This window comes from Canis lupus, chromosome 27 (genome assembly GCF_048164855.1).
Source record: "Canis lupus baileyi chromosome 27, mCanLup2.hap1, whole genome shotgun sequence".
Lineage (NCBI taxonomy): Eukaryota > Metazoa > Chordata > Mammalia > Carnivora > Canidae > Canis > Canis lupus.
Genome location: NC_132864.1, coordinates 40,623,050 through 40,747,172, shown reverse-complemented (window position 1 = coordinate 40,747,172; position 124,123 = coordinate 40,623,050). Strand labels below are relative to the sequence as shown.

The window sequence follows — 124,123 nt, the reverse complement described above, 5'->3', positions numbered from 1 at the left end:
GGCCCGTGAGGTCTAAAATATTTACCCCCTGGCCTTTTGCAACAAGTTCCCCCCAAACCCGCATATTTCTGTTTCTATCGCAGGTAGCCCCCCACTTCTAAGTACTAAATTCCAAGTTAGCTAGGACTGGGTCTGGCTGCCAGGGACAGCAGTGGCGGTGGCTTGCATAAGATAACTATTCACTGGCCCCAGAAAGTCCCAAAAGGTAGTAGGATGTGGGTATAATACTTCAGGGCGTTAGGAACAGAAGATCTTCCTTCCCTGTAGGATCTGACCTCAGGGCTAAGATGATGGCCTGTGCATTCCAAATACAAGGACAGAGGAAGGGTAAGAGGGGAGAGGGAAGGAGCCCTAGCTAGCTCTCCCTTAAGGAGACCGACCGCCAGGTGCCACACTTCCCAGGGGCTTCCATCCCCTCCCCGGGCAGAGCCCAGCACAGGGCCACGCCCAGGGACAAGATGTGGAAGGTGGTCCTCATCTGGGCGACCATAAGGAACTCTTCTGCTGGGGAGGAATGGAATAATGGGTACTGCGGGGCAACAGCAGGGCCTGTCACAACCCCTGCCCCAGGAAAGACGTGAGGTGAGATGAACCAAAGTACCTGAGGTCAGCAGGCCCTGGGCGTGGCACCCCCTTCCTTCCCCAACTAGAAGGAAGCTGTCAGTTTGTCTCAGAATTTCTCAGAGTCTAGTCACCCGTTGAAGGCACATTTGTGGTAGGGACAGTGCCCCGGGTCCCACCGCCTGGTCTTGACCCCGCTGCACAACCTCCTCCCCCGAAGGCTGGCTGCGTCTGGGGGCTGGCCTCTGACGGATAGAATCGGATAGGACGTCTGATGAGGTTATAACAGAGTATGATCCCAGCTCTCTGGCCTTGCTCCCCCACTGTGATGAAGCCAGCTGCTGGGGCGTGACCTGTGCTGTGCAAAGGCACGTAGGACAAGGACCCCAAGGCAGCCGACAGCCGACGGCCTAGAGGAACCCAGGGCTGCCCCCAGCCAGGTGACCGAGCTCTGGAAGCAGGTGCAGTCTCACTGGAGCCTTGATGGACCACAGCCTGGGTCCACACGGTGGCTGAGAGGAGGAGGGGGCCTGGAGCGCAGGACAGAGCTCTGGGACACTCGGACGTCCACCCTATGAAGCTGTGGCATCATAAGTGTTTTCTTCAATTACTGGGTTTGGGGATAATTTGCTGTGAACAATGGATAACGAACAGATACAAGAGTAAAAAGTTATAAAGTTACAGTGAATGCAAGTGGGTTTAGCAGCAGAGTCACCGGAGCTATTCTGCAGAATCACAGAAACCAACTCAATTTTTTTGTAAGTTTTTTTAAAAGATTCTATTTATTTATTCATAAGAGACAGAGAGAGACAGAGACAGAGACACAGGCAGAGGGAGAAGCAGGCTCCATGCAGGGAGCCCGACGTGGGACTCGATCCTGGGTCTCCAGGATCATGCCCTGGGCCAAAGGTGGTGCTAAACCACTGCGCCACCGGGGCTGCCCTAATTTTTTTTAAGTTTTTATTTTCATTCCACTTAGTTAACATCCTGTGTTACATTAGTGTCAGGTGCACAACGGAGTCATCCAACACTTCTATACGTTACCCTGTGAAGCCAACCCAATTTCCGAATTTCTGAATGACCTGTTATTGTCAGGATCCAGGAGCATAGGCCCAGTACTAAGAAGAATAAAAGCTATAAATATAATATATATTATATTACTATTTTATATTTTATATTTTACAATATAAAAGTTGTATATACCTCGTAGGAGGTGCTCAAAATGCTGACTGAGGAGAAAGAAGAAAGGAAGGGAGGGATGAATGAGAAAGGAAGGGATGCAGGGGAGCAGAGAAGAGGGAGGGGAGGGAAGAGGCTAACTTAGTCCTCCACGCATTCGCCCGGTTCCCAGCGAGCCCATCTATCACTGCTGCAGTGAAGGCATCTGGCCAAACATCAGACAGACTGTGCAGCCTTCCTGGCTCTGGTTTTCCAAACACTTTAGCAATTCAAAGAATTTACGGGGTTTCTGGAGGAGGTCAAAGAGCGGGAGAGAGTGATTGATGGTAGAGACTGAGTATCATGGAAAAGCAAGAGGAAGAATGCCTGCACCTCGTCCCCCAGACAGAACGGCGAGGGGAGAGAGGAGAAAGAGACCCAAAGATCCAAGAACACAGGGGATCTGGATCCCCTCCCACTGCTGCGTAGGGTGCTGAAGACTGCAGCACCGCCTCAAGAATGGGGATTGCCACCAAGCTTGCCACCAAGCTTGGCAAGTTTTTGCCTATCCCTGCCCCACTGGACAGGAGCTCAGTCAAAAATAAATAACAGAAAAAAAATTTTTTTAAATCAATTATGGAAAAATGGCATCTAAGGTCCACCTCGACATGGTTCCAATGGTTCTCTGGAATCCCACGCGACCCCGCGGAGGGGCCAGAGCACAGGCCTGGGAGCCGGCCAGAGGGCACCCGGCGGCCAATTACTAACTGCTGGAAGCCCAGGAGAAACCTGAACTATGTGATTCTGTTTCCTCATCTATTAAAGGGAAATTGTAATATCTCTTCCAGAGGGCTGGGGTAAGAATGCGTGGAGACTGTGCACGTTAGAGCGCTCTGCCCAGCGTCGGACGTGGCGAAAACCAAATAAAGAGATGTCATTAGTGGTATCACAAAGTGCTATAGAGAGGATGTCAGGTTCTGATGGAAACTTCCAGGCTCACTTCTCTAAGGAACAAGGGGAAATCAGGCTCCGGGGCTCCCGGTGCTGTCCATACAAGTAACCCAAATGTCTCTTGCCCCCACGGATTACAGCAAGAAATTCTAGTAAGAGCTCCAGAGCGAAAGGCAAAACTTGAAGACTGATCCATAATGGTAGTGACTTTTCCGTTATTGTTGTTATTTCCTCCTTTATTTCCTTGGGATGTAACCTGAGGGTGACCTGAGTCACAAAATTTTACAAGAGCACTAAAACCTCCAAGAGAAGGCCCCCTTTGCAACCAGAGGCCCAGGAAAGGAAGAACCAAGCAGTACAGGCGAAGGGGCAGTGTTGTCTTTGTTTTCTTCTCTTTTTTTTTCCTCCTCTCCCAGTCCTGCCCACCCCTGAGCTCCTTGCCAGGATGAAGCAGCACAGAGATGCCCCCACCCCACCCCAACCCAGAGAAGCCTCCTCCTTCCTGCAGAGGAGCAAGAGTCCGGAGTCAACCCTCATTTGAACCATGTTCTCTTGCCCCCGTGCCCGGAGGGCAGAACCTGTAGTGTAGAGCTTCAGGAGGACACACGGGAAGACAACACTCAGAAGCACGTCCTCTTAGCCAAAGGGAAGAGGCAAAGGAATCCCTGGAGACAGAACATAAGAGAAATCCCAGAAAGGGATCCTGGGGAGGGGAAATTCCTCAATCTGTGTATTAATGCACATAATTCCAGGTCCACCCCACCAGGCTACACATACTCAGAAAAAAATTAAAAAGACACATTAAAGATTATGGCCAGGAATAAAGACATCTATTCCAGAATGATAAAAGAGTTCGTTTGAAGAAGACAGAACAATCCTAAATGTTGACAACTTCACTAGTCGAGCTTCACAGCACGGGAAGCAAAGACCGAGGAGATTGAAAGGAGGACTAAAGAAATGCACGATTGTGTTGCAGATTGAAATATCACTCTCAGTGATCTATGGGACAAATAGGAAAATCTGTGAAAACATGAAAGATTTGACAAATACCGCCTGCTAATTTGATGTAACAGTCATAGACTGCTCCACTGGCCAACAGCAGAATATATATTCTTTTCAAATGCACAGAGAGTATTCACCTGGATAGACCGTATGTGAGGCTGTAAAAGAAATCTCAGTGAATTTCAAAGAATTCCAGTCGTACAGATTCTGATCAATAGAATCAAAACTAAAAATCGGTGAAAGAAAGCTATCTGGAAGGGGCACCTGGCTCGTTCACTCAGTAGAGCATGTGATCCTTGATCTCAAGGTTGGGAGTTCAAGCCCCACGTTGGGTGTGGAGCCTGGTTTAAAAACAAACAGAACAACAAAAAAAGCACCAAACCACTCCCCCCCGTCAAAAAAAAGAAAGGTATCTAGAAAATACCCAAATATTTGGATACTAAGTAATATACTTTTCAAAAATAAAGGATCCAAAGAAAAAAATTAGAATATATGTTGAAACGAAAACTCAACATACCAACGTATCTGAGATACCACCAAAGTACTTAGGGAGGAAGGTAGAGCCCTACACACATATATCAGAAAGAAGGTCTCCAATTATTTCTTAATGTAGAAAAAGGGCAAACTAAAGCATGCGGAAGGAAAGAAATAATAATGAGAATGGGATTCAATGAAATAAGAAACCAGGAAAACAATAAAGGAAATCAATGAAACCAAAAGGCAGTTCTTTGATAAGATCGATAATATTTATAAGCCTGTAGCCAAACTGATTAGGAAAAAGAGAAGAAAAGACAGCAAATTAACTAAGACACCACAGATTCTGCAGATACGAAAAAGGTAATAGAGGAATGTTATGAACAAATGTGTTAAAAGAAATTCCACAGTTTATAAAATGTGCAAATTCCTTGAAAGACACAGATTACAAAAGCCTAATCAAGAAGAAATAGAGAACATGAGTAGTCCAACGGCTACTTTATTCTTTTAAGATTTTATTTATTTATTCATAAGAGACACAGAGAGAGGCAGAGACACAGGCAGAGGGAGAAGCAGGCTCCGTGCAGGGGGCCCGACACAAGACTCGATCCCAGGACCCCGGGGTCACACCCTGAGCCAAAGGCAGATGCTCAACCACTGAGCCACCCAGGAACTCCAAGTCCAACGGCTATTAAAGAGATTAAGCTTGAAGATAAAAACATCCCCACAAAGAAAACTTCATGTCTACATGGCTTCGCTGGTGAAGTCTATCAGATATTTAAGTGAGAAATACCAATTCTATGCGAACTTTTCTGGAAAATTGAAAAGGAAGGAATATTTTCCTGCTTATTCTATGAAGCCAGCTTTACCCCAATATCAAACAAAGAAACTTCAGACCCTTATGATTATAATAATGTGTAACCCCATTGGAATTAAAGAAAACTTCCTCAAAATGGTGAAGGGCAGCTACCAAAAAATCTACAGCTAACCATATTTATATATAACCATATATATGTGTGTGTGGTTATATATTTAATAATTCTATCAATATAAAATATAGTAATATTAAAATATATTGATATTAATTAAAATATTAATCATAATTAATTGTATGTTAATGTAATTATAATTTATATTTAATTAAATTGTGTGATTCATATAATATTTTTATAGATTTTATATGTAATTATATGCTTATATAATTAATAATTAATTATAATTAATTAAAATATTAATAAATTAATATGAACTATATATATTTAGGATATATTAAAGATTTTATTTATTTATTTGACAGAGAGAGAGCACAAGCATAGGGAGCAGCAGGCAGAGGGAGAGGGAGAAGCAGGGACCCCGACATGGGACCGGATCCCAGGACCGTGAGATCACGACCAAAGGCACAGGTTTAACCAACTGAGCCACCCAGGTAACTCCCAACAGCTAACTCTCATGCTAATGGTGAAACTCTCTCGGCTTTCCTCATGAGGACAGATCCAGTGTCCACGTCCCTTCAGCGCTGTGCTGGGGTTTCCCGCCAGTACAGTAAGACAGAAATACAAGACCCGAACGTAACTGTTCACTGCTGCTCTATTCGAGATAGCCAATAACTGGGAAAACCCCAAACACTTATCAACAGTTGAATAAACAAATAAATTGCAATACCTTTATCCAAGGAATGCTGCTCAGCAGTAGGTAAAATGAACTCTCGATGCGTGCTGGGACGCAGATGAATCTCAAATTAAGGACCCTACGTGAAGGAAGGCAGACAAGGAGAGCGCCCACTGTGTGATTCCCTTTATGTAAAATCCCAGAGTATGCAGAGCCTCCTCCAGGGAGGGAAAGCAGAGCAAGGGTGTGGGGCAGAGGGCAGAGGGAGGGATCCCCCAGCAGCAGCGGCACCCTCTGGGGCGGGGGGCTGCGCTCAGCATCTCGGCTGCAGTGGGGACTTGGTGAGTATAGACGTATCGAAACATCAACACTTGTACGGTTTCATGATGTGTGGTTTAGGGTGTCGGCAAGACTCAATATAAAAATAAACAGAAAAACAAACAAACAAATGGGTATAAATAGTAAAAGAGTACAAGGGACAGAGTCACTAGAGAGGTCAAGGGATGACGACTCTGGTGATCTGGGTACAAGAAAGTAGATTAGCAGAAAAAGAACAAAAAAAAGGAAAAATATTGGTTCAGCGAATTGCAACCTATCACCTCTGGGCCCCGCATTTCTGGTTCTGCGACGTGAAGGGACGCGATGCTCTTTTTTTTTTTTTTTTTTTTTTTTTTTATTTATTTATTTTTTTTCGCGATGCTCTTTAATAACTGTTCGAGAGGCTCTGCTATCTTGACTCCCTGACCTCAGGATTCTCCAAAACGGGCTTTAAAGACGCGGCCTGTGTGCTTTCCCTCAGAACCTCCAAAATTCCCGTGGACTAACAAGCCAGGGGTGGCTCACCCCCTGCATTTCCGATCCCCAGGGGGGACTCTAGCTCCCCACGCTGCCCGTGTGGGCCCAGGGCCCCCCCCGCAGTAAAACCAGTAAAAACGTCCTCAAGGGAAGCCTGATTTGCTCTTATCTCGTAGCTCCTGCAGGCGATTCTGCTGACATAAACCCAGAAATAACCTTCTGCGGCCCTACACAGCCAGGGAAACCCAATTACCCTCCCCGACCTGCTCTCTCCAAAGGCAGCGGGCGGGTGGCGTGTGGGCACCCTTGGCTTATCCTCCATCTGGCAGTTGGGAAAATGTAACCGTGCGAGTGTGGTTACACTATAACTTATTAGTGCCCGCGCTGAGCTCCGTCGCTTGCTTTTTCTGATAAGAGCTGGGATAATTCATGACCCTTGCCTTGTCTTACTGGTTTCCTGTTAGAGGCTGTGGACTTTATTGTTAGCCTAAAGTATCTCTGCTAAGCGCCTTGGGAAACACACTGCAATGGCCAAAACCTGCTGCAATGTCCCATCGCCCCCGTCGCCCCAACCAAATTCCTGAGATGAAGCGTTCAATCCAAAGCCAACGTGACAGCCAAGATATTCCGAAGCTTGTCATGGGACAGAGCCTAGGACGGAGCTTCGGTCAGATAGTGATGCTTCGCGTCTGCTTCTGCACGACGGAAACGTCCTAAGCATGCCTAATCTCAATTTCTCTCTAAAGTGCCTGGCTCAATGCCAGGGGCCAACCTGGGAGTCCAGGGACAGGACTTCTAGTCCCACATTTACTCTGAACTTGGAGCCTGTATCCTTGGTTGACCTGCGACAGTATCAGGTAGTGAGTCTCCACCTCTGTCAAATGAGATCGGGTGCTCCTCACCTGATCGCCTCGGGGAACCCGGTGGGTAACCCACACGAGGGAAGGGCCCACGGAGGACCAGGGGGAATAGGACGGAGCCTCGAGGAATTCAAGGTTCACGGAAACTGAAAAGAATAAAATGCACATGAGACGAAACGTTGGCTGTGGCCCTGCAGTCGAGCCTGGTTTCAAAGATCCCTACGGCTTACTCCACCTCTACAAGCCTGCGAGGGTCCAAGCCAAGGTGCGGGGGACAGTGGGTGTGTGCTAACTTAGATCAAGTGTGACATCCAGTGGTCTGCTTGGCTAATGACACTCAGAGACTTTGGACCAGCCTAGGGAATTCGGACCTTGCAGGCACTGAATTCAAAGGAAGTGTTCTCTACTCGCTGGCCAGACCCTGCGAGCGAAGCCTCCCCTGTGAGTCCTACCCACACTCCACCGCAACTGTGACACCTATGTCGCTAGCCACCGAAACGGATAAGGAGACAGAAAGATGCAAAGGAGTTAAGTAACTTGCCCAGCTACCTTGCCAGCTCGCGACACGGAGATCATAAACACGGCCTGCTGCCCAAATCCATCGCGCTGCATCCATCACTCTGGGACTTCTGGTTTCCAAATGTCCAGTTTTGAAATGTGGAAATTAGTCTGACAAAGGTGAGGTGATGCCAAGATACCATCTACCTGGGGAGAGGGCTGAGCCTAGAAACCAAATCTTGCAGAAGATCCACCTATTAATTTTCCCATAATCAACTGTTCCTATGGGAAACACCCTTTAGCTCCACCCAGGCTTCGGAAGCACAGACTGACCACAAAGACCCTTTACTTTACTTCAAAGACGAGCCCCCGCCCTGCCAGGTGGCCTGAGCAGAAAGTTTACCAACCACTTCATATCAAGAGCTGGCGGCAGAGAGGACACGAACGAGAATCAATAACAACCGTTTTAAGAAACTGGAATGGGTAGGTAATCCCCTTAGCGCAGGGGCAAAAGGTCTGACACACGTTAAACTCCAGACGTTTCGCTCTATATAACCCGGCTTGATGATTAATGTCCGTAAAGATGACCCCGAGCCATTAAGAACAATTAAATTATTCTTATAGTCCTAGGCTTAATCAAATCGGGAAATGTGTCATCTAGTTTAGAAAGATTTAACATCCAAAACGATGAGAGTGAACATTTTCTGTGTAAATACCTTGCGTTGAGGGCTGGCTTGGGTTCGCCCCATTCTCAACCCTGGAACTGAGTCCGGGAATAGAGCCAGGCACGTCCCCCCCCCTCCCCCGCGGCCAGAGATTCTCCTTATATTTCAGTTATTTGTCTTATAAGTGTATCTCCCAGTTAGAACCGGAGTTCCCTGAAACAAGGGGAATGAGCCGAAAGCGACCCCGCAGTAGCCACACATTTTGAGTTTATGAGGGTTTCGGAGGATTCACAGAACACCCCCGAGTGAACTTTGAGATGGCACCACAGGATCAGCAAAGTCCTGTGACCTGCACAGGGGACTCTGCAAAATTATCTGTCAAATACACCAAGGGGAGTAGAGCGGACACCCTACTGAATTTCCAGAGCGCGAGGTAGGTAGACGCAAAGCAAAAACACGGGTTCTCGAGCTACCGACCCTGTTTGTTTGACTGGTTCAGCCACGACCTACGACAGCTACTCTGACGCTACCCTGCGTGTGCCCAGCTGCTTCTGCACCCTTTACACCTGTGCATTCCTGTCAGCCTCACCGCGTGCCTGAGAGACAGGTGCTCTGACCCTCGCGGTCCAGCGGGTGAGGTAGGGCCTACAGAAACCGATCCCGTGGCTCCTAAGTGGCACTGTCGAGTTTCAAGCCCTGCAGCTTCACCCCAGAACGGAGGGTGTTAAGCACAGGGGGGCCACGGAGGGATGCCACTCCGACTCCTGGAAGGGAGCGGCGGCCAGGCCGGATCTACCACGGGGCGCACGGCGGGGCCACACTCTCCCTGGGCTGCTCCCAGATGGTGACGAGGGCCGCGGGCCGAGGAAAGTCATGGGAGTCACCCGTCAAGCAAGCTTCGCTCAGAGTCGCCAGCAGCCCGCGGATCTCGGGTGCAGTCGTTCCTTCCCGCCTCTCCTTCCGCAGGTGCGGTCTGAAGCTTCTCTAACCCCAGCAGACGATCTCTTGCGCGTCTGATCTCCTCGGGCATCTGCTTCTTGGGTGACGCAGGTGATCCCGAAGGGGTCCAAGAAGGATCACTGCTCTGTGGATGTGCTCGCCTGCCATTTGGGGTTTCAGCACTGGTGCGACCGTGACCCAACGGGCGGGGACGACTCCATCCTTGATGGAACGGAGGGCCTGGAGCGCCGCTGGCACAGGTGGCACAGATTTCCCTGGCGTCACCCCTCGGGGGAAATGCCGTGGTGGGAGGCAATGCCTTCCACAGTACAACGACTCGGCATTTGGAGGATATTGGGGAACACGTCTTATGAAGACAGGGGAGTGGGTTGGTCATCACCAGGTCGTATTAACGCTGCACAGAAGGTCGGTGTGCATCTGAAGGTGGTGGACAGACAGCCAGGGGCTGAGGGAACCCCAGGGCCTCATCAGTATCGTGTCTCTTGCAGGGGAAAAGCAAACCACGGAGGAGAGTATTCTGAACCCCATCCTTAGAGTTGCACAACTCCGGAGACATCTCAATAATAGAGCAGGATTGGTGGCTCCAGAATAATCTGCCCTCATCTTTTCTCTGAGAGTATCTATTGCTCACGGAATGTTGTAGGGCGTCCCCTCGTCCCCTTCACCTCAGATGCTTAGTGAGTCCACTACGCCCACTACACCATTTTGCTGGCTTGTGCAGTGCCGTCCTTGGAATCCTACAGTTACCCACATTCAAATCCTCACCCCAAATAGGTCAGTTGGGTAAAAGCCATGTCTCTGGATGGGAAAACATGGGACCCCGGAATATGGGATGAAGACATCTGGGTGGATACCCCCAAGGTTGGCTCTACAGATCCCGTCACCGCTGCCCAGCACCAAAAGCTTGCGGAAGTGCCCCCCACCTCCACAGAAGAATGAGCATTTCCCCCTCTGTGGGGAGATACTGGGAAGCTTCTCTTGCACAAGGCAACGGACGTCCCCCTAAGGACACGCTCCCACCTCCTCTTCTGGCGGCCAGGCCAACAGAAAGCCTCAAATCCAGCAGAACTCAGCTTTGGCCACGCTGGGGCTGAAAGGGGAGGAAAGTTATACCCCCAGAAGGAAGGGCAAAAATTACCCTGCACAGGGGCGCCCGGGGGGGATCAGGGGTTGAGCGTCTGCCTTCAGCCCAGGGTGTGACCCGGGGGTCCTGGGATCGAGTCCTGCGTCGGCCTCCCCCAGGGATCCCCCCTGCCTGGGTCTCTGCCTCTGCCAGAGACCCCTCTGCCTGGGTCTCTGCCTCTCTCTGGGGCTCTCATGAATAAATAAAGAAAATATTTAAAAAAAAAAAAAAAAAAACTACCGGCAAACAGGAGCAGAAGCGGGAGGAGAACCCCTGGGGTCGGACTGTGTGAGCGCTGCTTCCAGGGGCCAGTGTGAGGCTGGGGAGGGCGGAGGGCACCGCGGAGGCCTTGGCACCCTGGTGCCCCGGCGCCCTGGCACAGGTCCCTAAGGAAGGGGCCAACTCACGGCGGGGGCTGCATGCTCTCCGCTGCTGTAGCACATCATGCAAAGGGTAGCGGCCCAAACACCCCAGCTCTCAGGGGGTACGGACGCGGAGAGCCGAAGCGCAGAGGGGAGCTTGCGGGCTGGAACCAAGGCCTCGGCACCGCCGCCTTCCCTCTGGGGACCAGGGGCACACCGTTGCCTTGGCTTGGCCAGCTTCCAGAGGGCTTGCACCCCCTGCGTGGGTCTCCGAGCCTCGGGAGCCTCGCGGTGCTTTCGTCTAGCAGGGACCCCCGGGCCCACCCTGAGGACCCCCTCTCCCCAGCCTTGGCCTTAAACTCGGGCCCTCAGCCTCGGCTGAGACTCCCCTTTGCCAAGGAAGGTAACTGTGGGCAAGTTCCAGGGACCAGGACACCGACGTCCTTGGGGGTGGGGAGGGCATCCTCCAGATGACCTTTTTTTTTTTTTTTTTTGACCTATAACGTGACATGAGTGCAAGGCGTACAATCTAATGACTTGGCGCATGTGTATATTGTGAAATCATCACCGCAGTAGGTCTCGTTACCATCCATCACCTCGTGTCATTATAATCTTTTCTCGCGATGGGAACTTTTGCGATCCAATGTCTTAGCAACTTTCGAATACACAAAACAATAAATATTACTAACCAGAGTCGCTCTGCTGTACTTGGGACCCCCTAGACCTCGTCCGTCTTATACCTGGAGTGAGGTCTGTCGTTCAAGCACATTCCCTCACGCCCACCACGCCCACCCTCCACCTCTGGCCACCGCCCATCTGTTCTTCTGTTCTCGGTGTCTGTGAGTTCCTTTTTCTTTTTTTTTTTTTTTTAGATTCCATATGTGAATGAGATCCGACGGGATTCGTCTTTCACTTAAGGGTAAAGCCTTCAAGGTCCATCTACATTGTTGCAAACAGCAGGGTTTCCTGCTTTTCTTTGTGTTTGGGTTGTGTAATATGCCATCACATGTAATAGGTGACTTTTTAAAATATTTGTTTATTTATTTATTTATTTATTTAAGATAGAGAGAGAGAGAGAGTCAGAGAGCGAGCCCAGTGGAAGGGGCAGAGGGAGGGGAAGAAAGAAATTCAGGACAGAACACAATACGTGTGCATCACTCATGCGATACAAATTCCTTTCTGTGATGTGCCATCATCGTATGTCTGACCCACGTGAAGTCTGGATTTCCTCCTGTCTCCTTGAACTTCTTAAATTCACCTCCTTTTTATTCCACCATTTAGAGAAGTGGCAGAGTCTTTAAAAAAAGGGGAGGGGGGATCCCTGAGTGGCTCAGGGGTTTGGCGCCTGCCTTCGACCCAAGGCGTGATCCTTAGGTCCCGGGATCGAGTCCCATGTCGGGGTCCCTGCGTGGAGCCTGCTTCTCCCTCTGCCTCTTTCTCTATGTGTGTGTCTCTCATGAATGAATAAATAAAATCTTTTTTAAAAATTAAAAAAAAAATAAAGAAGTGGCAGGGGGATCTAGACTATTTCCTGCAATGTGGGGGAGACACGCAGGTTTACCTGCCTGTAAACCCTGCTTTCCAGGCTAAGAAACCCAAGCCTCCTGCAGGCCCGGTGTGTGTTGCACAAATGCCGCATTCCCCGGAGGCACCCCCTCTCTCCAGACACCCTGCAAAAACCAGGCCAGCTCTGGAAGGAGACCGCTGAGTTCACGAAGAGGGCCACAGGGAATCTGTCGCAGGCGGGCCGCACCGTCTAACGTGCAGAAGCAGATCGCTTGCTTCTTCTCCAAGAGGAGCCTTTGAAGCGTCTCTATTCCAGGGACAGGCCAACTGAAAAATGGGAGTTCTTGGGACCACCCCTCGCCTGGCCAAGCAGCAGACCCGGCCCTCAGCCGTGTGGAAAGTGCAGTGGCCTGTCAAGAGGCTGTGGCGCAGTTGGGGGCAGTCGAAGCTGAGTCAGGCAGGCCCGGCCTCCCATTGCAGCACTGCCGCTCATGATGTGCACTGCAAAAGTCCCCTCAGCCCTCCGCAACTTCCTCTGCAAAACAATCACAGGCTGTAATGAGGCTAAACCAGCTCACCTATGCCAGGCCCCTACCCCTGTGTCTGGCACGCGAGGGCCCCATAGCTGAAATACTTTAAAATAAATAAGTCATTTTTCACTAAGTTTAGGGGACGTTGAATTAGAAATAGATTTCTTGCCGTCAGGGAATCTAAAAACCTCTACTATGCCAGTGTGTTGTGAGTCGGTGAGAAAGGGACTAGTACATAGTAGTTCTCATCCCTGGGAATAGCGGTTTGGAGAAAAATATAGTAGACGCTTGGCAAACATCACTTGCCTTTTGCTTCTCCTTCCCAGGCTTATTTACCTCTTAAAACCAATGTCCTTAGGATTACAAGGACATCAGAAGTGTACAAAAGGAGTTTGGGGGGGGGGGGGTTAAAGATGTTATTTATTTGTTTGAGAGAGAGAGAGAGAGAGCACAAGCAGGGGGAGAGGGAGAAGGAGAAGCTGACTCCGTGCATTGCGCAGAGCCCGACACGGGGCTCGACCCCACAACCCTGAGATCATGACCTGAGCCAAAGGCAGATGCTTCACCGACTGAGACACCCAGCACCCCCCCCCCAAGGGATTGGAGTTTTTAATCTTCAATTAATCACTTAAAATCATCGTTTTTAAACAGGAATCAACGATCCCACCTGTATTGACAACCTACTGACAATCGACCGTCCTGGATTCACAGCGCTCTAGGCTTCTCCGAAGGACTCCCCTAGTAAAATACTGCGACATCCGCGCAGCCCAGTCCTGAGACTAAACCATGTGGTCTCCAGTGAAAAAGCCAAGACTTCCTCTCAGGTGGCCCCTCGGCGCCCTGCAGGCCTGGCGTGGTTTCCCGGCCGCTGCGACAGGTGGCGCTGCAGATTCAGCCTAGGGAAAATCCCCGCGTCCAGGTGGATTCATCCCAGCGGTGAAGGACCCGTCTGTTCCGTCCCCGTCACCTCTGATGTCCCATCAACCCAGAGCAAATTGTCTATTTTGCTGGAGGGACGAGAGGCTGAAGCACCCAGAATGGTCTCTGTCCCCCCGCCCCCCTCCCAGCCAAACTCTACCTGTGGATCTAATCTCCCTGCAAAGGGGGGATATGGGGCACCTGGTGGCTCAGGGGTTGAGCATCTGCCTTCGGCCCAGGGCGTGACCCCGGGGTCCTGGGATCGAGTCCCATGTCGGGCTCCCTGCATGGAGCCTGCTTCTCCCTCTGCCTGGGTCTCTGCCTCCCTCTGTGTGTCTCATGAATAAATAAGATCAAAAAAGAAAGAAAGGAAGAAAGAGTCAGAAGAGGTGGGCCTGTAGAGCTCCAGAGGGCAGGAAGGGCAGAGGCAGGGCCGTCAGTCAGCCGCCAGCCCCCCGCGTCGGCCAGACCTAGTGAGCCAGAACACAGCTCTCCGTCTTCCCACACGCTCCTCCGGCTGCTCCCGTGTGGCTCCTACTCGACGGCGATGCCCCCATGAAGTCTACATGGTTCTGAGCCTTGGAAGGTCAAGCCCTTGACAAGAATCGGAGGTGGTGACAAACGTATCCCAGACTCACCAGACACTTTATGATGGTACCAGGCCAGGGACCCAGCCTCTACTGCTGGGAGTCGGATTATCTAAGCAGAAGGCCTGAGGACAGGCCCAGACGAGGGAGCACTAGGGGTCCGGCTGCGGTCAAGTGCCCCCTTCCTTATTTGGAGAAGGGGCAGGGGCAGGGGCAGGGGAGGCACAAGTTCAGTCCAGAACTGCCCGTGAGGGGCTGTGCTGCTAGCGCACATCGCCCAGCAGGCCGGCCTTACCTTGGAGAAGCAAGGCCTGCTCTGTGGGCCCAGAATGGCCCAGCCCTCTGGATGCTCCTGCCCCGAGCCCACCACCTCCACCTGCCCAGGCACCTTACCCCTTGGCGTTGAAGGCAGTCGGGTTCCAATCTTGAGCTCAATGGCCGGTCCCTTCATTAATATTGTTTTCTTAGGAATCTTGCATGGTTTTGTATGTTTTTTTTTTCCCTATGGTTTTTCAGCTTTGAATTTGTTGCTCTAAAGTGCTTGCAGAAGGGGTGACCAAGTGGCCCAGTTGGTGAAGCGTCTGCCATGGCCCAGGTCATGATCGCGGGGTCCTGGGATCAAGTCCTGCATCGGGCTCCCTGCTTCTCCCTCTGCCCCTCCACCCACTTGTGCTTACTTTCTCTCTCTCTCTCAAATAAATAAATAAAATATTCGACAATTAAAAAAATAAAGTGCTTTGGGAAGTTGAGTATGAAGCACGTGAACTACATCCTGCTACTTCTCAAAACCACTGACGATGCAGAATGAGCATCTCTAGTGGGCTCGGGGGCACTTGGAGATGAAATCCAGCCAGAGTTTTAAATTATCATGCACCCAAAGTGGTGCTATCAGCCTCCAGCTCATTCCTGACTACTACGTGGCCAGTGCAGCTCTTCAAGGCACTGCGATTCTCCCGTCACCCTGAAATCTCGGCCCTTCTCAACCTCCTCCTTCTCTCAGCCCACAGCCCATGCTCACAGTCCTGCTCACCCCCGTCTGTTCTGCATCCACTCCTTTTACAAATGTCAGTGCAGGATGTCAGACATATGGGAGAGACCAAAAATATAATAACATAAGGGACCGCCATGTATCCACCATTGACCTCTAGCAAGTCGTTGTGTTTTCCCATTATTACTGCAGGTGTTTCTATTTTTTATTTTAAAATAAACTTTAATTTTTTAATTTTTATTTTAACTCCTCTGTAGTCAACATATGGTGTCATATTCACCTCAATAATGTTACATTAGTGTACAATCGTGATTCGGCAAGTCTGTGCATTACCCAGTGCTCAGTATGACAAGTGAACTCATAACCCCCTTCACTTACTTCCCCCATCTCTCCACCCACCTCCTCTCTGTACCCATCAGCTTGTTCTCTATAGATAAGAGCCTGGTTTTTGTCTCTTCTTCTCTTCATTTGTTTAAGTTCCACATTCAAGTGAAATAATATTTGTCTTTCTCTGACTGACTTATTTCACTTAACATTATACCCTCTAGATATATCCATGTTGTTGCAAACGACAATCATATTCTTATGATTGAATAATATTCCATCGTATATGTACACCACATCTTCTTCATCCATCCATCTATTAATGGACACTTGGGTTGCTTCCAGATCTTGGCTTTTGTAAATAATCCTGCTTATAAGCCTAAGGGTGTGTGTATCCCCTTGATTTAGTGTTCTTGTCTTCTTTGGATAAATAGTCAGTAGTGCGATTGTTGGATCCTAGTAGCTGATTGTAGCTCTATTTTTAACTTTTTGAGGACCCTCCATACTGTTCTCCAGAGTGGCTGCACCAGTTTGCAGTGCACCAACAGTGCACGAGGGCTCCTTTTCCTCTACATCCTTGCCAGTACCCGTTGTTTCTTGTGTCGTTGAATTTAGCCACTTTGACAGGTGTGAGGTGATTGTGATTTTGATTTGCGTTTCCCTGAAGGTAAGTGATGATGAACCTCTTTTCATGTGCCCACTGGCCATCTGTATGTCTTGTTTGGAGAAATGTCTATTCGTGTCTTCTGCCCATTTATAATTGGATTATTCATTTTTGGAATGTTGAGTTGTATGAGTTCTTTATATATTTTGGATACTAACCCTCTATCTCATATGTCATTTGCAGTATCTCTCTCATCCCATTGGTTGCCTTTCAGTTTTGTTGATTATTTTCTTCGCTGTGCAGAAGCTTTTTATTTTGATGAAGTCCCAATAGTTTATTTTTTTTATTACCCTTGCCCCAAGAGACATATATAGGAAAAATCACTAAGGCCAATGTCAGAGAAGTCACTACCTATGTCTCTTCTAGGATTTTTATGATTCTAGGTCCTTCATGCATTTCGAATTTATTTTTGTGTGATGTAAAAAAAGTGGTTCTGTTTCATTCTTTTGCATGTTGCTGTCTAGTTTTCCTAACACCATTTGTTGAAAAGACTATCCTCTCCCCATTGCATATTTTTTCCTGGTTTGTCAAAGATTAGATGACCATATAATTGTGGGTTAATTTATGGGCTTTCTATTCTGTTCCATCCATTTATGTGTCCATTTTTGTGCCAGTATCATACTGTTTTGATTACTATAGATTTGTACTATACCTTGAAGTTTGGAAGCCTTCAGCCTAGCTTTTCTTTTTCAAGATTGCTTTGATATTCAGGGTCTTCTGTTGTTCATACAAATTTTAGGATTGTTTGTTCTTGTTCTGTGAAAGATGCTGTGGATATTTTGATAGAGATTGCATTAAACGGGCAGGATGCTTTGAGTAGTAGAGACATTTTAACAATATTTGTTCTTCCAATCCATGAGTATGGAATGTCTTTCCATTTGTTTGTGTTGTCTTCAATGCCTTTCATCAGTGTTTTGTAGTTTTCAGAGTACAGGTCTTTCATCACCACTTTGGTTAGGTTTATTCTTAGGGATCTGATTATATATGGTGCAATTGTAAATGGGACTGTTTTCTTAACTTCTCTTTCTGCTGCTTTCATGATTGATGTACAGTGTAACACATTGACAATAAGCTCTTTGACATTAGTCTTGACAATGATTATTTAGTTCTGACACCAAAACCATAAGGTACAAAAGTAAAAACAAATATATGGGACTAAATCAAACGGCTTCTAGACAGCAAAATAAGCCATCAAGAAAATGAAAAGGCAACCTCCAGAATGGGAGAAAATATTTACAAACCATGTATCCGATAAAGGGTTAATATCCAAAATATATAGACACTCATATAACTCATCATCAACAACAAAAACAATTTAATTTAAAAATGGGTAGAGGAACTGAGTGGACATTTTTCCAAAGAAGACATACAGATGGCCAAGAGATACATGAAAAGATACTCGCCATCACTAATTACCAAGGAAATGCAAATCAAAACCACAACAAAGGGGCACCTGGGCGGCTCAGTCATTTGGGCGTCTGCCTTTGGCTCAGGTCATGATCTAAGGATCCTGGGATTGAGTCCCATGTCAGGCTCCCAGCTCATCAGGAAGTCTGCTTCTTACTCTCCCTCTACCTCTCCTTCCCACATATACTCTCTCTCTCTCTCTCAAGTAAGTAAATAAAATCTACACACACACATACACACACAAGATATCATCTCACACCAGTCAGAACGGCTACCATCAAGAAAAACAATAGATAATGTGGTAACAAAGATGTACAGAAGAGGGAACCTGTGTGCACTGTTGGTAGGAATACAAACTGGTACAGCCACTGTGGATACTAGTATGAGGGGATCCTCAAAAAATTAAAAATAGAACTACCATATGGTCCTGCAATCATACTTCTGAGTATATGTCCAAAAGAAATGAAAACATGGTATCACAAAGATAAGTGCACTCTCATGTTCATCGTGACATTACTCACAATAACTAAGATATGGAAAAAAACCCAAGTGTCCATCAATGGATGAAGGGATAAATAAGATGTGGTATAAATATGCAACGGAATATTATTCAACCACGAAAAAGAAGGAAATCCTGCCATTGGCGACAAGGATGGACTTGGAGAGCATTGCTCCAAGTGAAATAAGTCAGACACAGAAAGACAAATACCACATGGTATCACTTATACATGGAATCTTAAAAAGAAAAAAACCACAGAAACAGACTATAGGATGGTAGTTACAAGTTATAAACAAAGTCTGAGGATCTAATGAATAACATGGTGATGATAGTTGATAGTACTGTGTTGCAGGGTTGAAATCTGTTCAGAGTATAATGTAAGTATCTTCACCAAAAAAGAGAAAAAAATATACAAGTGTGAGGTGATGGGTGTGTAAATGAACTCAACGGTGGGAATTCTTTCAAAATATATAGACATTATAAATGTATTTGTCAATTATACCCCAATAAAGCTGAAAAAAGAAAATCACTATTTTTTAATCCCTAAAGAAATAATGAGTCTAATTAACAGTCATTTTGGCTGCGAAAACCAAAGATCAAAGGTGGACAGGAACTTTTCTAATGAATGCATCAGGTTGATGACCCCTGAATGTCAGGTCAATCTTAACTGAAATGAGGCAACCAGTCATTATGTATTTCCTGTTTTATGAAATAGAAAACAAAGGACAAAGTATTCTTGCCAAAAGAAAAAAAATATTAACCTGAATCTAATCAAGTGTTTAGAGCTAATGTTTCCAAGAAACGGTAACGGTAGAAGAATAAATAAAAGCCTGTCCTGAAGAAGCAAAGGTCATAGATAGGAAAATCTATCAGATACCATGGTTTCTTAAACAGATATCCATCCTGGAAAGGGGTGTGATTTGAGGAGAACTGTTACATATTAAGTGTAACTAAGAGGTTAATAAACCAGGGGCACGAGGGCAGCTCAGTCAGTTAAACGTCTGCCTTCAGCTCAGGTCATGATCCCGGGGTCCTAGGATCCAGCACCACAGCGAGCGCCCTGCTCAGCGGGGGGTCTGCTTCTCCGTCTCCCTCTTCCTTTGCCCCTCCCCTCCCACAGCTCTTTCTCTCTCATATGTAAATAAAATCTTTTTTTTTAAGAGGTTAATAAACCAAATGCTATGTACAGAATTTGTCTGGACCCTGATTCAAGATTCAACAAACTCATGGTGAAAAGGTATTTTTTAGACAATCAGGAACATGAATTGAGTATTAGATGAAATTAAGAGGTTACAGTCAATTTTGTTAGATATGAGAGTGAACTTCTGGTTACATAGAAGAAAAAATATTTCCATGTGTCAGAGAAATATGCTAAAAGTTTTATAAGACAAATAGTCCTGCTCGACCCCACCTCCACCCCATAGAATGTAAAGGAAGAGATGACACACAATTGGCAAGCTGTTTATACTTTCTGAAGCTGAATGACAAAATATACAGCAATTATTGTACAATCCTGCACATTTGTAAGTTTCACATTTTTCATAATAATTTTCTTTCTAAGGTCTCAAGAAGTTCAATGACAGTCTAAGCTTGGAATCACAATGGCATTTTCATGACGTCCCTACCATGGTGGAGACACAGGATGGATGATACCTATAGAAGAAGATTATCAGACTCCTCTGGGTGGGCTTCATGGCACCCAACCAGGAGGAAACAGCATATTTCCCACAAGACCCCCATAAATTTTATGCAAAAAATAGAGATATTTGAGATATACTTAGTTAATTCAAAGAAAATAACACCCCTCCCAAAATGAGATTTCTCTTCGATAACCTTTAAAGCCTTCTCCTGCTCGCAAAAGCATTTCTTGAAATAGAAAATATTCATTTACGTAAACATTAATAATTCATAGAGAGAAAAAACTCACTGCTACTACTTCTTGCAATACCTCTCTAATACACGGAAGCAAGCGTCTCTAGTCTTGATTTAAAACTGGCACTGCCAAATTCCTAAAGTATATTATGACTCCTTTCTATCTTTGCCTCCATGTAAGCAGCAAGATAGACTCCATACTGACATGTACTTCATTTGCTGCAGAGCTTATAATACTTGCATAATACATTGGAGAGGGGGAAAAAACCAATTTAGTTCAATAAGAACAGAGAATAAACATGCATAATTACATTTATTGTCCTGATTCTGTCATCTTACAGATATATATAATAGATATTCATAGTCTCACCCACAACCCATAAAAGATCAATTCCCAAAATTATGGAATGTTTATTCTCCATAAAATTTTAGTTAGAGCTACATCATTGCTGATTCATTTGGCTTTTTATGATATGTAAATTAGTTTTAGAATTTACAATAGTCCTTGACAGTGATAGATGACACTCACAGGCAACCAGAGACAGATGAGACCACTTGCCATAAAATGACCGTGTTGTCCAAAAGAGTAAAGAACAGACGCAATTACTGTGTCGTCTAAACTGGACGGCACCCAAGAATCTCTTTTGGTGGGTGTCTATGGGGATGGAAACTAATCCGTTGGCCAGTGTATTATTTTCCAGGACTGCCATAACAAATGCCACACATTGGGTGGTTTAAACAACAGTAATCTGTTGGCTCTCTGTTCTGAAGGCTAGAAGCCCAAGACCAAAGAATAAATAGGTTCGTTTGTTCTGAGGGCTGCGAGGGAGAATCTGCTCCGTGCCTCTCAACTTGATTCTGGTGGTTCACTTGCAGTCTTTGGGATTCCTTGGCTCGTAGGTCTCTGCTTTCCTGCTCACATCGCGTTATCCTTGTGTGCATCTCTTTACACAGCATTTTTTAAATAAAGATACAAGTCATATTGGGTTAGGGACCTACTCTATTCTACTATGACCTCACCTTAGCTAATTACATTTGCAGTGAATGATCTGGTCTCCAAATCAGGTCCCATTTGACATACTAGGGGTTAGGACTTCAACACACTGTTTTAGGGGACATGATTCAACCCATAATAGCCAGAGTCAAAAAATAGAAGGAGGTCACCATACTACTTTCCCCAGGTCAGTTAGTAAAGATCTGCTCTCTGATTTTACGTAAATATGTTGATATTTGTCCTAGACACAGTAGAAGAAAGTGTCTCAACCATAGCTTTTGTCTGTAGAGACTACAATCAGTATAGTAGAATAAAAGCTTCTGCTGTTCTAACAATGACCGAGAATAGCAAAAGGTGAGATGGGTGTTTTATTTCCCCCTCACTTAGTCATCTGAAATGAAGCAGTCAAGGAATGATTTGACTATCGGGGACTGGCAAGGACCCAGGCACCTTTTATAGGATGGCCATCCTTGACATGGAGCTTCCATCTCTGGGCTCGAGATGGCTGTTCCGGCTCTGGGGGCCATGTCTGTTACCCAGCTACTAGGAAGGGAGCTGGACAGGGGAGTGTATGGCTCCCGTTCTGACGGCACAGGTGGGAAAATAGAATGTATCATGCCTCTCATCCCCCTGAAGAGAACTTAATTAGTCAGATGGTTATTCCAGCTGCCAGATCCAGTGCTGGGGTACACTCAGGCTGAGAAATGGAGTCCCAGGGGGAAACTCTCACTAGGGAGGGGAGAGTAGATAAGGAATGGCCACCAACTCCCTCTGCCACATCCCACCAACCCCGCAGGGAACCACACTCTCTCTTGCATATGCCTTCTACATTCTTCAGAAATTGCTCACTCTTAAGTATTAAAGGTTTACCTCAATCCTTTAACCATTTTAGTACCTCTACAACCTTTATAAACTGACCTTCTTGGAGTTATCTCTTCTTATTCTCTGAATTCTCCTAATTGTTCTTCTTAGTGATAGTATTTTCTGGTCCTCCTTCTCCTCTCCTTTACTGAAAAATATGTGTTGCCCACAAGACTGCCATCCAGGCTCTTTCCACCTCTTTGTTCTCCTTCTTGCAAGTCATCAACTTCCTTGATTCCTGTTATTGGGTTGAAACAGATGCTTCCCATATCTGTTTTGCCCTACTTTCTCTGCAAAAGTTGAGCTCCCCATATCTCACTGTGCACTGGACTTTGCTGCCTGGACACTTTGTCAAGTCTCATGTCCAAACCTAGCTTTGCCTTCACCCCTCTGCAATCCTCTTTCTTTTACTCTGGTTCTTGTTTTAACTTAACAACAACTTAACATCACCCAAGTGACGTTTTAGGGTTTTAATTTTTTTTTAACTCTTTCTCCCCCTCCCCATCCTGTTAATGAGTAAGGCATGACCATTTTAACTGTAGAGTTCTATACATTGAAAGAGTTGTGATCCATTCCTGAAACTGTTTCTGGTTCTGGTTCGGACTTCCACTGTCTCTCAGTCTAGACAACCCTCAGAACCTCACTTGCCATGCATCCCAACTCTTCCTACACTAACATCAGAGATACCAAAAGATCAGGAAAAGTATAGTATCTTCAGGGCAAATGATGGATTCAGTTCACAATGGATAATTTTTTTATTTCCTACTCTTTTCCAGATATTTATATGCATCATCTTACATAATACTCAGTGACAGCTAAGTTAATTAACAGCTAAATAAATAAATTAAGCATATTCCATACATCAGATACTCTGCCAACAACTCTACCTTATTCTAATCTCAGAAACTAAAAATTTAATTATGCTTGCATTGTTCTCATTGATACATTAAGAAATTGAGATGCATTACATGAAGAAACTGGGACTTTAAGAAACTGAGTACATTACTGAGATTTGAACCAACTTGTCTCCAGAATTTGCTTCCAATCAGTTTCCAGTGAGCTTTCTCTCTTAACCATTAAATTCTACAACCCCATATCAACCATAGAAGGGCTATGGTTGTTACATTATTGTTACACCATTTTATAAACCAGGGATGTTCAGTGACTCTCCCAAGGTCACAGATATAATCCAATCCAAGCTGACCAGACTTCAAAACCTAGGTTCTTTATTTCACATTATACAACTTCTCACGTATGTCCCATAGTTAGAAGCTACCCCTTTGTCCCCTGAGATATTTTGTATCTGTGGACTTGAGGCTAAGAGAAACTGTGAAAGAGTGGCAATGGGTCAGCACAACACCATCCATAGTTTCAGAAACACATTCAAAGTACTTACTCTCCTCATTGTGGTGGCACCAACTTTATAAAATCATACATTCTAGTTTATTGAAATTCCACTTAGGAATGTGTGGGCCCATGTTGGACTTTTTTCCAAAGTTATAATGGCTGGGATGTTAAGTTCTTATGTTCATTTAGCTTACCCTGCTCTTGTATTGAATAAGGATGCTCCAATAGAACAGGGAATGTGTCCATGTCAATCTTTCCTGGGAGTGGAGATCCAGAGAGTGGGGCGGTGGGTTTGTTTTCTTCTGCTAGTGTTAAGCCAATATCCCAGGTTTCTGGGTTGCTCATTATCCTAAAACACAGCCAGAAAAAAATCAATACGGGCTTGGTCTCTGATAACTTGAAATTATGTACACCAAAGTATTCGAAGTTTATGTGGCTGGGTCAGTTTTTTAGTATTAATAAGCACTTATAAGATGTAAGCTGGAACACTGAACTCCATCTAAAGGGAGAGACTGGTCTTTATTGGCTATACTCACCCACTTAGTAGGCATAAAAAAGGTGAAAGAAAATCAAGATTTGGAAACATTAGATGGACAGAAGCAAAAGAAGTATCAGTAAATCCAATTCCAAGAAACGGTTACAGCCTATGAAGACAGACTGGTGATATCCAATGTCCCTGGAGACTGGGAACCAAAATCCATTTCCTTAGTTATAAAATATGTGTCTTATTAGTTTAGCAAAGGGAAAGTACATTCAAGCCCATTCATGCCATAAGTGAAGGTTCTTAAGGGGGAAAATGCTACCATGACTATAACACCAAATTGCTATTTATGAAGATGAAGCTCAGTGCTACATCTCTGACCATTCCTCCCTGTACTATAACTACAGCCTTGGGAAACTATTTGATATTCCCCTTACCTGAAAAAGGTAGTCATCCTGCACCAATGCATGTAAACACACACACACACACACACACACACACACACACACCATTACCTTTCTTTTAAAAAAAAAAAAAATTTTTTATTTATTTATTCATGAGAGTCATGAGAGAGAGGCAGAGACACAGGCACAGGGAGAAGCAGGCTCCATGCAGGGATCCTGACATGGGACTCGAACCCCGGTCTCCAGGGTCACGCCCTGGGCTGAAGGCGGCCCTAAACAACTGGGCCACCAGGGCTGCCCCACCATTACCTTTCTTCTAGTTAATATCCTTTGGGTCTCAGCTTAGATGTTATTTTCTCCAGGAAACCTCCTGTAATATCCCCAAGACCATATAAGGTGCCATATCTAACTGCCTGGCAGCAGTATGGGTCACTCTGTCCAGAATTGCCTGTGTACCTGTCTGCTTCTCCTATTAAAACTCTAAGTTCGGGATCCCTGGGTGGCGCAGTGGTTTGGGGCCTGCCTTTGGCCCAGGGTGCGATCCTGGAGATCCGGGATCAAATCCCACGTCAGGCTCCCGGTGCATGGAGCCTGCTTCTCCCTCTGCCTGTGTCTCTGCCTCTCTCTCTCTCTCACTGTGTGCCTATCATGAATAAATAAAAAAAAATTTAAAAAAAAAACTCTAAGTTCCTTGATGGCAAGAACTTGCTCTGTCTTGATCATGACTGTGCCCTTAGGGGGTAGCACAATGCCCAGAGATAATATAGGTGCTGCATATAAATTTGCTGAATGAATGCATAGGTTTTGCAGTGTAGAGAGCAAGCCCTGTCACCATCAAGGTTCCAAGATGTGTTCTTTCCTAAAACAGATTTGCTAAGATGGAAAAAGTGCTACTTATTTCAAAAAGCTATTAAGTAGGTGTTGCTTGCGTATCATGGTAACTGGGAGGGCTGCTCACAAAGAGTCTGTTGAAATGCTCACAGAGCAGCTACCTGCACCATCTCTTTTTCCTTGCTGATCAGAACTTTCCTCCCCCTCTAGGGACAGAAAATGCCAAATATTCTCTTTCTCAGATTCCCTTGAAGCTATGTGACCCAACTGTAGACACGATGCAAGGGAAATTCTACTTGGGATCCTACTACATATCTTTTACCTTCCAAAAAAGGGATTCTGGGAACTCTCCTCTTCCTTCTTGCTGCTGGAAGACATGAGGTGGCTCTCTCTAGACTGAGGCGACAAGCTTGAGAATTAAAGTTAGTATGTTAAGAAAAAAAGCCAGTGACGTCATGGAATGGTTGTAGGAAGCCAGACTTGGTCACCTTAAGACTAATGGCTATGTGCGACTGTCAATGTCTCTAGTGTTTGGACCCCTGCTTATCAGGAATATTTTGTTACTTGCAGCTGAACACATTCCAACTAGTCATGTAAGGAACGCGCAAACTTTCCTCTGTGGCATCATATAAGACATGATATTCCACAAGCCAGTGTAAACCAGCATGTGGGATAGGGATACCCAGGAGACAAAAACCATTATTTGAAGAATTAAAGACACGAGAGAGTCATCTAATGATGAAATCTTTTGGCTAAAGATGAAATCCATGTGCTCACATTAGAAGAGGACAGTGTGTTTGCCTACACTGGAGGAGAAGCATGAGAGGGTAAATCAGAGAAGGATATTCACAAGCACATTCATTCTTGGCGTCTTTATTCAGACCTGGCTCATGAAATAATTTTATGAATTATTACCTGCCTCGGAAACTCTCAGTTTCCCTATTAATAAGAAATGTTCAAACATATGTATTTTTGCAGGAATAAATCTTAGAGGGCAGGAAGGACCTGATGAAGTGGATCCCTTGTGTTCGGGTGGCCACGTACAGATGCCATTCATATCACTTTCCAGCCTGACCTACATGGAATCCAGTACCATTCATTCCATCTCTTCAAAAGCAAAACAAGCATTCATTCATCCATATCACTTCTCAATAGAACATACATTCCCGATTATACTCACTAGTTTATTAAATATTATATTTCGTATTAGCAATTTTACATAATACTCATTGAAAAAATACAGAGGGATCGTTCAGTACTTTCTGACAAAGTCACAGCATCCTTAAAACCAGAGTGGACAGAGGACAACAAACAGGACACCAGACACTTTGACATGAAACACAAGACCTTCTGCAGAAGTGTCCTCCCACCAACCAAACTCCTTGCCCCCATATCCTCCTGCAATTTCAGTAGCTTTCTCCACATGGTTCGGCTCCAATGAGCCACTCCCAGCAGCAGCCCCAAACACAGCTTGGATCTAGGTTTGTGTATTAACAGGTCAGATCTGCCTCCCTCTGTGTTCCTTAAAGCATGAGTGGCTAGCTATGGTTTCTATCATGCAGGATCTGGCCTTATTGTCATACAAACTGCAGAAATGGGACTGCATGGGTTGGAAGAGATAGCAGCGAGGGGGCACACATGCTTCTGTGGGTGATTTGGGGCCAGGAGTACCGGTGGGTGGAGGGCTGGTGCAGAAGGATAGCACCAAGGCAATGCTTTGTCTGGCTGGGCACAGTTGCAAGTAAACAACAGGGAATCACAGGCCCACTGAAGAACATCAGTGGGGGGCATGGAGGTAGTGAAAAATAATTCAAAAACTCTTTTGAATCATGCAAAATACTTTTTAAAGTCTTATCATCAGTTCTAATAGAATTTAAGGCCAACTACTTTCAGAATTCTCTCCTCTTCTGAAGCCTCTGAACTGTGAGACTAAACACTGTGTCCTTAGGAAAAATGACCACTACTCTTTGGAATCCTGCTTAGCTAATTCTCCAGCAGTTCACTCCCCAGAACCAGAACCCTGATCCATCAAAAAGTGTTCCAGGTCCGTTCCAATGTGATAAAGCAAGTTCAGTCACACTTAAATGAGTGCTGCTATTGTTGTGCTCAGTATCATTACCGTTTTCAAGACTTCAAGTTTGTTTTTGAAATAAAGGTTGATTTTTTTTCCCTAAAATGCTAATGCTTTTATATACATAGAAGAAAAGCATGACTTGGTTTTTGGAAATTTACTTGGTAGCCTAGGAGCTAGCTCCTCATTAACTTGGATCATTTTAAATGGAATCGGTACTTCTGGGCAATCAATGTTCGACTGCCGTATCTCATTCTTCCAGACATTGGGCAGGGTAGTTCATAAGGCCCCCAAATAACTATGAAAACAACTTTTTCCAAAGTATCTGGAGCCTCTTTCCCCCAAAATGGGAGCACCCGACACAGATTATATATGTGAGCTAGAACTTGAAGATTACTGCCTTTTAAATGCCTTCTAGAGTTTATATACTGAACTGAGTATACTGAATTTATATACTGAATTTTCTCCTTCAAAATAGTCCCCTTTTGATTTTTACACGTTCATCCCAAATACGATCACGGTAATTATCAAGGCCAGGCGCTAGCACGATGCTGGGTACACAGGTCTGGATAAATATTCTGTGATTGAACGAGTCCACGAGCAAGTGAGCGATAAAAGAACAGATAAGTGAATTCAGAGTTTGCTCTTTGAGGATCCCCTTCCAATCCAGTAACATTTTCATTTTAATATCTACACTAATGGCAAAGCTTGTGTTTTGGGAGTGAATGCAATCATTGAACATAGTCAAAATCACTCAGAACCAGTCTTGGGAATAGGAAACACAATTCGGAGGGTTAAGGGCACTTAGGGAAACACAAGACTTGATCAAAATATTAAAAGTCTGACTTTCTTGTAATTGGCCTCCTAAGGCAATGTCAGCAGTAATTTACCAGCGTGAACGGCTCTGGATCACGCATGTAGCCTCCACGGTGGTTGCTTTGAGAGGCTGTGCTCAATACAGAGAAGCGGGCATATTAATTTCCACAGTCATTTTCTCTAATTGGGCTGATACGTTAATGGTCAATGTGTATATATTTTTAAGTGACGCAGCAGGGGAAGGTCCCGTAGCCTTCATTAATCTTAAATCCATGAAACTTCATTGCTCCCATCGGCAAAATAAAGAAGCAAAGTACACAATCTCTAAACTTTCCCAGCACTAACATTCAATAACTCTATAAATAAATAGTTTTACCATTGTTCACACATCTTCAACCACTCTCACTCACTTTTCAGAGGCTTCATATTGAGGGGAACTGTTCCTTCAAACAACAGCAGGGCCTGGAGGCAACTCATGCATTAGGTTCTAGAAGCACCAGGTGTAAAGCTACTAGTGCCAGATGAATGGGACACACACACACACACACACACACACACCTTTCTGTCCCATTTGCAGTCAACTATATGTCCCCAAACAGGGACAATCATAGAGGTCACCGTCATCATTTACATTCATATGAAATCATTTTTATAAATTATAGAGTATAGCTGCTCTTTAAATGAATTATCAATTTGTCAATAAGTAGTTACTACTTCAAAGGCAGAGGAAGTGCTTTCAAATGGAAGTATGACCGCTGGCTTGAGAAAGTCTTGCTTCCGATTGTGTCCGAAGTATCTTATTCTGTAGATTCCAGGCTGGGCAGTATCTGGAATATGCCATTGTATCGTTGCATTGCTGTGACCCAGCAATCCCTTGTACCAATAGAAACTGTTGGGAGGAAACAGACAAACCAATCAGATTTTACTCTTAAATACGTGTGATTAGAAGAATGTATGATTATTCACTATATGAATATTCAGGGAGCCCCCACCATAAGCAAGGTGCTATCCTTGATAGCGAGAATACAGCAATGAACAAAACAGGGACAGGAACTTACTTTCTAGAAGAGACCCTTTAAGAAATAGCCATTTGAAAAAAAAAAGAAGAAGAAGAAGAAGAAGAAATAACCATTTGTAGAAATAGTTTCACTCGTTCTATCTTTCTAACTACCCAGACACTATCCATCCCGGGAAGCCTCCCTCACCTGATACTCAGAATACAGGATGTCCCCTGCTCTGCTAGAGCATTCCTTCCACCCTTATCATCCTCTGTGTCAACTGACAGCTCTATTCTCATCAAGATTCATTTGTTAAAAATATATACTTAATGAGTGCATGTGCCAGACTCTATTCTAGAGGTGTGAGGATACAGTGCTGAGCAAGACAGACATGGCCCAAAGCTTATGCTCTCCCCTACCCCAAGGACAAGGGAGGAAGAAAGGCAATAAACAGGTAAATCAGCAAGTGATCTTAAAAGTGCAAAGTGAAATGAACAAAGTAAGGCAGAGGTATCTCTAAGGAGGTGCCGTTCCCCCTGAACCCACACATGCCCAGAGGAAAGACATTCCAGGAAAGAGGAACAGAGATGCAAAGTGGCTCCAGCAGGAAACCCCATGGTGTAGCAGAGGAACAGAATGCAGGCTGGTAGGATCAGGGCATAGTGCCCAGTGGCACAGTGGTTGAGCTTACAGAAACAGATGGAGTCAGGTCACGTGGGTCCTTGCAGACCTGACCAAGGAGGTCAGATACTCTGCTGGGGAAGTGAGATACAACTGGCTAACTGACTGATGTCCCCACTTGTGTAGAGAGTGACTGCTCTGGGCTCTGGGTATTCTCAACTTGCTGTGTTTTTCAATGATGGGCCCAGTGATCTCATGAGAGAGGTAACAATGCTGCTGCTGGTGAACCAGACCGAGGTCTATCCATGTCCTCGGTGTTTACTGCTATTCTGATTTGGGGCTTTAAAAAAAAATCATCCCTCTTTTTAAATTATCTGTAGAATCTTATTTTAATAATAAATATATATTTATTATTTGTTTAAAAATGACCTATGCCTATTTTAATAATAAATATATATTTATTATTTGTTTAAAAATGACCTATGCCTATTTTAATAATAAACATATGTTTATTATTTGTTTAAAAATGACCTATGCCCTAGAGTCCTAAAGATTAGAGGAAAATGTATACCCTTATTTATGTGTGACTATCAAAGGGGCCATAGCATGGTCAAACTTTGATTTTCAGTTAACCACGGGAAGCAAACCAACACACAACCCATCACGTAGTTGAAGGCAATCTGAATTAGACACAAATTGCCAAAAATTTTGCCCATTTGTCATGGAGTGTGAAATATATAAACTTGGGAGCAGAAAGTTTTTCTTATTTCGGACACATTTTCAAAACTTCAAAATCTGTATTCAGCTCAGGTACTTGGTAACAAAAGGCACAGAGATATGCCTCTCTGAGGGATCTCCGTCGGCAAATTTCTGCCTTCCTTCCTTGAGTCAGGAAGAGATAGCACTCCAGCCATCTTTCAGTGACTCCAGTGAAGAATCATTGACCCCCTACACACATTCAGTGCACTTTGCGTATAGACTCGTGTTTTTCCCAGAAAGAAAAGGCTCTATAGAGTCATAGCAACACCTCCACCCCAGTGTGCCTTTCAGCCAGTTTGCAGAAGACTGACTAGCCAGCCTTTAGGGGTAATGTCTGTGGCTGTGGAAAACAAACAAACAAACAACTAACAGATGTTTACAAAAATGGAAGCTGTAACCTCATTAGCACCTAATCTTCCAGAAGCACACACCACACTGTTCTGCAGAAAAACAGAATCAAAATGAAGTCTAATAAATCCACTAAATATGGCCAGAAGGTTCCTTGGGAATTTGATATCATTAATATCATGCATTGAGCCAGGCTTCCCATTTGTCTTCCCTGCATTACTAACCAACTGTTGTCAAGGCTTGAAAGACAAAACATCCAACAGACATGCTCACCGAGTCTCCCAGGAGGCGTCATTATGCACTATCTGCCATGTTGCTGATGTGGCCTCGTATTTCTCGACAGTGAGGAAGGTCCGATGGGTCTGAAATGCAATTAATATAACTGATGGGACCCCTTGCCCAGTTCTAGAAGGAACTTGTCTGTAAATACATCCCTTGTGGGCTTCAGGCTAACCTGCCAATGTCTTGTGTGAAAATGTATTAGAATTTCATCCAAATTCCTAGGCGCTTCTCTTTACATTCTGGCAATGTCTTCAGAATGTTAATTTATCTAGGCTATTACACACCATGACCTTTTTTTATTTTTATTTTTTTTTTAGAAAACTCAATGATCATAATTTTAGAGCTGATAGCAAATTTTGCAAATGAGGGCAGAGAAGAGATAGAATAAAATTTGAGATTTTTAAAAAGGCGTAAGTCAAACCTTTTCATGACATGTTTATTGATCTATATTCCAAGACTTTCTCTAGTCACCTCAAGACTTAGGAGAGAAAAACGGGAGAGTTTCTTCATCTTTCCTTCCCTGGGTAAATGAATTATTAGTAAATATACCTCCCAAGTGAAAGAATTGACAAGGATGCATAAATCTTCCCTGTCCTAGGGTGCTAAAAGCAATCCCTATATATTTTCATAATGGATTCTTAGAAAGCACATCAAAAACAGGTTTTATTTTTCCCATTGGAAAATTGCTATAATAATTCAGTTGAGACCAAGAATTACATGTCAAATAAACCACAGATTTGAATAATATAACAAATTAAAAGACACAGAGGTCATAAATCTCAATTTCCCTCAGAAATCTTTGGACTGTGGGCCCTTAAAGGCAAGATTTGTGTCTAATTCACTTTTATCCATTACAGCCCTTTATACCTGTCACTTAGAGGTGTTCAAATAAAACTTTGCTGCAGATCACTTACTTCCAGTGGGCCATGGGATTATTTAAAACTCTAACTACTCAACCGATAGGTTATATTCAATAAAGCTTTCATTATAATGGTGACTTGTAAAGAGAACAGTTTCTGGCCACTCAGGGCAGAATGACACTGGGGAGGTTATATATGGAGGAGGAGACTGAGTGAGCCCTTGCACACAGGTCTAAAGTGTAGACCAGATAACAAGTCTAGGCCAGTGCATATGTGAATTATGTGACTATCCTTTCCCGCCTCTCAATTCTAATCTCTACGTGATACACAATTAATTAATACAAGTTACTTAGTCTTTCTAAGCTTCAGTTTCCTCATCTGTAAAATGAAGACAATAATATATAAGCCAACGGATAGCAGTGAGGATTAAATGAGATTGATGTAATAATGTATGTAAAGCACTTCACCTGCTGCCTGCAAAGGGTAAACCTTCAATAAATAGTGCTGAAGATTACTAATAATAAGAGGTAGTGGAAATTTTTGTATGCCAAGTCCCAGGGCACTCTTAGAAATCAATTCTATTCTTGTTACAGTGCTTTAAGCATTTTGTTCTCCTGCTTTTCCAAGGCAGCAATGATGACGATATTTCTCCACCCAAAGGATATCAAAGGACATCTAATCCTGCAGTTTTGCTATAACACGTTGATACCTTCAGAAAACAATGCTACAAACATGCAAATATTATGGTATAGTTTGACTGCCTAGAAAAATTAAACAGGTGCATGTGGACTTTCCAAGGCAGTGGAACATTTTTCCCCAGTGTCATGTCTGACAATGTCATATCGCCACCATCGTTATCACAGCAAGAATGATATTTCAACGAACAGAAATAGAAGGTTCATTTGGGAGAAAGGTGTCTGGAGCTGTAAGTAACTATGGTCTCTGGGAAGAATGGCTGAGGGAGATAGAGTGAATACATCCTCGGCCATACTAAAAAATCTGACTTTGAAATCACTTTTGTATACTTACTCTCTTTTGCTTCTACTCATTTCTTTATTATTTTAATTTTTACAACTGGAATATGTCTACCTATTGCTTGTGTAGTTATAAGGACATTCTCTGTCTCTCTTTTTTTTTTATTTATTTATGATAGTCAAACAGAAAGAGAGAGAGAGAGGCAGAGACATAGGCAGAGGGAGAAGCAGGCTCCATGCACCAGGAGCCCGACGTGGGATTCGATCCCGGGTCTCCAGGATCGCGCCCTGGGCCAAAGGCAGGCACCAAACTGCTGCGCCACCCAGGGATCCCCTCTCTTTTTTTAGAGAGAGAGAGAGAGTGAGGGATTACAGAGGGGTGTGAGAGACAGAGAATCTTAAGCAGGCTCCACATCAAGTGCGGACCCCAATGTGGGGCTCAATCTCATGACCCTGAGATCATGACCTAAGAGAAATCAAGAGTCGAATGCTTAACTGACTGAGCCACCCAGATGCCCCAGTTATAAGAACATTCTAAAGGAGTTACAGAGGAGTAAAATTAATTCGTTTCATTAATAGCTCCATTACATATGTATACTTTATATATGATCAATACAATAACGTATGAAATGATATATAACTGTGAACAATTATTACCTCTAGGAAGGTTTATGGAAAGAGAGGTATTATCTGTTTACACATGAACACATATTTCTTGTGTTATTTCTCAAGATTAATAAATAAATACCCAATTAGTGGCAGCAATAAAGAGTTAGGAAATGGCAAGTGCAAGATAAAGCAAAGTACATAGGCCAGGGCTCTGAGCCAATGGAGCATCCCCTAGGGGTCCTTGATCAGTCTGCAACACTGGGGGCAGGACCAGATGCTATGGTGCTGGAGGAAGAGAGAAACCAAAATGGGAGTAGGAAGGAACCAAAGATATACTTCATTTGTGGCCCTTTAATTATTTTACCAAATTTAGTCAAATTTCTAAATTGGGATACATAAGTGGGATTATATTCAAATTTGTGTCTTCTCAAGAGACAGTGCAGCTCTCTATGCTTTGTGCAATATGTGATCCTAAGCAGACCCGGTTAAAGGTTTCCTATGCCTTATTTCCCCCCAGACTGAATTCCACATTACTCTTCCTACTGAAAGTTTCCCCACACCTAAAAAATAAGATGAAAAGCAAGTTGGGACATTTTATCATCATGTTGTTAACCTCTATGAGGATATTCAAATAAAGACTAAAAGGTGGATTTAAAATCTATAAAAAGAATCATTGATTCTTACCTGGCTTTCTGCTGAATTCTTCGGGTTAGCGCCTACGAACGTCACTTCAGCAACTTCTCCCTTAAAATAGAAACTCATTTGATGAGTTTTAAGTAAAAGTAATCTTTGCTATGCTCATATTTGGGCCATGATTTATGAAATGTTCTAGGATTCTGGGCACCTATATGGATTCTATCCCATCTAATCAAGTGAGTTATCTTTTGAGAATACTAGAGAACATAACCTTGCCAAAATGGACAAAGGAATTTTTGGCTGAGAAGTTACTCAAGGATTTTTTTGCCAATGAGTTTGCTTTCAGTACATTCAGATATTGATGAAGACAGTGCATTAAAATGGCTTTTTTAGTCTTTGATACTGTCTCATACTTCCCTCCAACGCACAATCAGGAAATGGATGGATTCAAATAAAAACAGTCAAAGTTTTCCACGAATGACTTATACTGGCACTGACATTTGCACAAAGTGGAATGACAGGGTGTGTATCTACCTTCCCACCTGAAACAAATAAAAGAGCTGAACAAATATGCATTAAACCATGGTTTTATAGACAGCAGAGCAGTGAGAACAATCAATCAATGAAAACAATGATCCTACACTGATAGAAAACAGCCAAAATGAGCCCTGCAATTGCCCCAGCCCAACGCCCGGAGAGGGTGTGGTTCACAGCACAAGGAGGCAGAGCTCAAGCAAAGCCAGGCAGTCAAGCTAAGTTAAGGAAGAGATGTGGAAGTCCATGACGGCCAAATAGTCTTATGTTCACAAGGTAGAGTAACAGAGAAGAACATACCAGAGAGAGGAGAGCTACACACACAGAAAGAGAACTCTGGAGATTGTAGAAGTTTCCTCTCAACTCTGCATGTGGGTAAGAGAACCACTTGAAGCCAGGAAAAGAACCTATTGGCAGAGAGTGAAACCCTTACTCCCTGAAGCATTTAAGCACATACTGGGATCAATATGGCTGAACATTCAGTTATGTAATCACAGGGCAACCCCTTGAGAGCCAGATTTAAAAGTAAAATCAAGAATAAAAACACTGAAAAAAAAAAAAAGAATAAAAACACTGAGCAGACCCAGTAGCCACACACTGCAAGGGAGACAGACTTTACAATTTTGTCTAGTCTAGTTTTCAACAAGCAAACAAACAAACAGAAAAACAACTCCAGGGTGGGGAGATGAGGCTAGAATCAAGAATTGGTACAATGTCAAAACACATCCAGTATTCAACAACAACAAAAAATTATGGAATGTGCATACCTGAAAATATCACTCATATTAAGGGAAAAAAGCCCAATCAAACCTGCCTTTCTGGGTCCCCAGATGTTGTATTTAACAGACACAGACTTCAAAGCAGCTGGTATAAAGATATTCTAAGAACTAGTACAAGTCATTTTTAGAGAATTAAAGAAAAGTCTGATGATAATGACTTAAAATCACTGAGAGAACCTCAGTGAAGAGAAGTAATTTTAAAAAACAGGTTGGGTATTCTAGAGCCAAACATCACAACTTATATGAGAAATTCACTAGAAGGGTTTAATAGCAAATATGAGAAGACAGAAGAAAGGGTAAGTGAACTAGAATTTTATCAATATGAATTATTATATCTGAAGAATGGACAGAAAATAAGTGAAGAAAATCGCTAGAACCTCAGAAACAAACAGGGCGTCAAATATACCAACATTCACAAACCAGAAGTCCCAGAAGTCCCAGAATTCAAGGAAAGAGAGAAATATACGAAAAGTCTATTTGAAGAAAGAATGGATGAAAATTTTCCAAACTTGATCAACGTTACCTTGCCAATGGAAGGAACTCAATAAATCCCAAGTAGGATAATCACAGAACACTTTGCATTTAGATACATTGTAGCAAACTGGGGGCAGGCAGAGACAAATAGAAAATCTTGGAAGCCATAAGAGAAAAATGGTTCATTGCTTACAGGGAAACTCTAATTAAAGATTAGCAACTGGCTTCTCTTTAGAGAGTCAGAGAAGAACAGTGGCAACAGGATAACACACTCAAAGTGATAAAAGAAAAACATTTCTCAACCAAGAATGCAGAAAAACTATTCTTTAGAGAGAAAGGGAAAATAAAGCCATCCCAGCTAAATAAAACCTGAGAGAATTTGTTAGCAGAGCTGTCCTACAAAAATACTAAAGGAAGTTCTTCGTGCTGAAAGGGAATGATGCTAGATGGTAAAAATAGTTCTAATTCCTAAGAAACAATAAAGAGCACCAGAATGGTAAATATGTGGACTGTATTTAAAATATTCTATAAACATACTTTTCCGTATCTTCTCTTAATCTATTCTAAAGGTGTAAGCTAAAAAATAAATTTAAAGAAAATTTTTAAAAGGTGTAAGCTTGTATAAGACAATAGTTATAAGACTGTATTACTGCATTTATATATATTTATATCACAAAGTGTAGGAAAGAAAAAAATAGATATATTGGAGCAATCTTTTTATATTTTTTGGAATTGTTAGTATTATATTGAAGTAGGGTGCAATTAGTTGCGATGCATATTATAGCCCTATGACATAATAAGATATTTATATGTAGTCTCTGTCCCCATATCCTGGCACAGAGCTCAGAAAACCCCTAGAATCCCTTAAGTGGTGTGTCTTTTTGTATGTTAATGAGATGACCAGTGGCTGAGGGTTTCTGAGTAACAGCAGGGTGAGGGCTATTTGGGGAACTGACCTTGTGATTAGAGAGTTAGAATGATCAAGTCCCACTCCCTAATCTCCAGGGAGGAGAAAGGGACTGGGGGTTGAGTTAATCATCAACAGCCAATGATTTAATCAACCATGCCTATGTCATGAGGCCTCCATAAAAGTCCCTAAAGTCTGGGGTTCAGAGAGCTTCTAGATTGGTGAATACATGGCGATGCTGGGGGGGGGTGGCCTTCCCAGAGAGGTCATGGAGCCTTGGCTCCTTCCCCCATACCCTGCCCTCTCCTTCTCCTCATTGGGCTGTTCCTGAGCTATATTCATGTATAATAAACTGATAACCTAGTAAGTGAACTGTTTTCCTGAGTTCTGTGAGCCTGTTCCAGCAAGTTATTTAATCTGGGGAGGGGCTTATGGGAATCTCCAATTTGTAGCCAATCAGTCAGAAGCAGAGGTGACAACTTAGATTCACCATTGGTATCTGAAGTGTGTGACGAAGTGGAGGTGGAGGGGTACAGTCTTGTGGGAGCGAGCCCTTAACCTGTGAAGTAGATGCCAACCCCAAGTAAATAGTGTCAGAATTGAATTGAATGATAGAACACCAAGTTCTGCAGATGAATTCACCAAGATGTCTACAGAGAATTGCTTGGTGTGGGGAACATGTCCACACACCTGCGGTCAGAAGTCCTGAGGGTGGATAGTGTGGAAAGGAAAATCAGAATTCTTTTTCCTTTTCAAGTCCACAAAGCAGCTACTAGGAAAATAATCAAATATATATATATAGTAAAAAAAAAATCAACAGAGAAATAAAAACGGTACACTAAAACATAAAAAAAGAAAAACCTGAGCTTCCATCTTAAGAAATGAAAAGAGCAAAATAAAATCTAAACAGTCGGAAGAATATAACACACCAGGGCAAAAATCTATGAAATTGAAACAGAAAAACAATAGATAAAATCAGTGAAGCTAAAACCTAGCTCTCTGAAGACAAAGATGGTCAAGATCAGGAAGAAAGAAGGGCCATCATTATTGACTCTACAGAAATTAAAGGGATTGTAAGAACATATCATAAACTTTACCCAAATTAGACACCTTACATGGAAGAGGCAAATTCCCAGGAAGATGTAAATTTTTAGAAAGATGCAGATTCCTCAAGACAAACTAAGTGCTGAGAGACACATAATTGACTCAAAAAAAATTTTTTTAACAGGCTTATAATAAGTAAAGAAACTGGAGTAGTAAGTAAAGATTCTGTTATAAAGAGAAGCCAAGGTCCATGTGGCTTTTCTGATAAAACTGATTGAATATTTAAAGAAAAAAATAATATCAGTATTTTCCATGCACTTACAGAAAATACAGGAGGAAACACTTGCTAACCCATTCTCCCTGACATCAAAGGCAATGGAGACAACACGTGAAAAGAAGACTATAAATTTGCCTCATGGATATGAGTATAAAATTTCGGGAAAATATTAACAAACCAAATACAACAACAGATTAAAAAAGATTCTATACTATCACAAAAGGGTATTTATTTAACATCTGAAAATAAACTGATGCGATACACTATATTAACAGAATCAGAGACAAAATCCTACATAATCACCTCAGTAGACATGAAAGCATTTGAAGCAAATCCAACCCCATTCTTCATCAAAAAAAAAAAAAAAAAAAAAGTAGTGGCATACAAGAGAACTCTCTCAACTTGATAAAAGGCATCTACAAAAATCCTAGAGAAAATATCATATTTAAGATTGATATTTAAGAAAGATATCAAGAAAATGATATTTAAGAAAATATCATATTTAAGATTGATTATTACTCTTCCTCCTAAGATTAGAAATGAGATAAGGACGCCCGGTCTTACAATGGGTCTTCAACAGGGTATTGGAGATTCCAGCCAGCGCAATAAGGAAAAAAAATCAAAGGCCTCCAGAAAAGAAATCCAAAAAGGAATAAGTGAGCTTGCTTTTATTCACAGATGACATGATACTTATATGTAGAAATCTCTAAGGAATCCACATCCCCCACCTAAAATCTACTGGGACTAATAAATGATTTAGCAATGTTGCGGGACACGAGACCAATATAAAATAGCGATAGTATAAGTCCTACTTCATTTCTACATGCTTTTCCTGTCCTTGGTTTAAGAGACTTTTTTGAGCTCTAGCAAAGGGTTCCATGACCATCCATTTAAGAAGAAAAGAAGCATTTGGATTTTAGAGATTTGATTTTACATCACAACCACCTGAAAAATAAATATTTCCCCATTCTGATGTTTGCAGAGGCTCTGCAGAGCTATGAAGAGTTGTCAAAATTATCGTTGCTAACAGCTGGTCTACAGCATTATTAGAAGCAGGTGTTGACATTAGACAGTATCTTTCCCTCAACCCCAGACACAGGCTTCTGGAGGATTCCAAGATCTCTTTGTGCACCTTACCACTCTGTATGTAGGTTTCGCAGGCTGCAGAACATCCCCAAAAGTTTTGCCTATTGGCGCTCTATCCACAATATTTGGAATTAGTGAGGCTATCAGTTGTTTGAAAAATGGAGGCTCTGGACCTCTGCTCAGGTTGGCTACTGTGTCCTAGAACAGAGAGCATTGGCTTAGGAAGCACAGAATGTAGAGTCAAAGCCCCTTTCCCCAGGCTCCCGCCTTCCAGAAATGCCTTCATTAAAGGACACATCCACACACACACACACACACACACACACACACATCCTCTTTCCAAGAGCTAACAGCTTTAACAAAATGTGGGGGAATTTGCTAAAATGTGAGTCTAGATGTACAATTTAAATTTTTGTCACTAGAGGAAAATTTGGGTCATAGACAACACTTTCACTCCCCCAGACCACGTAGTCCAGCAATCAGAGTGTAAACACTATACAAGTTTAGATTCTGGGACAGCCGTTTTTCAACTGTCTGACTTTGGATAGAAGCCTAATACATGGTAAGCCTCTGTATCATGACGCTATGATTACTCTTTTAATTTTTAAAAAATGTTGGGCCTCTCTTCTCCCTAAGTCCTTCTCTACGTTAATTAAAAAATATAATAATATAATAAATACACTTTTAACTTAAGATCAGCATGCCTTGACTGGTTTAATCTATGTTTTCCACATTTGTCACTTCTAGTAGCATCATCACAATGGCTAATCTCAAATTTTAAATAGTCCTTCATAATGTACACTAACCCTCACTTTAATAATTTAATCTTTTTCAGCAGCCATAACATCTATTTGCTGGCATTCCTCCTTCACAAATGGGAACACACACTGGGAGATACTCAGTAGTTTTTTTCGAGATCACATCACTAATCTTAGATACAGACATAAAACTGACTGTGACACAAATTTCCACAAAATGAATCACACTTTCTCCCTAAGTATCACTATAAAATTTGAAGGCTCTATTTCCATAGGAGGAACGGTAGATGTAGAGGCATAATGCAAGTAAAAACTGTTGCTATCTCTCGGGATGGGTTATAGGTTTACACTTTTCCATATAATCTGAATATTCTATAGCTGGTTACAGTTTTTAGGATGAAAATTAAAGCAGCTCTATTTTGAGAAAAAAAGGACCAGACCTAAAATTGAGAAGAATGCTATAAAACAATAATCAGGCAATTAAAATTTGTCCTAAGTAGACATCTTGTAGTGAAACTTCATACGGTCAGCAATTAGGCAGAGACGTATGGAATTGCCAATATTCAACTGTGTTGACCCACCGAAGCAGCTGTATTATGTTTCAACCCGATATAATCAAGCTTTTTCTCTGAAAGGGCTCTGTTGTCCTTGCCATAATTGTGTCCCAGCCTTTACTGGGGCCTCTATGGTGTTATATAAAGATTTGTTTATGATTTTAAGCCCTTTATCTTGCCTATTGGCTCATCATCTGACGCCAGAGTCAGCTTCATTAATAACTGCATGCCAAAAGGAAGAGGTCCACAAGTGCTGTTCTTTTAAGACAACTTACTAAGCTGTATGTATTCTAAGTCGATGCAATGTGTACGCATTCCAAGGTTGCACTTCATCACCTCTAAGCCTCTAGTGATTCTAACAACTGCTATTATTTTTGAGCCACCAAGAAAGTAAAAACCTGCTACTAATCATAATCATAAAATTATTCTGATTGAAAGATGCAATCATTTCAGAGATGCTACAATATGGGCAATGGGCACCTCAGAAGGAATGACCGGCTCAACTCATGAAGTGATTGCAGAGACTCTGGCCAGGACTGAAGAACACTGGTTCAGCCCTCAGCTATAGTTATACTAAGTGTGATGACTTACATCTCCAAACCAATTTTCTCATCTGAAAAATGCGGGAAAATGATACTTTCACATTTCACACGGGGATCATGAGGATAATATGAAATCATGTATGTGAACAAAGCTGTCCCTACCAAATGATGTTAACTGTATCTGAATTTACTATCAGTTTCGTTTCTTAGAAATACTGCATGACTACAAACTTTTTAAATATAAAGATTTTGAAAGAAACTGGACATTTGAAGCTACGGTTTTCTTTTGCATCCCCCTGCATCTCCCCACCCCTGAGACACCCATGCATATGAGTTTTGATTACCGTAGCAATGGCCTTAGCAAGGGCTCTGAAGAGCTGGATGTAAGCAGACAGAGTGTGTGGTCCATAAATTGTAGACGCTGCCTCGTACCGCTGAACCTGCAGGAGAAACAGGGCTGACTGAGTGTTACACTGTTCTGCATATCTCCATCCATTTGGCGCATCTTAGGGGAGGGGTGATGTTGGACATCTCACATAATTCAAACTGGCATAATTCAAGATTAACTATGACAAGAGGTGGTGGGCGTTTCCATTTACCAGTGAATGTCAATGGTTACCATCAATTACTTGATAAAGGCAGTGGGTTTTCTCGGTTCATGCCATTTGGACTATCATTCCTTCTAATCTGAAAGAGGTAAATAGCTCCTAAGCATAAGTCTATTTTAAGCACTTGCAATTTAAATGTTTGTCTTCAAGGAGCATAGCAGGAGGGAAAAAATGAAGGAAAATGAGTCTCAGTAACTCCTGGAGAAATTGGGTGGTGATGATACGGCCTGGAGAAGGACATTTAACCACCATACAGCTATAAAATAGAACCAGATACATCTCCTGTAGCTGAACTACAAGCCTCTGGTTGTTCTACAGGAACCTCAGACTCATCAAAACTAAAGTGGAACTCATCACTCCAAATACACCCACTCGCCCTGCAACATTCTTCATTCCAGTGGATACCACCCTTCTGCCATCTTGGATTCCTCCCTTTCCCCCATCCTATATCCTGGAAGTCTCTGAGCTACCATTACTTGGCATCTCTTGAATTCTTTCATTTTCCTCTGTCTCTCCTGATCTTACTGTGGCCAAACTCTTGGTTCTCACCCAGGTCATAACTACAACTTCCTAATCAGTGCTCTGTCCCCACACTTGTCCTTCCAATGTGTTTTTCTACAATGTCATCCTAGTGACCTTTCTAAATCAAAACTTGATCATAACACTCCTTCTTTAGAATTCTACTGCAGTTTTCCAAAACCTTCCTTGTTGAGTTAAAGCTCTGTAGTATAGCATAAAAAGATGCTCCATCAACTAAAACCTCCCCATCAACTAGTCCCCTGTCTCACTACCCTCAACTAATTATGGCCCTTCAAAGGTACTAACTCAGCACCCCCAGACCTTTGCATGTGTAGTTTCCTCAATATGGGACACGGCCTTCACTTTTTATTTCCCTAACTAGCTCTATTCGTTCTCAAGAACTCAGACAGATGTTGCATCTTCCAGAAAATCTGCCAGCCTCTAACCTCAAACACCCAATATAGACTAGTACACTTTCTATTTGTTTTCATATCACCTTGTGCATCCCTTTTACAGAAATGTGATTACATGCTCTTCTCTGCCTTTCACTAGACCATAAATCCCAATAGTCTTGAGGGTAGGGGCAGATTTTTACTTATTGTTATGTGCAGATCATGGCTAGTACAGTATCTGTCTCAACACATTTCTGTTGAATGAATTAGTGAATAAATTAATTAATATTAACCCTTGCAGGAGTATCTCCCTGAGAGAGGTTGTAGGGGTTCCTAAACTTATTTGTGCCCTGGACTCTTTTTTTAAAGATTTTATTTATTTACTTGTGAGAGAGAGCGAGCAAGAGAGAGAGAATGAGAGAGAGCATGGTGAGGGGTGGAGGGGGCAGCGGGAGAGGGAGAAGCAGACTCCCCGCTGAGCAGGGAGCCCCATGTGGGATTTGATCCCAGGACCCCGAGATCATGACCTGAGCCAAAGGCAGGCACTTAACCGACCAAACCACCCAGGTGCCCCTAGACTGAAATATATTTAATCAAACAATAATAAACCATTTTGTGATAGGATAATATTTGTTTTTCTTTATTAAACAAGAAATGTTTGTGCTTCTTTGTTGAGTAACAAGATCTGGTAGCCGATCTAATAACTACTGTGATTTTAAAATAGCTGTGAGAGTAAAGTTACTTCCAAATCTGCAATCCCTCTCTGTAATATAAAAAGTATCTGGGGTTCCTATTGTGACAAAGTCAGAGGTACTGCTAATATTATTGTCATTTGTTATCTGTACTCCTAATTGAAGGAAATTCTAAATCAACAGTTAAAGAGAAATGAAAAAATAGATTAACGAAAATTAGTCCCATCCAAGTTTACCCCAATTCTGTTGACAGGAAAGTCAACAGAGGGCAGCAGGGCAGCCTCCACTCCTGGCATCACTGGCCATTTGTGAAGAGGCAGGCTGAATGCCTCCATGTGGACCGCCAAGATACCCCAGCAGATAGGTTAGCAAATAGAAATGGTGGGAACCTAGATTGTTTCCATGGTTTTAACTACTACCATTAAAAAGTACTTGAGCTACTTTCTGTGCTATTTGCAAACAAAGAAACATTACCTCCCCTCAATTCTCTGAGACTGTGTTTCTTAATCTCTGTCATGCATATAAAAAAAAAACCTACTCCAGAGCTGTTGTGAAGATGACTTAAGATGACATTGTCAAGGTGCCTAGCTAGTGCATTCAATTAATAGTAGCTATCAATGAGACAATATTCCCAGGTTCTACAAAACCTTCAGGCTCCAGAAGCACTATGGGCAGAGTTACAGAGGTAGCATGCCACCACTCAGGCTTATTACCAGTATCCCTGACAAAATAATTTAGTTCAAAAAAAGTAGAAGTCACGGAGACCAGAATTTCGACTCAAATTTGAAAGGGTAAACCTAGAACTCCCAAATGCGACCTCTGTCTTATTCTTTCCTCTGTCCCAAAACAAAGGCATCTCTCAAAAACACCATTAAGGACGTCTAGAAGGAAAACCTGCATTTAATGCAACAGTCTTGAAAATGGTATAGTTCATTTAAATGACAAGAATTTTTATTTTACCTGGTATTCTTCAAAGGTGGTAATGTAATGTGTATACACGTTGCACAGACCCGAAATAACGACGGTCATATTCTTCATCCCATACGTTGCAAATTCCTAGTGGGGGAAAGATAGAGCTCAATAAAACTACTCTTCATCGTAATGGGTGTTATCGGCCCAGTTATACTTAACACACGATCATAGATGTGAATCAGTGGCATAGGATGTCTCTCTTAACGTCATTCCCAGTGATCAATGCTCCTGGGAACGCAGAAGTACGGACAAGTCCTTGAGGAAAAGTTAGAGCCATAACTGCACTACAGTTGGGCAGGTCAATGGATCGATGAACATCTTAGTGCTTACATTTGCAGATGTAGAATCTTATTACTAAAATACAGATATTTTATCCACTTCCTAAAAAGCATAATGGGAGCATATTAACTAACCATAATGGTTATTTCCAGCTCCAAGTAATAAGACCTCTGTTGATTATGTCATTCTAGAACCATTTGCAATGCTTCCTGAATATAAAGAAAATTGTAAATGTAGATAAAATCCAGAATTCCTAACATGTGTTAGGTCTTATTTAGACAGGACTCCATGATATTAAAGTACTTAGGGTTATTGGTTATTTAATCCATAAAAACATTATTAATTTTTAAATTATTAGTATATAAATAGCAATAAATCATTTAAACCTGTTTATAGTTTCCTTATAATTTTTAAGCTTCTTCTTATACCACTAATATTTCATATTCACCTCTAGATATTACTTTCAAGAAGTGTAAAACTCTAGTCATCTCCACAAAGATTAACTTAAAAGATATCAGATCATAGGAATAGGGTATTCTTTTCTCTTCATGAAACATAAATAGGCATTTTCTTTCATTTTTAACTTACTGCTTGAACTGCCTCTCGAAGTCTTCGTCCAGACATGGTCCTGAGTCAAGAAAACAGAATTATCTAAGTGTTTCCCTACTCAGCATGTATGCAAAGAATACAGAAAAACTCATAGTGAAAGACAAATGTGATCCCGGCTCATAACACAATATGGACAAGTATGTAGGAGCTCTATGGCAACGCAAAGCAAAAGTTGAGCTTTTTTGTCCCTAAGCATCCTATCTTGAAAATAAATCCTAAACTCAAAACAACTTGATGTAAGGAAAGAGAATCAATGAATATCACCGGCAAAGACTACAATCATTTTCCATTCGTTGATTCAACAAGAATATACTGTCTGTGTTCGATGTTAGTAAGAACTGAGCCAAGTAGAGAGTGCACTGCTCCTGCCTATGAAGAATTTATCATTTCGTTCCTTCATTAAATCCTTCAATAAAGCACAATATCGACTACAGATGAGGCCCACTTCTCAGTGCTAAGGGTTCAATAGTAGGAAGCTTACATTCCAGGGAGTGACAATGGTCAAGAAACAAATAAAAGAAGTAAGATGACAGTAGGCGTTGTGGGGAGTGTGGGGAGCAGCGTACAGATGAAAGGTGATGGTGGTTGTCCTTGTGATGATGCAGGAATATGGCGGTGGTGGCGGCAGTGACACAGAGTCATATAGCATCAGCAGGAGGGGCATCTCTGTTAGACATCTGAGCGGAGAATTGAAGGAATAAGAGTCGGTCGGGGGATAAAAGGAGGGTAACCGTTTCAGGCAGAAGGAACCATAAGTTGATAAGCCCTGAGACAGGCACGTGCTTGCTGATCTGGGAAATGCAAAGAAGCCAAGGTGTCTGAAGCAGGGGCGAATAAGGGGGAGAGAGGTAGGAAATCAGATCAGAGAAGTTGCCAAGGAAAATTCTCTCCCAGGGCCGTGTAAGATGTTGTAACGGTTTAAGAATTTACCTGGAGTGAGATGGAAAGCCATTGGAGGGTTCTGAGCCCTGACGTGATTTAACTTAGGTTTTAAAGGGATTCCTCTGGCTGTTTGTGTTGAGAAAAGACTACAGAAGAGTAGGGAAAAAGCAAACAGGTGAGACAGGAGGTTACTGAGGTAATCTAGGGGACAAATTATGGAGGCTTAGACAGGGGAGGGAGTGATAGAAAGTGTTGGGTGGAATGTGTAGAATTTGTGAGAAGACTGAAAGTGGGGGAAATTGAAAAAAAAGAAAGAATTCAGGGATGGCTCCAAGGTTTTCCAGCCTGAGCAACTGGAACGATACTACTTACTCAGATAGGGAAGACTGCATAAGGAGATTCCAGACCATCATTCCTGCTTCTAACACTTCAACTGCTTCAAGTACCTGTATTTTGATACCATTTCAAGACTCTCTACTGACATAACAATGCCCAACATCATTTACATTTGGAATAAGTTTTTCAAATGTTTATATTTGCTATAATTTCCTCACTGGCAATACACCTGGCAAGATGGACTCTTTGGAGGCCCACCCAAAGAGGGTTGGAATATTTGTCACTGTTGCCAGAATGGCGCAGTGAGATACCAAGGGTTATTATCAGTTCAGAATTGTTGCCCATGATAAGAAGTGACTCCAGCAGAAACACATACACAATGAATACATATTTAACTACGAAATAACAGAGAAGAGCTTACGTAAACTCCCCAGGGATGGCAGTGATGGCCAAGGACCCAATCGTGATCATCTGAACATCAACAATATCGGGGTGCCAGGGGTGAGGTTTTGTCAACTAAGAACCCAAAATATGAAAACTGTGTTAGGGGTATTGTTCTTTCTACAGTCAAGAGACAGATGATGCTCACAGAAGTTCCTTTATTAAAGAATTTATAATGTTTCCAGCTGGTTTGGGTGCTTGATCCTACTAGCCCAGATTTTCTTTCTAGAGAATGAGGTAGTAAATATTCTATCTGGTCATAACATAAGGATCTCAGGTGCCAGTGCCCCCTTAACCCAGACTTATTTTCTCATCAGTGAAGTTTTTGGTGGCTCTGGCATCATGGAATGATAACATGTAACAGGTAACCAAGGGTTCTCTTGGTGCACTGTGGTGACTATCCTTAGCAAGATGGACAAGTGAGTCTACATTTGGAACAGCTTAAGTGAATGATTTCTCTTTTCACTTTCATAGCACTTTAAATTTGCAGTTACCAAGTCGTGTCTTACTTTCCAAGTTTTCTCCAAGACAATCTATCCTTTGCATAGTCAGATTAGTAGAGAGGCTTTCCCTTTACTCCTTCCTCTCCTCTCTTTCTTCTTCCTAAAGAATTTTAATTGAATATTAGGGGGAAAAAAACTCTACTGAAAAATTTTTTCTTCATCAATAATTCTGGTATGACCTTTTGACTTTAAGAACGTGAAAATCCATGGTCCAAAGGAGTATTAAAGGAATATTGCTTTAGTTAATCATGCTGTCTGAGTTGTGAGAAAATTAAGACATGAACATGTCCCTTTTTATATGACCCGAGGATGTTTTTCTCTGCAGAGAATTGTATGTGAACTCCTGTCCTGGAGTCAGCATAAGTGAATCCTGAATAAGACAGATGTTGATTGAATCCTTCCTTTCTATTGTTTATTTATTTTTTTTAAAGATTTATTTATTTATGATAGACATAGAGAGAGAGGCAGAAGCAGGCTCCATGCCAGGAGCCCGACGTGGGACTCGATCCCGGGTCTCCAGGATCAGGCCCTGGGCTGAAGGCAGGCACCAAACCACTGAGCCACCCAGGGATCCCCTTTTCTATTATTTACATTGTTCCAGTTATTTATCATAAATTCTAAGTCACAACATTTAATAATCATACCCTTTATTCCTTAGAGTTAGATCCTTAACATACATATTTTTATTTTTTTATAAATTTATTTTTTATTGGTGTTCAATTTGCCAACATATAGAATAACATCCAGTGCTCATCCCATCAAGTGCCCCGCTCAGTGCCCATCATCCAGTCACCCCATACATATTTTTAATATTAAAACTTTGATGTGAGAATATTTGAATAAGAACTCCCATGTCAACAAAGATCTATCATTTGTCTCTGACAATTCGTAAGTTTTAAAATAATATACTAATTTTACCATGATAGTCAAAATGCATTACCTCTCCAGTGTGAAGAAGGATTGGTTTTGGTTTCTGACACTGTTTGATTTCTTCAGATGGCTTGCCCAGGAGTTGATCCCGAAGAGTGTCCCAAAATGGATCCCCTACTGTTGTCCCTATTAGGAACATTAACACTAATTTGATTCCAACCCTCTGAAAAATGCCATCACTTTGACAAATGTACAATGATGCCTTTACTGCAAAGATTTTTTATTATGGCTGTTGCCAAATAATTCCAAACAGTTTGAATAATGGAAGAGGGAAAATTTCCTGTGCATTCTAAAATAAGAGTCATTATTTAACTAGATCTCCACAGTGGCTGATAGAATAAAATAATATATTTTGTTCAACATCCTTAAAGTTTTGTTTCCTTTGCAATTCCTCACCCATGTTGCAAATAAAAACAATATGACATAATTAATTATACAGATCTATGAACGGAATCACTTTTTTCCCATTTTAAAAACTAAAAATGACACCTCCAACTTGAAGAAATGATTGTTTGGCTTGTGGTCCACAGAAAGAGCCTCTCTTAATTCATCACTTAATCATCTACACACATGCATGCAGGCGTGCTCACAGCCACATGTGCGTGCATGCACACAGAATAGAATGCAAAAATCATGGGTCCATGCCACAATCTGGGGGAATGTTCCATTAATTCTGAAACCTATGAATTTAGGATCTATAATCCATTAGGTAGGAAAAGATAACAATTATAAACACATATGGACCTAATAATAGAGCACCAAAATACACAAACCAAAACTGGCAGAAATGGAAGGAGAGACACTCAAAGATAACAGTTGTAACATTAATAACCCACTTACAGTAATAGCCGGGATGACCAGTTGGAAGATCAACAATAGAAAATGTGAGCAACACTAGAAGCCAAGTGGACCTAACAGGTACCTGCAGATACCACCCTCCATGCAGGTACAGACACTCTTCTCAACTGCATACAGAACACTGTCTGGGGCACCCAGGTGGCTCAGTGGTTGAGTGTCTGCCTTCAGCTCAGGTCATGATCCCGGGGTCCTGGGATTGAGTCCCACATCGGGCTCCCCACAGGGAGCCTGCTTCTCCCTCTGCCTGTGTCTCTGCCTCTCTCTCTCTCTCTCTGCATCTCTTATGAATAAATAAATAAAATTTTTAAAAATTAAAAAAAACTGCAGGGGCACCTCGAGGTGCAAAAAAGAAAAAGAAATAGAACACTGTCTGGGATGGACTATATGCAGAAAATGAAATAAACACCAATAAACTTGAAAGGGTATAAATAATACAAAGTATGTTTTCCAACCACGATTTAATGAAATTAGGAATAAATAGTAGAAGAAAATTTGGGAAGCTCACAAATATGTGGAAATGAAGCAATATGATCATAAATAGATAATGGTCAAGGAAGAAATTAAAAGAAAATATGAAAATGCTTTCAGATAAATCCAAATGCATACATCATATACCAAAACTTATGGGATGCAGTAAAGGAAGTGCTTAGAGGGAAATGTATTGTTTTAATGCCCATATTAGGAAAAAAAAAAAACAAAAGGTTAGTGGCATGGTAAAGAAGGGAAAGTAGAAAATATCTGCCTTTGTCACCCCCCAGACAACAACAGTTAGCTGCTTGCAAATAAAAAGAGTCCTGGGAGGGCTCAATTAAGTCCAATTAAGAACCTATGGAGGGAAAAATGTAATACTCACACAGAAAGGATCACTGGCAGAAACAGCAAGGAACATAGAAGTACAGGTCTTGGTATCAGCCCATGGCAGGTGCCATCACAGTGCCCAATGGCCTGCTCCATGGAGGACTCCAGCAGCCCCGGCCACTCAAGACCCCCCATGACAGACTTACTGTGGTTTTCACAGCAGAGGACCCTATGGTTCTTCACTGGCATAGACCCCAGCAGCCTGTTCCACGGAGGACACCAGCAACTTTCGTGACTAAGGTAACCAGTGGCCGTCACCACTGGTGATGATGGCCCACCCCCCAGGGGATGAGATGCTGCTAGTCCTCACTTATAAGGAGTTGCTAGTGATTCATCCTGGGACCAGGTTTTTCAGCCCCCACCCTGAGTGTGCCCCTGACCCCAGAGCTCCATCTCCATCCACACCCATGTTTCAGAACCTAATGTTGTGGAAGCACTGTGTGTGCCACTGCTCCAGACCCTGGATCTTCAGCTGCTCTGCATGTATCTGAGTCTCAGGCACTAGAGCCACCACCACTGCAGGCTATCCTGGACCCCGGAGCCAATGTCCTCTGCCAGCACATGTGCTCCAATCCCCAGCTCCATGGCTGCTCCACATCTACCAAGAACTCAGGCACAGAATCACTACTGGGAAGCCAGTGCCCTGAACCTTGGTGCTGCCCTTACTCTAAAAGCACCTCTGCTCCAGATCTCAGATCTGTCACTGTTCCACAGGTATTCATGCATCAGCCACCAGTGCCACCACTATGGTGAGAGCACTCAAAACCCAAACCTAGCACCAAGAAAGCCTCAGGCATGACATTCCCCCCACCACACACACACACACACACACAGAAAGAGATGAGGATTTCAGCAGCAGCCTAGAGATCCCAAGAGCATTGACGGCAGCTACAGACACCCACAGCCTTGGTGTTTGTGGACCCAACAGTCTTCATCAGTGCTGACCTAAACTGACAGAGCTACATGGAGACTGTGCCATTTGACCTGCTCTGGATCTGGAACTGCCACAGCTCACACATCCAATGTCCCTGCACACACCTTTGGATAAAGGTCTCCCTCCACCTCACAACCAGTCTGCAAAGCCTGAAAGAGGTGACTGCTGTATCAAATACACAGACAAAATTCAAGGCTCTAAGAAACAACAAAAATCAAGGCAACATGACACCACCAATGGAACACATAATTTCCGATAAATGATCCCAAAGAAATGGAGATCTATGAACAAATAATTCAAAATAATGTTTTAAAAGATTTTATTTATGTATTTGAGAGAGAGAGTGCATAAGTGGCAGGAAGGGGCAGAAAGAGAAGGAGAAGCAGACGCCCCGCTGAGCAGAGAGCCTGATGTGGGGCTTGATCCTGGGACCCCAAGATCATGACCTGAGCCAAAGGCAGACACTTAACCAACTGAGCCACCCAGGTGCCCCTTGAAATACTTTTTTTTTTTTTTTTAAAGAAAGCTCAACAACTACAAGAGAACACAGACAACAAAATCAGGAAAATAACATATGAACAAAATGAGAAGTTCAACAGAGAGATAAAAATCATTGAAAAAATAGAAATTCTGGAGCTGAAGAATACACTGAATGAAATGACAACACAGTAGAGCACACCAATAGTGGATTTGATCAAGCAGAAGAAATAATCTGTCAATTCAAAGATAAGTCATTTGAAATTATCCAATCAGAGGATGAAAAAATAAAAGAGTGAAGAAAACCTACATATATTATGGAACACATAATGCTAAAGGGGGTTCTTCGGTAAAATACAAGGATACTAACATAAAAGATATGAAAGTATAAAACTCCCTGGGGAAGGTAAGTAGATAACCAAATTAAGAATATTCTAATACTAAATGATACTATATAAAGCACTTCATACTCTAGTATGAAGGTTAAAATACAAAAGTATTAAAAATAACTAAGGCTACAATAATCTGTTAACAGATACACAATATAAAAAGATGCAAATTGTGACATCAAAAACATAAGGTATGGGAAGAGGAGATAAAAGGGTAGCTTTTGTATGCAATCAAAGTTACACCTTCAGCTTAAAATAGACTTATAACTATGGGATGTTTTATGTAAACCTCATAGTAAGTAAAAAGCAAATACCTATAGTAGATATGCAAAACATAAAGGAATCAAAACATACTACCAGTGAAAACTATCAAATCACAAAGGAAGGGAGGAAGAAAGGAATAAGGGAACTACAAAATGGCCAGATAACAATTAATAAGATGGCATTAATAAGTAATAACCTTTAAATAATTACTTTAAATGGAAATGGATTAAATCCTCTATACGAAAGGTATAGAGTGATCAAATGGGGGAATAAAGGCCCAATGGATATATATTCCATGCAAATGGAAACCAAAAGCAAGCAGGAGCATACATATATCCAAAAGCGCAACAAGAGAAAAAGCAGGTCATTATATATTTGTAAAGGGGTAAATTCATCAAGATGACATGGCAATTGTAAATATTTATGCACTCACTATGAGAGCACCTAAATACATACAAAGATGAACAGATATGAAGGGAGAAATGAACAATACAATAATAGTAGGAAACATTTTACCCCACTTTCAACAATAGACGGATCATCCTGACAGAAAAATCAATAATGAAGCATTGGACTTGAACCGCACCTTAGACCAAATGAACCCAACAGATATATGCAGAACATTTAATCCAACAGCATCAGAATATATATTCTACTCAAGTGCACACAACACTCCCCAGGAGAGATCACATGTTAGGTAACAAGTCTTAGCAAATGTAGAAGACTGAAATTACACAGGCTATCTTTTCTGATGAAACTAGAAGTCAATAACAGGAGGACCACTGGAAAATTCACCAATATGTGGAGACTAAACAACACACTACTGAGCAACTAGTGCATCAAAGAAGAAATCAAAAGGGAAATCACAAATATCTCAAAACAAATAAAATTGGAAATACAACATACCTAAACTTATTGGGTGCAGCAAAAGAAGTCCTGAGAGGAAAATTTGTAAGGATAAAGCCTTACATTAAGAAAAACAGAGGGGCACCTGGGTGGCTCATTGGGGTAAGAGTATGATTCTTGGTTTTGGCTCAGGTTGTGATCTCAGGGTCATGAGATTGAGCCCTGTGTTGGGCTCCATGCTCAGCATGGAGTCTGTTTGAGATTCTTTCGCTCCCTCTTCCTCTCCTCTTCCCCCCATGCTTGTGTTCTCTCTCTCTCGCTCTCTCTCTCTCTCTCAAATAAATAAAGACATCTTTTTCAAAAAAGAAAAGAAAGGGGATCCCTGGGTGGCGCAGCGGTTTAGCTCCTGCCTTTTGCCCTGGGGTGCGATCCTGGAGACCCGGGATCGAATCCCACGTCAGGCTCCCTGCATGGAGCCTACTTCTCCCTCTGCCTGTGTCTCTGCCTCTCTCTCTCTCTCTCTCTCTCTCTTTCTCTGTGACTATCATGAATAAATAAATAAAATCTTTTTTAAAAAAAAAAGAAAAGAAAGAAGAAAAATAGCAAATAAACAACCTAACTTTATACCCCAAGGAACTAGAAAAAGAAAAACAAACCCAAAGTTAACAGAAGGAAGGAAAGAACAAAAGTCAGGCAGAAATAAATAAAACAGAGACCAGAAAAACAATAGAAAAGATTAATAAAATGAAATGCTGTTTTTTTAAAAAAGGATAAATAAAATTGGCAAACCTTTAGTTAGACTAAAGAAAGAAGAGAGAAGACTCAAAGAAAATGAGAAATGAAAGGCAAGACATTACAACTGCTAGCACAGAAATGCAAAGAATCGTAAGAGACTACCATGAGCAATTTTACAGCACAAAATTGGAAAACCTAGAAGAAACATACAAACTAAATCACAAAGGAAAGGAAAATTTGATGAGACTGATGAGTAAGGAGATTGAACCAATAATCAAAGTCTCCTCACAAAGAAAGGCCCACGATCTGATGGTTTTACTGGTGAATCAACCAAACATTAAAGGAAGAGTTAATGTCAATCCTTCTCAAACTTCCCCCAAAAATTGAATAAGAGGGATGATTCCACAACTCATTTTGCAAGGCCAGGGTTACCCTGATACCAAAGCCAGATAAGGGCCCTACAAACAAAGAAATTTTTTCTTAAACAAAGAAAATTTTAGGATGATATAACCTGATGAATATGGAAGCAAAAATCTCAAGCAAAAATACCAGCAAACTGAATTGAACAGCAGATTAAAAGGATCATACACCACAATCAGGTGAGAGTTATTCCTGGGTGGTTCAAACTATGCAAATAAATAAATATGACTCACCCCATTAATAGAGTGAAAGATAAAAATCGTATGATCAACTCTGTAGATGCAGAAAAAGCATTGACAAAATTGAAAATCCTTTCATGATAACTCGGCATACTGGGTATAGGAGGAATGTACATCAGATAAGGTCATAGATAGTATATGACTAACCTTCCACTTAGAACCTATAAACCAACATTCTCCTTTCAGCTGTTAATGCTGAGATCCACATTTAGTTTTACCAGCTTGTGCTTGCTTTGGCAGCACATATACTAAAGTTTTATCAGCTTTTCCCTGTTTTTAGTTTTGCTTTGGATTTTTGGCTCATGAATATTATTTCTGTTCATCAATAAGAAATATAAGAGTAGGTGTTAATAAATTCCAGTTTTATAAGGTCAAGAATCTAAAATTTTAAAACGGACTGGTTAAAAATGCTTCGTATTTGAAAAAGTTACACTCAGACATCTCAAATTCTTCATTGGTGCTTCCTCCCCTTCTCCTTTTAGTATAAGGTTTTTGTAGGGTAAAGAGGGGCCTTGTTTCAGACCCTTTCCACCTTATTGGTAAGATTCTATTCCCTACTGAGGAACACAGCAGGCTGGGCCTGTGTGGGCATGTTCACAGAGATTGGGGGGCCTTCCCAGAGAGTAACATCTCCCCAGCCGTGTTCTAGGGAGAGGCCTCTGCCCATTTCTCTGGCAGAAAACATAACAGTTTCTATTAGAAGAGAAGAGATTCCCCATTCAGTAGGAACGCTGGTGGGTGGTGGAGTCTTCCTGTCTAACTAGTCGTTCTTCAACCCCCAATTTAAGAAAAGTCACAGCGAGAGCAATTAGGCAAGAAAAAAAAAAGCATTGAAATTGGAAAGGAGCAGTAAAATTATCAGATGGAGGAAGACAAACTGCAGGTTCTCACTTAATATGTGGAACCTATAAAAGCCAAAATCATAGAAATGAGAGTAAAATGATGGTTGTCGGGGTGACGGTTTAGGGAAGACGGGATTTGCACCCTGCTCAAAGGGTTTAGCCATAGAAAGTAATGAAGTACTGATAAATAGTACGACGCAGACGAACCCTGAGAACATGATGTGAAGTGAAAGAAGCCAACATAAAATGCCACATATTTTATGATTCCATCTATAGAAAACATCCAGGATAGGAAAATAGAGACAGAAAGATCAGGGGTTGCTTAGGTCTGGAGGAGATGAGGCCTAGGGATTGTAATAAAATAAGAGAGCAAGGCTTCTTTTCGAGGTGATGGAAATGCTCTAGAACGGACTGTGGCGATGGTTGCATTCATCTGTGAATGCACTAAAAACCACTGAATTATACATTTTAAATGGGTACATCATATGGTATGTGAATTATTTCTCAATAAAGCTGTTAAAAATTACTGTTCTGGGAAATCAGACCGCACTGAAAGAAGTATTACCAAGAAGGATGAGCCAAATGTCTCAAATTGCAACTGCGTTCATTAATTTGTCAATCAGTGTTTCCAAATACACATATATTTTTTTTAAAAAAAAAGCAAGAATGAAAGAAGCCAAAACGTTTCCTACAAGTGAGTCTTGTCCATTTTTCTACTTTCTCTATTTTGCAGCCGCGTTGTTATTACAGTGATGATAGGGATAAAAGGACGCACAACCTACAGTAACCAGTTATAAATTTGTGGAAACACACACAGAAACAGGACCTGGGAGCTCATGTTGGGGTTCCTGAAGCCTTCCGCCCTGAGGCCTCTGGGCTTCAGTAAAGGCACCAGAGAAAGAGGCGTTCATTAGCAGAGAGCACAGCAAACTCACACTGTTAAAGGTACAATGACAATCCCGCTCTGTCCTCCTCTCACCTCTACCCTAACCCCAGGCCCATTAAAGAGCATCCATCCATAGACCTAAATGCAAAGAGAAGCTGTGTCCAAAAAAAAAAAAAAAAAAAAGAGAAGTTGTGTCCTACTCTATTTGAATAAGTGGAAGCTAAGTTCCAGAAGACATGTACCCCTGGGAAATCTGGCTATCATGTTCACACCTCAAAAGCCTGTGCACCCCTGGGATCTAAAGATAATAGTAAAAAATAATAAACGTGCAGCTACAGTTAAACCTTCCAGAACCTGCAACCACAAATGTCATCAGACTGCACCTCACCCTGCGTAAAATTGAAGCTCCCAAATCCGTCAATCGTGCCGGCCGCAAAACTGTAGCCCAGGGCTGGTTTACACGTTTTTACCTAAAGAGAAAATTTTAAAAACAGCACAAAAATAAGAAGTAAACCAAAACAAGAAACAGAAGCTAAACCTCAAGTAAGTAATGAGATCAGCCCGGAGCTTTAGCCCTGGTGGCATGATCCACGCGGCTCGGTGACACTTACCGAGTGCGTGGAGTTGAGCCAGACGGTGACATCCGTCATATTCACCCACTGGTGAGCCGCAGCAAGTGGTCCGGTTAACTCCTGGGAGGCAGAGGCATACAGTTCCTGGAAAACCCACACGGGCTCACATTAGAAGCGCAGGTCTGAAGTGAACAGCACTGAGCGTGCCCAATACCTGCCCCTTTGGAAAAGCACCCATTGGCCGAGTTTTGTTTTGCGGCCTGTGCACAAATGGTCACTACCCACGTAGTGGGTACAACTGCCAACCCCAGTCGCATCCCAGACACCTGGAGGTCCTGAGCCACTGACCTGTGTCCATTGCCCCCCAAACAGCAAATTCTATGATACAGACTACGACACAACAGGCCCCACTTGAGAGACAGTCGAGGAAACTTAAGATTGGGACGAGGTAGGCCAAACAACTGTCATGCCAGAACAAGAGGGTGACCTCATGGACTCTCGTTTGGAAGCTGTGAGTCCTCCGGCAGGGCTGGCACCAAAGGGTGGCTGGAAGACGTGCCACTCTCCCACCCACCATCCACCCTTGGAGATTCTTTTTTGTTGTTGTTCCTGTAGGGTGAAGTGATGTTTTTCTCATCTCCTGGAAAATATGAGTCAGTGTGATGGGAAACGTGGGCTTATATTGATCTGTGCCACACGTGGTAGGCCCGCCCTGCCTGACACCGATTGTCACCTCCATCCCCGATTGCACAGCCACGTGGGGGCTCTTGCAATGAGCTGTCAGTAACACCAGCTACCTCCTGGGTAAAGAGCAAAGTTGGGCCTTCCTGAGAAGAGAATCCAGAGTAGGGGACAAATCCCTACAATTCCCGGGCCCAGGACAGTAACAAAACTTCTGACAGCAAATGGCGTCACGGGTGCACCTCCTCACTAGAATCTGTTAATTCAGAACCATCCACTGATAATACCACACTCATTAAAAGGAATTGCAGCAATTGGGCTGACTGATGGCTAATGTTTTTAAAGGTCTTTTCATTCTTCCCTGGTTGCTCCTGATGCACTTCAGAACCCTTGGAGCAAAATACGGACAGTCACGCGTGCACACATGCGACAGGCAGGAGCAAGCCAGGCAGACGAAGAGACTGAACTAAGGGAGAGAGGGCAGCCTGACATCATCCTGTGTCTTTTCCATCAGAAATCTGTCCCCAGAGGAATGGACACAAAACACGGGGGCAAATGGAAGATAATATTTCAGCAGAGGGACGCATGTAGAGAACTCGGAGCAACCTCATGGAAGAGCAGATCTGCTCCACATCCAAACGTGACTTAAGAAGAAAGAAGAAAATATGAGATGGACGGTTGGGGCACATACTGAATTAGACTAGGAACTAGGTTGCATCCACACTGCAGGCCTGGGGGACTGTATCGCTCGGGTTCACCTCGTCACCGGGGCCAGGCCACTGGTCGGCCCGGGCCTAAAGAGCTTGGGTCCCTCTGGTGTGACGCAGTGGTAGATCCTTACACCCCGCCTATTGCCCCACGGTCTGAAGCAAGCACTCAGGCTGAAACAACGTTTTCTTGCTCCTCGGTTTACACAAATACCTCCTAGGAGGAGGCAGGTGGGCAGCGGGAGGGGTGCCTGTGTGCTCACGGAAGCAGCCCTCCTAGCGGAGCCGCCAGGCAACCATCTTCCAGGCACCTCATGCTGCGCGGCCTTTGGCTGCCTCCCACCACTGCTGGCTGTGCAACGAGCGCTGTCAGTGGATTTTAAAGAATAACGTTAAAGGAGGTTGAAAGAAGCTGGGCCCGCGGCTGACCTTCGCTCTCTCATAGATGATCCGTCCTATAATCTGCGTGCTGTTGAACATATCCAGTCCGGGTCCCGTAGCCATGCACATGCTGGACTGCAACACAGGGAGACATGACCCACTGTTGGTGAATTAAGCAATTGTTTCCAGGAAGGAAAAATTACAAGGGGGTCAAAGCCAACACATCTTTTTAAGCCACATTCTAGAGTGTTTTGTCAGATAATCCCTCTTTTCTAGATAAGGATACTGAGGCTCGGGTGGGTTGAACGATGTGTTGGACACTGTACAGGCAGCTAATAATCTGTGCTGAGAACTAAAGCCAAGTCTCCCCATCGGCTGCACATCTTCCCACCTGTCTGTTCTTGCCCATGGCTCATGATTGCCTTAAATTGAAACTCAGTTAAAATTACATTATAACAACTGGATGACCCTCTGGGAAAAATCAGTAAATAAATCTGGCTCTATACTGTCACTTATTATACCAGAAAAGTTTCAAATTGACCAGATACTTAAATATCATTGAAAATTTAAAAGTATTACAAGAAAATACGGATGGCTGCATTCTTAATACCCTTTTGTCCACCCATATTGAGCTGGGTTTTCTCTTATTTGCAGTAAAAAAGCATCCTGTGTATCAAAATGATCACCGTTGTACACTTTAAAGTTATACAATGTTATACATCAATTAATCTCAGTAGAGCTGGGAGGAATAAAGCAACAAAAGAAAACCAAAACCAAAAACCTAATGGATACACAATGGAATACAGATGAGATAGGTAGTTTGCAAAAAAGAAGTGTAAATGCCCATTCAACATTAAAATATATTCAATCTCATGAATAATTAAATATAAATTTAAACTACAAAGAGCAGACTCTTTGCATGTTATGTTGGCAAAGACTGAAAGGTTAATGAACCAGATGTCAGTGAGGGTTTGAGGAAATTGTCACTCATGCTCTATGGGTGGGGATGGGACTGGTGTGCCCCCCATGGTAGCTGTGCTTCCTCTTTGACAACAAATTCACTTTTAAGAATTTGTCCTAGGGGCACCTGGGTGGCTCAGTCGACTAAATGTCTGGCTCTTGGTTCCAGCTCAGGTCATGACCTCAGGGGTGTGAGATCGAGCCCCATGGAGCCTGCTCCATGTTTAGCAGAGGGTCTGCTTGAGATTCCCCCCACGCCCCTTCCCAAAAAAATCTAAAAAAAAAAAAAAAAAAGAATTTGTCCTAAGGTAATACTCATACACATGTGAAAATACGTGACCAGAGCATGTTTATATGACAAAAGGAAGAGAGGAGGGATGGAAAGAAAGCACTCATTAGCAGGGGATTGGTGAACTAATTTATGGTACTTAAAATTGAAAATGAAGGCATTTGTTTAAATGAGGTTTTCAGGTATATTTACTGGAAACAAGAAAGCAGGTTCTGGAACAGCATTCTAGTATGACCTCATTTATGTACAACTGTACATGCATATAGGTGTCTGGACACAGAAAAAGTTGTCTGGGAGGATGTTCATTCAATTTTTAACAGGTTAATTGTGGAGTTAGGGGCTGCTTATTTACCTGTTTTGTTTTCTGAACTTTTCAATAGTGTTTGAGGTTTTAACAAGCACATATCTCTTTTTTTTTAATCCAAGCTAGTTTCTAAAGTTAAAAAAAAATATGTTTAAAGAAGCCACCTTAAAGCAAATGACATGGCACCATTTGCCTGTTTCCCTCTTTCGTCTTAAGTGTATCACGCTTTTGTTCAGGAAGCCTTCTCTTCTGTAACAGTCAATGATTCCATTCCATTCCCAGTTCCAGGTGAGTCTGAGGTGATTGTGGCCATTGCCTAGGCCTTGGTCAGAAATCCCAGTTTAAGTCAACCAACACCTACCATTTCCCCAGCAACTGTTTTGGCCCAGGAATGGGGATGTACCTCAATTGACCCAATTGAACCAAAAAAAATCTTTTATTCTGTGGTTAGAAGAGAGGTTTTCTCTCTCCTACCTTACAAGGGAGGGCAAAAGGATATAGCTTCTTCAGTACTGACTGCCATCTTGCAAACATGAGGGAAGCCAATCTAACAGATGGAGCAAAGTAGAGTGAAACAGAATTCTGTTGTGGGAGAGAGTGTGATTTTGTTATAATTTTTTATGATTACAAGTATGCTCATTGTGGAAAAAATACAAAAGTGTATAAGTAGAAAAAAAACAATAAATAAAATAAACAGAATATAACCCCCTATAGTAATGCCAGAGAACAGGGTTAATAATTCAGTGTGTTTCTCTTTGTCTTTTTACTGTGACACATTTATTTTTAAAACTGTAGTCATAATGAATATGCAATATTAAATCCCAATTTTCTTAATCAACGTTGTGTACTACAAGCGTTTTCCCACATTAAGTATTCCAATACAGCACACTGAGTCGATGCATAATATTCTACTGCAAATAGGTATCATAACTTATTTAAGCATTTCATTGCTAAATTTTGGAATTTAACAAGTAATCTTTAAATCTAATGTACATTAATTAATAATGTATGAAAATTTTGCCAATGAAGGGTAATGAAGAAAGGCTTTCTATGTGAAAATGGTAATAAAAAAATAGAAAAGTATAAATGTTAAAGTCATACTACTCATTGGGTGGAGTTGACTGGCATAGAAGAAATACCCTAGAAATGATGTTTAAATGAAAGCAGTATGTTCTATAAACACAAAGAATAAGAGTCCAGAAACTAGCATCTGCTGCTCGTGTCAAAGCTGGGAAAGACCTAAATGCATATGGCAGGGAAGCAGTTAAATAAATGATGGCACAGCCATTCTTGTTGTCTTTAAAACCTACCACACAGACCTATATACATTCATACAAAGATTTTTAAGAACTAAAAATGGAAACTGGAAAACTTTAATCCCAGACCAAAAAAAAAAAAAAAAAAAAAAAAAAAAAACAACGATAAGTTAAAAAATTTTGTTCATGAATGCTTAGACAGGTAGGTAAGAAGAGCTGTGACAGTAGTAATTCCTGGGAAGGGACTCACTTTTTCCATATCCTGTGAGTTCTTATAGCAAGATTTTTTGTTTGTTTGTGATTTTAAAGAAAAGAAGAAAAAAAATGTTGACCTTGTATTTTTAAAAAATCCCATAGGCAAAAAAAAAAAAAAAAAAAAAAAAAATCCCATAGGCTTTACAATCACTGAAAAACATCTCAGGCAGGCAGTTTCTGGTACTAACTTGTGACATCAGAAATGCCAAGGCAAAATTTTTCAGACTGTCCAAGTTTGGGGAAGGGTATTTCATCTCTGACATTAACTAATTTTCTCACCCTTTGAAAAACTCTGTGGTCAATCCAATGGGAAACTAGAATTTTACCCAACTGAAATTTAGGGGATGCTTCTGAGAATAGCAAAAGCTAGCAGTCAGTAGGCCTGTGTACATGAGAAAAACATAATTATAAGTTAATGGTGAATATTTAAACATAAAATACACCTGAGATGCAAGAACAAAGATTTCATTTACCTACCCCACCAATGGGACAAGAGCTATTGGCATTATCACAAGACTCTCCTGTGTTGACGCAATGTGGGCCAAGAATATTGGGGGACACATCTCCCAGGTTTGATGAAGCAAAGGCTGCCACATATGGTCCCTGCCAAAAGAAACATCCAAGTGTCTTTTATTCTTTCTTATTTCCCATAATGACTTCCATTAAAAGTGCAAACATTCACTCCACTCTGGTGAACTATTCAAAATCATTTGCAGATAATAAAAGGAAGAGATCTAACATTCTGAGAAAATTTCTGGAAAAAAATTCACATTGCAGTCCACATACACATTATTACTGGTGATATTCCAATGATCAATAAAACCATTCTGAGTAGGAGAGTTTCAAGCCTGTGCCACAAATAGAAACATTTTGACAAGAAACACAGCCTACAGCAACAACAACAACAAACTATAAAATGCTGACTCATCGAGCTGTTCTGTGGGATTGTATCTGGAGCTCAGAGATTTTCTTTGAAAAATAAATATCCTACTGGCTTAAAAAGAATATAGTGAATCCAGATTTTCCTGTGGCAGAAGTGAACCTAAATATAACATCCACTATCCAGGTCTGCCTCCATGTAGCTTTTCTCTTATCCCTTCCACCTGACCTAACAACACGTAACCTTTCTGGGTCGTGCAAGACTTCAACCTCAACCCAGTTGATCTACTATTCTACCTTCAATGTCTTCAGTTTTCTTAGGGAGAAGGAGAGCAGGTATTGGAGATCATGTGTCTCTTTTCATACTAAAAGGATAACTTCTCTCCAAGTGCTTAGCACCCAGTGATCATTAAATGGGAACGTCCTATCTTTTCCCTAAAATGCTGGCTAAAATGAAAAAAAAAAAAATAGTGTTTTTCAACAAGAGCTAAGAGATCAGACCAAATGTTCATGGGGCTATTGACTTTTGCATCATTATTTACCTTTAGACATTTTTCTAGTCCAGGGCCTGGGGCTCTTATCCTCTTACATTCTTCTGCATTAAGGCCTTGGACACTAGGATCAAACAGAGCAGGGTCCTCCCTCATCACTTAACTATCTGTAGTCGCTAATTTATATAAAACCGAGGAGCTTTCTCAAGTACGGGAACTGAGTTCCAACCCTCTGGCTCTAATTCCATCTCTCACCGTGTTTCAAAGTCAAAAAAAAAAAAAAAAAAAACAGATCTAGTGGATTAAGATTGTCTCTGACTTTGGCCTTAGTGAAGGGGAGTAAAACAAATGCCTTGAAAGGAAATTCGCCGTTAACAGGGAAATCTGGACCATTAAACAAGACTCATCATCTTGTCCTCATTCAGTTTCTTAACACAATTTGCAAGGTGCTTCATACTTTCATAGCTCTGACAACGAAAGTAAACATCAACAGAGTTTATCATATTTCCAAGCCGATCAAAAGCTATTACATTGCTGGGTCGTAGGGATTTACCCCAAAGATTCAGATGCAATGAAACGCCAAGACACCTGTACCCCGATGTTTCTAGCAGCAATGTCCACATAGCCAAACTGTGGAAGGAGCCTCCGTGTCCATCGAAAGATGATGGATAAAGAAGATGTGGTTTATGTATACAATGGAATATTCCTCAGCCATTAGAAACGACAAATACCCACCATTTGCTTCGACGTGGATGGACCTGCAGGGTATTATGCTGAGTGAAGTAAGTCAATCAGAGAAGGACAAACATTATATGTTCTCATTCATTTGGGGAATATAAATAATAGTGAAAGAGAATATAAGGGAAGGGAGAAGAAATGTGTGGGAAATATCAGAAAGGGAGACAGAATATGAGAGACTCCTAACTCTGGGAAACGAACTAGGGGTGGTGGAAGGGGAGGAGGGCGGGGGTGGGGGTGACTGGGTGACAGGCACTGAGGGGGGCACTTGACGGGATGAGCACTGGGTGTTATTCTGTATGTTGGTAAATTGAACACCAATAAAAAATAAATTTATTATAAAAAAAAGCTATTACATATTGCAGAACTCTCAAACTTGTCCCTCCTTATCCAACTAATTGTAAATTTACGAAGCTATCAATAGAAGTAGTACTTGACACAGTTAGTCATTCTCAATTTTTCTTTCCTTATCAGGGAGGATGGAGAATTCTTTTTATCCAAGCCTATTAATATGTGACATACATGATGACAGTTTACGCTGAAGATTCAAATCAGCTATTCTGAACATTGCATGAATGATGATACTCAGTGAATTAAGAAGATACTCCTAAGGGTCCCGGGGTGGTTCAGTTGGTTAGGCATCTACCTTTGGCTCAGGTCATGATCCCAGCGTCCTGGGAGCGAGCCCCACATCTGCTTCTCCCTCTGTACCTCTCCTCACTCATGCTCATGCACTCTCTCTCTCTCTCAAATAAATAAATAAATTCTAAAAGATGATGCTTTCGATGACACAAATTCTCACCTCTCCAGGTAGATATCCTTTGTTTTTCTCTTGCTCAAAAAGGTAAGCTGCATAGCCCATGTTGTCACTGTTGACGAGGTGATTGCTGTTGTTCATGCTGACCGGGTGAACGGCAAACCAGCTGCAAAAGGACAAGAAGCCCTCGGTTAATGAAGAGAACCAGATGATGGGGCCAAAAACAGTGACAGGGAGCTTACTTTTTCTCCAGCAGGAAAAAAATTTCTTTTTTAGTGATAGGCTTTCCACATTTAGTTTCTTTCATTGTTGATGAGCTTAAATGACTAATTAACATACTCAAAAAGTCTAATCACTGACTAAAATTAAAAATACAAAACTCTATTTTTATAAATGTTTCATCGTCATCATCAATCATCATAAGCTTTTAATAAGAGTCAACACTGGTCGGTGACCGGACGAGACAATCTAGCTAAAGCATCCACACAAGCACAGGCTTGGTTTTTCTAAAGACAGACACACATAATAACATTAAAATCGATTCTAATTCAGTAGATACTTCTCGAGAATCTGCTGTGTGCTGAGCACTGAATAAACTGCAGTTGATGCTCAGAACCTTGCAGAAGACAAAGACGCAAACAAACAGCTTTAATATAATGTGGCAAATGTTATAAGGAAATAGGCATAAAGTGTTTGGGGCCCACAGATGACTAGCAATTAATTCTTATGGGCGTCCCAGGGAAAAGACACAACAGAGTGAGTGCACAGAGGTGTGAACGAGGCTGTTATGCATAATTTGATGTAGCCTCGTGCATAGTAATACCCTGTTTAGTGTAGAGCTACACAGTTTACAAAGGAACGTCTCATCTGTTACCTTACTTGAACTACACAACACCCCTGAGAGCCAGACAGTTATTCCCTCCAATCTGCAGAGTGTCTCAGAGAAGCAAAACGGAAGCCCGTTTGTCATCAAGGATGAAGACTCAAGTTCGGGGTCTCGCGACACCTTGTCCTGTGACCTTTGTAGGATCAAACCTCCATACAGGCGAGAAAGATGCTCACACAACAGTGGGCTATCAAGCAAATTCACTAGAATAAATGCTCAAGGAAAGAGAGATGCTAATTCATAAAGTTTCAGGCCAATTCAGGATTTGTAAAAAATAAATAAATAGGGCAGCCCGGGCGGTTCAGCGGTTTAGTGCTGCCTTCAGCCCAGGGCCTGATCCTGGAGACCTGGGATCGAGTCCCACGTCGGGCTCCCTGCATGGAGCCTGCTTCTCCCTCTGCCTGTGTCTCTGCCTCTCTTTCTCTCTTTCTGTGTCTCTCATGAATAAATAAATTAAAAAATAAATAAATAAATAAATAAATAAATAAATAAAATCTTTTGTGGATTGATTCCTGGCTGAAACCTTTTAAACCTTTCTGCTTACATTCCTAAGTCACTGAGCACATGAAGCTGAACATTTACTTAATGACTAGGGATGCATCTAAATTTCAAGGTTATCATTTAGGATTCAGTTCTCATTGCCCAACAGGTGTATATGTAGGTCAGAGATCGCCAGCACAACGCCCGTCGGGGCTGGGTAGGCCGCATAGGTGAGTTAGGCTGGTTGGTGGAATGGGGACTGGCATGGATTCTGGACACTCGGAGGCACGCGCACAGCCTCTACTACACTGGTTATGAGAGTATAAGCCGGTGCGGCCAGATATTCCATAAATCTATGTTTTCTGTGAAATATTTATCAATTTAAAAACTCCCAAAGAAGTAAATGACATGGGGGGGGGGGTGAACAAAATGGGCAAAGGGGAGGGAAAGATACAGGATTCCAGATATGAAATGAATCTGTCATGGGAAGCGAGCCAATGATATTGTGATAGTGTTGTGTGGTGACAGCCAGCAGCCACGCTTCTGGTGAGCACAGCACAACACACAGAAATGTTGCATCACCTCATTGTACACCTGTGACACCGTGTGCCAACTATGTGTGCTGTTGTGTGTCAACTCAAATTTTAAAAATCTAAATTAAAAAAAAGGGGGGGAGAAGTAAATAGCATGGAACAAAAGGACGGGAATTGTTACCAATTAAAAGCCTTAAAAGCACATAGCCAACAAATGTGGTTTGTGGACTGTTCGGATTCTAATTCAAATAAATAACTGTAAAAAGACCTTATGGGTACAAACAGGGAAAACTGAATATCGCCTGGGTTTTTAGATCATAGTAAGAAATTATTTTTAATTTTGTTGCTTATGATCACGGATTGCAGTTATACTCTTCTTATGTTTTTACCTGCTAGAGATACACAGTGAAATATTTATGAGCAAAATGATTTGACATCTGGTATTTGCTTTTAAAAGTCTAGCAAAACAAACCAAAGAAGAGGAGGGATGAAACAGTAGCAGAGCACTCTAATCACTGAAGCTGGATCAGAGTTGCATGGAGATTCATTGGACTAATCACTCTAAAGTGGCATATATTTGAATATTTCCATAAGAGGTTTTTTTTTTTCATGTTGACATCCATTTTGAATTTTTTTTAGACTTTGTTAGGCCAAATCACCAGTCTATAAGCAAAATTCAGTCCCCAAGATATGTATTTGCCACCATGTAAAAGGATAGAAGTTCAGGCTAAAGGTAGTTCTAAGGTCCTCCCCTAGAAGTTACTTGCAGAGTTTCTATATTTAAAAAAAATCAAAATATCCTTACGCTAGTTTATTTTTTGCATGTATAGTTTGTCTGTTTCTCCTAAGGTTCAAGTGCCAGGGAAAATTCTAGTCAACTAGTGTTTTCCAGGTAGTTGAGAGTCTATGTTTTGCAGTTTTACTCCATCTAGTTTGGAAGTAAAAGGGGGTGGCGGCCAAGACAGTTGCATGGCTCCCCCGACCCAAATACTTCTGTCTGATGCGACTGCACTGAGGTCAGCCAGTCCCGCCAGACTGCGATGTCTCCAGGGCAATAGAAGGAAACCCATAGAACAATTTTATCAACACTGACAATCACTTAGCACTGATTAGGTGACGGATTTTATGCACAGGATCTCATTTCCTTCTAACAAGAACGCTTTGAGTCAGATGTTATCATTGTCCTTATTTTACAGCTAAGGAAATGACCTCTCAGAGTGATGCAGTAACCTGACCAAGGTCACACTGTTGAAAGTCAAGAAGCAGGTCTATGACCACAAAGCTCAAGTTCTTCTCTGCTGTAGGAGACTGGCTCTGTCCCTTCCTTTCTTTCACTGGCTCATTTGCTACACATTTGAGTAACTTTGATGCTGTGCCAACCACTGGAGACGTAGACATGAACATGGCATCATCTTGCCCTTGAGAAATGCGTCATGGCGGATGTGACATCCGAGCTGGGTCTTTAAAGATGGGGAGGAACTTGGCAAGAGGGTTCCTGGAGAAAACTCATTTGTAGCAAAAACACGAAGATGGGAAGGGGTTTGGCCGCAGGAGAATGGGTAAGGGCAAGGAGTCATGGCAGTTGTTCTATTCACTCAATCAACATGAATTTATTAGTAGCCAAGCCTGTGGTGGGTGTTGTGTTAGAGCCCAAGGAACATAGAGAGGAATCAGGTGTGTCCCCTACCATCTAGGAACAATATCTGTGTAGAAAGCAAATGCAAAGAGCTCTGGCCTGCTAATCAGACTACAGACTTGAATTCTTACTGATTTCATGTATTTATTGTCATTTATTTCAGGCCTTAGAAAATGAACAGTTTTTTTTCTCTACAGAACTGAAAAAATAACTATTCGAAAAAGTTACTTTGAATTTCAGAATAAGAAGATGCTGTTTATCTCCTCCTCTGGCCTTGGATATGTGTGCTATTAAAATATCAGGTTTGTCACAGCAACCAAAGTACGATGACAATAGATGAATATTTATAAAAAATATATATATACAGAAGAGTGGTCATTTTAGTTTAAGAAAGATGCACTCGCAATTTATCTGGTCAAAGGAGCATTCTTCAAAGCAGAGTTCAAAAGAGAGAAAGAGAGGTTGAGGTGGGTTCGAAAGATGTTAGAATACAGATGTAAAAAAATTAATATGCCCCTGTTAATAAACACTTCTAAATAATGATTACATCACAGCTAACGCAGGGCTCTCCTTGGGTCAGCACGATGCTATCGAGGTACCAAGGAAGGTCCAGAGATTTGAGATTTTTATCCTAGTCTGTAGCAAAGGTAGTGAAAATTTCTGGGTCTCTGTTTCCTAAGGCTACATTTCATCTAGGCTTTGCGAATCAATGCACAGCAAATTAATATAGAACATCCTAATTATTCTTTCCTCCTATAGGACAGGAGCTTTTTCTAGGGCCTCTTTTAATTCAGACACTCTGCACTTCCTACTCTGCAGCAGACAAATGCGAAATCGACCTTCTTCCACCTCCTGAAACAGGAGCAAACCTGCCTGGAGTTCCATTCTCTCAAACCTGGGCCACCACGTCTAGTGTGCAGGTTGTGCCCTGTACAAAGAGGAGTTACCCACATTAATGACAGACAATGAGCTGTAGCAAGGGTAACCCCTCTGAAGTCACAGGGAAGCTTGGTGGCCAGCATCCTGGAAAACTCGTTCTAGCATCTCTCTTTCAGAGAAGAGATGTACGTTCCCAACTATTTTTATTATCTTCAAAAGTCTCGGATGATGAAGGCCCTCTCGTTAGATAATGTTATTGGAGAGACATCTGGTTTAGATGGATTCCATTAAGTCACTGCAATCAAAATTCTATGGACTTTGGGTGGTAATGATATATCAATGTACATTCATTGATTTTAGCGTACATACCCCTCCAGGCCCAGATATTGTTTTGGGGGAGGGCAGGTACAGGGCCCATGGAAAATCTCTGCACTTTCTGCTTAATTTTGCTGGGGAACCTAAGCCTGCTCTAAAAAATAAAGTCCATTAAAAAACAAAAAGCTATGCTAACCCTTCTACAGTGCTATTATTGATCACTGTGGTCGCAGGGCCAGCCAAGATTCAAGGGCTGGAGGAATCCTCTCCGTGTCTTAACAGGTCCCATAAAGTCACTCTGTACAGAGTACACATGATAAGAGTTCTTGTTGCTGCCATATTTGGATACTATAATTTTCCATTTAAAGTTTTTTAAAAAATATCTCTTAATTCTAAAAGGATAAGAGAAGGAGAAAAGGCCTTGAAAAAGAGAGACAAATAGCACAAAGTGAAAAGATACCCAAAAAGTGCAGATACATAATCATCACAATTTCTGAAAATAGACGAAACTCACTTATGAGAAGATGAAGATTGTCAGAGCAAAATACATAAATAAATAAATACATAAATACAGCTATATGATAAGGGACACGTCAAAAACGTAAGAGCAAATAAAAGTTGAAAGAAAATGATAGAAAAATATACTTGCAAATTCTAACCTGCAGAAAGCTGAGTTAGTTATGCTAGCATGAGAATACAGAGATTTTAAGACAAAAAAATCATTATTAGATGTAAAGAGAATCACTACAAAACATGCACACACACACACACACACACACACACACACTAGCATGTGGAGAAACAGTTAGTATTTCTCAGAGTATTTTTTTTTCTGAGTATTTTAAAGCTTCTAGTGCCCAGAGTGAGTGGAACCAAGAATCTACTTTTGCAGAATGACCTTTTGGACACACTTATTTTTTATTATCATATGTCCTACAGTGGGAATTGGGCAGCAGACAATGTACCTGAGTATTGACTTTGAGAAAAGTAAAGCTTGGAGTTAATTTTTCTATCTTTCTACTTGCTTATATTTTTTTTCATTTTTCCATGGTGAGTTTGTATCATTTTTATACTAAAAAAAAAAGTATACTTGGAGAGAAAAAACTAATAGCCTCTCAAATCTCTTCAGGTTAAGAACATTCCAGAAACCCAAGTCCAATGCCTTCTGCCAGTTAGGACAACTGGTTTTACGTCTTTGGTTTTTAAACCTTGTAAACTTTGTTTTTTAAGAGATCGACTTATTTATGAGAGAGAGAGAGAGAGAGAGAGAGAGGAGAAGGCGGAGCGGAGAGCCGCACCGGTGCTGGGCCTGACGCAGGACTCGATCCCACGGCCCCACATCAGGCACTGGGCCCAGATCCGAGGAGCAGCGGGACTTAGTGCAGGAGGAGGCAGCTCCCCGGGAAGGAGCAACTCGGGAGGAGAATTAGGGAGCCTGGGAGGCGGAGGGGACGACGGAGGAGAAGGCCGGGAGGGGCACCTGGGGACACTGAGGTAAGCACCCGAGGCCCGAGACAATGGGGGGCACAGCTGGCAGGGAGGCCCACACGCCGCGCAGCCCAGGCCGAGCCCCAGGTCAGCGCCACCTGCACCCATCTATCTGGGAAGCACCCAGAGGACCCCTCGCACACCCTCCTCGGAGCAGGAGGCTTGGCGCTGAACAAAGCAGAAGGCAGGCCCTCCCTCGGCCTCAGGCCGGGGTCTCCGGGGCAGACGGGGTGGGGGGGGGAAGAGCCTCGCCGTCCAGGGGGGCCGGTGGTGGAGCTGGGGACACGGGCCTGTGCAGCCCACAGGCTCGCCACCAACCAGAGGGCCCCCCAGGGCACCTGTGCCCGCCCTGAGGCCTGGCCCTCGGCCCGGACCTCTGGAGCCCCTGCTGGCTCCCCCTCAGCGCTTCCTCTGGTCACCCCAGGATGGCTCTCTCAAGCCCCGGTGTCATGGTCCCCGTTGGCGGACAGACTCCTACTCTGAGGTGCTTTCCGGAGCCCCCCAGAGTGACTCGTGTGAATGCCACACAGCTTCCATGTGGGCTCAGAACCCGGGACCCCCCACACATGGTCTCCACAGCCGGTCTCCACAGTCCTTTACTGTTTCTGCGTGAGACAGGGTCGGGCAACAAGGCCTAGAGCCCTTCCTGGCATAGACAGGTCAACGCCAGCAGCCGTAGAGGACTTAGGGACCCGTGGACTAGTTTCACGCACATGAGTCTATTCCAGTCTTCAAGTCCTCACCCTTCTCGACCCGTCAAGAGCCTCTAATCCCCAACCCGGTTTAAAACATGTGAATGAAAAAAAAAAAAAAAAAAAAACATGTGAATGATTTTCCACTCCCCATGGTCTAAAGACCAAAATCTTTATCAGAGACCTAATCTCCACTGCTCACTGCCACCCACACAGCCTCCTCTGCACCCCAGCCACACAGACCTTCTATCAGCCCCTCAGATGGGCCACCGGACCTTTGAACATGCTTCTCCATCCAGGTTAAACGTCCCTCAGCTGTATTAGATGTTCCAGCACCCACCCCTTTTCTGCCAGTTAATTCTCACCCTTCCTTTGGTTTTTAGCTCCATTGTCACTCCCTTAGGGAAACTGTTCCCAATCTCCCCGAGCAGGTCAAGTCCCTTTAAGGTAGCTACACATACCTTCCTTTCATAGCACTTAACTCCACTATAATCATACGATTATACAATTATAACCCAATTATAATTATTTGTATACTATTTGGATACCTTCTGTCTCTACCAGGAAATAATAAATCCTATAAAGGCAACAACTCCATCTATTTTTGCTCATCGGTGTATCTACAGTACTAGCTCAGCCCGGGACATATATACTCTACAATATTTAATAAATGAATGAATGAATAATAATCTGTGGAGAGATGATAGTAAATCTACATTTGAGAAATATGGAGATTGAGTCTCCGAGAGCTCAAGGGATTCGCATGGGTGTTTGGCTCCAAGGTATTGGATTCCTGATTTCACGACCAGGAACTGTACCATTCCAAGGACTGGGGAGCTCTGCATGGCACATAGTAGGTATCCAGTGCAGATTTGCTGAAGGAAGACATGAGGACAAAAATGAAAGTAGGCAAGGATCAATTGTGGACTTCAATATGATTTTTGGGGGAAAGAGAACAGTCTTGGCCGTGACATTGGACAGGTCATATCACCTTCCTAGGCTGTAGCTGAGCTTTGAACTAGGTGATATCCATGCTTCGCAAGTCTGAGATTTTGTGCTTTCAGACTCCTCTTACCTTGAGATTCTGTGTAACAGCAGACGCCTACATACGGGGGCTGAGTTACTTAGCAGCCCAGGTTTGACTTTATGCTTTGGATCATTTTTAATGCATTCAAGGAGCAATTACCGCTATGCAACCAGAGGCGAGTGAAGGTGCAATTACATCAAGGCTAACATATGGCGGCTACAAAAACAATGGAAAGTTATTTCAGGGTGTTAAGCACAGCAGATGGAGGAGAGCTGTTACAACCTAGACAGTTGACCCTGGGACTTCTAGACCCATTATATAGTCATATGCCAGGAAGCAAAGAACATCTGGCAAAAGGACGGCATTTTTTCATTTGCCATTGGCATTGCTAAATGGTTCGGAAACTAATAAAAGGGAATCGTGAATGGTCTCAGTCATCCTGCCAAGAGTTAAGTAGAAACTCTAAGGGGAAAGGCTCCTTCTTTGTCCAACCAAAGTGGAATTCTCTAACTAGTCGAAGATACATGCTTGTATCCCGACCGTCTCCAACCAAATTTCCCACCAAAGTGACCAGCAATCTGGAACTAGCTCACCTTTCAGATTCCTCCCTCACCTCCTCCCTGACAGTAGCCCATACTCTGGCCTCACTGCTTCACTGTATTTTCCTGGCTCCATGAGAAATCCCCCAGGCTCCTTCAGATCCAGTTAAACATCATTTTCTCTATGAATCCTTCCGCGACGCTCAGAAGCATCGGTGCCACCACCTCCAAATTCCCACAGCATTTATTCATGTCCCGGTGGTAGCCCTGTTGGCCATCAGATTTATGCTGTGATCACTTGTCTGTCTGTCTCCTTCCCCTGCCCCAGTCACCCCACGAGTCTGTAAGACCCTTCATGATGGGGATCATGCCTTATTCATCACAACATATCCCCAGCACACGGCTGCGTGTCTGACATTGAGAAAGTCGCTTGAGTGAAACACCAGGTGGCAACTAATCAATAGATGAATTAATCACTGATGAAAGAATGACTCTTATTTTGTCAACCCATATAATAAAGTTTATTTTATCAGGGAGTTTTTAGTGACCTTGCTCGGAACCCAAAGACGTAACTCCAATGTTAAGGATGTCAAGCACTCTGGGAAGCCAATAATGGTGGTTTTTCATCTTGAACTAATCCCATGAGGTATCATTATCCCCATTTTCAAATGGAATAGTTGAGGTATAAATAGGTAAGTTACTTTCCCCAGGCCGCAGGGTTACTGCGTGGCAGGGCCAGGATTTGAACTCAAGTCCTAAAACCTACGCCTAAAACCAGAACACTTCACCACCACGCTGTCCTCCATCTAGTTATAGGGCCAGCCCTAGTCAGAGTCCTTAATGTTTTCATTCACCTTTTATTACTTTTGATTAAAGATAAATTTGACTTCCATAGAAACTTTCATGTGAGGACTTCATCATTCTATCTCATAGGCCTTCCGCCTTTACTAATACTGATTATCGACTCGCTGCATTTAAAGTAAGAAAATCGAGACATAGAGCAGTTAAGTAACTTGGCCAAAGTCGTGCAGCTCATCATGATGAGAACCTAGAGTGAACCCAAGCCACCCAGGCAGTGCCCACACGCCATCTTATGCTTGCTTCGGGCATCCTGCATCACCTGGAAGTCCACACATCAAGGCGTCTGGCCCTGTTCCCCATCCAGGCAACTCCTGAGTCAGTCTAATTGCAGGACAAATTTCACAGATGAATGCAAATGCCTTCTTTTCGAAGAAAACAAAATCCACACTTTCTTACATATAAAACTGAACTAAAATCCGTGCCAAGCTGTAATTTTACCTCATCTGCCTCCTTGAGGTGGCCTTGATTCTGCTTCCATCACTCATTAGCATTGTCCTACATTCGATTTAACTTATTTCTTTTAGGAAACACAGGCAAGTCGTCTCGAACCCATAATCACTTGCCTGGTTGGTCAGAGCATTTTCTAATTTTACCAAGAGATAGTGGTCCACCATCATGGAAGTTCCATATAGGACATCTTGATAGAATGATAAGCACTGGTATCAACTGAATCCTTACGTCATATGCCAGTTGCTATGTTACCCTTCTCCACCCAGATCCCTCATTTACATTATCCTTTAACTCGCCCTGTTTTCCAGGTGAGGGACTGAGGCCTGGGAAGCTGAAAACATTGTCCCAGGGTCCATGGCCAGATCCCAGAAAGGCCTGATTCCCTGGACTTCCAACCACTCAATGTATCCTCAGCCTCTGCTACTACTATTCCAGTCTCTTCCTTCCATCACCCCTCCTCTGTGATTAAGGAAAATGACCCAGACAGAATAAAAAATAATAATAAGGAAACAGAGTACCTTATAAGGCCCAGCTCAGCTCCATCCAAATCTTCCATTTTTAGGACGACCATTTCTTTGTCAGTATTTGAAGAATACCTGGTCAGCAAAACAAAGAAACTCAGTCACTTCTATGTCAGGGCTTAGCCCTGTTGTACGGCCAACAGCAGAAGTTGACACAAAAACCAAAACCAAAACACCTTTCAGTAAGTGAGGCGCCCTGGTCTGCTGCGTAGTGTCTGACAAACCACATCCGAGACCTCGTTCCTCAGCTAAAGAAGTGGTTTGCCAACGCTGTCAGAGTCAGGGGCATCCGGCCAGCCAACTGGGGACGGAATCTACATCTCTCCGTAATATACACGATCTAGTTTTTCTTACAAAAAGGATTTGTCTTTGAAATTTCTACTCATATCAAATTTTAATGGAATCTCTTAAAAATAACAGGGAATAGACAAAATCAGAAAACACTTATGACCTGCAGCTTTAAGTGGCTCTTTCATGTCCTTTCAGGGGAAATCGGACGATGTTATCTAAAAATCAACTCCTAAAAAAAAAAAATAAAAAATAAAAAAATAAAAATAAAAATAAAAATAAAAATAAAAATAAAAATCAACTCCTTTGAAATCTATTGGAAAATATGCAGATGAATGTAAAATGTCAAGTGGTCAAGTTGAAACAGAAATATTCTTTTACTTTGCCATAGCGGCCCCGTGCTTCTCTTCTGTCGCAAACCTGGTTCAGCACTTAAAAAAAAAAAAAAAAAAAGGAAAGAAAAACACAAAAGAACTATCTCCCTTAGTTGTTCCATTCAATTATGCTAGTTTTGCTTTTTGCTCTCCATTCCCGTTTCTTTATCCTTTTACGTCCTCTCTCTCTTGCCACATCCTCCTGGACAGAGACGATGTCCTCTGAATAACACAGTAAAAAGAGCTACTCGTTAATTTAACAACTACACCTTGTGCACGCTTGTATCTCCGCTGTACAGAAGAGGCTGAGAACCAATGAGTCACTATAAGCCAGTCACCAAAGGTCACACGACTAGGAAGTGACAAAGCTGAGCTGAGACCAGAGTCGTCCCCGATTCCACAGCTGGGAGGCCTTCCACCACGCGCAGCCGGCAGCGGGCAGCCTTGTGTGCAGGGTGTGCGTGCCCGCGTGTGCACATCTCACTTCTTCTGCTCTTGGATAATGAGCGTGTTTGACAGTTAGGTTGGCTTTTCCGCTCCGTCAGGATCCCGCCGTTTGCCTCCACCCAACGTGTTCTTGGCTTTTGTGACCAATCGCGGACGGAAACACAGGCGCTTACTCTGACAGTCGCCCTCACCTGGCTCGCTCTGACTCCGGATTCTGAAGGTAAGAATAGGGGCTTCGGTTGATCTGAGCACCTTCCACGGTTCCTTTCTTGATGAAGATCTTGCCTGGTTTCATGTTTCTGTGCGCCATCTCAATGCTCTGTGGGTCAGAGAGAGAGCGAGAGCGAGTTGTGAACCTAGCAACCTGCTGGGGCGAGGCCTTGTTCCACGCGAACAGAAGAGCCTGTGGACGATGTCCTTTGTCGCCCAGCTGCCCCTGCTACGGGACCAGAGCCCGAGTCCCTGGATGAGCCAACGTCACCCTGGGGGTGTGCAGATGGCCTCGGGGCTGAGACACGGCATTGTCATGACCCGGGAAGCTCGCGCCCACGGGCTCCTGGATGTCTCCAGGCCACTGTGTCTGGCACCATCCGCCCCATCGGGTGACCTGGAAGCAACTCCCCAACACAGGACCAGAACTTGTTTACATGTAGGTGGTCCCCCCACCATACCCACTCCATCCCCCCACCCTCTGAGGCAAAGGTTTTTGAACTTTTCTAACAAAACCACAGCAGGCAATACACCTTCCATCACCACTTAATACCCATTGACGTGGGTGTGCTGAAACAAGAGGGCACAAGACAAACTACATACACCCTCGCTACGTGTGTTGTATCACGATAGTCCCTGTTTGACTTTGGTTCTGTTTTTTTCAATGATCATTGCAACCCATGAAAATATTTCATGCAGCCAGTCATGAACTGCCAGCCAGATTCTGGAAAACATTGTTGGGAAGACATGTCTGCCTTGCCAACTAGATCACTGGGCTTGGGGTCTGGCTTCATGAGAAAAAGTGGAGAGAGACTACATCTAGAAGCAAAGACATGAAGGAACATTAGAAAGGACCCCACGTAGGGATGCCTGGGGGGCTCAGCGGTTGAGCGTCTGCCTTTGGTAGGTCAGGGCGTGACCCCAGGGTCCTGGGATCGAGTCCTGCATCGGGCTCCTTGCAGGGAGCCTGCTTCTCCCTCTGCCTGTGTCTCTGTCTCTCTCTGTGTGTCTCTCATGAGTAAGTAAATAAAATCTTTGCTGAAAAAAAAAAAAAAAAGACAGGATCCCATGTAAGGAAACAGTAAGCTGGGAGATGGGGAGAGAGGAGTTAAGAGGCACCAAAACCGGGAATGGGAGGGGGACGTGCCTGTCCCGGGAGGGGGTACCGTGCTGTCTACCACTACCATTGAGGACATGAGCAATGAGGGTGGATTTATCAACAGGATCCCCTATCACGCCGTTTGGAAAATAGGAGGCAATTATTTGTCATTTCTTTTGGTTCCCTGATGAGTTCCTTTTACTGGACTTTGCCCAGAGAACGACCAGATGGGGCCCTCTGAGTTATGAAGGTCGTAGGTGCCCCTTTAGACAACTGCATGAGGCTTCCTGCGGCGAGCTGTCCTCTCCTGCTGAGTCACTGCCTTGGGGCCCAAGGCAAGGATGCTCACCCCGCGATCCCATGAGGACTCCCTCCGTATCACAGCCAGCCACTGCTAAGCACTTGCAGGCGGGGAAGGAGCAGCTCCACCAGGGGCTCTGGGCCTACCTTCACGATGCCAGTGACCATGTATTCAAAAGTTCGATTGCTGAATCCTTCACTGGCGATGACAAACACGGTATACTGGAAATAGCCCGCTGGCCCCGAGTGAGTGTGGGTGCCACTCAGGATGACGTTGTCTTTTCCGTACAATGAGCCATACTTAGTCTGTAGTCTGTTCAGGACCTTCAGGAGAAAAGAAAAGAAAAAAAAATTAGAACGAAGAGGGATGACACAGCAAGTCACCCTGGAAAAGGCTCCCGTGAGGCTAATCACCGATCCACATCAGCGACATCCCTGTCGAGTGGCCCTTCACTCTCTGCTTGAGTGTGTTGTCCTGGTCACAGCATCAACACCGACGGTCCCCGCCGCGGCTAACGTCTCACGGACTCTCGCTGGGGGCCAGCGCGGTGTTAGGGACTACACACGTCATGTTATTTTAAAATCTTTATAACAACCCCCAGAGGTAGGTGTTTTCAATCTCATCTTTCAGCTGAGGACATCGAAGCACACAGAAGGCAAATAACTTGCCCGCGGATCTGACAAACGGCAGAGCCACAACCCCGATCCACGTCTCTCTAACGCTGTAGGACCAGTAGGCTTTCCTGTTCATCATCCCACACAGAGGGGCTGCGCCCAGGCGCTGGTCTAAGCACCAGAAGTGCGTGAAGTCCTCACCCTGATGAAGCTTTCACTCTAACGGGGGAGAAAAAGCAAACAGATACGTGTGAGGTACGATGTCGTATCATGCAGGGGCGGATGCTGTGAAGAAAGACGTTTCTGGGTAATGAAGGAAGAAGAGATTGGGGGGTCGGGAGGAGAAGAATCTTTGCAGAGATGTTACCTTTCATCGGAGGCTTATCATGAAGAGCCCAGGCTGGTGGTGCAACACCCGGGGGAAAGCATCCCAGGGGCAGTGGACAGAGCAGCGTCAAGGCTGCTGTGCTGCCTCCCTGCCCCGAACGGAGAAGTCAGCATTCCCTGACACGCATTGCGCTGGGGGACGTCAGCCACCGTGACCTCAAGACACCCCAGCAACTCTGCAGGGAGGCCCGTGTGGAAAGAAGCTATCTCGTTGGCACCAACCTGCCAGCCACGTGGGCAAGCCCCTCGGGAAGAAAAGACCCCTGCCTTCGGGCAAGCCACCCCCAACACCTGCAGCCCCCCACTACGTGAGTCCAACCTCTCGACACAGAAGGGGGGTGCGTGGCTGCCGTTCTAACCAGAGTCAGAATCAGCCAGCCCGGCCTCCCCGGGTGATTTTTCTTGACCCACAGAAATCCTGAGCAGTAGGATGGGCTGATTGTTGCTTTAAGCCCGTGGGTTTTCCAGGTGACTTGTGGAGCAAGAGACGACGAACCCAGAGAGGCTCGGTGAGTGTTCATGGAACTCATCAACCAGTAAATATCTCGATGCATGGAAAGTGTGGTTGTGTGGCACAGACACGTCGAGAAAATGACAGAGAAACTCCTGATGTTGCCAACTACCTGCTTCTGATTATACTTTTATCATCAGCTTCGATCTAAAATTCAGTATTATTGTGGTTTCCTTGTGAAAGATGTTTTGACTTCTTTAATGTCAGAAATCATTAAAATGATCTAGTGGGGGCCCTCGGTGGCTCAGTCAAGCATCCAACTCTTGGTTTCAGCTCAGGTCATGATCTCAGGGTTATGAGATCGAGCCCCACGTTGGGCTCCACACTTGGCGGCACGTCTGCTTAGAGATTTTCTCCCTCTTCCCTGCTCTCTCTCTCTCTCCCAACTCTTGGTTTCAGCTCAGGTCATGATCTCAGGGTTATGAGATCGAGCCCCACGTTGGGCTCCACACTTGGCGGCACGTCTGCTTAGAGATTTTCTCCCTCTTCCCTGCTCTCTCTCTCTCTCAAATAAATAAATCTCTTTTAAAAAACTGCCAAACCCAAAGCAACCTTCCTTGATGTAGGATGCTATCACCTAATACCAGGCACTATAATGAAAGCTCCTTTGTGGACGGGATGGTGATTCCTGCTCAGCTCGCGTACCCAGTCCTATTTGTTGGTAGCTGCTCTCAGATGCAGTGTGTTGGGGATTCTGAATCCAAACCTGGGCTTAGCAAAAAAAAAAAAAAAAAAAAAAGAGGGTGTTTTTGGATTAGCAACACCGTCTACCTCGAGCATGGCACAGGCAGCAGAGTGCTATAAACTGTCAGGAAGATGGAAACAAAAGCCCTCGTTTGTTTGCCCGTGTCTGTGGTGTAAATATTCCCACCACAGTGGATTTCAAGCTACCAAAATTTACCAAAGCAGCTCACAAAGTTCCTGAACATTTAACAATCAGCCTTTATGAACACCCGGGTGTCTCTGTGGCTGAGCATCTGCCTTGGGCTCAGATTGTGACCCCGGGGTCCTGGGATCGAGTCCCACGTCAGGCTCCCCACAGGGAGCCTGCTTCTCCCTCTGCCTGTGTCTCTGCCTCTCTCTCTGTGTCTCTCATGAATAAATAAATAAGATCTTTTTTAAAAACAGCAATAAACCCTTATGAGCTGGTCCCAGCCAGTCCCCACACCCCCCTGGTACATACAGGAGTAGCAGCAACTTAGATGCTATATACTCAACACACATTAATACATCCATCCGACCTCTTCTATTTCAGGTGAGGAGCGACACCACCCTCATCTACTCATGTGGTCATTGAATGAGGAAGATCTTCCCAACCATCTTGCCTCATTAACCAATCCATGTCCCAAACACCGATCACTAGGTTACCACATCCACATACGCAATCCTGCGATACCAGGCAAATGTGGAGAGGAAATATGACATGACCAGACTAACACCCTCTGACCAAGTAACCCACATTCTCCATCCCAAGGAGTTTCCACGTTGCTTCTGTGTGACCCAGCTCCAGCCCACAAGCTTCATCCCGGTTACATCTTCTTCCACACAGTGATGACTACACTCGGGAAGAAGAAGCATCTGTATGGAGCAGGTGTAACGATCCCGGAAGGGGTACCACCACAAGACTCGACTAAAAGCTGCTGTCCAAAGCTAATTTTCTCACCATTCTGTCACCAAGGCAAGAGGGAAGTGAAATAAAGAACATCTGGTCAACTGTAAAGCTCCCCTGGCCTTACCCCATTTTTATTCCCAGAGAACGATAATGTTAGAATTTTAGAATTCAGTGCACTTCTTCGGGTTTACTCAAGAACCCAGTTCTTAAATAGATAGAAATGACGGCTCTCAAATTTTAAAAGGGAAAGACTACAAGCAGCTCATAGACATTGCATCCTAAACGACACTTTCCATATAAAGTCCGACACGTGGGACTTGAAGGAAAAGGAAAGAAAAACTCAACCATCTGTGAATAGCCATTATAATTAGCATGTTCCCTCCATCATGAGAGGAGGATGTTTGAACAGAGTGAAGAAGTTACTTGAATGTCGACAGCTCACCCTTCTGTGTTCACTTTCCTATCACTGACACACCTGGGAACCTGCCATAGAAAGAGCTGGAAAGCCACTCTGTTCTCCTGTCCTGCCCCACTGCTCAGTGATCTTCCCGGACCTTCATGCCCTGCTGGAAATTTCATCAATCCGTAAAGCTGAGACTGAGAAGCTCATGCGTTCTAAAGAAGCAGAAGAGCCCCCGTTTAGCTACATTTATTTTCCACACCTTCCCTTGGGTTAACCTGGGATAAGGAAGTTGGTGCATTTAAAGGCCTTCCCACGGCCTCTGGATTGCACGGGGAAGTAACAATAGGAAGAGATGGAGAAATGGTGGCCCGTTGACTTCACAGCCTTCCCTCCAGAGTCCCCAAAGTCCTCCTTTGACCCTCCCATTTCTTCTTATGATCCTACCATTTCCCCATCAGAAGCACAGCTGATGCTCTGAGGATGGAGTAAGTATCGTGCTAGTGAGTGTGGGTGCTGGCCCTGGGGTGCCTGCGTGTGCGCCCCAGCCCTGGCGCTTCCTAGCTGGCTAGCTGTGCACAAGCTACTTGATCCCCTGCAACTCCCTTTCCCAATCAGTCAAATGACATACTAATACCACCTCCCTCATTCAGTTGTTTGGAGGATTAGATTCATTAATATATATGAAGCAATTAGTGCATACCTCATCGTGGGAACTATGCAAGCACTAGCTTTTATTTCTATTCATTCCCAAATCTTATAAGCAATTTTTGTGACCTCTTACTACCATATAGTATCGCTGCCACCCCATTGACGTAAGACCTTTGTGCCAGCCTCACATGGCATAAGAGAAATTTCCAGGTAAAGTTCAAATCCTTCCAGCAACCCTAGCTTCCCTTTCTAGTTCACTCAGCCTTCCAATGCATTGCAAAACCCCGCCGTGTTAAATCTCCCCCGTTTGAAATACCTAATATGGTTACTGTTTTCTCCACTGTCCCCTCACCAGTAGAGCCTTGACATGAGTTTAACAAAGCTGCCAATTTGTGTCCTCACCCCCAACCTCAGTCTTTCATCTAAACATCACTGGTTAATTATCCTAAACCAAAGCTGGGTTTGCAGTACTCCACCACTCAAATGTTTTCGAAGAATCCCCATCACCTACAGAAGTAAAACTAAACTGGCATCCCAGGCCCTCTTCAATTAGGACCAATGTACCTATTGGTCGTTGGCCTATTTCCAGTTACATGCTTACGTGTGTCCTAATAGCACAAATCCCTGTCTCTTCAAAGGGATGTGCCTTGTGCCTCCCTGTGGTCAAGCTGTCCCCTCCATTTGATAGCCCACCCTCCCCACATTAACCATTTAAAATTCTTCCCATTCAGGACAACCCCCGTGGCCAAGCGGTTTAGCGCCGCCTTCGGCCAGGATGTGATCCTGGAGACCCAGATTGAGTCCCACGTCAGGCTCCCTGCGTGGAGTCTGCTTCTCCCTCTGTCTGTGTCTCTGCCTCTCTCTTTCTCTCTCTGTGTCTCTATGAATAATTAAATAAAAAAATAAAATTAAAATAAAATAGAAAAAATAAAATAAAATAAAATAAAATAAAATAAAATAATAAAATAAAATAAAATAAAATTCTTCCCATTCAGATAAAGCAGATGTGGTATATGTATATATATATATATAATGGAATATTATTCGGCCATAAGAAAGAATGAAATCTTGCCGTCGGTAACAACATGGAAGGACCTTTGGAGTGTAATGCTCAGTGAAATAAGCCAGTCAGAGAAAGATGAATACCAGATGATTTTACTCATATGCTGAATTTGAGAAACAGAACAAATGAACAAAGAGAAGAAAAGCGACAAACAAAAAAAACCCAGATTTCTGACTATAGAGAACAAACACAGATAGTTACGGGTGAAGGGGATGAAGAGTCCATTTGCCATGATGAACACCGAGTATTGCATAGAGTTGTTGAATCAGTACATTTTACTCCTGGAGCTACTATAACTCTTCTGCTAACTATGCTGGAGTTAAAATAAAAATCTGCCCATTCACATGTCAGATCCACTATGAAATTATCCCCTACTTTCCAGGCCCCTTGTGGTGGTTCTAAAACACCGTGTGTCTACAAGTTCTTCGATACTCCTCCCTTTCAGAGGGCACGCTGTGCTTTCCCATCCCTGAGTGTGACCTGGACTTGGAGACTTGCTTCCAATGGACACAATAGGCTGGACGTGCAACTTCTGAGCTGGGTTAGGAGAGGTTAACCCGGGGTTTCTTCCCTGCTCGTTCTCTGGCATCACCCACTCCGAGGGAAGGGGCTGTTCTAGGCCACGAGGATATGGAAAGTAGGGAAAGGAGGCCTTCTGCCAGCAGCCACACAAGTGAATCATCTTGGAAGTGGATTAATTAAGCCTTCCAATGACTATGGCCTTTGCCAACACCTTGATTTCAAGATACCCTAAGCCAGAACCACCCAGCTAAGCCAGTCCTGATTTCCTGACCAATAGAATGAAAGATGTTTTCTGTTTTAAGCAGCTGATTTCTGGGGCTATTTGTTACTCAGTAACAGATAACTAACACATCACTGTACTGTACTCCAGTGAATTATAGTTACTATGTTTTTCGATTCCACTCCCTCCTCTTCTCCCCAACTGGCTAGTGAGCTCATAGGGAATGTGGGTTCTGACTCACTCGGCTGTGTGCCCCTTGAAGTGACCAGAGTACTGTGCCAAAAAAAAAAAAAAAAAAAACAACCACACAAAAACAAACAACAACAACAAAAAATGGGTAGTCAGTGCATTTGCCCCTCCAAGATAATAGAATAATGTCACTTGTAAGAATGTGGGCTCTGGTATCAGGCACATGTGCGTTCAGAACCCAGCTCTACCATTTGATAACTGTGTGAATTTGGGAAAGTTCCTTGCCTTCTCTAAGACTCTGTTGCCTTATCCATAAAGTGGGGATAACAACAAACCCACCTCATAGTTGTGTTGTAAGTGTAGGAGTGGACATCCAGAGATGGGGGTGGTTTCCGCTCCCCCCTTGGGGAGCTATGTTGGAGAAATGCCTCAAGGCGCCCTCATCATCGCTCTCGTGGGCCATTTCACACAGCGGGAGGAACAGGGTTTAATAGACGAGGCTGATAGAATGTGACATTGAAGAGTAGACATTTAACAGTCACTCTCCTGGTGCTCCAGCCTCTCTTCTTCCTCACCTTTGTCAATATGTGAGCAGACATAGGGAGAGCACACTCTCTTTCTGTGACCTGATCCCATGCAGAAACTACAACTGCCTCAGGGCCAAGACACTGGCTTAGAAAGACAGACCTGGAAGTCCATGCCCATCTCCCTACTTCTCCTTCTCCCTCTGCACATCTTACTGCTGCCTGCCCAGGACCCGTGGGCACCCTTCCACTAAGCTCAATCTTCCCCACAGAGGGGGCAACACGGGTCTCAGTTTGAGGAGAAATCACAGAAAAGTCTGCCATATTCTACAATAGAGCTTAAGAAGGGAGAGAGCCAAAACTACTCTTTCTAAATTTTATTATGGAAACATTCAAACACATGCAAAAATAACGAGAATAGCATAATGAGGCCTCCATGTACCTCTCACCCAACTTGAGCCATTTATGGCCGACCTCATTTCAGTGCCGTGTTTCACTTCTCATCTGGCTCCTTGCACCTCTTCTCAATTGTCTATACACTGGAGGGAAGGGTTAGTGAATAATTGGAGCCCTCAGGCTTCTATCAAGGAGGATTAAATAAGGGGACGTGTGTGAAGGTCGCCTAGAACGTAATAAGCTTTCAAAACACTAACATTAATAATGACAAAGAGCTGTCAGCAGAACTGAAAGCAAGTTTGACCAAGAGGACTTAGACTGCCATCGTCTGCTGGTTTGTCAAGAGCTTCTAAGGGTGGAGGGCAGTGGAACTCACTGGATGAGAAGCCAGGAGGGCTTAGTTACTGCCACACTCACTCACAGAGCTTTTCTTTTAAATCATGTCATTGCGTTGTCACCTCAGCCACTCACCTCCAGCCTGAGTCGCTGGGATACCATGCCTATGTCGATGCTGACAAACACCACTCGATTGGAGCCATCGGGCTCCGCCATGACGAAAGCACGACTGTACAGCCTGGTGAGGATGCCCCGGGCATTCTGGCCAGTTTTACTGTAGCCCATCTAGAAAGGAAGAGAGAGTCAGTGCCAGTCTGCCTCACTCCCCTGCCACCAGAACCAGGCACACCCACACAAGAAGAGACCACATAGGAAAGGCAAAGTAAAACACAATCCACGGGACATCATGGCTCTGCGTGAGATAATACGATGTGTTTTCAATAATAAAGCCATCATCGTTTTCTGTGCAGAAAAATGTAAACACACAGTAGCCATCAGTTTGGCAGAAGCCATTCACAGGCCCACGTGTTAAGGAAGGGGCTGGCGTGGCTTGGGCATTCCATTACCATATCAGAGACCTTCCAGAGTTTTCTGTTCTTTCCTCCTGCCTAAGGTACTATGGAATGAAGTAGTTCCCCTACCACCGTCCCACATTCCCAGGAACATCCTAAAGACTGAAGTCTCCCTCTCTTTGTTTTATTGGTGTGGGATCTTCTTCTTTCTCTGAAGAAAATGGTTTCTTTACGATTAAATAATATCTACTGAAGATGTCTCACTCTGGCTTTCTTTTCTTTTCTTTTTTTTTTGTTTTTTTTTCACTCTGGCTTTCACCCTGTTGACCGTCCCTCAACTGAGTCAGATCAAATCTACCTATTGCAAACCCCCCTCCTCACCGTGTCATAAGGCCCACCCATAAAGTCTTCAGAATGCTCCCTCTACTGCTTGCTTTGCTCCTCATAGGCGTGTTCACTTAGGGTTTGTAGAGCTATTTCTTAGAAAAGACAGTAGGGAATAATTCCTAGACTCTAAAGATGATTTATTAGGAGGAAGAAAATCTCATCAAAAAACCTCATGTCCTAGCTTCCTAGAGAAGGGTTGAGGTGAATGAATATATCCACCATCTCAACCAAGATATTGCATGCCAGCAGCCAGTGGGCCACACTCGACCCACAGACGCGCTATCCTTGGCTTACAGTGTCGGCCTCCACTAGGCTTCCAGTTTTAACTAGACTTGCCTATATTTTCCAAGTGAGTGATTTAGATCCTCAGGTCTCTGATCCAGAGATTTTCCAGCTTCTCTTGAAAAGACTTTAAGATAGGGCAGCCCTACATGGCAATAATTGCCAAAGCCATGCACTTTCCAGTTGTACCCCACAACTTCCCTGCTGCCCTCCAAACTGAGGATTCTTTAGACACTTAAAGACTTACACGAGCCAGCTTCAGTCCTTTATGGTACCAGCTCATCCCCCATGGTATGTGAGTTTGCCAGCCCTGCCACTTCCATTAATGAAAAATGGCCAATTGGCTTTATAAAGGAGTTGCAGTTGAACACACGGTCCCTCTTTAGAGTACAATATTCATAGTGTTAGCAGTAAAGTCAATGGAAAAGTGAGAAGATGATGTGATCATCAGGAGTAAGTGTAGGATGCAAGCTATAACATTACTTGTCTCTTTCTCCTTGAGGAGCCCATGATTTACCTACCAAGTTGATATCTGCTACTTGTCCTGTGCAGTCAGCTCGCCCAACACCAATATGGTAGCCACTAAAGTTCTGAAAGAGAGGAGGCTCTGGGGTGGTGACCACTGGCGGTGTCGGGGTGGCTGTTGTGCCATGGGTGAGTGTTGAGCCTTGAGTGGCTGTGGAGCCCAGGGTGGTTGTAGAGCTCTGGGTTGTGGGAACACCTGAATCTAAAAGCAAAATAAAATACTCAAGGAACAACATTCCAGTCCACGTATTTGTTGGCATCGATTAGAACACGTAGGTTCAGGTTCCTAAGGAGAAATCGTTATATATTCTCTTATATTTAAAATATATGGTAAGAAACATCTCAGGAACTTGCTGTATATAATAATCCTAAAGAAGATCTTTCTCTTGAACTGGAGATACTTCACCCTAATAGTCAAGGCCCATGTCAAATGTCCTTCAACTCCCCATTCCTTGTCAAACTCATGGCCCTGCACCTACTCCCCTTGCACTTCTCTAGACAAACAAACCAGGTGCCAAATTCCTGGCACAGCCTACTAGATCTAAACTCCAGGGATCTGTCTCCACCCTTCTCTGCATTCAGAGACCTTACTTCCCTCTTGTCCACCAACCAAGCTCCATGACTCCCTTCCGAGTTGGTTCATTTCCATCACACTCAGAGGCAGCTCCACTAGGTTGAGCTGGGAATGCCACGCCCCTCCTCATCTCTATGCTGCCCCCTCTTCCCCAACTCTCTTAAGCCTTCAGAATGCAGACTAGATCATATATGCTCAACATAGCTCCACCTGGGCAGCCTGGTGGCTCAGCGGTTTAGCGCCACCGTCAGCCCAGGGCCTGATCCTGGAGACCCAGGATCGAGTCCCACGTCAGGCTCCCTGCACGGAGCCTATTTCTCCCTCTGCTTATGTCTCTGCCTCTCTCTCTTTCTTTGTCTTTCATGAATAAATAAATAAAATCTTTAAAAATTTTTAAAAGCATAGCTCCACCTTATTTTACTCATATCACCATCTACATATATGCGTGTACATGTCCTATGTGACTATCACACACACACACACACACACAGAGCATCAAGGGAGGCAGAATGGCACAGAGCCTACAAGAGCAGATTCCAGAAACAAATACCCTGTGTTTGAAAATGGACTCTACCACTTACTAGCTGAACAAATCACTTACCCTGTTCTCCTCTGATTATTCTCATCTATAAAATAGGGGTAACAATACTCTACTTGCTAGGGCTGTTTTGAACAATCAATACGTTAGTACATATTAAACGTTTAGAATAATTGCCAGCATATAGCTTTGGTCCTATTTACATATTGAGATATCTTATATATGCTTGTTATTTGTTTGTTTCCACCCCAGACAATAGCCAAGGTGGCCAAGGCAACAGATGTCACTGTCACAAGCATCAGTGCTCAGAAAGTACTTAGGAGATTGACTGCTGACTCCCTGGGATCCTGAGGACTCAAGAAAAGCTAGAGGTCACCTAGTCTGATCTCCTCAATTTTATGTATATATGTATGGAGCCCAGAGAAGGAATGTAACGACGATTTCACGGACAGCACGAGATGAATCAGGTCCTCTGACTCAGAATCTAATGCTATTTCATCTATATTCACTGTGCAGTTAGAATCCATATTTTCTCAACCACAAGCCCTCGAGAGATCAATTATTGCAAGGAAGGAGGCAGGCACCTTTGCCTTATTGATACCAAGTAGGAATGGAGTGCCAACCAAAGCAAACCAAGTCCAATGGCCAAGGGTGAGTTCTTTGTGACCTCAGAATCTCAGGTTCTACATCTGGAAAATGGTACTAAGACTAGCACCTACCTTTATAGAAGTTTTATGAGAATTAAGTGAGAAAAGTATGTAGACTCGTGACCATAGTGCTCAACACACAGCAACTACTCAACAAACAGCAACTCCTACTATAAGAATAGTTGATCACCTCCCTGAATCTCAGCCTCTGGATTCTCTAACTTTAAAAGCCCAAACTGAGGAAGTCTTATGGGTCCTTTCTTTCCTAGCAGTTCATGCCCCTGCTCTCCACACCACTGGCACAGAGAATCTCTGTCCCTCTGTGTTTGCAGGGAATTGAAAGCTCAGGGTCATGGTAGAGAATGTGCTGGAAAGAAGAGGCCACAAGAGGGAAAACTGAGATGAAAGCCTTTTCTGTTTGGCCTAAAGCCAGCCCTCCCTTTACTTGGGTCAAAGCGTTCAACCCCCACCTGTCTTCTCTACTTATTTATCAGTATAGGGCCCGCCATTAAAGTAGGGCTCCATCAAAGATCCAAGGGCCCAATATTGCCTGTAAATGTAGCCTACATCATCTTCAAAAACTAAATGAATTCCCAATATTAATATATATATCAAGAATTGCCTAATCATCCATTCTCGCTTCTCTTGAAAACTCTGGGGATCTGAGTCCATGTGACCCCATGACAACTAACAGTTGGCACTCAGGAGGGGCTGCAGATCGTTGCCCCACCCTGTTCCACCTCCTCACTCCACTTCATTTATAAAACTTGATCGGCCTTCCTAAGAATTTGAGTTCAATGCTTTCCACAGACTAGTTGATATTCAATGGGTCTTTCATTCTCCTTTTGTCCCCAAGAGAAGATGATGCCCAAGAAAAGTCAAAGAGAAAGACAGGAGCATGGGGCAAATGCTCACTTTACTGGGCCTTGAAGAATTCTGAATAGGGCTTCAGTCAGTGGAAAAGTGACAGATGAGTCAGTGCCATGTCAGAATGCCTGTCAACTGACTATTTGGGGGCAAAGGTAAACTTGATAAAAATTGCTATCAATGCAGAAAGGGCAAATAATGTAAAGGTGAGCTGGCCATCCTAGGCTGCTTAAGTACACACTGAACAGCCCTGTTATCGGCATTATCAGCAGACACTGTTCTTTGCCTTGGCGTCCCCAGTAATCAAGAAACTTCCCACAGGCTAGGAATAGCACCCAAGAGAGCCCACTACAACTTGCCTTTGTGATTTTCAATGGTCCCACTGGTGATAAACAGGAGGCTGAGAAGGGCTACCGTGACAGCGGTCATCATCACGAGCAGGAAAATCAGGAACGTCTCTAATGTGGAGAAGGTGCGTTTGGCCATCTCTCCTGAGGAAAAGCAGAAATGGATGAGGCAGGAAAAGACAGGATCACAAATTAAAATGAATGTGCTTTGAGCTGCCCCAGCCCGTGATGTCTTAGTGCCACCGCACAAATAGATGATAGTGGCCATAGCAGGTACAGAGCATACCTGCCACTAGTTGCATATGCCAAGCCATGGCAGACAAGACCAGTCAATTACAGCACTCGTTGGTGAGCTCAGATGTGGTTTCCAGACTCTTCTCAGCACAGTGCTCATTCTAGAAGCCACCACTCACCATTTGGCATTAGCAACTAAGCTAAAATGTATGTGTATCCCTTGGCTGCATCATACTGTTTTCGTTGGTGGTGATGATGCTATCTGCACACCGGTCGATGTGGGAACACTTCCGTCGACAGGGGTGATCACCCTTGGTTAGGGCTGTCCCCTATGGTCATGGCCTAAGGAAAAGGACCTTGTCTATAAGGAGGTGTCTACACACAATTTTGGCCTTTAGGGATCCCTGGGTGGCGCAGCGGTTTGGCACCTGCCTTTGGCCCAGGGCCTGATCCTGGAGACCCGGGATCGAATCCCACATCGGGCTCCCGGTGCATGGAGCCTGCTTCTCCCTCTGCCTGTGTCTCTGCCTCTCTCTCTCTCTCTCTCTCTCTCTCTGTGTGTGACTATCATAAATAAAAATTACAAAAAAATAGTTCATAAACCGTGGCAACACTGAGTCAGCATTCCTGGGTGCCAAGAGCTTGTAGAACATAGTAGCTGCTGTTCCTTCAGAGGGGGCATGCGTCCTCCAACCCACCACAGACTCTTCCCAGTGGCCCTTTTCTATCTAAGTTACTACCTTATTTTGTACTTATTTTATTTTGCAATCCCTGGACTGGAGTTTATTTATTTCTTTAAAGATTTTATTTATTTATTTGAGATAGAGAGAGAGCACAAGAGGGGAGGAGGGCAGAGGGAGAGGGAGAAGCAGACTCTCCGCTGAGCAGGGAGCCCAACGTGGGGCTCGATCACAGGACCCTGAGATCATGACCTGAGCCAAAGGCAGACGCTTCACTGACTGAGCCCCCAGGTGCCCTTGGACTAGAGTTTAAAAATCAGTCTAACAGCAAACATTTCACAGGTAAGGCTGAACTGGAAGTGAACAAAGAGACTGGCACATCTTCCTAAATTTCTTGGTCATTAGTACCCTTTCCTTGTCCACTTGTCACCACCATGGTCACTTTCACTGCTACCATCAGGGACAACTTCAAATTTAAGGCAAAACAAATTAGTTCTGATCTCGGTCCCAACATTCACTGTCAGCCCTCAGGAGTCAGGAAACACTTCTAACCTGTGCCTCTGAAACTTGGACGATCCAAGTACATTTACTAGTCCGTAGCCGCTAGCTCAGTGGCAAACCTCAAACCCAGTGTACCTAGTTCTTTCTAAAAACTTTGGTTTCACTCATCTTCCTCCTGGCTGGGAGAGTTGCTGCTCCACCAGGACAATTCAACAAGGCCGAGCGGCAGCAGACCTCCCGACCCCAGAGCATCTACACGCACATGGCACATACGTGTGAATGTGGCCACATGGTAGGAGCCTATACAACACACAGACATGGCTCCAAATCACTTTTGTGTGTGTGTGTGTGTGTGTGTGCTAGTTTTATTCTTCTGAACTGATTACCACCAGCAGCATTTTACACAAGTCAACAGTGGCACTTGATCTAACATTAGAGTTTCCAGCTCTAACTCCGATTTCCATCATGTACTTCATGGGTTTCACTGCCCTGTTGCCAGAATTACCGCCAACATTATTACCTTTCTTTTTTAACCGGTTCCACTATTTATTTTTCATTGATGACTACAATCTGGATTCAAATCTAAAGCAAATGCCTTGTCTGCCTTCGGAATACACCATGGAGAGCTGAGCTAATGGTTGGAACTCAAAAGATTTGACATTTCCCACTGGTTCTCGCTTGATCTGGCACAGTTTGCAAGCCCAGTGATGAGGCTGGGACACAACAGCAAGCCACTTGCCACATCTCTACCATGCTGAGGTCTCTGTTTTTCAAGATCGTGAGAGTAAAAAGGTAATAATTTGGCAAAACGGGTTTCCAAAGCTAAGAAAACCGACTGAAGCTTTTTGCATTTCAGCAAGATCTCTAAGACAAAGGGATGATTCAAGACCCCTCCCTCCCTCTCCAAGAAAATACAAATACTCTTACCTGATTCAACCAATCAAAAGAAATCCTGCATCCAGTAAGGCAAATGACCATCCAGAATGTCGTTCCTTTCCCCCCTGCACGGTGCTCAGCCAAGATTTCTCAGCACGTTCTGAAACCTAGTGAGGAAAGATGTTCACAGTCATGCCTAGGAGAGTAGAGTTCTCATTAGCATACTGGTGTGGGCTTGGTGCAGGACGAGATTAAAGTGTATTGATAACAAGAGCCGTCTGCAAACTCTCCCCTGGGACAGACTGATACTGAGGTAAAAGTTGCAGAAGATCTGCTGGGCTGAAGGTCATTGACTTCAGCATTTACACACCTCCCCAGCACAGCAAGCTCTGTGCGAGGTCTGTAACCTAGAGCACCAAAAAAAGAGCACCTGCTTTATTTGCCTCCGGTCACTCCACCAGTGCTCAAGAGGCACTGATGATGCATGCTGGACATTAGTGTGGGCTACAGCTCACGTTGAGCTATGTGTACACCAATTTCAGGTGAGGAAAGTGATTTTAACTCTTAGGTTCTTGTGCATAAAAAGAATGTGAAGGTTTAGGTGAACTGAGAATGTGAATAATGAATATACAACAGGCAAGAATGCTGTGCAACCATTAAATAATTTAATGACCTGAAACTCCTTGAAGGTATTTTAAGTTTAGAAGACATTATAATCCTGTTTTTAAAAAGTATACATTATTTATATATGTGTGGTCATGAAGACTACAAGAAATCACAGCAAGATTTTAAGCTGTAATCTGGTGATACGATTTTGAGTGAATTTTGTTTTCATTTTTTCATGAAAAATATTTTCTGTAAGAGCCGTGCACAGTTTTGTAATGGAGAAGATAAAATGTGTTACCTCCTCTTGAAGGATGTATACTGTATAACAGCATGGAGTTAAACAGAGGCCCAGAAGAGGCAAAGAGAGGAAGAAATAGGCCAACCCCCCGCCTTTGGTTCCTACAAAATCTAAGCTGTCCAGGAAGCAGTTGGAAGAACACATAGGCCTCTTCATGTCTTGCAGAGTTAAAAGAGACCAGCCCCCAAAGTCCAGTGGAAAAACTAGAGATAGAAGTGCCTTCCAATAGTGCATTTAGTAATGTGGCTTAGCTACTTCTCTGCTACACAAGGGGGGCTGGAGGGGCAGTTTGGTTTTTTTTTACATGCATTTATGCTAGAATTCTTGGTGTCAAGGAGCAGAGGTCAAATCCAGGTTACTTAAGCAGGGCAGGGAAGAGAGAGAAGTAAATTCACTGGAAGGCAGCAAAAGAAGTTGAAGACACAGGCTCTGGAAGGCCAGACATCAGGGCAGATCCAAGTGGCAGGAGCTACCGCCATGGAGATGGATCCACTCCAGCTGCGGTAGGTCTCTATGTTGCACCACTTGGGATTCAGTTCCTGAGAGACAGCATCTGACTGGCCTAGCTCAGAGCATAGACACATCCTTTCATTTGAGGAGAGACGGAAATAGTCCTCTCAATAAGACCATCATCTCCACAGAGAATGGGTAATTCTCTAGAATGAAATCAAGGCAGGTAAAAACAACAGACATCCACTAGTGACTTGCCATGAGATTGTCTCCCAAAGTTCACCCTAACAGTGGGCCTCCAAACTGTACTTTCCATTCCCCCCACCCCAGACCTCGCCACTACTTTCCTCCCCAAGGAAAGGAGCCCTGCCATGCTCATTCACACCAAGACTTAGAAGGTGGTCACCCACAGTCTAGTCCGGTAGAATCATTGTAACCAGAGTTGTAGTAGATCACATATCATTTCTTCCAGACAATATGTGAAGAACCATCCCTAAATACCAAGGGTGAGAACTGGGTGAGGAAATGCCGAGGGTGAGGAAATGCCGAGCGCTGCAGCAGAGCCAGTGGAGAAGTGATGTTGGGTCAAGGGGATTTGCAGTGCCCATCAAAACAGCGGGCTCCTGAAGCCAGGAGTAAAACTACCTGGGGGTGGGGGGAAGATAACATCACTGCAAATATTTTAACTTGTACATATATTTTATTTCTGTCTGAATGGCCCTCAGATAAAGCTTGTTTGCTAGGATACAGATAATTGTCCTACTCTACTCATTACACCAAGACATGCACGCATACACTACCACCCCTTACAGATGAGGAAACACACACAGAAAGGTTACATGGCTTCTAGAACAGGAAAGGATGGTTAAAAGGGAGCACGGTTGAGCAATACTTATTGCAGGATGTGAGCCCAAGTCTCCAGATTCCTAGGCAAGATCTCTTGCTTCTCACCAAATTCTTACTGTGTCACTTTGATCGGGGCCCTGGCATCGCAGCCTCTGGAGATAAGCAATTCCAAGTGGCCACTCCTCGTTAGCAGGTGATGAAGCAAACCATGCACTATCACAGAGGGAGAACTACCCAGCAGAGGGCAGAGGCAGCTAGAGAGAAACACATGAACTGTATTCAACCCCCAAAATGCTTCTCCCAAAACCCCAACTCATAAACCATCAAACAACACCATCAGTTTTTTTACTTATACCTACAGAGTAGGGGCCTTCAAAGGCTTGATGCTGACTTTCTATGCTCCATGCTAATCGTCACATTCTTTTTCATTCTTTGCTCCTTGCAATAATTGAAGAATAAATTATTTTTAAAAAGTATCTATTATTTCATGAAGCATCCATATTGTGGTCTTTAAATACTTTTTCTTACTAAAGGGAACAAGAGATCCTTGAAGAAATGGCTAGTTCTGGGTCTGGGGCAAGAAATACACAAAAGAAACCTGCAACATGTTTTCATACAAGGAATTAATGAAGCCAAGATGATGATAAGATGATTAGAATTATGTAAAAAGATAGAAGTTCCCTCTCAAATGGGTCAATTTGGGCATCAGTTAAAAAAAAACTGCAATAGATTGACACAAACCAAATTTGCTTAAATCCATGATGTCATAGTGATACTTAAAAACAACCTCATTGATTACCTGTAAAAGATGCTACCTTTAAAATAATGAATTCCAATTTGTTTTTCTGAAAACTGGTAAGAAATAAAGGCGGCAGGGGTGGGGGTGCAGATCAAGAATGTCCTCTGCTTTTCCTATATAAAGGCATCTTGAGATGCTTTGGGAAAGCCAATCATTGATGAGGGATAATATCTCACACTTGAAATATTCCAGCCAATCAATGAAGAAAGAATGACATCAAGAATCTAGATGTTTTGCAAACCCTTAGTGAAAAGGTGGACTCAGGCAGTGATCATCAACTGGATGCTTATGTCACTAAAAGAGAGACAAATGAATATTATAAGCCTCTGAGTGATGTGCTCTTCTCAAGTACTCTTACCAAAAAAAAAAAAAAAAAAAAAAAGGAACCCTAAATTAGATCAGCCTCTATATCCAAGTGCTTATTTATGGAAAATACAAAAGACAACCAACTATAGTAGAAGACACTGTGAAGATGCATAGAGCAAGCACAATCCAGACTGAGAAAGGCTCTGTAGGACAAATGACCCAGTTTCTTTAACAAAGAGATTGTTAAAGTGGAGTGGGAAGGAGAGGTGAAGAAGTAAGAGGATAAGGAGCAGGAGGGGAAGGAAACAGGAGGAGGGGCAGAGTGGAGAGGGGAGAGAAAGGCAGGGGAGGAGAGGAGAATAAAGGAGAAGAAACTGCCGATTAAAAGAGGCTGAAGAGACGTGTCAATCAATTTATGCTGTATCACCCAAACCCTCATTATTTAGAACCTTATTCAAACTGGTTTTGAAATTTATGAGACAATTGGGAAAATTGGAACATTGCCTAGATATTTGATGATATTAAGGAATTATTATTAAGAATGTGTGTATGATAATGAAGTTGTAGTCAGATCTTTGAAATAGTCCTGTCTTTTAGACATATTCTGAAACAGATTTTTTTTAAATAAATAATATCCAAAGTGCAAAGATTGATGAATGGATGGATTGGCAGATGGATGGATGGATGGATGAATGGATGGATGGATGAGTGGGGGGATGAATGAGTGGGGGATGGATGGATAGGTGGATACAGAGATGGGTAAATGGAAGAGTGATGGACGGGTCGGGGGCTAGAATGATGGGAAATAAGCTTTGCTCTTTAGTATGCCTGTGGAGGGAAGAGATGTGGTTTAAAGCGCTGTTGGTTCTATAGAGGGCTTCCCTCAACACTCTTTCTAAACCTGGGTGGATGCCAACACCAGACGCTCATTTGCCTAGAGTCCCAGATGCAGTTTCAGTTCTGTCTTTGAGATGCACTAGTGTGAGATTTTGATTCAGAACTGAGCCACATAGGAAGAGACACTCAATTGTACATCTGTTTTGTTGGTTTGGATCGTGGCAGCATGACTGAGACAGTAGTGTGGTGACTTCTTCTAGATACTACAACCCCTTCTCTATTTCAGGACCATGACCAAAGCAGCCCATCCCTCAGCAGCTCAGGTCTGTATTTAAGTCGACAGGTTTTTCCTGGAAGTTCAACCCCAATTCTCTGTTTTGAGTCTTCACGATGATTCGGCAAGTTATCTCCATCCCCTAATAAATCCTGTTTCTCTTGAGCTAGATGGAGTAGATTCTGTTATCTCCAACTAAGAACCTGCCCAAGCTGAATCTCATAAAAGTGAGCATTGGACCTCCCTTTGGAGAATATATGCATTCCAATCACTGGACACTGTGTAGGCCAAGCTGCCTCTGGGAACATTTTTAAAGTTAAAAGTAATGAGCAGTCTAACACAATGGATTCTTCATTAGGTCAGAAAAGAAATTAGAAATTAGTTTTAAGTACACAGGGCTGCCATACTGTGTACTTATGGTAGGATACCTACTACCTCATACATTTTTCAAAGGACTGAAAAATCCCTTTGAAACTCAAAGCAGTCCCATTATCAGCTATTTATAGATTCACCATCATACTTGTCTCCATTGAATCTTGACCTCAAACCTCAAGCAATAGAAAAGAGGTCCCTTCTGTTCCAAGCTGGAGAGATTGTTCCTTATTAAACCCCTTCTGCACCTGTCATATGTTGAGCTTGAGAATGAGGCTAATGGATGTACTTCACTGCAGTGGGGAGCCCAGTTTCCTTCTATAACGGATGTCCCAGCTCTGACCACAGTGGCAGAGCAGAGGAGGAAGATAGTGTGCAACAGAACAGTGCACTGTGGCTCTCCTTCCCTGGGAGGTTCACAATGCCCTTGTTCCCAGCAATTTTTACAATCCTGCTTTTCTTACAGAAGAAGGTAGATAAACTTCTCTAGGGAAGCAGAGTTTCTCTCCCCAAATTTGCCTCAGTCCTGATTTTGATTCAAAGAGCAAAAAATAAAGGCAAAGATTGAATATACAAGAAGGACTGGAATTTGGAATCTGAAGATTGAGGCTTTTTTTCTCAGTGACTCTAAGCTCTCTGTTTCATTCTCCTTATTAGAAAAATGGAGACTAACAAAAACCTACCTTGCTGAAAGGTTCACACAGACAACATATATTTTTAAAGTTCTTTGCTAACTCTACAGCTTGCTGTGAATGAGTTTTTAAATTAGGCTGACTGTAGATGCCCAAGAGTGGTAGTTCTGTGCATTTAGCCTTATAACACAGTTCTTTTCTGGGTGGTTCTAATGATCTTCCCAGTAGAGTCTTACAAACTCAGTGTCCGGAAGAAGGAGTGTCCTTTGCCATTTTGGAAACATCCAGAGAGTTTGAAATGTAGGTAAGACTGGAAATGAAATTTTTCCCTATTTTCTTACTTTTAGAAAACCAACGTGGGGCTATGTAACCTTTACAGAGTGTTTGGAAATTATTCTCTTGACGATTTATCTTTTTCCAAAACCACGGATAGGAATTTATTACATTTGGCAGTGACAAATTTGACCTGTTTGCCATACAAGACTATGAAGGCAGATTGGGGGAAAACAGGCTGCAGTTGCATTTATCTTCATTTTAGGGACAAGGTTACAACATCTTTTGATGTAACTCATTTCCTCTATGTAAATCTCAGATGCTTAGCATCTTCCATCAGCACAGTGCGTTTGTGGAAAAAATACCACATTGTTCACATTATAGGGATTCCAGAAGAAGAAGATAGAGAAAGAGGGGCAGAAAATGAATTTGAAAAAAATAATTGCTGAAAACTATTCTAATCTGCGGAAGGAAATCAATATCTAGATCCAGGAAGCAGAGGGACCTTCCCCTCCAAAATCAACCCAAGGAGGGCCACATTGAGACATGGAGTAGTTAAAATGGCAAAAGTGATAAAGAAAAGATCTTAAAAGCAGCAAGACAAAAAAAGACAGTTATATATTAGGGAAATCCTATAAGGTTATCAGCAGATGTTTCAGTACTTTGGAGGCCAAAGGGGAGGGGCATGATATATTCAGAGCACTGAAAAGAAAAAAATCTGCAAACAAGAATACTCTACTCAGCAGCACTGTCACTTAAATAGAAGGAGGGATAGAGTCTCAAAAAAAAAAGTTTTGCAGACAAATAAAAACTAAAAGGAATTCATGACCACCAAACCAGCCCTATAAGAAATATTACAGGAGACTCTATGAGAGGAAAGGGAAGAATGTGAGAGTGTGAAAAGACAAGGGATTTGTAAAATTAAAGATGTAAAATAAGACACCATAAGCCTAAAACATGGGGAGGACAGGAATAAAGAATGGGTTAAAACTTAAATGACCATCAACTTAATATAGACTGCTACATGCATATGTTTTATACAAATGTAGTGGTAACCACACGTCAAATTCAAAATAATAAGTATGCAATATGAATAAAGAGAAAGTAACCAAAATATATCACTAAAGAAAGTCAACAAACCATGAAAGAAAGCAGGAGGGGAAAAGATCAGCAAAAACCTATATAAACAAACACAAAACAAGTAGCAAAATGGTAATAAATACATACCTATCAATAATTACTTTGAATATAAATGGGCTAAACTCTCCAATTGAAAGACATAGGGTGACAGAATGGATTAAAAAACAAAACAAAACAAAAACTACAAGACCCATCTATATGCTGCCTACAAGAGGTCATTTCAGACCTAAAGACACCAGCAGATTGAAAGTGAAGGGCTAGAGAAATATTTATCGTGCAAATGGAAATCAAAAGAAAGCCAGAGTAGCATCACTTATAGAGGACAAAATAGACTTTAAAACAAAGACTGTAACAAGAGGTGAAGAAGGGCACTATATAATCGTAAATGGGACGTTCCAATAAGAAGATATAAGAATTATAAATATTTGTGCACCCAACTGGGAGCATCCAAATACATAAAACGGTTAATAACAAATATAAAGGAAACAATTGATAGTAATACAATAGTACTAGGGGAACTTAACACCCTACTTACATTGATGAACAGATCATCCAAAAAGCAAATCAACCAGGAAACAATGGCTTTGAATGACACATTGGACCAGATAGATTTAACAGATATATTCAGAACATTCCTTCCTAAAACAGAAGAATATACATTCTTTTCAAGTGCACATCAAACATTCTCTAAAAGATCACATATTAGGCCACAAAACAAGTCTCAACAAATTGAAAAAGATCAGAGTCATACCATGCATCTTTTCTGACCACAATACTATGAAACTAGAAATCAATGACAAGGAAAAAATCAGGAAGAAACACAATTATGTGGAGGTTAAATAACATGCTACTAGACAATGAATGAGTCAACCAAAAAAATCACAGAAGAAATAAAAAACTATATGGAAACCAGTGCAAATGAAAATACAGCAATCCAAAACCTGTGGAATGCAGCAAAAGCTATTCTCAGAGGGAAGTATATGGCAATACAGGCCTATGTCAAGAAGCAAGAAAAATCTCAAATAAACAACCTAAAGTTACACTTAAAGGAGCTAGAAGAAGAACAAACAAAACCCCAAACTAGCAGAAGAAAGGCAATAATAAAGACCAGAGGAGCAATAAATGACATAGAAACTAAAAAAATCAATAGAACAGATCAATGAAACCAGGAACTAGTTCTTTGAAAAGATCAACAAAATTGGTAAACCTCTAGCCAGACACATAAGAAGAGAGAGGGAGAGAGAGGACCCAAATAAACAAAATCACAAATGAAAGAGGAGAAATAAACAACTGACATCACAGAAGTACAAAGGATTATTAAGAGATTATGATAAATTATATGTTAACAAATTGGACAACCTAGAAGAAATGGATAAACTCCAAGAAACATATAACCAACCAAAACTAAAACAGGAAGAAATAGAAAATTTGAACAGACTAATTACCAGCAATGAAATTGAACCAGTAATCAGAAAACTCCCAACAAACAGAAGTGCAAGACCATATGGCTTCACATGCGAGTTTTGCCAAACATTTAAAGAAGGATTAATACCTATTCTTCTCAAACTACTCCAAAAAATAGAAAAGGAAGTAAAACTTCCAAATTCATTCTATGAGGCCAGCATTACCCTGGTAACAAAACCAAATAAGGACATCACCAAAAAAAGAGAACTACAGGCCAATATCTCTGATAAACACAAATGCAAAAATCCTCAACAAAATACTAGCAATAACTGAATCCAACAATACATTTAAAAAAAATCATACAGCACAATCAAGTGGGATTTATTTCCAAGACACAAGTGTGGTTCAATGCTCACAAAACAACCAATGTGATATGTCGTATCAATAAGAAAAAGGATAAAAACCATATTATTATTTCAGTAGATGTAGGAAAAAGCATCCATGCATGATGAAATTCTCAACAAAGTAGGTCTAGAGAAATATATTTCAATAAAATAAAGGCCATCTTTGAAAAATCCACAGGAAACATCACACTCAATGGGGAAAAACTGAATGCTTTCCCTCTAAGGTCAGGAACACAACAAGGATGCACACTCTCCCTATTATTCAACATAGCAATGAAGTCCTAGCCACAGCAATCAGACAGCAAAAAGAAATAAAGGCCTCCAAATTGGTAAGGAGGAAGTAAAAATTTCACTATTCGTAGATGACATGATACTATATATAGAAAACCCTAACAACTCCACTAAAAATCTACTAGAACTCTTGTTTATTGAGAGATTTTTGATACTGCTTTAATTTCCTTGCCGGTCATGGGTCTGTTGAGGTTCTCTATTTCTTCCTGTTTCAGTTTTGGTAGTTTATTAGTTTCTAGGAATGCATCCATTTCTTCCAGATTGCCTAATTTGCTGGCATATAGTTGGTCATAATATGTTCTTACAAGAGTCCAGAGCCAGATGGCTTTCCAGGGGAATTCTACGAAACATTTAAAGAAGAATTAATATCTATTTTTCTGAAGCTGTTTAAAAAATTGAAATGGAAGGAAAACTTCCAAACTCATTCTATGAGGCCAGTATTACCTTGATCCCCAAACCAAAGATTCCACCAAAAAGGAGAATTACAGATCAATATCTCCAATGAACGTGAATGCAAAAATTCTCACCAAGATATTAGCCAATAGGATCCAACAGTACATTAGAAGGATTATTCACTACGATCAAGTGGGATTTATTCTTGAGCTGCAAGTATGGTTCAATATCCACCAATGAACCAACGTGATAGTCCACATTAATACAAGAAAGGACAAGAACCATATGATCTTCTCAATAGATGCAGAGAAAGCATTTGACAAAGTACAGCTTATTTTCTTGATTAAAACTCTTCACAGGGTAGGGATAGAGGGAACGTACCTCAATATCATAAAGCCATCTATGAAAAGCCCACAGAGAATACCATTCTCAATGGGGAAAAACTGAGAGCTTTCCCCCCAGGGTCAGGAACACAGCAGGGATGTCCACGCTCACCACTGTTGGTCAACATAGTACTGGATGTCCTAGCTTCAGCAATCAGACAAAAAAGAAATAAAAGGCATCTGAGTTGGCAAAGAAGAAGTCAAACTCCCACTCCTCACAAATGACATGATGCTCCATGTGGAAAATCCAGAAGACTCCACCTCAAAATTGCTAGAACTCATATAGGAATTCGGCAAAGTGGCAGGATATAAAATCAATGCACAGGAATCAGTTGCATTTCTATACACTAACAATGAGACAGAAGAAAGAAATTAAGGAGTCAGTCCCATTTACAATTGCACCCAAAAGCCATAGGATCCCTGGGAATAAAGCTATCCAAAGAAGTTAAGGATCTGTACTCTAAAAAGTATAGAACACTCATGAGAGAAATTAAGGAAGACACAAAGAAATGGAAAAACCTTCCATACTCATGGATTAGAAAAACAAATACTGTTAAAATGTCTATGCTACCCAGAGTAATCTATACATTCAATACAATCCCTATCAAAATACCATTGACTTTTTTTCACTGAGCTGGAAAAAATAATCCTAAAATTTGTATGGAACCAGAAAAGACCCTGAGTAGTCAGAGGAATATTGAAAAAGAAAACCAAAGCTGGTGGCCTCACAATGCCTAACTTCAAGCTGTACTACAAAGCTATGGTCATCAAGACAGTGTGGCACTGGCACAAAAACAGACACATAGATCAATGGAACAGAACAGAGAACCCAGAAATGGACCCTGAACTCTACGGTCAACTAATCTTCCACAAAGCAGGAAAGACTACCCACTGGAAAAAAAGACAAGTGTCTTCAACAAATGGCGCTGGGAAAATTGGACAGCCACATGCTGAAGAATGAAACTGGACTATCTTCTTACACCATACACAAAATAGACTCAAAATGGATGAAAGATCTAAATGTGAGACAGGAATCCACAAAAATTCTAGAGGAGAACACAGGCAGCAACCTTTGTGACCTTGGCCATCGCAACTTCTTGCTAGACCTGTCTCCAAAGGCAAGGGAAACAAAGGCAAAGATGAATTATTGGGACTTCATCAAAATTGAAAGCTTTTGCACAGCAAAGGAAACAGTCAACAAAACTAAAAGACAACCAGCAGAATGGGAGAAGAGATTTGCAAATGACATATCAGATAAAGGGCTAGTATCCAGAATCTATAAAGAACTTATCGGGCAGCCCGGGTGGCTCAGCGGTTTAGCGCCGCCTTCAGCCCAGGGCGTGATCCTGGGGTCCCGGGAATGAGTCCCACGCCGGGCTCCCTGCATGGAGCCTGCTTCTCTCTCTGCCTGTGCCTCTGCCTCTCTCATTCTGTGTCTCTCATGAACAAATAAATAAAATCTTAAAAAAAAAGAACTTATAAAATTCAACACCCCAAAAACAAATAATCCAATCAAGAAATGGGCAGAAGACATGAACAGACATTTCTCCAAAGACAAGCAAATGGCCAAACAGACAGATGAGAAAATGCTCCGCGTCACTTGCCATCAGGGAAATACAAATCAAAACCACAATGAGGTACCACCTCATACCTGTCAGAATGGCTAAAATGAACAATTCAGGAAACAACAGATGTTGGAGAGGATGTGGAGAAAGGGGAACCCTCTTGTACTGTTGGCATGAATGCAAACTGGTGCAGCCATTCTGGAAAATAGTGTGGAGGTTCCTCAAAGAGTTAAAAATAGGTCTATCCTCTGACCCAGCAATTGCACTACAGGACATTTATTCCAAAGATAAAAAATGCACCTGCACACCAAAGTTTATAGCAGCAATGTCCACAATAGCCAAACTATGGCAAGAGCCCAGATGTCCATTGGATGAATGGATAAAGCAGATGTGGTGTGTATATATATATATTTTTAAAGGAATGCCTCAGATTTCTGAACATTGTTTTTGCATCCTGTGACTTTACTGAATTTATCAGTACTAGTAGCTTTTTAAAAATATTTTATTTATTTATTCATGAGAGACCCAGAGAGAGAGGCAGAGACACAGGCAGAGGGAGAAGCAGGCTCCATGCAGGGAGCCTGATGTGGGACTCGATCCCAGGACCCCAGGATCACGCCCTGGGCCGAAGGCAGATGCTCCACCACTGAGCCACCCAGGGATCCCCTGCTGCATTCCTATACACTAATAATGAAGCAGCAGAAAGAGAAATTAAGAAAACAATCCCATTTATAATGGCACCAAAAACAATAAAATATTTAGGAATAAACTTATCCAAAGAGCTAAAGGACCTGAACTCTGAAGACTCTAAGACACTGATAAAAGAAATTGAAGATGATACAGAAGAATGGAAAGATGTTCCATCTCATGGATCAGAAGAACAAATATTGTTAAAATGTCTATACTACCCAAAGCAATCTACAGATTTAATGCATTCCCTATCAAAATATCAACAGCATTTCTCATAGAACTAGAAAAAAACATCCTAAAATTTGTACGGAAACACAAAAGACCTCCAATAGCCAAAGCAATTAAAAAAAAAAAACTGGAATTACCACAATTCCAGATTTCAAGTTATATTACAAAGCTGTGGTGATCAAAACAGTGTGGTACTGGCACAAAAACAGGCACACAGATCAATAGAACAGAATAGAAAACCCAGAAATAAGCACACAATTATATGGTCAATTAATCTTCAACATAGGAGGAATAAATATCCAATGGGTAAAAGATGCTCCTTCAATAAATGGTATTAGGAAAACTGGATAGAAACAGGTAAAACAATGAAACTGGAACACATTCTTTTTACCACACACACACAAAATAAACTCAAAATGGATCAAAGATCTCAATGTGAGACCCGAAACCACAAAAATCCTAGAAGAGAGCACAGGCAGCAATTTCTCTGACATTGGCTGTAGCAACGTTTTTCTAGGTATGTCTCCTGAGGCAAGGGAAATAAAAGTAAAAATAAATTATTAGGACTACATCACAACAGAAAGCTTCTGCACACTGAAGGAAACAACCAAAAAAGCTAAAGGGCAACCTAAGCAGTGGGCGAAGATATTCACCAATGACATGTCTGATGAAGGATTAGTATCCAAAATATATAAAGAACGTATACAACTCAACACCAAAAAAAAAAAAAAAAACCCAAAATATTTCAATTAAATGTGGGTAGGAGACATGAACAGACAATTCTTCAAAGCAGACACCCAGATGGCCAACACACACGTACAAAGATGCTCAACATCACTCGGCATCAGGGAAATACAAATCAAAACCACAATGAGCTATCACCTCACACCTGTCAGAATGGCTGAAATCCAACACAAGAAACCGCAAATGTTGGTGAGGATGAGGAGAAAGGGGAAACCTCTTGCACCACAGGTGGGAATGCAAACTCGTGCAGCAAGCAGTAGGGAGGGTCCTCAGAAAGTTAAAAATAGAACTACCCTTCAATTCAGGAATCACACTACCGGGTGTTTACCCCCAAAATGCAAAAAGACTAATTCAAAGGATACATGTGCCTCCATGTTTATTGCTGCGTTATTTACAACAGCCAGATTACGGAAGCAGCCTGAGTGTCCATTGATGAATGACCGGATAAAGATGTGGTGTGTACACAGCGGAATCCCGTTCGGCCATTCAACAGAATCTTGCCATTTGCAACCACAGGGTGGGCCTAGGGAGCACTATGCTAAGCAAAATCAGTCAGAGAAAGACAAATACCACACGATTCCACTCATATGTGAAATTTAAGAAACAAAACAAAGGGGCAAAGAGAGAGAGAAACCCAGGAATGAACTTGTAAGTATAGGGATCAAACTGATGGTTACCCGAGGAGGGGAAGAGGAGATAGATAGGGGGAAAAAGGGGGAAACCTACCACCGTGTCCTTTGATAGAACTTGTGGGGGAAAGGACCAAGAGAAGCAGAAAGTTTGCTCATATCAAAGTCTAGCCTGACTCAATGCTCCCTCCCGCCCATGGGGGTTAAGAACAACCTGAGTAGAGCTTGACATGAAAGCATATCGTCTATCTTGTTTGGGGCCGAACCAAGCCTGAGGAGGAATGCTGCCTGGCCGAAAATTGCTTTTTTCCCTTCCCAGAGCACACACACTGGCCACCGCCCTGTACCCCCACCCTCATTAGAGTAGCCAAAAAGCAAAGAGGAGGGGGAACTGGACCATCCCCATGCTGGAGAGTGAACACACCCCATTTCTCACATTCTCTCTTGGCCGTGATTTGTCTAACTCCTTCCCAAGGGCAATCTACTTAAGATCCAGGGGGAAATGGGGAACAATTCTTGCTCCTATGTATCCACCTGGAGGGATAATGCCTGCAGGAGGACTTAACATCCTGGGCTTGTCATTGATCTGGGATGGTGATGAGGGTTAGGTGGCTCCAGGAATACCCCTGCTTAGAGGGAGTGGCTCCTGAGATGAGAGGAGGTGTCTAATGTGCCCTGTGCTGTGTGGGGGGCCAGGGCCAAGCCTGTGCCTGAACCGGAAGCTGAGGGACAGCTTGGGCTCTGAGGAGCTGGGGTGGGCAGTAGGGTGGGCAGCTCCCCCCTGAGGGAAGTCAGGACTCCAGAAATGCAAGAGGCCAGCCCAGACTTTGCTCATAACTCTAGGAGAGAAGCCAGAGCTCAATGACGGGGTAAGGCCAGACAGGAATCTCAAGCTTGTGGGAGCCAAAGGTAGGATCCAGCTGAGATATGGAGCCAGCACAGGGTCCGGCGGCACTGAGATCTAAGCTAACCAGATGTGGCCCAACTGCAAGGGGGCGGTGGTCTTGGGGAAAGACCCAGATGGCCTACGGAGCTTGTGACTCCACATTATGGGTCAGGAGATTAAGGAGACTGGCACGGGTTGGGCTGACTAATCACACCAGGACGCGAAGGACAACACTGACACTTATCAAGCCAGGCAAGGGGGACAGATATTTTTTAAGAGGTAAAAATAAAAATAAAATAACACGAATGTACTGAACTCATAGTATGTTCCAGACACTGCTCTAAAACATTACATGAGTTACCTCATTGAGTACCCACAGCAATTTTTTGAGGATGGCATTATTCCTATCCTCATTCTACATTTGATTTAAAAAGAAAGAACAAGGGATCCCTGGGTGGTGCAGCGGTTTGGCGCCTGCCTTTGGCCCAGGGCGCGATCCTGGAGACCTGGGATCGAGTCCCACGTCGGGCTCCCGGTGCATGGAGCCTGCTTCTCCCTCTGCCTGTGTCTCTGCCTCTGTGTGTGTGTGTGTGACTATCATAAATAAGTAAAAATTTAAAAAATAATAAAATAAAATAAAAAGAAAGAAAAAAAAAAGAGTCCTGGAGACATGAAACCAACAGCCAAAGCTCATACTCTCAGTAAAAGACCAACCATCCGTCCTTTACGCGTAGTTGTCTGATATTCTTAGAGTAACGGGGACACAGTACCTACAGAGCAGTCGAAATCACAAAGCAAAGAAGAAACCAGATATGGAGACTCCGGAGAGCGGGAGGAGACAAGGATTCCACGGCCGTCCCCACGGGGTGGAGAAGATACAGTACTTGCCTGAGGTCATGGTGATGGAGCCTTGAAGCACTCGTCCATGTCGGTCGTGTGCTCCTTTGTGGGCATCCGGGGAGGTTATGCTGTCTGGGCCCCTGGCAGTCACTGGTCAATGGGCTGTGAGTGGCAATGACATGTGTCACTTGCAGACTGAAGTATTTAGCGCAGAGGCATTAAGAGGGGGTGTGGGTTCTCCATGATCTCTCTTCCTCTGCTCTGGTGACCCTGATAACTGCCTATTCCAGATGACAGGTTACACGATCCCTGAGTCACCACTTGGAAGACATCTACTCCAGAGACTCACCAGACCAGGAGTGCGCTTTGCATAAGCAAGAAATAAATGCTTATGTGTTAAGCAATGATCTTTTCCCCACAGCGAGCCCCCCACCCATTTTGATGAACATAGTCCCCTGGTTAACACCAGTGAACGAAGAAGACTCCTCACTTGGCAAAATCTTGGATCTTCTTTAACATTCCTTTCAGTCCAGCAAGTGTCACAAGGGGAATGGTTTTATTCCGGGGTGACCGCGTAAAGAGAAACGAAATTTGACCCATATCTTGTACCACCCCCAGAAATTAACTCAGAATGGATCGAAGAGCTTAAACATAAGTGTAAAACTCCTACGAGAGTGGACAGGGGAGATCCTTAACGTTAGCCCTGGCCGTGATTTCTTGGACATGACACAGAAAGCGTAAGTAAGCAACGTGAGCAGAAATCAACACGTGGGATTCCATCAGACTGAAGCTTCTACACGGCCCAGGAAACCACCACTAAAATGAAAAGGTAATCTACGGAATGGGAGAAAATATCTGCAAACCATATATCAGATAAGAAATTAACCCAAAGTATTTAAGGAACTCCTATAACCAAATAACAAGAAACAATCCAATTAAAAAACCAGCAGAAGAACTAGATTTTTTTCCCCAAAGAAGACCTCCAAATGATAAACAGAACATGAAAAGGACTCAACGTTCCCTTTCAAAAATATACTAAGATCCCGCCAGTTCAGAGGTCACATTTCAGGGAGTCTCAACTCCAAGCCGTAATTACACATATAACACGTCTCCAGGTCACAGAAACTTCAGAAATAAAGTCTGCATTTTGTCTGCGCAGAACTTACTGACTTTTAATTTACAAGCAGTCCTAACCAACCATTCTTTTTCTTCCAATCACAGAAAATCAGAACGGTCCAGGTCTCTAGAAGGCGGTAAGCGTGGCCGGTCCAGGAGCTTCACGGGACAACGACTCAGCCATGACACTGGTCAGTGGCCAGAGCGACAACCTGAGTCATTTTTGCTTGACAATCGCTAAGACAGCAGGAGAATGTGTGCCAGATTTGAAAACACCCCCTCTGAGATTTTTTTTAAAAATGTATTTAACTTTGGGGTCTTCAAGAAAGCAGCCCCATGCTGTAAAGCTGTCGGAAATATAAGGCGAGAGACAGAGACAAAGCGATAACTGGACTAATGCATTTTGAAATGCTATTGTGAGTTGGGAGGACTTTTTATTTTCTGCATTTTGCTGAACCACATTAAAATGTTTTGCCATGATCGTGTATTACATCTGTGATATAATGGTAGATTTTTCCCCCCAATGGAAGAACACAGGATGGGGAAAAGGCACGTAGAATAACTTAATTTTCCAACGAGGCTGATAAAAGAAGGTGCCGTAGTCCACTCTTACGTGTTCTTAAATGAAGACTAACCACTACAGAACATAGGGTTCCTGGTCCTTCTCTTGGCTTTATAAGGCAGACCGTGTCCCCTGCAGAGTCCATCGTAGTGGAGCTCGTAAGTCGGGTGTCCCATCCCAAGGCACTTGCAGAAATAACGAAGCGCCAGCTAATTCGGTCAGGACTAAGGGAAGAGAGCAAGTTCTACTGCTTATTCATTTCACTAATCAGAAAACAGGCTGAGCTGCCTTTTCGTGCCCTGATAAGCTGAACTTTGGATGCACCATGAGAGATAAAGGTTCTTCTGAACTGGATCGTTAAGGGGGTGCTTACATAAGAGGACCGATACCACCAAGTGGCACGGCGCTGTGGCCAGCTTAGTGAGCCTGTTGCCTCACAGCCGAGTCCAAAGGTAAAGGCGTAATGGAAGGCTAGCATGTTTTCCATTCCAATGTGTTAAGTCCAGGGTTGATACGTTCAGAAGATCTGACTACTGGTTGGGCCTGGGCGCTGACCAACTAGCGCAGGTGCCCGGGTAAACAGCCGGCGGAGCTGGAACCGGTGCGCTCCTGCTGAACGTCAACGAGTCCAAGCCCCGTAAATATGGTCAGTCGTCATCAGAGGGAAGAAGAAAAGGCGCTGCAACCCGTTAGGAAGGAGGCCGGCCACGAGTCCGTGGGTAGTGGGTCTTACACGGCCCCTCGTGAGCTCCACTGTAGGAGAGAAGCATCAGGAAACTGGCGTGTTCCGGACAGGCTTGCCCGCATTGCTGAGTGAGGAGGCTGCCTCCAGCCCAACCACAATTCCTGCCGCAGTGAAGCAGAATTATGAGACGGAAGACACCTTGCTCCAGTTTGGACAGGTGACAAGCCGAAGAGTCCTTGAAAACCCTTCGGAGGGAGAAAAAACAAACTCAACTTGTAGAGGAGGAAAATGAGATTCGGAGGAATGCTGAAAATCTTGCCCAGGGAAGAGAGAAGCTGACTCCATCCCACCCACACTGAGGCAGAGCGAGGCAAGCGGACACATTTATCAGCAGCTTCCCTAGGTGTTGAGTGCTTTCCAGCAGGTAAGCAGCTGAGTGAAACCTGCAGACGCAGCACGACTGCCCAGATACGACGACAAATGACACAGCAGGTAGGTAGGGATCAGTGAAGACGGCCACGGCCAGACGCGTGTGCTCACCTGAAGGGCACAGCCACCACTCGCCGGTGCCTCAAGGAAGTAAAGGCCTCATAGTGAAGGATCTTTCCTTTTTTTTTTTTTTTAATAAGGTTGGAATCAATATCTTTCATGTCTACAATTTAATTTTTTTTAAGATTTTATTTATTTATTCGTGAGAGACATAGAGAGAGGCAGAGACACAGGCAGAGGGAGAAGCAGGCTCCATGCAGGGAGCCCGACATGGAACTCGATCCGAGGTCTCCAGGATCACGCCCTGGGCCAAAGGCGGTGCTAAACCACTGAGCCACCCAGGGATCCCCCTCCTTTTTTTTTTTTTTTTTTTGTGAAAAGTTAGTAACATGGAGCTTATCTGAAATTTCTCGATTTTCAAATGTAGGCAAATGATTTTTTAAAAAATACATAATCATTCACACATTTTATCATGATCATAATATTTTAGCAAACATTGCTTCTTCCATTTAAATATATTCCAGTGGAAAAATAAATAAATATATTCCAGTGCCCACCAAGTACCAGACACCGTGCAGGACCTAAAGAATAGAATTCACAAGACAAAATTCCTGCTTCTCAAAATCTTACAGTCTCAGGTAAGCTAGAGATGATTACCAAGTAATTATAATCCTGGGCTGTGTGTGCCTCGGGGGTACCTAACAGGGAACCCCAACTCAGACTCGGAGGGAGTCAGAAATGGCCTTGCCAGGGAAGTGATACCTAAGCGGAGTCTAGAAATGTGGCTGTTATCCTAATGCATCAGGTAGCTACGGCTGCGTAACAAACCACGCCGAGCCGGATAGCTTAAAATAACAGTCTGTGCAGCTCATGATTCTGTGGGCTAGCAACGCGGCCGGGCCCTCGGGGTGGTCCTGCTGATTCGGGGCTTGTGAAGGCATCAGCAGAGAGCTGCTGGGTTGGCTGGGGCTTGGCTGGGGCTGCTGGTTGGGGACGGCCTCCCCGGGACAGCCCATGTCTGGTCTACGTGGAGTCTCACCCTCCCACGGGCTAGCCCAGGGTTGTTCACATGACAGCGAGTGGAAACAGGTGAGCCTCCTCCAGGGCCAGGCTGGGAGCTGGCGTGTCGTAACTTCTGCGGCATCGTACTGACCAAAGCAAGTTCTGGGGCCAGCCCAGATTCATGGGGAGGGGACCCGGTCTCCACCTCTTGACGGGAAGTCACATCACGCAGAAGGTGTGGATTCAGGGAGGGGCGGAGAACTGTGGCCGTTCTGGCAATCTAGAAGGCATGGCAGGTGCAAAGTGGTCTGCTAACACGAGAGCAGAGAAGGCAAAGGGGGTACCGAGGAAGGACACGATGAGCGTGGTCAGAAGAGGCAAGTTCATGAAGGTCCTACCGTGGATGCGGCCCAGTGAAACAGCAAGATTTTTTTTTTTAATCCAAAAAATAAAAATAAAAATTGGGTTAAATAAAAATCTTTCTCTCTGCTGATTAGATGGGGAATGCGGGACAGGTGCAGTATAAATAAAATGCAAGGTTTGAACATAAGCATCTTAAATGAAACGTTCTGGGGGCTGGCAAAAAGGGTGTATCTTATCTAGTTTGAAAAATCAAGGAAGGCTTCAGGAAGGAGATGGAATTGAAGCCAAACTTTGGGGATAAAAAACAACAGATTTTGCCGCGTAGAGACGAGGATGCTAACCTATCAGGGTCGGCTCCAGTGCAGGGGAAGGAAAGCCCCAAATATATACGGGGCAGGCAGCGGGGTTTGACTACACGGAGCGCAGCGGTTCTCAATCTTCCTCTACCCTAAACTTCTGAAAGACGATGTTCCTACGTGACACTCCCACATTCGTGTCCCGAGTGCGCCAGGCTTCGGACGGGATCCGGTGTTGGGAAGACGGCCGGCCCTGAGAGCCCAGCCTCTCCTGCCCCTGGTCCGCTCTGACACTGAGCCTCAGCTCCACGCACGTAGGCTTCGGGGGGGAGCAAAGAAAGAGGCCGCTGAAGGGAGAGGCTATCGGATGTTCTAAGATGCCAGGTTGGGGGCCCCTGGCGGGTTCAGAGGGTGAAGCGTCTGCCTTTGGCTCAGATCATGATCTCAGGGTCCTGGGATCGAGTGTCTCATTGGGCTCCCTGCTCAGCGGAGAGAGTCTGCTTCTCTCTCTTCCCCCTGCTCATGCTCTCTGCCGCTCTCTCTTAAATAAAAAATAAAAAATAAAAATGAATGTATGAATGAATGAATGAATGAATGAATAAATAAATAAATAAATAAATAAATAAATAAATAAATAAAATCTTTAAAAAAATAAAATAAATGCCAGGTTGGGGAATCTTCACTTTGTGAATGCAGGAAAGGATCCCCGAATGTTTCTGAGTGAGACAAAGAACACAGATAGAGCCGCATTTTGCCAACATTCGCTGACAGAATGGAGTGAAATGGGTAGCGTGAGGCTCGCAGAGGATGCTCGCTTCTCACCCCCCGGCCCCGTCGTAGCCACCATGACCAGCAGACCAAAGGGCTTCTTCCTGAGACCCTCCAAATCTGTCTCCACTTAGTGCCCTAATGCTGTAGAGGAGGATGGAGCGACAAACGAATCGGAACCTGCCGGGCACGGTGGGGCTGGCGACGGGCGGCGCTGTAAGAGGTGAGGCCCCGCTGGGCGGGGGGAGCAGAGCCACGGTGGTGTCTGGGGCTGGCAGTGGAGGTAGAGAAAGGAGTGTGGTCATCTCTCTGAGATCTGCCACTAGGATGGGTCAAGGTGGGAAAAGAAGAAGAGGGGAAACCAAACATCACTCCAAGTTTCTAAGGTTGGGAGGGACTCGTGGTGTCATGGACCAAAAGAAGAAAGTCGGGAAAGCCAACTGCACAGGGAAGAAAATGGATTCGGTTTGAGTCATGGGTAGAAACACCAGGTGCAAAAGCATCAGGGCAAGGGCCGAAGCCAACGCGCGTAACTGCAACAGAAAGTCATGAACGTAGCATTTCTTCCAAGATTCCAGCAACATTGGAAGAGGACACATGGGAGTGAAACACACTTCTCGTTTTTTTCTAAGAATATTGCAACATCGTCCAAGATCCTAGTGGAACCCAGAGGAGGAGGAGCGGTGAAGAACTGGTTTGCAAAGGAAGCCTTCCCCTCGCAAAAGGAACGGTTGGAAAGAACTCCATTGCTGACCCTGTTGGAACCTGAGCTTCCTGGCTCCATATTCCATCCTCCAGCCTCCAACTTCCATCCTCTATCCTCCAACCTCTAGCCTCCAGCCTCCAACCTCCAGCTTCCAGCCTCCAGCCTCCAACCTCCAATCTCCATCTTCCAACCTCCAACCTCTATCCTCCAACCTCCATCTTCCAGCCTCCAACCTCCAGCCTCCATCTTCCAACCTCCAGCCTCCAACCTCCAATCTCCATCTTCCAACCTCCAGCCTCCAACCTCCAATCTCCATCTTCCAGCCTCCAGCCTCCAACCTCCAGCCTCCATCTTCCAATCTCCAGCCTCCAACCTCCAGCCTCCAACCTCCAATCTCCATCTTCCAGCCTCCAGCCTCCAACCTCCAGCCTCCAACCTCCAGCCTCCAGCCTCCAACCTCCAGCCTCCAACCTCCAATCTCCATCCTCCAACCTCCATTGTCCAGCCTCCAGCCTCCAACCTCCCTTTTCTGTCTGAACAAAGTCCTGACTTAATGAAACACGGAAAACTTGATTAAATTATGAGGTCCATCGTTCTGCTGCCTCTAAATTGAAATCTTTGTTCATGTGACAAAAGTCAGGGCCCCTGTTCAGAGGAGAGGAGATGGATGTCTAGTCACCTGCCTTGCAGGGAGATAGTAAGGAACGGTGGTTTAAGAAGATGGGTTCTGGATTAAGATTTTTTGGGTTCAAATCCCAGCAGTGCCCTCACAGGACGCATCAGTGCATTGATTTCTTTGTCTTTAAATTGGAGCTTATGCTCTTAACCATCTCTTCCTGGGCCTGTGAGGATTCCCTGAGAACCCGTGTCGGGGGTCCATAATGATTAAGTCTGATGGCCTCACAATGCCCCCTCCTTTTTTAGTACAGACACTAAGTGCTAATGAATAATCCCTTTTATACATTAGTATCATCCACGGGAGGTTCTCATTGTCTAAAAGGAAACTTCCTTTTGTTTAGCATGACCGGGTGAGGAACTTCAAGGACCTAAGAACGGATGCACGCCCCTATTAAGGAAGTTCGTGGCAGCTTCCTCCTGTCTGAGAAGATGGGAGGCCATCCTGTCACAGGGTTGATCAAGTGGGGCGCCAGCCACCCCCAGGCTCCGTGGAGATGAAGTTAGGGAGACGCACCTCCACAAATGATCTTCCGCGTTAGGGTTTGGGCAGTTTTCTGGTCTCTACTTGTATCGACCCCAAGAGATAGATGAGCCGGACGTGGATTCGAGCACTCTTACGCTCCAGCTGCAGAGACTCACTTCTAAATTCTTCCTCTTTTTAACCTAGTGACATAACGATGGTGCTTGGAGATTCGGGTACCACAGTTCGGGGGGCTGAGCGTTTCGGGAAGAAGCAGTAGCATTCCCTGAACAGGCGGCCTGGCTAGAAAATCCCTCGTTCTCAACGTGTAGGGCCTTCCTGCGAAGCCAGCCTGACCGTGGCTCTATCACCCGCTCGACAACGTCACAAAATAACTTCTTCCAAAGGCAGTTTTTCTCTCCGAACGTCTTAAACCAGTAAATCGTTTCTTTATCAAAGAATTTTCTGCGACAAGTATCGGCGGCGACGTGTCGCGAAATGCTGAACAACTGGCTCTCCAGGAATAAAAAGCCCCGGTGGTTGTGCCACCTGCCACCTTCTGTGACGTAAATGCTCTTAGCTGTGGCCCCTTTCAAGCTGCCAGGAAGGCACCGGAAGCTGAGCCGGGGCGGTCGGAGCACAGCTGGCTCCGGTGAACAGGAACTTTCCTTGTCACGTCACCCTCACGCCACCCAACACCTCTCAGGCCACCGACGAGACATTTCTTAAGTATCGTCCGAGATAACAGTGTTGTCCTTGGAGCCAGGGAGGCAGTGGGAGCGGGGCCGGGCCTGGCTATTCCGGGGGCTGGGAAAACCGCAGCCAGCTGCCACACTGCGCCTGGTTTGGTGTCCTAACTACGTTGGTCTCTAAGTCACCCTCTTCCCGCACCAGGCGCGTCCCAGGAGCCCCAGGAGCCGTCAGGGAATGTGGCAACAACAAGCAGGAGACTGTCTGAGGCCCTGAGGGTCCTCGTTTCTGGGCAGGGTCCTAAGAAGCTCATTAGGGTTAAGATTCCCCCGCATGGTCACCGGTGCCATTCTCCGCACCGCCCTCTCGGGGCTTCAGTGGCCATGGCCTGGCGGGGGCTGAGTCACCCTGGGCCACCTTTGTCCCTTCTTTCCAGTCGCGTCAATGGCACCGAAGCTATCCTCAGTAAGGTGGGAGGACAAGCCCCATGACCGTGGTTACGAGGGTTACTGGGTGGCTTTTCTGGAGAAGTCTAAGACCCAGGCCCGCACGCTGAATGGGAAAACAGGTGAGGGGGACACGGCGGAGTCCCAGCCAGTGACCCCTTGCTGCAGGAAGTCTGGGTGTCGGAGTTCTGTCCCTGGAGGGTGGTCCTTGACCTTCAAGTCTAGTGATTCGAGGTGGGTCTCCACCTGCTGTTTAAGAGTCTTGATCCTAAGGCTGGATAACTCAGCATCTCAAAGGTTTCATCACCATTTTTTCAAAAACACCCACGTACCCCGTACCCTGGTGCTAACAGGGCTTCTGGTGCCTGCCCTGAGGCAAGGTCCCGAATAACTCGGTCCCCCCCGCCCCCCGACACCGCACTTGCACCCGAGGTGGGTGAGCTCTCCGTTTTTCTCACCTACTCTTGACCTTGCAGAGGCCTCGGCAGGGAAGTGGGAGGAGCTCCTTTCTCCGGGAGCGGGAGCGGAGGAAGAGCCTGGCAGAGTCTGCCTGCGGCAGAGCTTGGAGAGCTGCCAGCCCCAAGAACCCCCAAGAGGCGGCTGCCCGCACCCCTGCTACGACCGGCCAGGCGAGGCCTCCAGGGGTCACCTCACAGCACAGAGGATCCCCCCGCCCCGGGGCGAAGGCCGTGGGGCCCGTGCTCCTCGTCCTCCCAAGCGAGCATCCAGGGGACAGGACTGTGAGGTCAGCTTGTCACGCTGCTGGGCCAACTGGAGCACCAGAGGGACGCTGACTCTCTGGACAGGGTCCCCCAGAGTTTCACCCCACTTTGTCTTCTTGAACCGCGCAGTGTCCTGGGCGGGGGCTCCTACTCTGTGATGAGCGAGTATCTCTCCCCTGCATTCGGGGTCAGAGCCTCCTCTCGACCCTCTGCACTAGCAGCGCCCCTCCGGACGCTGACACAAGGACCCCGACTTTACAGGTGAAGTGGGTGGGGCCCGAGGAAGTGCCAAGAGCTCACACGCTGTACACAGGGGACTGGAACTCGTACCTGTGGGCTCCGAGGGCAGGGGACAGTCGCCGTGATCATCCCCACCTGATGTCAGTTATTGGCGGATGCCGCTGCCGGAAGGTGGGGAATGAGGATTTAGTGCATCCTCCGCCTCTGTCATGCAGGCTCCGTAAAACCCAAGGGCTGGGGGGGATCCCGGTGGCTCAGCGGTTTGGTGCCTGCCTTTGGCCCAGGGTGAGACCCTGGAGTCCTGGGATTGAGTCCTGCGTCGGGCTCCCTGCATGGAGCCTGCTTCTCCCTCTGCCTGTGTCCCTGCCTCTCTCTCTCTCTCTCTCTCTCTCTCTCTCTGTCTATCTTGAATAAATAAATAATAGAACAATCTTTTTTTAAAAACCCCAAGGGCTGGGGTTTGCAGAGCTTCTGGGATGGGAAATACTCCGAGGTATGGGGGAGTGGAGCACCTGGATGGGCAGGAGGGCCCCCGCCTGGGTGTGGGTGTCACCGACTGCATCCTTTAATAATAAACTGGTGATGGAGTTAAAATAAACAAGAAGGGGGGCCGGGGGGGGGCAGGTGGCTGAGCCGGTTAAGCATCTATAGCTCTTGACTGCTCCCAGGTCCTGGGGCTGAGCCCCGCGGCCCTCGCGCCGCCCAGGCCCTCCCTCTGCGCCGCCCCCTCCTCTTAAAAAAGAGAAAGGAGAGGGAATGAGATGCAAAGTTTGCGGACGTCCCTGCATCCTTGGGAATTCCACCCAAACCGAGCGCGGAGGCGGCGGCCGTGGCGTCTGCTCCGGGTCCGCAGCCCCGGGCGCGGGGGGGGGGTGTGACCCGGGGCGCGGGGTCCTCAACGCACTTGGGGCCGCGCCGTCTACACCGAGGGCGCTGGAGGCCGGGCGGGACCCCCCCCCAGGCTCAGCAGGGCCCCGCGCCCCCCCCCCCCGGGTCTCCCCCACCGCGTAGCTCTGATCCGCTTCGCGGTGGAGACGCGTCCGCGGACGCCAAGGAGCGCAGAGCTGCCCGGGCCGCGGGGCTGACGCTGGGGAGCACCTGCCGCGGCCTCCGGGGCGCCCGGGGTCTGCGCCCCGCCCCCACCCCGACCCCCCACGCGGACCCCGGCGCCCGCTGCTCCTCCCCGCGCCCCCGCCCCTGGCCGCCGCCTACCTGCCGCCGCCCGCGCCCCGCGCCCCGCGCCGCCGCCACCGCCGCCCCGGACGGACGGGCTCCCCCCCCCCCCGCAGCCCCGGCGGCCTGCTCCCCCCTCCCCCGCCTGCTGCTGCTGCTGCTCCCCCCACACCCCCCTCCGCCTGCTGCTCCCCCGCCCCCCGCCTGCTGCTGCACCCTCTGCACAAACCACCCCCCCCGCCTGCTGCTGCTCCCCCTGCACACCCCCCCCCGCCTGCTGCTGCTGCTGCTCCCCCTGCAGCCCCTCCGCCTGCTGCTCCCCCGCACCCCCCGCCTGCTGCTGCTCCCCCTGCACACCCACCCCCGCCTGCTGCTGCTGCTCCCCCCGCAGCCCCGCCCGGCCTGCGGTGCCCCCCACACACCCCACCGCCTGCTGCCCCGCCCCCCGCCCTACTCCCCCCTGCTCTCCCCGCCTCGTTCCCCCTGCTGCTCCCGCCCCACTCCCCGCAGAGCTCCCGGTGCAGAGGCCTCCACCTTGGCTCCTCCGAGCAGAGGAGCTGCCGCCCGCGGGCCCCATCCTCGGGAGGTCACACCGGGATGAAGGGTTAAGCCCTCTGGCGGGGACGCCCCCCACCCCCTCTTACCCCCCCCCCCCACCTAGAAAGGCCGCCCCTACGCAGAGAACCGGCCCGAAGGGGGTCGGTCCCCTCCCGGACGCCCTGCGCTGCACCTGCTGCCTGGAGCCCCGGGCAGGTTCCTCCCCACCCTGTGGGCCCAGGGGCAGGACGGGGCGTCCCGGGCGCCCTGGGGGGGGCGGACAGAGCGGGTGCTGCCCGCGGGGGTGCCCCCTGCCCCGGCTCACCCTGCGTCTCTGTGGGCGCCCCCTCCCCCGGGGCCACGGAGCAGGGGAGGCGGGCGGGGGTGGGCGGCGCCTCGGAGCGCAGCTGGGGAGCCCCCCCCGCGGAACCAGCCCGCACCCCTGGGCTCACTCCCCCACGGAGCCAGCCCGCACCCCAGGGCGCAGCCCCCCCGCGGAGCCAGTCCGCACCCTGGGGCGCACCCCCACCCCGCGGAACCAGCCCGCACCCGGGGGCGCACCCCACCCCCAGTGGAACCAGCCCGCACCCTGGGGCGCACCCCCCACGGAGCCAGCCCGCACCCCGGGGCGCACCGCCCCCCCGCGGAACCAGCCCTCACCCCAGGGCGAACCTCCCCCACGGAGCCAGCCCGCACCCGGGGTGTACCCCCCCTCCGCGGAGCCAGCCCGCACCCCAGGGCGCAGCCCCCCCGCGGAGCCAGTCCGCACCCTGGGGCGCACCCCCCTGCGGAACCAGCCCGCACTCGGGGGCGCACCCCCCCCTCGCGGAACCAGCCCTCACCCCAGGGCGAACCTCCCCCACGGAGCCAGCCCGCACCCGGGGTGCACCCCCCCTCCGCGGAGCCAGCCCGCACCCCAGGGCGCAGCCCCCCCGCGGAGCCAGTCCGCACCCTGGGGCGCACCCCCCTGCGGAACCAGCCCGCACTCGGGGGCGCACCCCCCCCCCGCGGAACCAGCCCTCACCCCAGGGCGAACCTCCCCCACGGAGCCAGCCCGCACCCGGGGTGCACCCCCCCTCCGCGGAGCCAGCCCGCACCCCAGGGCGCAGCCCCCCCGCGGAGCCAGTCCGCACCCTGGGGCGCACATCCCCCCCACGGAGCCAGCCAACACCTTGGGGCGCACCCCCCCCCCCCCCGCAGAGCCAGCCCGCACCCCCCCCCTGGCGGAGCCAGCTCGCTACCTGGAGCACTACCTGGAGCTACCTGGAGCTCGCTCCCTGGAGCGCCGGGCCCCCCACGATGCGGCTGTGCATGCGCTGTGCTGCGGGTCGCTGGGTCCTGCGGGGACCTGCACCTGCACCTGCACCTGCGCACCGGCTCCCGCACGACCGCGGAGGGCCCGGAGGGCTCGGCCGAGCAAGGGGGCAGCTCCGCAGCCTCAGGGCCTCAGAGAGCTGCTGCTCTTTGCGACTCCTTTTTTGTGTTCTTTTTTCTTTTTTTTTCTTTAATATTTTTTAAAATTTAAATTCAGTCTGCGGACATGGAGTGTGACACCCCATGCGCATCCCAAGTGCCCCTCAGTGCCCGTCACCCAGTCACCCCGACCCCCCACCTCCCTTCCTCAGCCCCGTGTTCGTTTCCCAGAGTTGGAGTCTCCTGTTTGTCTCCCTGTGATATTTCCCGTCGGTTCCCTTCCTTGGCCCTATAACCCGTCACCGTTACAGTCCCCGTGTGAATCAAACCATGTGGTGACTGTCCCTCTCCAACTGACCGATGTCGCTCAGCATCATCCCCTCCAGTTCCGCCCACATCCATGTAAATACTGGGTGCCGGTCCCTCCTGACGGCTGAGGAATGCTCCAGGTGCACACGGACCAGGTCTTCTCTATCCATCATCTGTCCACGGACACCGAGGCTCCTCCACAGTGTGGCTGCTGTGGACACTGCTGCTCTGAACATCGGGGTGCAGGGGTCCCGGCGTCTCACTGCATCTATGTCTTTGGGGTCAGTCCCCAGCAGTGCAGTTGCTGGGTCTCAGGGCAGATCGACTTTTAACTCTCTGAGGACCCTCCACCCAGTTTTCCGGAGCGGCTGCCCCAGTTCCCGTTCCCACCAGCCGTGCAGAGGGTCCCCCTTTCTCCGCATCGTCCCCAACATTTGTGGTTTCCTGTCTCGTTCACCTTAGCCATATTCTCACTGGTTGCAATCACTTCTAAATTATGGGGGGGAAATGGATGTGAACCTAAAAATGTGTCTTTCAAACTCCCCTTAGGGACATGCAAGCGTAGGGCCCGCTTGTCTACAGGTTAAAGACCAGCCCCCGTAACCAGGTGTTCAAACTCGCCTCGCCTAAGCCTTTGGTGCTGACATTTCACCGTGTCGGTCTCCCACCGGGACCACGGGTCTCAGGTTCCTAGACGCACCTGCCCCATCCCAGCGCTGCCCCAGCTTTTATCTCAAGACGCTCGCTCGCCCAACCACTCCCCTCTGAGTCACCCCCACCTGAGCTCAAAAACCTAGCTGCCAATTCTGTGACACTCTGTTGGTGGATAAGTGGGGAGCTATGTCATCGCCCCTCAAGGCTGGGTGGGCCTGCGACTGCCCGGAATGACAGGAGGACACGGAAACCAGGCCGGGTGACTCCTGAGTCCTGGTCACAAGGGCCATGTGTCGCTTCTGTGTTTCCTGGAGTTCTTACTCTTAGAACTGCGGGAAAAAAAATTCAACTGAGTATGTTTAAAAAAATTTTTTTTAAGATTTTATTTATTTACTCCTGAGATCCAGAGAGAGGCAGAGACCCGGGCAGGGGGGCAGCAGGCCCCCTGCGGGCTCGATCCTGGGACCCCCGCACCGTGACTTACAGGTCCTCGGGCTCTGTTCCGTGCCGGGCAGCAGCCCCCGCGCAGACATGGATGAGCTGCAGGCGCTGCCGGAGTGACCTTCACAGGCACGAGTGGGGAGGGGGGACCATCACCCGGACAGCGCGGCAGGCCGGCCCGCGAGGTCGCGTCCCTTTAGGGGACGACAGGGGCTCCCAGGCGAGGAGACTGCAACCTGGTGACCCCTGCTCGGGGTGGGGGCCCTTCTGCAAGCACCGCCAGGGCCCGTGGGCCGTGGGCTGCTGGCATGGGGCTTGGGCCCAGGGCACCAGATGCTGGGGCTGCGACACCAGAGAGGCCACATGTGGAGGCTGCAAACAGGGGCGGGGGCCTGCGTGGACCCGGCGCCGCGTGGGGTCGGGGGCCACCCAGCCACGTCTTGCCCAAATTCCGGACCCAGCAGACCATCGGCCGTAATAAGACAGTTCGGTGGGAGGCACGTCTCCCTGGGACATGGTCCTCGGGGCCAGCGTGGGCTCTAGGTCTTCGAGGGCCTTTCCCTGCCCGCCCACGCAGTTGCATCTCTGAGCCCTTTGAGCCTTGATAATTCTGGCCTCGAGGGGGATTTTTGTTTTTTTCACTTGTTTGGTTTTGCCCCTGAGAGCCCCGAGTCCCGGGGTACGAGCACCCGCTACTTGCCCAGGTGTCCTGTGACCTCTTGCCTCCTGCACGACAGTAAATCCGGTAAGGAGGGCGCGGAGCTGCGGGAGGCGGTGCTCCCCGTCGTGCTCTTTCTGGGCCCCGGGGCCCCACGGTCGGTATTCAGGCCAGCCCGGTATTTAGTCGTGCACGATTCAGTGCCTACTGTTTGCCAGGCTCGCTCGTAGGCCAAGACACAGTCCAGCTCCTTAGGACGCTTCCATCCTAAATGGGAGGAGACGAACGAAAACGAACAATCACGGGTCGCCCGCTGGGCGTCACATGCTGCGAAGGACAGGAGGGCAAAGCGACAGGTGAGAGGATGCCGTTCACCACGACACCATCGGAGAAGTCCCCTCTGGCAGACCCGAGGAAGGGGGCGCGTCCAAGCCGCTGACGCCCGAGGGAAGCAGTCCGGAGAAAGGAGGGGCGCCCGTGGAGGTCCCCCGACAGGAAAGCGCGTGGAGGAGAGGGCGGCCAGGCTGTGGCCCAGGCAGGGGCCGAGGGAGGAGCAGCTGACCGGGCGCCCGGCGAGTGGGGAGGCCGAGCAGGGCTGGTGCTCCGGGGGCCGCGGGGCGTGGTGCTCCCGGGGGCTGCAAGGCTCCCGATGTTGCTCTGATTTTGATGGGGACTCGCCGTCCCATGGGTGCTGGCACCAGCCGGCGTCTGGGGCTTCCTGGTGCACGCGTGAGCCCGGCTCCACGGGGAGCACCAGCGGCAGGGACGAGGCGTGAGGAGCCCCGGCCTGACGTCGAGGCTTCCAGGCAGCCGGGCGAGAGCGAGGGGCTGCGGGGGTGCCGGTGGGGAGGGTGTCGGGGGTCTCAGCGGGAGGCGACAGACCCAGGAGGCTCCCGGCTGAAGCCCTGGACGGGCGCCCTCGGCGCGAGCGGGGATGGAGCCGACGGAGGGGCGTGGGCGCTGGGCGTCCGTGCCAACCCTCTCGGGACACGCTCTGGGCTCGCGACCCTCTGGCCACGGCTGGGCCCACAGGGGCCGAGGCGACCCTCCGCCCGCAGAGTCAGCAACGGCAGCGACGGGTTCCGAGGCGATGGGCTTTAGGGGCGCGAGCGGCCACTTCTCCTTTGGCGCTTACGCGGGGCTGCGAGGGAGTCCGGGGTGGAGGCCGAGGGTCAGGCCGATCGCTCGGTTTTGTAAGGAGGCCGCGGGAGGGAAAATGCTAATTAAAAATAGGGTAAGTGGGGATCCCTGGGTGGCGCAGCGGTTTGGCGCCTGCCTTTGGCCCAGGGCGCGATCCTGGAGACCCGGGATCGAATCCCATGTCGGGCTCCCGGTGCATGGAGCCTGCTTCTCCCTCTGCCTGTGTCTCTGACTCTCTCTCTCTCTCTCTCTCTGTGACTATCATAAAAAATAAAAAATAAAAAAAAAATAGGGTAAGTGATGGATGGCTCTGGGGAGAGGCTGGGTGCGCTGTGCACGAGTGGGTGCGCCCCGGGGGACCCACTGCTTGGGTGCGGCCAACGGCCCCTCCACCCCAGGGTCTCTAAGGTCAGTCTCTGCGAAGAGAAGCCTGGGGGGCCAGTCTTCCGATTTTCCCGGAGTCTCCCCCGCAGGCGGCTGTCCTCCGGCTTCGCTGCCACCTGTGGTCCCCGCGGCAGGGCGCGTCCTGCACCGAGACCCAGACGTGCGTCGGAGCCTCCCCGGCTCGGGGTTCACGCGGGGGTTCAGCGCGTTCCGACTGCAGCCCTTACAGCGGGAGGGATGTGGGGATGGGACACCCCGACCTCCTACCCCCGAGGCCCTTCGCCGCTTCGTGGCCCGGGGCAGGGACTGGAAGGAGGCCGGGGCGCAGAGCCCAGGATGGCCCCGGGGGGGGCACTGCTCGGTCCCCGGTTCACAACCTCTGAGGCCCGTGGAGCTGCAGGTCCGAGGTCACACGGCGGGTCCCCTGGGCTCTGACATTCCAGCCTGTCGGGCGGGGCCCCGGGGGCCACGGGGGGCCGCAGTGTCCTGCACCTGCTCACCGCCCCAGGCCGGCTAACCTTGGCGGCATGTGGCGAGGGCGCGGGGACAGCGCGGCGGCAGGGCGAGCTGTGGGTCAGGCCTCGCTGCTCCCGCCCCTGGGGGCCACGTCCCTGCGTGTTGGTTTGTGCGGTTACTCCGGAGGCGCTTTGCTGCGTGGATGAGATACTCCAGGAGCGTCTCTAAAAATATTTTTACTGGATGCATTTTTAACTTGAATTTCGTGCGCTGACGTGGACTGCAATAGTGGTTTCTGGAGTAGAATCCGGTGATCCTCACTTCCACACACACCCGGTGCTCATCCCCAAAATAGCGAACGCCCCGGGAGTTTGCGTGTCCTCCCCGCTCAGGGGCCGGGCTCATCTTCTCAGCATTGTGTCAATTTTTAGGATTTGTGCTGCCGAGCGGAGCACAACTCTATCGATTTATTTTAAAAGAATCTCTGACTCCAACTGTCTTAAGGAATAAGGGGTGTCACTGGCTCGCATGCGTCCAAGGAAGGCAGCCCCAGAGCTGGTCCCTCCAGGGCTCCTGTGTCACTGAGAACCCCGTTCCTTTCCAGGTGTCAGCTCTGAGCTCAGGGCTGCGACGTCCTGGGCGTCACATCTACGCACAGCCTTGCCCCAGGGGAGGGTTTGGCTT

At 45.0% G+C, this 124,123-nt stretch overlaps 1 protein-coding gene and 1 non-coding gene across 2 annotated transcripts; both read right to left on the bottom strand.

Annotated features, from left to right (window-relative positions):
• Positions 1-26,087: 26,087 nt before the first annotated feature.
• Positions 26,088-107,257, bottom strand: ASAH2 (N-acylsphingosine amidohydrolase 2). The gene is made up of 22 exons (XM_072803725.1): positions 107,100-107,257; positions 91,813-91,928; positions 89,483-89,614; positions 86,494-86,699; positions 84,927-85,076; positions 77,513-77,689; positions 75,948-76,075; positions 74,645-74,722; positions 64,386-64,506; positions 61,953-62,078; positions 58,460-58,546; positions 56,682-56,786; positions 56,459-56,540; positions 48,333-48,448; positions 46,870-46,964; positions 45,210-45,249; positions 44,331-44,426; positions 41,504-41,599; positions 39,357-39,503; positions 34,253-34,312; positions 31,117-31,205; positions 26,088-29,006 (listed from the first exon to the last, which is right to left on the bottom strand). Exons 3-22 carry the CDS (start codon positions 89,607-89,609, stop codon positions 28,814-28,816), a joined length of 2,319 nt encoding a protein of 772 aa, XP_072659826.1. The 5' UTR covers positions 89,610-89,614; positions 91,813-91,928; positions 107,100-107,257; the 3' UTR covers positions 26,088-28,813.
• Positions 107,258-123,786: 16,529 nt separating this feature from the next.
• On the bottom strand, positions 123,787-123,894 carry LOC140619866 (U6 spliceosomal RNA). The gene has a single exon (XR_012019672.1). It is a non-coding gene; the product is annotated as a U6 spliceosomal RNA (small nuclear RNA).
• Between the last annotated feature and the right edge of the window lie 229 nt (positions 123,895-124,123).

Coding starts and splice junctions, on each gene's coding strand:
- ASAH2 (XM_072803725.1), bottom strand. CDS start 89,609: ATGGCCAAACGCACCTTCTCCACATTAGAGACGTTCCTGATTTTCCTG. Junction 77,690..84,926: donor CCCAGCGACTCAGGCTGGAG/GTGAGTGGCTGA, acceptor TTTCTCCTGAAG/GTCCTGAACAGACTACAGAC. Junction 34,313..39,356: donor CGAAACCTACATACAGAGTG/GTAAGGTGCACA, acceptor TTCTATTTTAAG/GGAGAAGTTGCTGAAGTGAC.